Source organism: Apium graveolens, chromosome 9, assembly GCF_009905375.1.
Source record: "Apium graveolens cultivar Ventura chromosome 9, ASM990537v1, whole genome shotgun sequence".
Classification (NCBI taxonomy): Eukaryota; Viridiplantae; Streptophyta; class Magnoliopsida; order Apiales; family Apiaceae; genus Apium; species Apium graveolens.
In genome coordinates, this window is record NC_133655.1 from 139,020,379 (window position 1) to 139,135,157 (window position 114,779).

Consider the following 114,779-nt stretch of genomic DNA (forward strand, 5'->3'; position numbering starts at 1 on the left):
TTTGGGAAGAAGCTGTCAACACTGCATGCTACACTCAAAACAGATATCTCATAAACAAGAATCTTGATAAATCACCCTACTCAGTCTTATCTAAAAAAAGCATAATTTGAAGCATTTTCATGTGTTTGGAAGCAAGGGTTATATTTTGAAAGACAACTTTGAATATGTGGGAAAATTTGACTCTAAATTTTTAAAGAAATTTTTCTAGGATATTCATTGGAAGGAACTACCAACAAAGTCTATGTTCTTGGACAAAAGAAAATTATGGAAAGCACAGATGTAACTTTGATGATGACAATTGTCCATGATTGGAATGTGAAAGGCATATGTCATAGCCTATTTGTTTATTCGAGGATTTAACTCAACTCAAATAAGAATGTAATAAGTAAATAGTAGATCCACCGTCAAAGAGATCTCTCAAAGTAACATCTGTCAAAGGATTAAGAAATAATGTTCATCTACAGACTTGAGGAATTACTTCACTGGAAGAAGTTCAAGAAATTGATCAAGCCTCATTGATATAAATCAAGATTGTTGATTTAATCAAGTGATAGAGATCTTGTCAGGGTATCAATTAATTACAGGGATTTAATCTGAAGAAAATCAAGTTATTAAAGTCAAGACATGAAGAAACGTCACAGAAGTTAGTCATTCATGAACCAGAAAGTACATCGAGTGTCAACATTAAAGTGGTGGAATTGATTCATAATTTTCAGTGATTTTCAAAAGATTGTTAGAAGAGTGGTTGCTGTTCAAGAATAGTATTAATTCTCTATTAAGTAATTAAGTCATATAATTTAATTAAGAAAATAAATTATATCTGCAAAGATTAATTTATTGATTAATTGAATTAATTGGTTAATTAATTCTGAATTAATATTATGTATTTTCAGAATTAATTTTGAATTAATATTTAATATTAATTCAGCAAGACAAATAGTTGAACTAGTATGACAATCAATTGTCATACCGAAAGTCTTTCCAGTACAATCTAATTGTCATACCGAAAGTCTTTCCAGTACAATTAAATTGTCATACCGAAAGTCTCTCCAGCTCATTCAATTGTCTTACCGATAGTCTTGCCAGTTCATTCTATAGTCTCGCCGATTGTCTTGTTAGATCAACGGATTGTCTTGCCAGTACAATTCAATTCTATTGATTGATTACTAAAGTAAAAAGAAGCAGATCATTCAAGACATCACATTCAATATTCAACCAACTCAAGAACAAAGAAAGAAAAGCAGCAGAGAACTGCAATATTTATTGTTAAATCTAAACCACTAGAAGTCCTTCTCTTGTTCTTGTGTAACTATCTAGCGGATCAAAATCCCTAGAACTTAATCTCAAATTGCTTTTAGTATTTGATCTTTTTATTTCAAAAATAGAAAAAGTTCATGTCGAATTTATTCTAGATTTGGAATAATTTATTTGAAATTAATCCCTTATAAACGATACCGTTGTTGTAACACCTTTCAAGTTTAATAATAGTTTTATTTAACTTGAATTTTGTTTCACTTTTTTATTCCGCATTTTATTCGATTAAACAGTATAGTTTGTATTCAACCCCCCTTCTACAAACTTATTGGGACCTAACAATTGGTATCAGAGCCTTCTGATTAACGAACAAATCAAGATCCTAGACTTTTGTGATTCTTCCACTCCTTGATTTTTATTTATTCAAAAATTCATAATGACTTCACAAAAAGTTGGAACCGTTAAAATCTCACTGTTTGATAAAGAAAATTATATTATGTGGAAGAAGAAGATGCTCTTGTTCTTACAAGTTGCAAATCCCAAATATCTGGATGTGTTAAAGAAGGGTCCAAAAATTTCGATGGTTATTGAACCAGAGGTTATAGAAAATGATGTTGTAATTACCAAAGCTAGAACCTATGTAAAAGATCCTGAGGATTTTTCTCCTACTGAAAAAGAAGAAGCCTCCTTGGATGCCAGCCTTCAATTAATTTTAGTTGATTCCCTTGATTCCTTGATGAACAGACATGTGATGAACTACAAAAATTCCAAACACATCTGGGAAACTATTGAGGTGATTAATGAAGGCACAGAGGAAGTTTGGGAGAACAAATTAGAGATCCTAACCTCTGAGTATGAACATTTTAAATCCAATCCAGGAGAAGGAATTACTGAAGTGTTTGAGAGGTACAATGCATTGATCAATAACCTGAACATAAATGGAAAATATTATTCAATCAGGGAGGTCAACAAAAAGTTCATTTTAACACTGCCAACTCATCTTGAACATAGAATCACTGCCATAAGGAAGTCTCTATGGTGTGTTAAAAACCTATGAGTTGGAGCAGATTCAGCAGAAGGAAGTCTACGGGAAAGGGAGAGTGGTCAGCATGTCTACTGCTCTAGTAGCTGAAGAACAACAACAACAACCACAATAACAACAACAATCTCAACAGCCAGAGAGAATGGTACAGTCTTCCAAGGCTGAGGAAAATGTGATAGTAGCAGAATTTGATCCTCCTACTACAAATCAATCAGGAGATGAGTTTTACTCCTTGGAAGAACTGGAGCAATTGGAAGATGAGTCAATGGCCCTGATTGTCAAGAGATTCTCCAATGTCAGATTCAAGAGGAATCCCAAGTTCAAGTACAAGTCCAACTACAACAGATTCCAGAAAGGTGGATCTTCATCCTCTAACACCAACAGTGGTGGATACAAAACAGGGATGGTTGATCGGAGCACTATTCGATGTTTTAACTGTAATGAGTTGGGACACTTTGCCACAGAATGCAGGAAGCCAAAGCAAGTAAGGAAGAACTCTTATGATTCTAATCAGAAGAGTAAATCTGAAAGGGCTTACCTGGCAAAGGGAAGAAGTTGGGATGATACTGACAGTGAAGATGAAGAAGTTGGGAATCTTGCTCTTATGGCTATTGATGGAAACACTTCATCGTCAAGGAAAGAGGTAAAATTTACTGATGCTGAATTAGTTTATCATCTAGGAGGCTCCTTAGATTGTGCTCGTCGTGATAATGAAATGTTAACTCAACAAATCAAAGACCTTGAGAAAGAGGTCAATGAATTAAGACTTGTGCACATTAATCAAGACAAATTAAAAGAACAAGTATCTTTTCTAGAGAATAGAGTTGACTGTTATAGACAACTCGAAACTATTCTCAAAGACAAGATCACCGGTCTTGAGACTAAGGTTAAAGCTTACTTTAATTCTTGCTCTAAGGCTAAAGAGTTCTACAATAAGCAAGCTATTAATCAAATATCTGGAGTAGGTTATGATTACAATGTTGTTATTGGAGAATTAGGCATAAACTCCCCTCCTCATGTTTGTGCTAAAGGTAGGGAAGTACCACATGTGCTTAAGGGTGTTGATAAACCCCTCTATAAAGAATCAATTGTTGAACCATTTGATGAGACCTCCTTTATTATTCAAGAAGAAATACGTGCTGAAGATCTTGCTAATGAGAAGGTTATTTCCAAGTCAAGTGTGTCGAAAGTTCCAGTCAAAGTTGTGAAAGCAACTAAGACTAACTCAGACACACCTGAGTTGGATAACGAAAATGTCATGCCTACCATGCATAATTTGCCTGTTGCTAATTCCTCTCATAAAGTATGTGGTGTTCCTAATTGCATGTCTTGTGCTTTTAATTTGATGTATGCTTATTTTAATGGTAAGCATATTTCTAGTGATAAGACTACTCCTCGTCAGCATGTGAATAATAGGAAGCATAATAGGTCTAAGACTGCTAGTCCTCCTAAAGCTAGAAAGGAGACATTTGTGCCCAAGCCTAAACAGAAATTTGTCAAGGCTGTTTATAAGGTCAAATGTCCAGTCGATGAGAAAGTTGAGAACATAAAAGTTAAGAATGTTGTTTTGCCTGATAAAGGCCAATTCTACAAGTATGCCGGACCTAACCAAGTTTGGGTTCCGAAGAAGGTCTAATCCATTTGTATTGCAGGGCATTAAACAGGTGGAACCAGTAGTGTGGATTCTTGACAACGGATCATCAAGACATATGACCGGAGATAGAGCCCTGCTATCAAATGTGGTTGAGAAAGCTGGCCCAGTGGTTACCTTTGGAGATAAAAGCAAAGGTTTAACTGAGGGATATGGCTGTTTGCAAGCTGGAAATGTTATCATTGAAAATGTGTATATTGTGCAAGGACTTGAACATAATCTGCTTAGTATCAGTCAGTTCTGTGACAAGGGCTACTATGTTTTATTCGACAAGCTAAAGTGTCAGATCCTGCACAAGAAAAGTGCAAAACCCTCCTTGATGGGAATCCAGAAAGGTAATCTGTTCGTAGCTGACATGAACTCTAGAAGCAGTCCTGAAGTCAATTGTTTCAATCCAAAGGCATCGTCAAATGAGAGCTGGCTTTGGCACAAGAGATTTTTCCATCTCAATTTCAAAGCAATGAATTCTCTTATTAAGAGAGAATTGGTCAGAGGTCTGCCTCAACTGGAATTCTCCCCAGAAGGACTTTGTGAGCCATGCCAGAAAGGAAAGTCAAAGAAAGCAAGTCACAAAGGCACTGACACATCCTCCATAACTGGTATTCTTCAATTATTGCACATGGATTTGTTTGGACCAGTAAATGTTCTTTCGATGTCAAAGAAGTGTTACTGTCTTGTGATAGTTGATGACTATTCCAAGTATACGTGGGTTTTATTCCTTCACTCTAAGGATGAAACACCACAAGTTGTGATTGATCATATCAAGTTGATCGAGTTAGATTTTAATGTCCCTGTTAGAGCAATAAGGTCAGATAATGGAACAGAATTCAAGAATTCACTTTTCAATGGATTCTGTACAGACAAAGGGATTACTAGATAATTTTCAGCTCCTAGAACCCCTCAGCAAAATGGAGTGGTAGAAAGGAAGAATCGTACATTGATTGAAGCTGCAAGAACTATGTTAAGTGAATCAGGTCTTCCAATGTACTTTTGGGCTGAAGATGTCAATACTGCATGTTATACTCAGAATCGAACTCTAATCAACAAGGACCTCATGAAGACTCCTTATGAGATTATGAATGAACAGAAACCTTCTATCAAATACTCTCATGTATTTGGTGCCAGATGCTTCATGCTCAAGGATGGAGATGATCGTCGTGGTAAATTCGAGGCAAAGGCATATGAGGGTATTTTTGCTGGTTATGGAAGAAATCATACAGGGTGTATATCATTTATTAACACAAAGTAACTGAATGTGTCAATGTTACATTTGATGATACTAAACTCCCTAGTATCCAAACTGAAGATCCTTCTGAGAACTGAAGTTTGATGATATGTCAGATTCAGAATTAGAAAATGATCAAGAACCTGAGGTTGCTGCTGGTGAAGAACCTGTTAATAATGATGATACTCAAGGTAATGGTGATGGAAACATTGGAAATAATGGAGATACCACTGCTACTGACGAAGAATCATCAATTCAACCTGACAATAACTCAGGGGGAGATGCTGAAGGATCAACTAGTAGGACACAACATCCCAATGTATTTCAAGGCGAATCATCAAGATCAAATCTTCCAAGACAGATTGTCTGGAATAAAGCTCATCCTTTTGAGTTGATTATTGGTGATCCAGATATTGGAGTCAGAACTAGACGTGCTACTCAAAATGAATGTCTGTTCTCAAGATTTCTTTCTGAGATGGAACCTAAGAAGATTGAAGAAGCACTGACTGATCCTGATTAGGTGATTGCTATGCAAGATGAACTCAATCAGTTTGAACATCAACAAGTCTGGAAACTGGTACCTAGACCTACACACAAAAAATATGTTGGTACTCGGTGGGTATTCAGGAATAAACTAGATGAAGATGGTGTGGTTACAAGAAACAAAGCAAGACTGGTAGCTAAAGGGTATTCTCAAGCTGAAGGCATTGATTATGATGAAACCTATGCTCCAGTGGCTAGACTTGAGGCCATCAGGATATTTCTGGCATTCGCAGCATTCTCGAACTTTAAAGTTTATCAAATGGATGTCAAGAGTGCCTATCTAAATGGAAGGTTGGATGAAGAGGTATATGTAGAGCAACCTCCTGGTTTTGAAGTTCCAGATCATTTGGATTTTGTCTACTTTCTTTTCAAGGCTATCTATGGTCTCAAACAGTCTCCGAGAAAATGGTATGACACTCTTTCTGAATTTCTAATTGAAAATGGCTTTACTAGAGGTGTCATAGACAAAACTCTCTTTTCTAAAAAGCATAAGAATGATACTTTATTAGACCAAGTCTATGTGGATGATATAATATTTGGGTCTACTAATGATAGTCTCTGTAAGAGATTTGCTAAGTTAATGCACAGTAAATTTGAAATGAGCATGATGGGAGAGCTGAAGTTCTTTCTTGGACTATAAGTAAATCAAAGGTTAGATGGAATATTTATTTGTCAATCCAAGTATCTCAAGGAACTTCTCAAAAAGTACAATCTAGAGGATTATGTATCAGCAAGGACTCCGTCATCTACAGCTGTCAAGCTTGGACCATGTGAAAACTCCATTAAGGTAGATGTCACAAGTTACAGAGGTATGATTGGCTCATTACTCTATCTTACTGCAAGTAGACCAGATATTATGTATGCTACATGCTTATGTGCAAGGTTCCAAGCGGATCCTAGAGATATTCATCTCCTTGCTGTTAAACGAATCTTGAGATATCTTAAGGGAACACCAAATCTAGGTATTTGGTACCCTAAAGAATCTGGTTTTAACCTTGTTGGATATACAGATTCAGATTACGTAGGAAGTGTTGTTGATAGGAAAAGTACCTCAGGGAGTTGTCAATTCCTTGGTAGCAGGCTAGTCTCATGGTACAGCAAGAAACAACAAACAGTTTCCAACTCAACGGCCGAGGCTGAATATATTACTGCTGGAAGCTGCTGTGCTCAGATCTTGTGGATTAGGAACCAGCTACGGGACTATGGCTCTGTTTTGAAAAAAATCCCTATTTTATGTGACAATACAAGTGCAATAGCCATCACCAACAACCCTGTGCAGCACACAAGGACCAAGCATATTGACATCATGTATCATTTTATTAGAGAGCACGTCATGAATGGTACTGTTGAACTATTTTTTGTTCCAACAGAAGAACAAATAGCAGATATTTTCACTAAACCACTTGATGAATCCACATTTACCAGATTAGTTGGTAAATTGGGTATGTTGAATAGTTTTAGTGATTAAACTAGTTAATATCTGAGATCTGTTCTTGAATGAATTTACAAATGAATTTTTCATGGATGAAAAATTCATTTGCAAATTTATTTTATCATGTTTACCATATTTCTTGCTTTTTCTATGTAATTTTATTATCCCATCTTATTTATTTATTCAACTTGTTAATTTTAATATTTTAGAATATTTTATTTTCTCTAAAAATATTTTTCTATGAATTTTATTTGCTAAAATTCAAATGAAATCTATTTTTGGACTAAAATATAATTATTTCTGAATATTTTAATTTTGTAAATATTTTTTGTAATTGTAAATACTGTTTAAGTTTGTTTTATAACTACAATGACAATCGGCAAGACTATTGAAATTGTCTTGCTGAAAGTCATTCCAGTTTAAATGTCTTTAGTTTAATTTTCAATATAGTTTTATACTGGCAAGACAATCGGTATGACAATCAATTGTCTTGCCAGTTATAAAACTTATATTCTATATATTTCCAGTTTTATTTTCTACTAGAATGACAATCGGTATGACTATCGATTATCTTTCCAGCTTATTCGGTTAAAATTCATGTTATTTTATACTGGTATGACAATCGGTATGACTATCAGATTGTCATACCAGTTATTTTTAGCTTCTTTTAAAAATCAAACCGTTTGCTTGGTATGAAAATCGGTATGACAATCCCGGATTGTCATACCAGTTGTGGTACTTAGGCTCAGTTGTTGTGTTTATGTATTTTCATCAGTTCACAAATCAATTTCAACAATCTCCTTCACTCTCTCATCTTCCAGCAATCACAGCCTCCTCATTTTTATCAAAATCACCATTGTTACTGCCTTCCTTGCATGAGTTTTTACTCAGCATACATCACTTCACTTCTGCATATATACATACATGTGTATACATACATAAGTGTTGCCCGTTTTTTTTTAATAAAAGGAAGCTTAATCAGTTCGTTTAATTAAAATTGGGTGTGTTTTTGTTACTTTGTTTTTATATTCCTTAACCCAATTCAGTTTTTTGAACTTAAATCGGGTATTGTGTTGTCTGTTAGCTTAATCTGCACCTTCAAGTGGTTTGTGGGACTAAAAATCAACAAGACACGATTTTTTTTAAATTTTTTGGATTTAATTGAATTAATTCGGATTATTTTTTAATTCGAATTTTCTTAATTTCATTCTTAAAATTTTGAAAGTGCGTGTTTTATTGAACTTTTTTTAATGGCTCTCAATTTCCAAATTGTCTCGCATAATCATGTTGGTTATTTTAATCCAGAAAAGTGTGATATGAAAAAAATTAAGCTGTGGATTAGATTTTTAAATGACCATTCGATTGTTAGCTCTGCTATTAAATCAAATGTTCTATTAAATGTCGACTTGCTTAGACTAATTTGCACAACTTCTACTGTGGCCGCTGATTCTAAATCTTTTTCATTCACCATGGAAAACACAAAGTATGTAGTTGATGAAACAGTCATCAATAGAGCTTTAAATTTTCCAATGGACAATTTCTGTAATTTACCCTCTGACAATGAGATTTCAAACTTTTTTCATGCCATTCTGTCACACCCCCAACTTAAATAGCAAAATAAATATAGTTATTACATCATTTTAATGAGTACTACACAACCAAAATCCAAGATCTTACAGTTTAGGGTTTGGAACAGCCCAACACTTCCAACTATTACATCTGATTACAAATACCGAGTCCTCACACAACTATTATTACTTATTCTACCTGGGCTCGAACATAAGCATCCGCATCACAGGTCTTACGGGCAGTCTGCTTGAATCTAACCATGGCTGCTAGCTGTAATATCAGGGTAAAGCAAGAAGTGAGCCAAAAGCTCAACAAGTGCTAACAATACAACGCAAAGCATAAATCGAGATATACCTTTAGGAATGACAATGGAATGACATAATCAATGATAATCGAGAGATAAAACTTATGTGAGTTGGCATCATTATGCTTGCATCAAAACAAATTTTAAAACCATTCTTAATCAAAATCATTTTATGACGCTACGGATTACAGCCGGTGATCAGCCGCGAAGTAATCCCGAACCTCGCTGGGTTCTAAAACATTATTGGGAATCCCTAGGCAACTTTTAAGCCTAATATAAGTGTGGAAAGGACTCGCGTCTCAGTCCAGATCCACCATTCAAGAAAACATTTGTCCCCCTTTGGGACTGAAAAATCCACCTTTTATTCATTTTGAAAACAGATGCCGATTTATGACAAAATCTCTTTTGACTGAAATTATTTTTATCAGGGGATTATAGATCAACTTGAAACACTGGAAATATGACACTAAATCTCAGGGCCATGATCCACTAGACTTTACTATATTAGGGTAATTGAGAGGTTTCCATAAACAAGAACTTAGACAAGGAAATTAAGCCAGGCTATTGGATAAGATGAAAGAGTAATGCCAAACTAGGCTTAAAGCAACGGTTGTAGACAAGATATAGGTATTAGAACATCAAAAGATAGGCATCACTGGTTCCAATAGGATAAAGGTGTTAAAATGTAAAGAAAGCGATCATCAGCTCAGTATATAACAGGGTATCAAGCTTTAGGGTAAGGATAGGGTTATCAAACAATCATGAATGTATTTTAGAAATGATTGGCTTTTAGGTATCAAGATAAAGTTTCTATCGAGGTTATTTCAAGAGTTGAATCAAAGCATCAGGGTGCAACATCAAGATTTCTCAGGGATCAATAGTATGATAATCAAAAGGATCATTAAGGTACTATAACACGTCTCTATTTATCATGGCATTAAACTATCATGAAAGACTTTTGAACTACTTGCAATACATACTCGAGGGTTCATGGCATCTCTAAGTAACTCAAAGATAATCAAAAGATACTCTTGATTTAAATATATCAAAATGACTCAGGATAATTGCATCGATATATATATATGAACTGTTTACAGTAAATGCGAAGGTCAAGTTGAATCACTTGCCTTGAGATAGACTGGTCTGGTCTGACTGGTAGGAGCAACAACTGGAGCTTCACTCGACTTTTAAGGCAAGTTTTCCCTCGTCTCGAGATCCTACATAAATAATAATAATCCTCATTATAATATATTCTTTCCATCTTAACCTATTTACAACCCGAAATTAAACATGGATGGCACTTAGGCCTATACACACTTAATTCATATCCAGCATTTATATTTTTAAATGTACACACGTAGCCACATAATCACATATCGTATATTAATACCAAATAACATCACATACACCATAACGCCACACTAGGCTCGGATGATCTCGACTCACCACTTAAATTACTTGGTCGCTAACTAAACGAAGTCTTCGAATTTGGGCTTCCTAACTCAATGTGCCTTTCCTAAATTATCCAAAACCTATTGACCCTCACTTGTGCCTTTTGCTCTACTGACTTTATACTATCTTACAACTATGGTGGTCGACCTAATACTCACTTCTAAGTGTCCTAAAACTATGTGATAAGTGAAAGTGCTCACTGGTGCAAATTTCAGAATGGTAACTAAGGTTTCTTGAGTGCATTAGACACTCTTAAACTACAAGTTTTTCTTCAAAATTTTTACACAAGACTCTCCTGACCTAAGGGCATCTCACAAGCTTGATGTGGCTCAAAGGCCTGGCTTGGGCCTTCTTGGGCCTAAGCTAAAAGTCCAAGGTTCCCCTGTTTTTCTGGGCAGAAAATGGCCTGACTTGAATTAACTTGTGACACATGGTTCTAGCTCATATCCTATGAACTATGGTTGGAAAAACTTCTCTGACATACCCTCTAACTAAGGCCCAATTGGGCCTAATGAGGGCCTACCCATGACATGGCCAAATCTCCTTATTTCTAAGTTGCAACAAAACTGTCCCCTGCTGGACAGATTTTGTTATTCTACTTGTGCACCTAATCAAATGACATGCAAACCTCCAACCAACTCCTAAAACCTATTATATACTCCCCATACTAACTTCTGGTGGCTTGGGCCTCAAAGTGCACATCAATGACATGGTCAAAACTCACTCTAAACCTCAGGGTACTAAACTGATTTTTCTGCAGAAACTATAACTCTCATTTTCCAAGGTTTTGACTTGACAAACCCAATTATCAACAACTAAATACTTAAACCAAGACCTATACTTGGTATTCTACTGAACTAACTCCCTTTTTCTTAAAATACCCTTGGTGAGATCATCCTTACCTAAGGTGCAACTATGGCAAAACAAAAGAGACTACTCTTAACAAATCGCAAATCTTCATGCTTTTGAAACAACAAGATATATATATTTTTATAAAAGATAACCACAATTATTACCATGCAACAAGAAGCATAAATCAATATTATCACATTATTCCTACTGAAATTAAGGCTCACTAACAAAATCTTTCCAAATGATCAAAATTTCACAACAAACTAAGAGAGTTCCACATGCATGCATGCCTTCGGGTTTTTCAAACCAAAACAACATGATTTCCAAATAAATTTTTATCATAATTCAACATGCAAGCCTAACATGGATTACAACTAAATGATCAACTAGCATGCAAAAGGATTTTATCAAGACTTTACTACAAAATTCATGTTATCATCACAAAATACACAAAAATGTTAACAAGGCAACAAAACACCATCCATTCGGCTCCTATCAAGTCATGGCCGAATGGATTAGGGTAAAAACAGCATTCGCATAGGTGTAACACTCTTATGTCTAGCCATTCTTGACCCTATGATACTATAACTCATGGTGAAAGCCTTAGATTCACAAGGATCAAGGAGGTTCACTTTGAGTTTAACAAAAACATCACCATGCAAGGTCAAAACATAGGTTTTTCACTCTATACTTTTGAAATATATAAGAATAACATATAGGGAGTAAAATTACTTGAATATAAGATGATTGTTTGGGTGAAAGAATGAAGAAATGAAGGGGATGGAGGGCCTCGGCTATGGGATGGCCGAGAGTGAGGGTTGAGCCGAGAGGGAGGGAGGAGAAAAGGGGAGGGTGGAGTGAAAATGGAGTGATCATCACTTTTAGTTTTGTTTTTATGTCTTTGACTAGACTAAATGTGAGTGGATTTAGGAAATGACAAGAGTAACCCTCTAGCTAAAGTTAGGCAAGTTTGCATGCAAGGTCAAGGAGGTAATTTGGCTAGCAAAATGTGAGTTAGTGGGGTGGAGAATGTCTTCTTTGCCCTTTGGTTAAATAGAAGAGAGTTTGCATGCAAGGTTATTCATGTAATTTGATAATTATTAAGCAACTAATTTCCAAAGATTTATTTTTATATAATAAAGTACAAGTTCAAAAATTATAAAATTTATACCATAAAATAACTTGGATTTTTAGAGACTTTATAAAATCATTTTCAAAATTTTGTGAACAAAATGTCTTTTAAAAGAAAATTTTTCCAAAGCTTAGAATATTCCTTATAAATCAAAAATAAAGAAATTAAATAAATTCTTGCTTTGAAAAATCATATACTACCCAAAGCAAATTTAAAATGCAGAAATTTTCACTCACACAATCGTACAAGCATTGAATATATTTTTATTTAACTTAATATTATTCACAAATAATATTACATAAAATGCCGGTCGTAACATCCTCTCCCCCTTAAGGGATTCTGTCCCCAGAATCTAAGAGAACAGATGAGGATACCGGGAACGCATATCAGACTCTAACTCCCAAGTCGACTCTTCGACCTTAGGGTTCCTCCAAAATACTTTCACTAACTTTACTGATTTATTTCTAAGACTCTTTACTTGCCAGTCGAGTACTTTAACCGGTTGCTCCACAAATGACAGGTCTGCCTGAATTTCTACAGGTTCATATTCTATCACATGGCTAGCGTCAGGATTGTACTTCTTAAGCAACGACACATGGAACACATTATGCACATGCTGATACTGAGGTGGTAAGGCCAACTCGTAGGCCACCTTTCCTACTTGGCTCAAAATCTCAAAAGGACCTACGTATCTAGGTGCTAACTTTCCTTTCTTGCCAAATCTTATCAACCCTTTCCTAGGTGACACTTTTAGCAACACAGCTTCGCCAATTTGGAATTGAACATCCTTACGCGCTGGATTCGCATACTTTCTCTGTCTATCTTGAGCAGCAAGCAACCTTTTCTGAATTAACTTGACTGAGTCATGCAACTGTTGTACCAATTCTGAGCCGAGAATTCTTCCTTCTCCTACTTCATCCCAACTTGTTGGTGATCTACATTTTCGCCCGTACAAAGCTTCATATGGTGGCATGCCGATACTGGAATGATAGCTGTTGTTATACGAAAATTCAATTAATGGCAGGTGGTCGTCCCAACTTCCAGCAAAATCGATTGCACAACTGCGCAACATGTCTTCAATTGTTTGAATTGTTCTTTCACTCTGGCCATCAGTCTGCGGGTGATACGCCGTGCTCATATTCAACTTCGTGCCAAGACATTCCTGGAATTGCTTCCAGAATCTTGAGTTAAATCTGGGATCTCTGTCTGAAACTATTGATACAGGTACCCCATGCCTTAATACGATTTCATGCACATACAGATGAACCAACTTGTCCAGTGACGACTTCTCATTTATTGGAAGGAAATGCGCCGACTTCGTAAGACGATCAATTATAACCCATATTGTGTCATGTCCGGACTTTGTTCGTGGTAGTCCTACTATAAAGTCCATAGCGATGTTTTCCCATTTCCATTCTGGAATCTTCAGGGGCTGAATTAATCCGCTTGGTCTTTGATGTTCTGCCTTTACTTTCTGACAGGTATAGCACTTCGCAACCCATTCTGCCACGTCTCTTTTCATATTTGGCCACCAAAAGTTCTTCTTTAAGTCTTGATACATCTTGGTGCTTCCCGGGTGGATTGAAAATTTCGAATGGTGGGCTTCATGGAGGATCTCATTCTTTAATTCAGATACATGGGGAATCCATATTCTGGATGAAAACCTTAGTATTCCTTGCTCATCCTTTTTAGTATTAATCTCTTCTCCAGATAACTGATTTTTCTCTTTTTCCATTACTTCCTCTTGACACTTCTTTATCTTTTCCATTAGTGTTGGCTGAAAGGTCATTGCATGACAAAATTCTTTGACTTTCCCATAAGCACAAAGTTCCAATTCAAATTTTCCGATTTCTTCAGATAACTCTTTTGATGTTATCATTGCATTCAATCTTTCCTTCCGACTCAGCGCATCGGCCACTACGTTCGCCTTTCCAGGATGGTAATTTATCGAACAGTCATAGTCCTTAATCAATTCCAGCCATCTCCTCTGCCTCATATTGAGCTCTTTCTGAGTAAAAATGTACTTTAAGCTCTTGTGATCCGTGTAGATTTCACACTTTTCTCCATAGAGATAGTGTCTCCAAATCTTGAGTGCGAACACTATGGCGGCTAGTTCCAAGTCATGCGTCGGATACTTTAACTCGTGCGGCTTCAACTGTCTTGACGCATATGCTATTACCTTACTGTGTTGCATCAACACACAACCCAAACCCTTATGTGAAGCGTCGCTGAATATTACAAAATTCCCTTGATCATCTGGAAGTACTAACACCGGAGCTGTTACCAACTTCTGTTTTAACTCTTGAAAGCTATTTTCACATTCTGCACTCCATTCAAACTTTTGATTCTTTCTGGTTAACTTGGTCAATGGTGTGGCGATCTTCGAGAAATCCTTGACGAATCTTCTATAGTATCCGGCCAATCCTAGAAAACTTCGCACTTCCGTAGGAGTCCTTGGCCTCTCCCAACTCATAACTGCATCAATCTTCGCCGGATCCACTTTAATTCCATCATTTCCAATAACATGCCCCAAAAATTGAACTTCCTTTAACCAAAACTCACATTTGGTAAACTTGGCATACAACTTCTCTTGTCGGAGTATCTCCAATGCTATCCAGAGATGCTGCATATGTTCTTCTTCCGATTTAGAATAAATAAGGATGTCATCAATAAATACCACGACAAATTTATCCAAATACTTCTTAAATACTCGATTCATCAGATCCATGAATGCGGCCGGGGCGTTGGTCAATCCAAACGGCATTACTAGGAATTCATAATGCCCATATCTGGTCCTAAATGCGGTCTTGGGAATATCTTCTTCCTTGATCTTTAATTGGTGGTATCCCGATCTCAAGTCAATCTTCGAAAAACATTTTGCTCCCTTTAACTGATCAAAAAGGTCATCTATCCTTGGTAGCGGGTAGCGGTTCTTGATCGTTACTTTATTCAACTCCCGGTAATCTATGCATAGACGCATACTCCCATCTTTCTTCTTCACAAAGAGAACAGGTGCTCCCCATGGCGACGTACTTGGTCGTATCACTCCCTTATCCAATAATTCTTGTAGCTGGCTCGCCAACTCTTTCATTTCTGCTGGTGCCATCCTATACGGAGCCTTTGAAACTGGTTCCGTGCCTGGAGCAAGGTTGATTTCGAACTCAATTTGTCGATCTGGTGGTAAGCCTGGTAGTTCGTCGGGAAACACATCGGGGAACTCTTTAACTACAGGAATATCTTCCATGCTGGGGCTGCCTCTCTCTGAATCCACTACATATGCTAGGAACGACTCACAACCTTTTCTAAGTAACTTCTTAGCCTGAATAATTGTAAGAAATAGTTGCCCTTGCCTCTGCCCCTTAAATACTACCTTCTCTCCACTCTTCGTCTTTAAATACACTCTCTTGGTCTTACAATTTATCTGAGCGCTATTCTCTCCTAACCAATCCATTCCTAAAATTATATCAAACTCTCCCAGCTTGAAGAGTATCAAGTCGGCTGAGAACTTATATCCCGAAATATCAATCTCACATTTTGGACAAAATTGATTCACAGGAATCTTCTCTTGGTTCGCAATTACCACATTTACTACCTCACTCATAACCGTTTTATCACATTGGAGCTTATCAACAAAAGATTCTGATATGAAAGATCTTGTTGCTCCCGAATCAATCAATACTTTAGCTTTGACATTATTGAGTAAAAGTGTACCTGCTATCACCTCAGAATTCTGAACAGCATCTTTCATCTTTAGATCAAATGTCCTTGCTGTTACTTGCGGGGTTGGTGCGGGTGGTGGAGGTGATGCCAATACCTCAGCTGGCACGCTTGCACTGGTACTTGCCACGTTCATCAGAGCTCTGACTGGTCCTGTTGCCTTACACTCCCTAGCCATGTGTCCAGTCTTCCCACATTTGTAGCACGTAACTCCTGGCTTCGGCATCTTGCACTCATTTGCCAAATGTCCCTTCTGATTGCACCTATAACAGGTCATACTCAGCTTATTGCATACTCCGGGGTGCCTTCTTCCACAGTGCTTGCATTCTGGCCTCTGGAACCTGTTTTCTCCAACTTGCCCTTGGCTTGCCTGATTGTTCCCTCTTGATTCTTGCCTTTTGCCCAAATTTCCTTTCCTTTGAAAATTTCCGCCCTTCTGGAAACCAATCCTCTTTACATTCCGATCTTGCGAACTTCCAGCTTCAGACTTTTCTCCATAAAATGGAACCTTCCTCTTCTTGTTATCCCTCTCTTTCCTTGACTGCATCCCATTATTCTCAATCAGAGCAGCTTTCTGTACTACTCCCGCATAAGTTTCAAGTTCAAACATAGCCACCCTATCTCTGATCCAAGGCTCCAATCCTTGCTGAAATTTCTTTGCTTTTTCCTCCTCAGTGCTGGTATACTTTGTCACAAACCTTGACAACTCAGTGAACTTCTTCTCATACTCCAATACAGTCATGTTCCCTTGCTTTAACTCAAGAAATTTTAGCTCCATCTGATTCTGCATGTACTTAGGGTAATATTTGTCCAGAAATAACTTCTTAAATCTCTCCCAAGAAATCTGCTGAGTGACTTCCATAGCTTTTACTGATTCCCACCAATAGATGACTTCTCCCCTCAAGAAGTAAGTGGCATACGGCGTCTTTTGATCGTCTCCTAACTGTACCAACTCAAAAGCCCTTTCCATTTCCTTGATCCAGGTGTTTGCTATCACTGGATCAGTGGTATCATGAAATACAGGTGGATTCACACTCTGAAAAACCTTGAAAGTGACAATTTGTCTTGGTGGTACTGGTGGTTCAGGTGGTTGATATGGCTCACGGTTATCTTGGTTTTCAATTCGTTGTTGAAGAGTTAGTTGTTGTTGAGCTATAGCATTGGTTTGCTGTTGCAAGGTTTCCAGTAGTTGAAGAATGTTTGGGTCTGTGGTGAAGGTGGTTGTTGGGTTCTTCTTTTTGGGAGGCATGATCCTGAAATAAGAGTTGTGTTATAACAAATATAATTGATAAAATGATTCGAGGGTATCGCATGGCATTCTTGTTTACATATGGGGTCACGTTTCCAAATTAAGCAGATATGATGATAAAAACATAAAATAACAGTTGAGAGCAAATGGAACAATAGCACATAATTATTGAAATTTTAAAGGTCACAGTACATAAGATTGGGACATAGTCTGATTCTAGGAATAACAGGCTTATTTAAAGGAAAGACGGAAACAACTGGGGATTCCATAGAGTCTGATAGTACAACAACATGAAAGGTAAATGGAAAGAACTAAGGCTCCACTCCATCTGAACGGGGCTTGGTAGTCTTTTCCTCTCGAAGCGTCTTCACAATGCTCTGGAGCTCATCCGCCACCATCTGAATGACATACTGGCTGGTACGGTCTCGGTGTGCTGGTATCTCCTCAAGCTTAGTGTTGACGTACTGAACCAAGGTCTCAAGTCTTGCAATCATCTGCTCCTTGGGCTTCCCTTCGTAGTTTCGGCTGTCCGGATACACGTTCTTCAGTCGGTCTATCAGTCGGTCGTACTTGCCCTGAAGCATGTCGAACTCGCGCCTCAACTCAGCATACACGGAGAAAGCAATAGTGTCGTCCGACCCAGAGGATGACGAGGAATGCGCCCTTTGCTGACAACCAATAAGAGGAGTATTAATAATAATTTACTTTACCTACTCTCTCGCATAGTATCTATAACCTACTCACAAGTCCTATAACCTATTTGGGCTGTTCAGGGACTCTAAACCGTAGCTCTGATACCAAAACCTGTCACACCCCCAACTTAAATAGCAAAATAAATATAGTTATTACATCATTTTAATGAGTACTACACAACCAAAATCCAAGATCTTACAGTTTAGGGTTTGGAACAGCCCAACACTTCCAACTATTACATCTGATTACAAATACCGAGTCCTCACACAACTATTATTACTTATTCTACCTGGGCTCGAACATAAGCATCCGCATCACAGGTCTTACGGGCAGTCTGCTTGAATCTAACCATGGCTGCTAGCTGTAATATCAGGGTAAAGCAAGAAGTGAGCCAAAAGCTCAACAAGTGCTAACAATACAACGCAAAGCATAAATCGAGATATACCTTTAGGAATGACAATGGAATGACATAATCAATGATAATCGAGAGATAAAACTTATGTGAGTTGGCATCATTATGCTTGCATCAAAACAAATTTTAAAACCATTCTTAATCAAAATCATTTTATGACGCTACGGATTACAGCCGGTGATCAGCCGCGAAGTAATCCCGAACCTCGCTGGGTTCTAAAACATTATTGGGAATCCCTAGGCAACTTTTAAGCCTAATATAAGTGTGGAAAGGACTCGCGTCTCAGTCCAGATCCACCATTCAAGAAAACATTTGTCCCCCTTTGGGACTGAAAAATCCACCTTTTATTCATTTTGAAAACAGATGCCGATTTATGACAAAATCTCTTTTGACTGAAATTATTTTTATCAGGGGATTATAGATCAACTTGAAACACTGGAAATATGACACTAAATCTCAGGGCCATGATCCACTAGACTTTACTATATTAGGGTAATTGAGAGGTTTCCATAAACAAGAACTTAGACAAGGAAATTAAGCCAGGCTATTGGATAAGATGAAAGAGTAATGCCAAACTAGGCTTAAAGCAACGGTTGTAGACAAGATATAGGTATTAGAACATCAAAAGATAGGCATCACTGGTTCCAATAGGATAAAGGTGTTAAAATGTAAAGAAAGCGATCATCAGCTCAGTATATAACAGGGTATCAAGCTTTAGGGTAAGGATAGGGTTATCAAACAATCATGAATGTATTTTAGAAATGATTGGCTTTTAGGTATCAAGATAAAGTTTCTATCGAGGTTATTTCAAGAGTTGAATCAAAGCATCAGGGTGCAACATCAAGATTTCTCAGGGATCAATAGTATGATAATCAAAAGGATCATTAAGGTACTATAACACGTCTCTATTTATCATGGCATTAAACTATCATGAAAGACTTTTGAACTACTTGCAATACATACTCGAGGGTTCATGGCATCTCTAAGTAACTCAAAGATAATCAAAAGATACTCTTGATTTAAATATATCAAAATGACTCAGGATAATTGCATCGATATATATATATGAACTGTTTACAGTAAATGCGAAGGTCAAGTTGAATCACTTGCCTTGAGATAGACTGGTCTGGTCTGACTGGTAGGAGCAACAACTGGAGCTTCACTCGACTTTTAAGGCAAGTTTTCCCTCGTCTCGAGATCCTACATAAATAATAATAATCCTCATTATAATATATTCTTTCCATCTTAACCTATTTACAACCCGAAATTAAACATGGATGGCACTTAGGCCTATACACACTTAATTCATATCCAGCATTTATATTTTTAAATGTACACACGTAGCCACATAATCACATATCGTATATTAATACCAAATAACATCACATACACCATAACGCCACACTAGGCTCGGATGATCTCGACTCACCACTTAAATTACTTGGTCGCTAACTAAACGAAGTCTTCGAATTTGGGCTTCCTAACTCAATGTGCCTTTCCTAAATTATCCAAAACCTATTGACCCTCACTTGTGCCTTTTGCTCTACTGACTTTATACTATCTTACAACTATGGTGGTCGACCTAATACTCACTTCTAAGTGTCCTAAAACTATGTGATAAGTGAAAGTGCTCACTGGTGCAAATTTCAGAATGGTAACTAAGGTTTCTTGAGTGCATTAGACACTCTTAAACTACAAGTTTTTCTTCAAAATTTTTACACAAGACTCTCCTGACCTAAGGGCATCTCACAAGCTTGATGTGGCTCAAAGGCCTGGCTTGGGCCTTCTTGGGCCTAAGCTAAAAGTCCAAGGTTCCCCTGTTTTTCTGGGCAGAAAATGGCCTGACTTGAATTAACTTGTGACACATGGTTCTAGCTCATATCCTATGAACTATGGTTGGAAAAACTTCTCTGACATACCCTCTAACTAAGGCCCAATTGGGCCTAATGAGGGCCTACCCATGACATGGCCAAATCTCCTTATTTCTAAGTTGCAACAAAACTGTCCCCTGCTGGACAGATTTTGTTATTCTACTTGTGCACCTAATCAAATGACATGCAAACCTCCAACCAACTCCTAAAACCTATTATATACTCCCCATACTAACTTCTGGTGGCTTGGGCCTCAAAGTGCACATCAATGACATGGTCAAAACTCACTCTAAACCTCAGGGTACTAAACTGATTTTTCTGCAGAAACTATAACTCTCATTTTCCAAGGTTTTGACTTGACAAACCCAATTATCAACAACTAAATACTTAAACCAAGACCTATACTTGGTATTCTACTGAACTAACTCCCTTTTTCTTAAAATACCCTTGGTGAGATCATCCTTACCTAAGGTGCAACTATGGCAAAACAAAAGAGACTACTCTTAACAAATCGCAAATCTTCATGCTTTTGAAACAACAAGATATATATATTTTTATAAAAGATAACCACAATTATTACCATGCAACAAGAAGCATAAATCAATATTATCACATTATTCCTACTGAAATTAAGGCTCACTAACAAAATCTTTCCAAATGATCAAAATTTCACAACAAACTAAGAGAGTTCCACATGCATGCATGCCTTCGGGTTTTTCAAACCAAAACAACATGATTTCCAAATAAATTTTTATCATAATTCAACATGCAAGCCTAACATGGATTACAACTAAATGATCAACTAGCATGCAAAAGGATTTTATCAAGACTTTACTACAAAATTCATGTTATCATCACAAAATACACAAAAATGTTAACAAGGCAACAAAACACCATCCATTCGGCTCCTATCAAGTCATGGCCGAATGGATTAGGGTAAAAACAGCATTCGCATAGGTGTAACACTCTTATGTCTAGCCATTCTTGACCCTATGATACTATAACTCATGGTGAAAGCCTTAGATTCACAAGGATCAAGGAGGTTCACTTTGAGTTTAACAAAAACATCACCATGCAAGGTCAAAACATAGGTTTTTCACTCTATACTTTTGAAATATATAAGAATAACATATAGGGAGTAAAATTACTTGAATATAAGATGATTGTTTGGGTGAAAGAATGAAGAAATGAAGGGGATGGAGGGCCTCGGCTATGGGATGGCCGAGAGTGAGGGTTGAGCCGAGAGGGAGGGAGGAGAAAAGGGGAGGGTGGAGTGAAAATGGAGTGATCATCACTTTTAGTTTTGTTTTTATGTCTTTGACTAGACTAAATGTGAGTGGATTTAGGAAATGACAAGAGTAACCCTCTAGCTAAAGTTAGGCAAGTTTGCATGCAAGGTCAAGGAGGTAATTTGGCTAGCAAAATGTGAGTTAGTGGGGTGGAGAATGTCTTCTTTGCCCTTTGGTTAAATAGAAGAGAGTTTGCATGCAAGGTTATTCATGTAATTTGATAATTATTAAGCAACTAATTTCCAAAGATTTATTTTTATATAATAAAGTACAAGTTCAAAAATTATAAAATTTATACCATAAAATAACTTGGATTTTTAGAGACTTTATAAAATCATTTTCAAAATTTTGTGAACAAAATGTCTTTTAAAAGAAAATTTTTCCAAAGCTTAGAATATTCCTTATAAATCAAAAATAAAGAAATTAAATAAATTCTTGCTTTGAAAAATCATATACTACCCAAAGCAAATTTAAAATGCAGAAATTTTCACTCACACAATCGTACAAGCATTGAATATATTTTTATTTAACTTAATATTATTCACAAATAATATTACATAAAATGCCGGTCGTAACACATTCACTATCAGGGGTGATTAATTTAACCAAGCTGTCTAAATCCATTTTGGTTTCTGAATGGGATATTTTCTTCGATACACTTTCTAAAGTGTTTGCCAACTGCACTAAATCCAATTTTCACAATATCGCTTCCACTCTGCAGTATATTGGTCTTGCGGTTGTTTTCAATCAAAGGATCAATTTTGGCAAACTACTTTTACCCATTCTTCTGAGACGTCTCACTGCAGCTTTGCGTGATCATTCTACAAATCGTAGGGTTTCGTGCTACTACGCTCGTTTTCTTATGCTTATAGCAGAACATCTTCTCACACCTGAGCATAAGGCTCTTTTTGCTAACTCATCAGTAGCTGAAACCCCTCTGGTAAGCAAAAAGATCTACACCCGCCAAGACACTACCTTCAAATTTATGCAAGTTCCAGTACTTATATCTGCTTTTATGGCCACTTTCATTCCTTTACCAATTTTCAATCTTCTCGGTCATGAACAGCAAGCTCAACCTCCAGTGGTTCAAGCCACCCATGCACAAACATCTGATGCTCTTCCACTGCAGGTAATAATTCCTCACTCTCAAACTATTCCTACTTCTGTTGAAAGACCCCCAGTGGTTGTTAGGGCTGACCATGAAGTTGTAGAACCGCAGCTTCAATCCCAGGTCATAGAGCCAAACACAAAGTCACAATGTGGCACCCTCCAAACCCGGGTCAGAAGTTTGGGGTCCACACACACACACACTATTTATAACCTACTTATAACAAAAATAAAGATAATAATAATAATAATATACAGTGACCCTACTTACCAACTACCACGGACCGCAACAGGTTAAAGTATGCACACAAGCCAAACACACTTACTTATATTACAAACATTAGAATCCCAACTATTCCAACTCAGAACTGAGTAATTAACAATATTACAAACTTTTACAAACTAAAATTATTCCAAAAGAAGCCTACTAACTCAACTCGATCAACTTGAACCCCTAGCTCTCGCGCTGGACTGGGGATCCTCGGTACCAACCGGCTCCTTCTTAACTGGAAAAGAACATAAACAATATCGCATAAATGAGCTAACTAGCTCAGCAAGTCACAATGACAAAACTGAGAATAATGATCATCAGGTGAATATGGTTATGATATCAAGTGAACAATAGATTATGATTTAGAATTGGATATTATATTTTCATTTTAAAAACCAAGGTTAGGCTGCTGATCAGTCATGCATTAACCCCGAGCAAAGCACACAGCACTGCTCTAACTACTGGATCCAAGGCACACATTGGCCTAACTTGACCTTACCACGAATCTGGTCCACAATTTTATAAAAACAATCCAATTCTAACATAATAACAGAATAAACAATGTAAAGCAATAACCAGAATCATAAATAACATTGGATGTTCAATAATGAAATGGTTTCAATCTTCATAGGGATCAATATGGCATTTTCAAAGCTTGGCTGTTAGGTAATGAAAGAATTGGATAACAAAGGAATCAACATTTCAGGGTTCCAAGGATTTGGTCTTTCAAAGCATAAGATATAATGGTTTGAATGTGTAACGAATCTGGTTCAGTGTTTGATATTTAGTTTGTATGTATTTGTGGAGTAGTACGTATATTTGAAGTTCGTACTTGGGTATACAACAATCAGTGGTCTAGAAAGAATTAGGTTTACGACCCAAGATCAATAACTGGAATCAAGGTTTAGAGTTCAGTGCTTCAAAGCACTTGCAATATAAAACAGGACTATCAACCACTATAATATCTCGAGAAAGTTCAGAACACTTGCCTGGTACTAGCTTACTATACTGCACTTGCTTTCAATCACCGCTGTCTTACTCCTCGACTACCTGTTTTCCTTTTCTACGCCTTGCCTCTTCTGCTCACATATCATAAGCATCTATTAATATTCAACTCATGCGATTATATTCGAAACATACTTCTATTTACCCCTCGTTTCACCCAAATCCGATTAACGGATTGAAAGTTACGTAATAAACAAGTAAATATCGAATATATAGACCGACAGTTAACCACCAAGTCACATATAGCACATAACACGTCACATAATCAATGATATAACATTTATAAAGAAGTCTCGGGTCATAAACAGGCTTGCGGGTACTTAAAATGATTTTTAAAACATTTTTCGGAATTAAAACGGGTCGTTGGATCAATATTAGAATAATAAACAGGGTTCGGCTGGCCAATTCTGGCTTCGAAACAATTTTATAATAATTATCGAGCCTTGAAAACAATTTTAAATAATATTTTAAAGCTCGAAATTATTTTTCAGAATTTTTAAATCATTTTTAAGTAATTAAATCTAATTAATTAATTAATTAAAATCACTTAATAATTAATTAAATCAATTAATCAATTAATTTTTGAATTAATTGACCAATTAATCAATTAAAAATTAACTGAAATTAATTAACTAATTAATTCAGATTTATTTTTGAATTAAAAATAATTTTTGGAATTAAAATAATAATTTTTGGAATTTTCAGAAATTAAAAACGAATTTTTATAATAAAAATAAGAAGGAAATATGATTTTTGAATATTTTTAAAACAGGAATCCTAAATTTGCAAACTCTGAAAACTTCAGGGACCAAACTTCATCGTCCCCAAAAGTCCAGGTACCAAACTGCAATTTTACACCCCCCCCCCCCGTCGCCGGAAAATACAGGGGTGGCCGGAGAATTCGATTCCGGCACCCTCACCTCACCATCTGCTCCAGATTTACACTACACAACACCAGGAATCTATTCGTGCAATCAAAACACATCAATCATCCCGGTCCTGGCCGGAAATTGGCCATGAACATCGCCGGTTTCCGGCGAAACATCGAAAACTTAAAAAGATAACTCCCTTCGATTCACTAATCCTTTGTTAACGAGCTATATACTAATCGATTGCAAATTTCATAAGGAACACAACCCATTATAAATCAACAGCTAATAACCCCTAAATCAAAAAGCCCCAAATTTCAATTGAAAACATTCATACGGGTTATAAACCCTAATTTTAAAATTCGAGAATTAAACCCACTTTTGAGCATGTTATTGAACTCCAAAGCAGACGTATGACATATGAAAATCATCAGGAAAAGAAGCTCTACAACATGCAATCATCAAATCATACAAACAATCATCCGAACAAAAATTCATATTTTAATAACAATAATTCGAAATTAAATAAAAATATAGAAAAATAACCTTGATTTCTGCAGTTCTGAAACTTGAAGAAACTGAAAGAACACCTTAAAACCTCTGTTTTGGTTACTCGAGCGTTCCAAACGGAGATCAATAACACCTTCAATTTGTGGTTTAATTTTCAGAAAATTATATGAATATAACGTTTTTCTCTGGAAAATTATATATTTAACTGACTGTAAATGATTTTGATACGAAATAAAATACGGTAAAAGGGTATCTATAATTACGGAAAATTAGTATCCCGTTGGATCATTCCAGATATAAAATGGTACGTTTATTTATAAAAACTGATCCAAACGGTATCGGTTTTCGGGATAATTATCCAAATCAGTACAATTTGTACTGCGGTCTTGGTCTCAGCGCTTGGTTACACGTATTCCGAGGTGATAATTGTGATAGTTTAATAAAAAGCTCCCGTTTATCGAAAATACGCGTTTTATTAATTTACCAAAACGAATATTGTATCGAAAATGTTATGCCGGGACCCGCGCAGGACAAACCGTACGCCGGATCGAAAAAGTCAAAACGTGGAAAATGCTTGGAATATTGCAATTAGGTTAGGAAGGAGTTCTCGGAAGAGTTTCGGGTTCTAAAAATGTAACAACGGATGACGTCGGTTGGTTCCCGTTTGTATAAAATAGTTTTTAAATACTCGGAAAAAGATTTTATAAATTTCATATGATTCCTATAAATTCATAAATCATCATAAAAATAGATAGGAAGATATGAGAATTATCTATATTTTATTTTGGACATATAAAAATTAAAATACTCAATTAATATTATTTTTAAATATCCAAACACAGATAACACTTAACAATTAATTCACAGAATAGATACTGAACACATATAATAATTATTTAATAGCAAAAATAATTACACGATATATCCTGGATATTACATCCTTCCCCCCTTAAAAGGATTTTGTCCTCAGAATCTCCTAAGAAAACAAACGAGGGTACTTTTCTCTCATATCACTTTCTAACTCCCAGGTTGACTCTTCAACCTTTGGGTTTTTCCATAATACTCTTACTAGCTTTACCACTTTATTTCTTAATACCTTCTCTCTCTCCTCTAGAATCTCTATCGGACTCTCTACATATGACAAATCTGCCTGAAGCTCTATTGGCTCATATTCTATTACATGTCTGGAGTCTGGATTATACTTCTTAAGCATTGATACGTGAAAGACATTGTGAATATGCTCCATGTGCGGAGGTAACGCCAATTCGTAAGCTACTTTGCCAACGCGCTTTGGAATCTTAAAAGGTCCGACATATCTTGGGCTCAGCTTTCCTTTCTTTCCAAACCTCGTTAGTCCTTTCCAAGGTGATACTTTTAGTAATACTAAGCTTCCTTCGTCGAATTCCATATCTTTCCTTGATTGATCTGCATATTTATGTTGACGGTCTTGTGCTGCTATCAATCTTTTCTGGATTACTTTAGCAACTTCCTTTGTCTGCTGCACTAATTCAGGTCCAAGTATTTTACGTTCTCCTACTTCGTCCCAATACACTGGAGATCTGCATTTGCGTCCATAAAGGGCTTCATAGGGTGGCATCCCAATACTGGCATGATAACTGTTATTATAAGCAAATTCTACCAGAGGTAAATGCTCGTCCCAACTTCCTTTAAAATCAATAGCACAAACTCGTAACATGTCCTCGATTGTCTGGATCGTTCTTTCACTCTGGCCGTCCGTTTGTGGGTGGTAAGTTGTACTCATATTTAGTCTTGTTCCCAAACATTCTTGAAAACTCTTCCAAAATCTTGAATTAAATCTTGGATCTCGATCAGATACAATAGACACCGGAACTCCATGACGAACTACAATTTCCTTTAGGTACATATGGACTAACTTATCGAGCGAAAATCTTTCATTTATAGGCAGAAAATGAGCTGATTTTGGTAAGTCTATCCACTATGACCCAGATGGCATCATGATTAGCCCTTGTCCTTGGTAATCCAACTATAAAATCCATGGCATGTTCCCACTTCCACTCTGGAATCTCCAATGGTTGTAGCAATCCACTTGGTCTCTGATGTTCTGCTTTAACTCTCTCGCATGTATAACATTTACTAACCCATTCTGCAATTTCCCTCTTCATATCCGGCCACCAATAATTTTCCTTTAAATCTCTATACATTTTGGTACTCCCTGGATGGATTGAATATCTTAAATTATGTGCTTCCTGTAAAATTTCATTCTTTAGCTCCGTCACCGGTGGAATCCAAATTCTAGAAGAAAACCTAAGAATACCTTGATCGTCCTTTTGCGTGCACAATTCTTCACCTACCAAATGATTTATATCTTGATCCATTATATCTTCCTGACACTTCTTTATTTTCTCTAACAACTCCGGCTGGAAAGTCATACTGTACACCTTTGCTTCATCAGGCTTACAAACTCTAATCTCCAATTCCAATTTCTGAAATTTCTTATATATCTCTTCGAGTACTGATAACACATTTAACTTTTCCTTCCGACTCAATGCATCTGCTACAACATTCTCTTTACCGGGATGATAATTAATCGAGCGGTCGTAATCCTTGATCAATTCTAACCATCTTATTTGCCTCATATTAAGCTCTTTCTGTGTGAATATGTACTTCAAGCTTTTGTGATCCGTGTAAATCTCACACTTTTCTCCATATAGATAATATCTCCAAATCTTCAAAGCAAAAACTATGGCTGCTAGCTCCAAATCATGAGTAGGATATTTCTATTCGTGTGGTTTCAATTTCCTTGACGCATACGCAATCACCTTATCGTGCTGCATTAGAACACACCCTAGTCCTTTATGAGAAGCACCGCTATAAATTATGAAATTCCTTTGATCGTCTGGAAGTGACAAAATAGGTGTCGTGATCAATCTTCGCTTCAATTCCTGAAAACTTTCTTCGCATTTATCGTTCCATATGAACTTTTCATTCTTCCGTGTAAGCTTTGTCAATGGTGTTGCAATCCTTGAGAAATTTTGAACGAATCGATGATAATATCCCGCTAATCCCAAGAAACTTCTTACTTCGGTGGGTGTTCTCGGTCTTTCCCAGTTTGTAATGGCCTCAATCTTTGTTGGGTCCACTTTAATCCCTTCATTACTGACTATGTGTCCTAAGAACTGAACCTCCTGTAGCCAAAACTCACACTTCGAGAATTTAGCATATAACTTCTTTTTTCTTAAAATCTCCAAAGATGTCCTCAAATGTTCTTCATGATCCTCTTCCATCTTTGAATAAATCAAAATATCGTCTATAAACATAATAACGAACTTGTCCAAGTATTCCTTGAAAATTCTATTCATCAGGTCCATAAACGCTGATGGGGCATTGGTCAGTCCAAAAGACATCACTAAAAATTCATAATGTACATATCTTGTTCTGAAAGCTGTCTTTGGTATATCTTCTGGCTTGATCTTTAGTTGATGATATCCCGATCTTAAATCAATCTTGGAGAAGTACTTGGCTCCCTTTAATTGATCAAACAGATCGTCAATTCTGGGTAACGGATACTTGTTCTTGATTGTAAGCTTGTTGAGCTCCCTATAGTCGATGCACAGTCTCATGCTTCCATCTTTCTCCTTGACAAATAATACCGGTGCACCCCACGGGGATACACTGGGTCTGATTACTCCTTTCTCTAACAACTCTTGCAATTGCATTGCCAGCTCTTTCATCTCAACGGGCGCCATTCTGTACGGGGCCTTGGATACTGGTTTTGTTCCAGGTGCTAAGTCGATTGCAAATTCAATTTCTCTGTCTGGAGGAAGTCCTAGTAACTCATCAGGAAACACGTCTGGAAATTCATTGACGACTGGAATATCTTCAAGTTTCGCTGGCTCCTGACTCCTATCAATCACATATGCCACGAAATGCTCGCATCCTTGCCGTGGTAACTTCTTGGCTTGAATCATCGGTAAAAACTTCTTTACTTGTTTCTGGCCCTTGAACGTTACCATCCTTTCATTTGGCGTCTTCACCATTACCTTCTTATTTCGACAATCTATATGGGCATCATGCTTAGATAACCAACCCATTCATAAGATAACGTCAAATTCTCCTAACTTAAATGGTATCAAATCTACACAAAACTTACTACCAGAAATCTCAATCTCACAATTCCCACAAACTTGATTAACAGATACACGTTCCTGATTTGCTAATTCTACAGTCATTATTTCATTTAAATACTCAACTGGGCAATTTAACTTGCTAACAAAATCTTGTGAAACAAATGATCGAGTTGCTCCCGAATCTATTAACACTTTGGCACATAAAGAATTCATATTAAGCGTACCTGCCACGCTCAGTATCCTGGATAGCATCCTTCACAGACATGTCAAAAACTCTAGCCCTTGGAGTCTCATTCACTGCTGGGATATATCCCATAATCCTCAATGTATTACTGACTAGGGCTGGTGTCTTGCAATCCCTGGCTATATGTCCTGGCTTTCCACATTTAAAGCACATAAATCCAATGGCTGGAACCTTAACTGCTGGATTTCGGATAGGCTGATCCTTATTTGTTGGCTCTCTCGCTGGCTGATTTCGGCACTACCTCGAATAGTGCCCTTTCTGGTTACACTTGAAACAAACTACATTCAATTTATTACAAACTCCTCCATGTTTCTTTCCACATACCTGACAATCTGGAAAAGTTAACCTCAACTGATTCGGCTGATTCACATTAACTGGACGGTTGCCCTGACCTCCGTCGCCTGCATTTTGTCTTTTGAAATTAAAATTTCTCCCTGGCTGAAAATTGCCCTTCTTAAAATTTGGAAACTTCTCTGGTTGTGACTGACCTTCATTCCCTTCAAATTTCCTTTTCTTGCTTTCTTTCTCCTTCTGTGACATCTCACTCTCTGTCTGTGCGATCATAGCCTTCTGTACAACTCCTGCATAGGTATCTAATTCAAAAATGGCTACCTCCCCTCTGATCCATGGCTTCAAACCTTGCTGGAATCTCTTAGCCTTCTTCCTGTCAGTATCCACATACGACGGCACATACCTTGATAATTCCTCAAACTTACTCTCATAATCTGCCACCGACATATTTCCTTGCTTTAACTCTAAAAACTTCAGCTCCATCTGATCTTGGACAAACTGAGGAAAATACTTTTCTAAAAACAACTCCTTAAACCTCTCCCAAGTAACATCTGTACCTTCCAACGTCTTCACCATCTCCCACCAATAGGTGGCCTCATTCTTCAAATAGTAACTTACAAACTCAACCTTCTGTTCTTCCTTTACTTTCACTAAGGCAAATTTCTTCTCTATCTCCTTTAACCAAACATTTGCTTCAATCGGCTCTAAGGAACCCTTGAATTCTGGTGGGTTTACCTCCTGAAAAGTTTTGAAAGTTACCTGGGGATTGGTCTGTCTTTGTTGTTGTGCCAGGTGAACTGTTTGTTGGGCCAAGATTTGGAGAATCTGGGCTATTGCTGGGTCTATGGGTCCTGGGTTTACATTCTGGTTTGTATCATCTTGGTTGTTATTGTTGTTGTTGTTGGTTTCTTCATTATGGGTGTTGGTGCGGGTATTTCTTCTGGGAGGCATTTTTCTGTAAAGAATCAAACAACTTATTTAGCTTTTAAATCAAATTCTTTGCATAAAAGAAAAGTTTTGTAAAACAGAAATATCTCTTTTTGAAAACAGTTGTAACTAAGTAAATTGCATGCTTCTTTACAGAATATAAACAGTTATGGGAAACAGGGTACATGGTATCACAAGGGTATAACTGGTGCAATAAATAAGGTAATGTAAAGCAGGTGCAATAAAGTAAATGACTATACTGGAAAGAAAAAGGTACTGATATATATAGATCAAAAGTTTTGGGTAGTACAAGCGTAAAGACGCTTCGAAAGTAAAAGTAAAAGGGTACAACAACCTACTCACTGGTCAGCATAGCTAGTCTATAAATACAACTCAAAAGTCTACTGATACACACTACACACTACTGTACATACTACACAACCATAACAACACTGCTCAGCATTTCCATCTCTGGATCTCTGACTCAACTCCAAGGAAACTCTGGTCCCGCCAGCCTCTCAAAGTCCTCCATCACTTCAGTAGCCCAACCCATTAGTGCATCAGGGCCTCTGCCAGGTAATGTAGCTCCATGTAGCCGAACCTCAAGAACCCTCCGTGTCACATGAATCTCCTCTCGAAGCTCCCTCACACCATGATCAACATCTGTAGTCCTAATGATATGCTATAGCTCTCGGATCTGGGCCAACAAAGAATCACGCTCCAGTAGAAGAGCCTCATACCGGTAGTAAGGAACTGGGGGCAATGTAGACTGGAATGGGGCACTCGCAACTGAATGCCCAGTGGAATCTGAATCAGCTGGTGGAGTCCTCTGATAGGTGGCCTCATGCCTGGGGGTGGAATAGCCTGCAATGGTACGGGCTGCAACACAGGTGGAGGTAGAATAGCCAACACTGGTGGAACAACATAACGTGGGTCTGAAGATGGTACTCCAACTGAAGGCTCTGAGTGATCAGCTGATACGGGGATGAAAGAGTCGTCCATCGCTTCTATCTAAAATCATATCGTAATATAAGAATCTCGAACCATGACGCGAATTACACTAATACCTGTTATACCGTAGCACTCAACCTCTCGACGTTCTATCTTTCTATTCCTTACTTCTAATTCTAACCCTCTACCCATTCCCGTTAACCTAGGCTTGTGTCAGTGACTTATAACCTGTAGCTCTGATACCAAACCTGTGGCGCCCTCCAAACCCGGGTCAGAAGTTTGGGGTCCACACACACTCACACACACTATTTATAACCTACTTATAACAACAATAAAGATAATAATAATAATATACAATGACCCTACTTACCAACTACCACGGACCGCAACAGGTTAAAGTATGCACACAAGCCAAACACACTTTCTTATATTACAAACATTAGAATCCCAACTATTCCAACTCAGAACTGAGTAATTAACAATATTACAAACTTTTACAAACTAAAATTATTCCAAAAGAAGCCTACTAACTCAACTCGATCAACTTGAACCCCTAGCTCTCGCGCTGGACTGGTAATCCTCGGTACCAACCGGCTCCTTCTTAACTGGAAAAGAACATAAACAATATCGCACAAATGAGCTAACTAGCTCAGCAAGTCACAATGACAAAACTGAGAATAATGATCATCAGGTGAATATGGTTATGATATCAAGTGAACATTAGATTATGATTTAGAATTGGATATTATATTTTTATTTTAAAAACCAAGGTTAGGCTGCTGATTAGTCACGCACTAACCCCGAGCAAAGCACACAGCACTGCTCTAACTACTGGATCCAAGGCACACATTGGCCTAACTTGACCATCATATGGTCTGACCACGAATCTGGTCCACAATTTTATAAAAACAATCCAATTATAACATAATAACAGAATAAACAATGTAAAGCAATAACCAGAATCATAAATAACATTGGATGTTCGATAATGAAATGGTTTTAATCTTCATAGGGATCAATATGGCATTTTCAAAGCTTGGCTATTAGGTAATGAAAGAATTGGATAACAAAGGAATCAACATTTCAGGGTTCCAAGGATTTGGTCTTTCAAAGTATAAGATACAATGGTTTGAATGTGTAAGCAATCTGGTTCAGTGTTTGATATTTAGTTTGTATATATTTGTGGAGTAGTACGTATATTTGAAGTTCGTATTTGGGTATACAACAATCAGTGGTCTAGAAAGAATCAGGTTTACGGCTCAAGATCAATAACTGGAATCAAGGTTTAGAGTTCAGTGCTTCAAAGCACTTGTAATATAAAACAGGACTATCAACCACTACAATATCTTGAGAAAGTTCAGAACACTTGCCTGGTACTAGCTTACTATACTGCACTCGCTTTCAATCACCGCTATCTTACTCCTCGACTACTTGTTTTTCTTTTCTATGCCTTTCCTCTTCTGCTCACATATCATAAGCATTTATCAATATTCAACTCATACGATTCTATTCGAAACATACTTCTATCTACCCCTTGTTTCACCCAAATCCGATTAACGGATTGAAAGTTACGCAATAAACAAGTAAACATCGAATATATAGACTGACAGTTAATCAACAAGTCACATATAGCACATAACACGTCACATAATCAATGATATAACATTTATAAAGAAGTCTCGGGTCATAAACAGGCCTACGGGTACTTAAAATGATTTTTAAAACATTTTCAGAATTAAAACGGGTCGTTGGATCAATATTGGAATAATAAACAGGGTTCGGCTGGCCAATTCTGGCTTCGAAACAATTTTATAATAATTATCGAGCCTTGAAAACAATTTTAAATAATATTTTAAAGCTCAAAATTATTTTTTGGAATTTTTAAATCATTTTTAAGTAATTAAATCTAATTAAATAATTAATTAAAATCACTTAATAATTAATTAAATCAATTAATCAATTAATTTTTGAATTAATTGACCAATTAATCAATTAAAAATTAACTAAAATTAATTAACTAATTAATTCAGATTTATTTTTGAATTAAAAATAATTTTTGGAATTAAAATAATAATTTTTGGAATTTTCAGAAATTAAAAACGAATTTTTATAATAAAAAATAAGTAGGAAATATGATTTTTCAATATTTTTAAAACAGGAATCCTAAATTTACAAACTCTGGAAACTTCAGGGACCAAACTTCATCGTCCCCAAAAGTCCAGGTACCAAACTACAATTTTACACCCCCCCTGTCGCCGGAAAATACAGGGGTGGCCGGAGAATTCGATTCTAACACCCTCACCTCACATTCTGCTCCAGATTTACACTACACAATACCAGGAATCTATTCGTGCAATCAAAACACATCACTCATCCCTGTCCTGGCCGGAAATTGGCCAAGAACATCGCCGGTTTCCGGCGAAACATCGAAAACTTAAAAAGACAACTCCCTTCGATTCACTAATCCTCCGTTAACGAGCTATATACCAATCGATTGCAAATTTCATAAGGAACACAACCCACTATAAATCAACAGCTAATAACCCCTAAATCAAAAAGCCCCAAATTTCAATTGAAAACATTCATACGGGTTATAAACCCTAATTTTAAAATTCGAGAATTAAACCCACTTTTGAGCATGTTATTGAACTCCAAATCAGACGTATGACATATGAAAATCATCAGGAAAACAAGCTCTACAACATGTAATCATCAAATCATACAAACAATCATCCGAACAAAAATTCATATTTTTAATAACAATAATTCGAAATTAAATAAAAATATAGAAAAATAACCTTGATTTCTGCAGTTCTGAAACTTGAAGAAACTGAAAAAACACCTTAGAACCTCTGTTTTGGTTACTCGAGCGTTCCAAACGGAGATTAATAACACCTTCAATTTGTGGTTTTATTTTCAGAAGAATATATGAATATAAGGTTTTTCTCTGGAAAATTATATATTTAACTGATTGTAAATGATTTTGATAGGAAATAAAATACGGTAAAAGGCTATTTAAAATTAAGGAAAATTAGTATCCCGTTGGATCGTTCCAGATATAAAACGGTACGTTTATTTATAAAAACTGATCCAAACGATATCGGTTTTCGGGATAATTATCCAAATCAGTACAATTTGTACTGCGGTCTTGGTCTCAGCGCCTGGTTACACGTATTACGAGGTGATAATTGTGATAGTTTAATAAAAAGCTCCCGTTTATCGAAAATACGAGTTTTATTGATTTACCGAAACGAATATTGTATCAAAAATGTTGCGCCGGGACCCGCGCAGGACAAACCGTACGCCGAATCGAAAAAGTCGAAACATGGAAAATGCTCGGAATATTGCAATTAGGTTAGGAGGAAGTTCTCGGAAGAGTTTCAGGTTCTAAAAACGTAACAACGGATGACGTCGGTTGGTTCCCGTTTGTATAAAATAGTTTTTAAATACTCGGAAAAAGATTTTATAAATTTCATATGATTCCTATAAATTCATAAATCATCATAAAAATAGATAGGAAGATATGACAATTATCTATATTTTATTTTGGACATATAAAAATTAAAATACTCAATTAATATTATTTTTAAATATCCAAACACAGATAACACTTAACAATTAATTCACAGAATAGATACTGAACACATATAATAATTATTTAATAGCAAAAATAATTACACGATATATCCCGGATATTACACACAACCTGTCTCAAACTCTCCCCCACTGTCAAAAATATTACCGAGAAGGTTAGTAGGAAGTAGTGTGCTTTTGGATGTGAATGAACCCTCAGCTCTGCCTCCTCCCAAGAAAAGAAGAACATTTACTGAGGCATCTGAGAGCCCATCCTTGTCCTCCCAACAGGACATGGACTTTGAAATGGCCAATGAACAGTTACTAGAGACAATCTCTCAACAGGATGAATCTATTGAAATTCGCCATAGGGCCATATCAACTTGTACTGAGTCAAGCACACTTCCATTACTCACCATGGAAGCATACATACCAATAGATGATACTCAGGACACAGAGAGAGGAGTGCACATTAAGTCGGTTACAGTGCCTGCCATAGTTATGGCAGAAGAGCAGTCACATGCTTCAGAGGGAAAATCTGACTCTCAGCCACCTCTAATAGAGTCATTTTCTCCCCTCCCAGATCCAACACCTCTGGTTCCCTCACGGGATTCTCCACTCGCAGATTTATCTGGACAAAGCGGAGGGCAACTCGGTCAATCTATCCCTGAAGCAATTCAGACATCTATTTCACATGAAAAGATAGATTTAACTGAGGACCGGGACTCGCGAATTCCCATTGCACCACCACTGACCTCTCTTGAAGAGGCTAGGGTGATTTCAATTGCTTGTACAGAAGACCAGCAACAGGATGGCTCCTCACGAGCAATTATATTAAGAGAAACACAAGCACGTGAGATGAGTGAACCAAACACAAGAGATATTCAGGTGAGCGCACACACAGACACAAACACTGAAAACCTGTTAGCTCATATTGCTACCCTGAAAGAACAACTTGCTAAAAGTCAGGCTGAGGCTCAAACATTCAAAGCACAAGTGGTTGAACGGTCATCTTCTTCCACATCTGTCAATAATCAGCTGGCATTCATCAGGAATGATATCTCAGATTTGAAGACCACTGTGATACCAAAGCTTAACTTCATTCAGGAATCTCCAACTTTATCAGCCGAAGACATTTTAAACCTCTACTCTATCCATACAAGAATGAACTCTCTTGAAGATCTGATTGAAATGAACCATTCACTGGACTCCTCCAGATTCCTAAAGATTGAAAAGGGCATGGAACATCTCAATGAAGGGATGCAGCACTTGTATTTTATGATTAAAAATTCTCACTCCCCTAATGAAGAGCAAAGGACTTTCTTTGAAGGGCCGTCTGGTGGAGGCTCGGGCTCTGGAGGTAATGGAGGTCATGAAGGGTCTAAAGGAAAATCTGTAGAGGATTCCTCAACTAAGGGGGATAAGCAGGGGACAAGTGCAAAAGGAAAAGAAAAAGATTCTTCTGCTGGAGAGACAAGGAAGGCTGATGATGTCTACTATAGTGGAGAACAAGATGACTTCGATATTTTTGATGTTCCCACTGAACTAGTCTTGGAAGATAAAGCTGGTTTCTTTGAAGCTGAGGAGGAAAGTAATTTTGAAGAATGAGAAAAGGAAGCTCAAGTGGATTCTATTTTTGAGAAAGAGTTCCAGCATCAGCAGTCAGAGTTGAAGAGAAAAGAAGCTGAGCTTAAAAAGATATCTCAGATCATTGATATGAGGAAAGAAATCCAAAGAACAGAAACTCTTGAAAAGCAACGTCTTTATGACATTAAAGCTGAAGTAAGAAGAAGAGATGTCACTCTGAAGATTGGTGAAAAATGGGATGAAGCAAGAAGAGTTATTGATATACCTCAACTGAGTACAAACAATGATAGGGAGTTTCTACATCTTCTCGACAGGCTGGAAACTTCTAATCCAAACAATGACGTGTACATGAATGTTATCAAGACTGAAATCTCAAGGATCTCAGCTGCTTTTGACAGATCACTAAATAAAATGAGCATATTTGTATATTGTCAGAGTGAACGATCTTTCAAGGTATCACTTCATCTGTTTGAGAATCGTTCTTTATCAGAGATTTGGGTTCTTCTCAACAAAGTCAAAAGAAGCTCAGAATTGAATGAAGTCCTTCATGAAAGGCTAAAAGAGTTTGCTAATAGGGTCAGTCCTCAAGTGGTCAACTTGCCCTTTCAAGTAAGATTCTTTAAGTCGGACTGTCTTCAAATCTGCCATCTCGATTCAAAATCTCTTAAAGACTACTCTGCTAAGAATCTTGTCTGGATGGAACATCACTTAAGAACTGCTGGATACTCATCTGAGTTGAAAACTAAAGTTGCTGATCTGATTCAAGCTTATTGTGAAAAGAACATTAAAAGGTACAATCAGTTGAAGAATAAGCTAAAGTCAGTTGGAGTTCAATCAGTTAGACCAGACAGTTTCACTTCAGATAGGGATCGTGTCTATGACAAGGAGTTGCTGCAAGATTTGGAAGAAGGTGAATTCGGAAGAGAAGACAACTGAATTCAAATAGCTCAAAACTTAATGTAATATGCTTAAAGCTTTATGAATCAAGATAGAAAAATGTATTCATATGTTCAGACTAGAGGAACACCTATCTTGTATTCACTTGTAAATTTCTTTTGGAATCTGGAAAATGTTAAATATAATCCAGAACTTTTCTGCTATTTACTTTGCATTTCTGTTTATATCTTTTTCTTATTTGTTTATGAGATATCTCATAAACAAGAATCTTGAAAAATCACCCTACTCAGTCTTATCTAAAAGGAAGCATAATTTGAAGCATTTTCATGTGTTTGGAAGCAAGTGTTATATTTTGAAAGACAACTCTGAATATGTGGGAAAATTTGACTCTAAAGTTTTTGAAGAAATTTTTCTAGGATATTCATCGGAAAGAACTGCCAACAAAGTCTATATTCTTGGACAAAAGAAAATTATGGAAAGCACAGATGTAACTTTGATGATGACAATTGTCCATGATTGGAATGTGAAAGGCATATGTCATAGCCTATTTGTTTATTAGAGGATTTAACTCAACTCAAATAAGAATGTAATAAGTAAATAGTAGATCCACCATCAAAGAAATCTCTCAAAGTAACATATGTCAAAGGATTCAGAAACAATGTTCATCTACAGACTTGAGGAATCACTTCACTGGAAGAAGTTCAAGAAATTGATCAAGCCTCAGTGATATAAATCAAGATTGTTGATTTAATCAAGTGACATAGATCTTTTCAGGGTATCAATTAATTACAGGGATTTAATCTGAAGAAAATCAAGTTATTAAAGTCAAGACATGAAGAAACGTCACAGAAGTTAGCCATTCATGAACCACACAGTACATCGAGTGTCAACATTAAAGTGGTGGAATTGATTCATAATTTTCAGTAATTTTCAGAAGATTGTCAGAAGAGTGGTTGCTGTTCAAGAATAGTATTAATTCTCTATTAATTAATTAAGTCATATAATTTAATTAAGAAAATAAATTATATCTGCAAAGATTAATTTATTGATTAATTGAATTAATTGGTTAATTAATTCTGAATTAATATTATGTATTTTCAGAATTAATTTTGAATTAATATTCAATATTAATTCAGCAAGACAAATAGTTGAACTAGTATGACAATCAATTGTCATACCAAAAGTCTTTCCAGTACAATCTAATTGTCATACCGAAAGTCTTTCCAGTACAATTAAATTGTCATACCGAAAGTCTCTCCAGCTCATTCAATTGTCTTGCCGATAGTCTTGCCAGTTCATTCTATAGTCTCACCGATTGTCTTGCTAGATCAACGGATTGTCTTGCCAGTACAATTCAATTCTATTGATTGATTACTAAAGTAAAAAGAAGCAGATCATTCAAGACATCACATTCAATATTCAACCAACTCAAGAACAAAGAAAGAAAAGCAGCAGAGAACTTATTATTTTCAACTGCAATATTTCAGGACATTAATTTCTAGTATTTATTGTTAAATCTAAACCAATAGAAATCCTTCTCTTGTTCTTGTGTAACTATCTAGTGGATCAAAATCCCTAGAACTTAATCTCAAATTGCTTTTAGCATTTGATCTTTTTATTTCAAAAATAGAAAAAGTTCATATCGAATTTATTCTAGATTTGGAATAATTTATTTGAGATTAATCCTTTGTAAACGATACCGTTGTTGTAACACCTTTCAAGTTTAATAATAGTTTTATTTAACTTGAATTTTGTTTCACTTTTTTATTCCGCATTTTATTCGATTAAACGGTATAGTTTGTATTCAACCCCCCTTCTACAAACTTATTGGGACCTAACAGAATGCCTTGATGAAACTGAAGCTGAGGCCCTGAAATTTGAAAATCTCAATATTGATAGTGATTCTGAGGATGAAGCTGAAATCAACACAAATCACAGAGTGGATGAAGAGACAACAGAACTAGTGAATCATGAGAATGGAAGCTCATCTCAATTAGCTGAATTTGGTAGCACAAACTCAGGGGTAGAAAGAGGAGAAAGTTCTGCAAGTCATGCCAATGGTGAAGAAAATGCAGAAAACTCAATCCAACAAACTCACACCAGGAAATGGATAGGAGTCACACAAGAGAAGAAATTATTGGTGATCCAACTGCTGGAGTAAGGACTAGAAGTGCAACTGTAAATGAATGTCTTCATGCATGTTTTCTTTCACAAGTTGAGCCTAAGAAAACTGAGGAAGCCATACTTGGTCCTGATTGGATATATGCTATGCAAGAGGAGCTAAATCAGTTTGAAAGAAACAAAGTTTGGGAATTGGTTCCTGCACCAAAAAATAGAAGTGTAATTGGAACAAAGTGGGTGTTCAGGAACAAAATGGATCAAAATGGGATTGTTACAAGGAATAAATCAAGGTTAGTTGTAAAAGGATACTCACAGGAAGTAGGAATTGGTTATGATGAAACTTTTGCTCCAGTTGCAAGACTTGAGACAATAAGGATCTTTCTTTCATTTGCTGCACACTCAAATTTCAAGGTGTATCAAATGGATGTAAAGAGTGCATTCCTTAATGGTGAGTTGGAAGAAGAAGTTTATGTGCAACATCCACCTGGTTGTGAAGATCCAGCATTTCCAGACTTTGTATACAAATTACTCAAGGCTCTATATGAACTAAAGTAAGCACCTAGAACATGGTATAACACATTGTCAAATTTTTTTATCAAACATGGTTTCACTAGAGGTACTATTGACAGGACTCTCTTCTACAAGCAACATGGTTTTGATATGATCCTAGTTTAGATCTATGTGGATGGTATCATTTTTGATTCTACTAATGAAAATCTATGTCAAAGATTCTCAAAGCTCATGTAAAGTAAATATGAAATGAGTATGATGGGAGAGTTGAGTTACTTTCTTGGACTTCAAGTCAGTCAAAGAAGTGATGGAATTTTTGTTGGATTTTAATCGCAGCGGGGGCATGGTAAAACACTTTTACACATACAAAATCCAAATAAAAGCATATAAATCGTGGTAAAAACGAGGGATCGATTACTAACCTTTAATATACGATCCAAAAACAATGTTCGGAGATCCTTAGCAGCTGCTCCTCAAACGTGAAGCACTCCACCGGTATCCACCAAGAAAATGATGTTAAGGAGGAGGAGGAGGTGGAGAGAATTTGGTTTTCTAAAACTTTTGGGTTTTTGGGTTCGAATCAAAAATAGGGTCTATAATAGTATATTTATAGGCAAAATTTTCAACTAAAATTTTCCCATAAATATTATTATTATCCCATTTATTATTCTCATTAATAATTAAAACACCTTTTAATTATTAATCTTTTTTCTAAACACTTTAGAAATAATTCTCTCTCTTGATTTAATTTCCAAAAATTAAATCCTTAATTAATAATATTAAGAACTTTTCTTAATTAATTTACAATCAATTAAATCTCATTTAATCAATTATTAAATTTGCCAATTAATTATTTATTTCATAAATAAATAATTATTAGCCATTATTAATTAATTCCTCCACCATTAAATCATTCTCTTTTTATGGTGTGACCTTGTAGGTTCAATATTAAGCCGGTAGTAGAAATAAATAATAATAAAACTATTTTATCATTATTTATATAAATTCTCTAATTTATTAAATATGATTAATTAATTAATCACATTTATTCTACATCGTGAGGGATACTTCTCAGCATATCGCGACTATCCGGATAATATGAATTCACTGCTTAGAATACCAAGAACCTATTCAGTGAATAGTTACCGTACAATAAACTCCTTCTACCCTACAATGTCCCGATTAAATACAAGGCATGGATCTCGTGTCAAGCCTATCTAATTTAATCACTTGCTTACCATTTACTATGCGTAGTTCTATGCAAATTAGAAACTCCTTTCTAATTTCATTCACTCTGGCCAGAGATTCCTGAACTAGCATAAGTGGATCAGCCTTGAACATTCGCTTCCTTCACTGGAAGGGGTAGATCCTTTATTGATCATACACTATCTTCGTGTACAAATTCCTATACCCAGTAGAGCCCTAATAATTGTCCCTGGAGACTAAGAACTAAACCAAAGCATAGTTCAGTGTACACAAGATGACTATGATGACCTCAAGTCTAAGGATACTTGTACAACTATCACTATGTGAACAACTGCTGACACGTGAGTGAACTCCATCAGTTGTTCAGCTATGCGAGTCATGTTCAGTGAACTTATTCTATAATAAGCACCTACATACTAGCTATAGTATCACCACACAAATGTCTATGAGAACAGACATCCTTCATAATGAAGCAAGCATAGTATGTACCGATCTTTGCGGATTATTAATTACCAGTTAGTAATCCTACGACCAGGAACTATTTAAGTTTAGAGTTATCATCTTTTAGGTCTCACTATTATGATCTCATCATAATCCATAAAAAGCTTTACTCTAAACTATGGTATATCTTATTTAAACACTTAAATAGATAGAGCCCGTAATAAAAACAAAACAAGTCTTTTATTAATATCAATGAAATCAAAACAGATTACATAAAAAGTTATTCCTAAATCCTAATACCTGATTGGACTTAGGACATATTCCTTTCAATCTCCCACTTTTACTAAAGCCAATCACTCTGGTATCTAACACCCATCTAGTCTTTATGACGATCAAAGTGACTTTCAGAAATTATCTTTGTGAGTGGGTCTGCTATGTTGTTATGTGTGTCAACTCTATTTCAATACAATACAAGAAATGTTACTGCGCTCCCACTAACCCTTTTGTATACGCATGGTTCATCTACGTTTTTGATAAAATCAAACTCTTTGATTGTCTCATCAAAACGGATATTCCATCTACGAGAAGCTTGCTTTAAACCACATATGGTTCGCAGTAGCTTACACACTAGGTTTTCATTTCCCTCGGAAAGAAAACCATCTGGCTATATGCCAGATCTCATAGTCGTAGTAAGCAGCAATCGCAAGCAAAATCCGAACTGATTTTAACAGGGCTACAGGTAAAAGGTTTCATCAAAGTCAATCCATTGCCTTTGTTTGAATCCTTTTGCCTAAAATCCTGGCCTTAAAGGTCTCCACCTGGCCATCTGCTCTAATCATTCTTTTGTATCCCGTATACATAGATTTCATTCTGGATTTCATGGCATTATGCCATTTCTCTGAGTCAACACTACTCATAGCCTCATTATAGGTCACAGGGTCGTCATCATCAATGATCGACAACTCATTTTCATTCCTAATGACAAGGCCATAATACCTCTCAGGTTGGCGAGACACTCTCCCTGATCTATGAATGGGCTGTTCCACAAAAGGTTGTTCAGTCAGAACAGGTGTTTCCACTTGATCCGTAGTAGTTTGTGCTTCTTGAACTTCATCAAGTTCAATTTTGCTCCCACTGTTTCCTTCAAGGATAAACTCCTTTTCCAAGAAGGTAGCATGTCTGGAGACAAACACCCGATGATCGGTGTAAAAGTAATACCTAAAGTCCCTTTAGGATATCCCACAAAACTACATTTTACGGATCGATATTCCAGCTTATCTGGGTCAACTTTCTTGACATAAGCTGGACATCCCCAAATCTTAACGTGTTTAAGACTCGGTTTCCTTTCTTTCCATATCTCATATGAAGTTTGAGGAACAGATTTTGGAAGGCACCATATTCAGTAAATATGCTGAGGTTTCCAATGCATAACCCCATAGGAATACTGGAAGATTTGCATAGCTCATCATGGACCGAACTATGTCTAACAAAGTTCGATTTCTCCTTTCAGATACCAATCTGGAGGAGTCCACTGGGAGACTATACCATTTACTTTGAGATAATCTAGAAACACTCCATTAAAGTATTCACCACCTCGATCTGATCGAAGAGTTATAATACTATGTTTGGTTGTTTCTCCACTTCATACTTATATTCTTTGAACTTTTCAAAGGCCTCAGACTTGTGTTTCATCAAATACATATCCGAATCCAGATCTATCATCTATAAAAGTAATGAAGTATGAAAATCCACCCATGGCTTGCGTAGACATTGGTCCACATACATCTGTGTGTACCATTCCTAGCAAATTTACAGACCTCTCTCCATGTCTACTAAATGGAGACTGTAGTGCCACAATGAAGTGAGATTTTTATCATCCCTTTTCTTTTATTAGTTTGTTCAATCTGAAGTAAATTATGTCACATTTATACAGACCATTATTTAAAGTACCACGTCCATAAAGAATATTATCCCTAAGAATAGAACATTCATTATTCTCACTAATAAATGAAAATCCAGCCAAGTCTAACATGGGAATAATATTCCTCACAATCGAGGGAACAAAATAAAAATTATTTAAAACAATAGTCTTGCCCGTAGGCATATGTAAATGAAATGATTCTATATCTTCAGCAGCAACTCTTGCTCCATTTCCCATAGAATCACCTCCTCTTCCTCAAGAGTCCTACTTCTCCTTGGTCCCTGCAACAAATTGCAGATTTGAGAACCACAGGCGGTATTTAATACCCAAGTAGAAATTTGATTTAATGACATATTCACTTCTATCATGAACATACCTGAATCAGAAGCGGTAGTCTCACTACCCTTCTTCTTCTTCAATTCTGCAAGGTAAATCTTGCAGTACCTCTTCCAGTGCCCCACCTTGTTACAGTGAAAGCAAACAACTTTGCTCTTGGGGTCTTCAGCTTTTGGTGGAACCGGCTTTTCTTCACCTACTTTCTTCTTCTTGGAAGAGTTCCTCTTCCTTTTCTTAGGATTGGAACCTTCACCAATTAGAAGAACAGAACTCTTCTTAGGGGGAAAATTCGATTCTACAGTCTTCAACATGTTGTGAAGTTCAGGCAGGCTGACATCCAACTTATTCATGTGAAAGTTCACAACAAACTGCGAGAACAAACTCGGAAGCGATTGCAAGACCAAGTCTTGGCTCAGCTCCCCATCCATGGCAAAACCAAGTTGTCCAAGACATTCAATCAAATTGATCATCTTAAGTACATGGTCATTCACAGATGATCCCTCAGACATCCTACAACCGAACAGCTCTTTCGATATCTCATATCGAGCTGTCCTTCCCGCCACATCATACAACTCTTGTAGATGCATGAGGATAGTGTGAGCATCCATATGCTCATGTTGCTTCTGTAGCTCAATGTTCATGGAAGCTAGCATGATGCATTGAGCAACATTTGCATCATCTATCCACTTACGATACACAACATGTTCATCATTATGTGCATCACTAGCAGGTTCAGTAGGCTTAGGTGAGTCAATCACGTATTCCAGCTTCTCAATCCTGAGAACAATTCTCAAGTTTCGAAGCCAGTCAGCATAATTAGGACCAGTCAATTTGTGAGCATCTAGTATGCTCCTGAGTGATAGTGCAGAAGACATAACGTACAAAGTAAATCTGTAAATGATAAACACATAACAACACTTAGCAAATATTCGATTTCATTTCAAAAACACTATATGAATCGGGTCTTTATTCATAAGTGGCTCCCACTAGTTTATCTAATTTATTCAACCCCCTACGTGAAAAATTAAACATTCATAATGCTAGTGGGAATAGGGATCCTACATTCCATTACACAACCCCGGCTGTGGCACGAAACGCCATGTAATGTTCAATAGGCAGACAACTCTTGTCAATTACATCTAATGTTATTCCCTAATCAAACTTTAGCCTCTTGAATAATTGAGTCACGGCTGTGGCACGACAAACTCAATATTCTAAGTCAAGTCTAACCCAACATTCCGTACAATTGAATCAGTCCCGAAAGGCCCACGGTTGTGGCACGTAACGACCTTTAGATTCTTATTCAATGTACACATCTCTATGTAATAGACAAGTATTTCTTATTTCGAAATCAAAGCCCTCGGCTGTGGCACGAAACGACAATGATTCAAAAATAAGAACTACTTTTCTATCATGTTGGAAGGCTATGACCGACACAAGCCCGTTGTGTCATTGGCCAATTACTACTTGATATTATTTAATTTTAGAGGGATTATATTACGTTACAATCATAATCATATTATAAAGAGATTCTTCCTTTTAAATTAAATATTTCAAATCAATAATCAATAATCAGATGATTCCCAGATCGGGTGGAGCATTGTCAAGAGGCGTCACTTAATAACCCTTTCTTACAGATAGAAATCTGTTGTTGACAGAATCATCCTTTCTCTCATATTAAAAATTCATATTCAATTACGTGTTTCATAAACATAAGAATCTCATGATTGTATTCATAATATTATTATTAAGGTTATGAAACAATTTCACTATATTAGGTTGTCTAACAAACGCCTTATGTTCATTTAAGTTCACCTAAATCTATCATCGCATGATAAACTAAGCATATATCACATATATAAACATGAATAAACATCAAGGTAGGCATGTTACATCATCTAGCATATTGGTATAAGCATTATACATCTCTATGTATCACATGAAACATTTAAAAGCAGTTAAAACAGTTAAAAACAGCTTTAAAACACTTACGGAAATATAAACAGTTCAAAACTTTTATATAAACTAAAATTGATCAATCCATTAGATCCATATCAGAAAAACGAATCCAACGGTATATTACACGCCTAAAACGGAGTTACGAAACTCCCAGAAAATCAATTTTAATGTAAACAGTCGGGCTGTAACGCATTACAGGAACGCGTTACAAGCCCTGTAACGCATTCCAGTGATGCGTTACAACCCTTTTAAGCCATTAAAAGGTGTAACGCATTCCGTGAATGCGCCACAGGGTGTAACGCATTCCCGGAATGCGCGACACCCCTTTTTTTTTCTTTTCTGCAGCAGCCGCCGTTTTTTTTCCTCGAACTCCGTGCCTGACTTTGCTTTTCTCTGTCTGTGCTTCCGTGCAGCAGTAACAGTAGACAAACAGATGCAGATATACAAATATATATATACATATTTACAATATCATATATATATATCTTTATTTAATTACGAATTTTAATTGCAATAACTTCAAAAATTCATAATAAAAAATCTATACATCATAAAATTATGAAAAAAATACCCAGACGATCTACAACAATTGTAGAACCCAGATCAACATTCAAAATTATTCAGAGAAACGATTTCTCATCAGACAAAATTAATCCATGATATAACTTGTAAAAATCATAATTAATTCATACAAGCACATAAAATTCTGAAATTTTTACCACATATCTATATGCATACAACCTGGCTCTGATACCATTGTTGGATTTTAATCGCAGCGGGGGCATGGTAAAACACTTTTACACATACAAAATCCAAATAAAAGCATATAAATCGTGGTAAAAACGAGGGATCGATTACTAACCTTTAATATGCGATCCAAAAGTAACGTTCGGAGATCCTTAGTAGCTGCTCCTCAAACGTGAAGTACTCCACCGGTATCCACCAAGAAAATGACGTTAAGGAGGAGGAGGAGGTGGAGAGAATTTGGTTTTCTAAAACTTTTGGGTTTTTGGGTTCGAATCAAAAATAGGGTCTCCATTAGTATATTTATAGGCAAAATTTTCAGCTGAAATTTTCCCATAAATATTATTATTATTATCCCATTTATTATTCTCATTAATAATTAAAACACTTTTTAATTATTAATCCTTTTTCTAAACACTTTAGAAATAATTCTCTCTCTTGATTTAATTTCCCAAAATTAAATCCTTAATTAATAATATTAAGAACTTTTCTTAATTAATTTATAATCAATTAAACCTCATTTAATCAATTATTAAATTTGCCATTTAATTATTTATTTCATAAATAAATAATTATTAGCCATTATTAATTAATTCCTCCACCATTAAATCATTCTCTTTTTATGGTGTGACCCTGTAGGTTCAATATTAAGCCGGTAGTAGAAATAAATAATAATAAAAGTATTTTATCATTATTTATATAAATTTTCTAATTTATTAAATATAATTAATTAATTAATCACATTTATTCTACATCGTGAGGGATACTTCTCAGCATATCGCGACTATCCGGATAATATGAATTCACTGCTTAGAATACCAAGAACCTATTCAGTGAATAGTTACCGTACAATAAACTCCTTCTACCCTACAATGTCCCAATTAAATACAAGGCATGGATCTCGTGTCAAGCCTATCTAATTTAATCACTTGCTTACCATTTACTATGCGTAGTTCTATGCAAATTAGAAACTCCTTTCTAATTTCATTCACTCTGGCCAGAGATTCCTGAACTAGCATAAGTGGATCAGCTTGAACATTCGCTTCCTTCACTGGAAGGGGTAGATCCTTTATTGATCATACATTATCTTCGTGTACAAATTCCTATACCTAGTGGAGCCCTAATAATTGTCCCTGGAGACTAAGAACTAAACCAAAGCATAGTTCAGTGTACACAAGATGACTATGATGACCTCAAGTCTAAGGATACTTGTACAACTATCACTATGTGAACAACTGCTGACACGTGAGTGAACTCCATCAGTTGTTCAGCTGTGCGAGTCATGTTCAGTGAACTTATTCTATAATAAGCACCTACATACTAGCTATAGTGTCACCACACAAATGTCTATGAGAACAGACATCCTTCATAATGAAGCAAGCATAGTATGTACCGATCTTTGCGGATTATTAATTACCAGTTAGTAATCCTACGACCAGGAACTATTTAAGTTTAGAGTTATCATCTTTTAGGTCTCACTATTATGATCTCATCATAATCCATAAAAAGCTTTACTCTAAACTATGGTATATCTTATTTAAACACTTAAATAGATAGAGCCCGTAATAAAAACAAAACAAGTCTTTTATTAATATCAATGAAATCAAAACAGATTACATAAAAAGTTATTCCTAAATCCTAATACCTGATTGGACTTAGGACATATTCCTTTCAATTTTCATCAGCCAAATTAAGTATGTCATGGATTTATTAAAAGAATTTGATATGATTGATAGTTCACCTGCATCAACACCTATGTCTACAGCTACAAAGTTGGATGAAGATAAATAGGGCAAAAGTGTAGACATTTCAGGTTATAGAGGGATGATTAGATTTTTGTTGTATTTGACTGCTTGTAGACTAGACTTTATGTTTGCAACATGTCTGTGTGCAGGATTTCAAGCCAATCCAAAGGAATCACATTTGATGGCTGTGAAGAGAATTTTTAGATACCTAAAGGGGACTCCAAACTTGGGATTATGGTATCCTAAGGGAATAAGATTTGAAGCTGTTGGATACACTAATGCAAATTTTGTTGGATGCAGGTTGATAGAAAGAGCACTAGTGGAAGCTGTCAGTTTCTTGGACAAAGACTTGTATCCTGGTATAGCAAGAAACAACAATTTGTGTCAACTTCCACAACTGAGGTTGAATACATAGCTACTGAAAGTTGATGTGCTCAAGTGCTTTGGATTAGAAATCAACTAATGGATTACGGCCTAGTGTTACACAAAATTCCAATTATGTGTGAAAATAATAGTCCTATATCTATTATGGCTAATCCAGTTAATCATTCTAGAACAAAGCACATTGATGTAAGGTACCATTTTATTAGAGAACATGCTGCAAATGGTACCATTGAGCTTATTTTTGTTCAACAGAAAAATAATTAGCTGACATTTTTACTAAACCTTTGGATGAAGCAACTTTCACTAGACTTGTAAGTGAAATTTGAATGCTAAGTTCTTCATCCTAAAAGCAAGAACTCAGCTAATGTTTTACAGGAAAATAATTTCTGATAAATCAAAATTCATTTGATTAATTGGAAATTAACTAGAATATGAATTATAAATATTTCAGACTTCTCTGCATATTTATTTTTCATTTTATTGTTGTTAACATAGAATTTTTCAAATTCTAAGTAAACTGTCTCTTTGTTAATTTATATATTTAATATACGAAGTTAAAAAAAGACAAACCTAAAAAGCAGCAAAAGTACATAGAAACTGAGTTCTCGATAAGTATAATGACTTCTCGATAAGTCATTTTGGGACTTCTTGAAGTAGTTCTCGATAAGTCAGTTTTGGACTTCTCGAGTGCACATCTAGATAAGTTATTTTGACTTCTCGATAGAGTTCTCGATAAGTCTTTGTTAGACTTCTTGTGGACATCTCGATAAGTTATTATGACTTCTCGAATGACTTCTCGAATAAGGTCATCACCAGACTTCTCGAATGAACATCTCTATAAGTCACTCTATGACTTCTCGACAAGTATTGTAGAGATCTCGAGTGAATTATGTTGAGTTCTCTACAAATACAATTTAAACTTATGTTTAACTCAGACTGAAATAATTTTATTTAATAAATTATTTTCAGTATGATACTGTTGATAAAATCCACTCTAATTTTATTTTGATTTATTCAAATAAAAATTGGAAACAATTCAGTTCATTATGGACAAACTGGATATTTATTTGACATCTCGACAAGTCATTTTCTAGTTCTCGATAAGAGTCAGGAAAATGACATATCGATATTCTAGTCCAATATGGCTTCTCGATAAGCAAATCCCAAACATCTATTTTTAGTTCTTGATAAGTCATTCACCTTTTACTATAAATACCCAGACATCTCGACATACACCTCTTTACGCCTTCGAGATCTCTAAAGTGACCTAATTTTTCCAAATTCAAACCGTTTTCTCTCATTTCAAGCTCTTTCTCTCTAATTTTTCTTACCCACTCTAATTCAAACTATTCCAATGGCATCAAACAGAGTTACACCTTTCATCCCATTGGAGAGCACCAATTATCTGGCTTTTACTGATGCAAATCAAGCTCCTGACAGTTTCAAGAGCTTTGTGAAGTTTCTTTCTGAAACTTACTTTGCAGGTGCTCTAACAGCAAATCCAGTACTGTACTTGGATGTTCTAAGGGATTTTGGAACACAGTTGTGATAAGAACAGTGGTGCATGAGAACCAAACTATGTCCATGGTGGTTATTTGCTCCATTCAAGGCCAACAGGTGGAATTTTCTGAAGATGATGTCAATGTAGCTTTGGGCATCCCAACTGACAATTTGGTGGAGATTCTAACACAAGATGAGCTAGCTGAGTTAATGGAATTCATTAACTATAGTGAAAGAATCAACCTGGCTATCCTGAAAAAAAGTATCTAAGGAGGGAATGGTCTTTCTTGTTTGATTCTATTGTGAGGGCCTTTATTTGCAGAAAAAATAGGGCATGACAACATCTCAAGTGTTTTCCAGAAGCTGATGTTCTCAATGGCCCATAATAGACACCTCAATGTAGGTCATCTCATCATGGAGGAGCTAAGCACCAGGCTCATAATGCCTTTGACAGCAAGAGGTAAAGAAATTTTTCTTCCTAGATTTATTATGTCTGCTTTAAATCATAAAGTGCATGACATACATATGCCTAATGGTATAGATAGAACTAAAATAGGCAATTATAAATAAGTTTCCAAAGGTCTATGTGGTTCACTCATTACAAAGAACAAGGTACTTGTAAGTCTTAGAATCACTCCATTTATGTTCGAGAGATTCAGGACTTACCCTTACCCTATTCCTGATATGAGGTCTAACATTGAATCTAGTTCAGTAATGGCTCATGTCCCTGTGGAAGTACAAACACAGGAACACCAACATGGGCCTTCCCATACTGAGACCCTTCCTTCATTACCTATAGAATCTAGGAAACCAACCACTTCATCCTCTCAAAAGGGTGAAGTGAGTAAAAAAAAGAGAAAGCATGAACTATTAACTGTAATAAATGAGAGTGGTGAGGATCAAATAGAACCAGAGTCAACCATGGTCAAGAAACCAAAGAAGGTAAAACAAACTGAGTTGACCACTCATGCTACCTCTGCATCCTCCCAAAAGGATGTAGTTGAAAAATAGGGATCAAAACAGACTCTAGGGGCGTCCTCTCAACATGGTGTCTCTATTGAAAAGAGCACTCTCCCTAGTGCACCATGTAAAGAGTCTGCACCAACACTTGAATAAACTCAAGTATATGAAAGAAGAAATAAGGATGGCACACACAAAGAGAACACATCTTTTGAAGCTCCCTCATCTACTCAGGGGGGGCTGCCAACACTCAATTATGAAATTCAAAATCTAATTTCTTAAATTTCTTCTTCATTCAATCAAACACTTGAATCTGAATCTCAAGTGTTGCCAACATCATGTGACATGGTTCATGAAACTGTTCTCATCGCCCAGGACCCAAATTTAGTTGGTGAGAGGCTACATGCTGGGGTAGACCTTGATGACACTACCACTAACACATGTGTTTCATCTATTTTTACTAAAGACCCTGTGGTAGTTTCAAATGCACCTTCATGTGCAAATTAACCTTCACAGGTTGTAAGGTTTGAGGGTAGTACTCATGAGGGGGAGCTATCTAAATCATCTCCAATTTAATTGGAAGTTCCTCTTGCAGGAACAACTCCCCGTAAAACCCTAGCTGAAATTGCTCTCACAATTGAAGCTAGGACTTAAATTACCAATGATCCTGCTATGGGGGAGGCAAGTACATCACATTTAAGTGACAGTACTTTGAAAGAAGAACAAGGATTTGAGGCTAGAGTACATGACAGTAACCTAGTCAATTCCCCTCCGATTCTAATGGAGGTTTCCACCACAAGTAGAGAACAACAAACTATCATAACCACAGTTCAACCTGTGAGTCAAAATGTGATATCTGTTATAGATGGTTCTATTGATTCTCTACCTTCCACTTCAAACCCAACATACCAACCATCCACCTCTAACATTTCTCAACCACAACCTGATTAGATCTCACAATGGCTACATGAGGCAAAAGCTCAACCAACAACTATCAATGATCTTTTGGTTGATCAATTGTCTGGACTTGCTCAACTTTCACAACAGCTTCTCACTTCAGACATGTATAACCAAGATTACCAAGCTATCATGTTTTCCTATCAAACAGAGGTTCAAGACCAGGAAGCCAAAATTGTAAATGAAGCTGAACAAGATGGCAATTGTGATGCCTGGCTGGACAAAATGTTTAGTTTAGAGATGGATGAAGTGTTAACAAGGTTCAGGGAGGAGTACTTGACCATTATTTGGAGTAATTCCAAATCCCTAACTCCATAAGAAGTCTATGATACAGTCACTGAGGTCTATAAAGCTCAACTTGAAGCATTTTACCTCTTTGGTAAAGCTCTAAAATTGCAATTGACTGATCATCAAGACATGACAAGGAAACTAGTGAACGTCAAGCTAGATGAGATCATTCCTTCTCAGGTGGAAATCAAGCAAAACTTCTCTAGATTTACTGATCAAATGGTCAAGTTTGATTTATTATCTGTAGACAAAAGCATCAAGAATCTCAGGGAGTCTTTTATAGATCTTCATGAAGTTGTCCAGCACTAAATCACCAATACTAATGACATCATGGTCAAACTGGATCAACTCCATCAGGCTAGATATGAGCCATCTGCTCTTTTGATGAAAGGAATCAAGGAAGTTGTGCAAGCTACATTTGGCACTTCTCTATCTTCAAGCTCTCAACAACCACTATCAACATCAACCAACTTACAAATTCAAGCTCTCCAATCTCAAGTCTCCACTTTGCAGTCAGCCAATGAGTCATTAACAACTCAAGTATCATAACTAACAGCTATGGTCTAAATTCAACATGCTGATATTCAAACCTTGGTGGACTTTCATAAGAATCTACAAATGCAGAATTCAGTCTCGTTGGGAGCCATCATGGGAGCACTCATTCATTTGCCTGCACTTCCATAAGCTGTTAGGCCTGAAATCCCTACAACTCACATCTTGCCTACTAACAAGACTAAGAGGGAGATTGAGGCTAGGTTCTTAAGATCATCATCATCTGCCCAAGCATCTGTTCAAGATGTTCAAAAAGGCAAAGCCAAAAAAGTTGATGTTGGAATGGAGAGGCTTATAAAAGGAGCTGAGGGACCTAGTCTGAGTAAGGAATTTGATGATTTACTTAAGGCTCTCAGGGCTTCTCTCAACAACAATTTCATCACCTACAAGAGGGCTGGAACGAGACTGTAAATTTCATAAGGGTGATTTTGAAAACCAAGGGTAACTTTCAGGAAAAAAGAATTATGATCAACATCAATGACTCAGGTGTGGATAGATGTATGTCGGTGTCCCTTAATTTTCTCACATCAAGAAGGGCATCTGAATTGGATATATTCATTAAAAAAGTCAACAGAGTAATTAATAAAGACACTCTCTTGCTTAAGGAACTACAAAAAGCTCAAGAAGCTGCTTTTCCAGAAGCATATCTCCAGCCAAGCAAGGGAGTGGCTATATCTGTCCATCTACCAAACAACTCAAGAACTTTCTTGTTCCTAGACATTATGTCATGACACACAAGAAGCTCATAATGACTTTGGAAACTGAGTTGAAGACTAAAAAGAACAAGACTAGTGAAGATGAAAAGATGATTAAGATTTTGGGGAGATATCTGAGAGATCCTAAAGCCAGGTTTCCCAAAACACTGTAATATCCGGGAAAATTATATGAATATTATATGTTAAATAAATAAATATTATGTGTTTTATAAATTTAAAGTGATTATATCCATGATATTAGATGTTATAGCTGTTATGTGTGTTTCTGTGCGGGCCAGAAAATTTTTCGATTGAATAATATGTGTTAAAACTGCAATTATATGAATTTATCTGCAATCAAGATGCGTGTTTATTAGCGTCTTTATTAAGGTACTCGTTTTATTTCATTTTATGGGCGTTTGAATGTATTCTAGGTGTTTTCAGGATTTTCTGGTAATTTAGGGATCGTCTCTGGGTTTCAAAAATCAGTGGACCGGGACCCCACCGGGACATCAGACCCCATAAAATTCGTATTTTTATTTTTATAAAAATATTCGTATTTCAAATACCCTTTATTTTTAAATTTTTGAATTTTCACAATTTTTGGGGAATTTTGACATTAATTTTGTATTTTGTCGTTTTTAAAATTATTCCCCATAATTATTATTTTGGGGCTTAATTATTGTAACTTAGGGATAAAAACACCCTTATTTGATTTTTGAGTGATTATTTTTCAGTTAGTATAAATATCAGGATATATTATTTCATTTCATTTTTATTTTCAGAAAATTTTTAAAAATAGCCAAAAAAAATCAGAATTGGGGATTTAGGGTTCTAGGGTTCGTTCTTGAGCCAATTCGATCGATTGATATAGCTAGAGACATCCGTTTACTGTGATTTTAATTGCAAATCAAAGCTTGATTCACGATCGTTCTTTTAGCACAACCATCTCGAACTGAGGTTCGGTATTTTACAAAAACGATGTTCTTCGTTTTGTCCGAATTGGGTCATGAAATTCTATTGATTCTTGATTGATATCGAGTATATATAGAGTTTTTCCATGCTTAATAAAACTGATTCATGTATTTAGATGCATCGTTTTTCCTCCAGAGATACTAGGACGAGTTGTTGGATGAACTTATACTTTTCTTTTCAATTCTTGAATCAGGTGTTAATCGTTTATATGTTTGGGTGATTGAACATGTGCTTGACAGATTATTAAATATGTTACTTGTTTCTTACCAGAATAATGGCACCAAAGAGGAGGAATAATTCAGGAAAGATCATACCGAGAGTCGGACGGATCCAGGGATTGTCCAGATGTTGGGACTGATGCAGCAACAGGTATTGCATCTTACGCAGCAGCAACAGCACCAGCAACAGTAACAGCACCAACAACAACAATAGCAGCAACAAGCAGCAGCACCACCTGCAGTGACTTTTAAGAAGTTTCAAGCTGTGAAGCCACCTGAGTTCAAGGGAAGTGTTGATCCTATGGAAGCCAATGCATGGCTCAAGGAGATGGAGAAAGCTTTTGACTTAGTTGGAGCGGGAGCTGAACAGAAGACCAAGTTTGCAAGCTACTTTTTGAAGGGCGAGGTGAATTATTGGTGGGAATCCACACGAGCTTTGGAAGGAGATGAGTTTGTGACTTGGGAAAGGTTTACGGAACTGTTCCTGGAGAAGTATTTCTCGAGGTACATGAAGAATCAAATGGAGATCAAGTTCTTGAACTTAACCCATGGAGATCTTACGGTTGCTGAGTATGAAGCTAAATTTACTGAGTTAGCAAGGTTTGTGCCAGATCAGGTTGATACAGATGAAAAGAAAGCAAGGAGGTTTGATTAGGGATTGAAATTTTGGATTCAAAATAGGGTGGCCATGTTTGAGTTAACTTCATATGTGGCAATGGTGCAGAAAGCGATGATGATTGAAAGCAGGAGTGACATGTCTCAAAAGGGAAAGGATGGGAATAAAAGGAAAATAGAAACCTCAGAGGGAGGTCAGCAGCAAGGTAATTTCCAGGGCCATTTTAATAAAAGGCCAGAGTTTCAAGGTAATAGGAATGTGGGATTCAGAAGACCACAATCAAGAAATGGAGGATAAGGCAACCGTTTTCAGAATTCAAATCAGCAGAGGCCCAATCGTCCACCAATGCCAGATTGTAAGTTTTGTGGCAGAAAACACTTTGGGGTTTACAAAGCTAATTCTGTGTGTTACAAGTGCAATATGAAGGGACATCATGCATATGAGTGCCACAATCAGATGCCAGAAGTTACATGTTTCCGATGTGGGAAGACAAGGCATTACGCCAACAACTGTAAAGAGCAAGCTCATGGTGCAAATGTACCAAGGATTACAGGGCCATCCTCTCAGGGTGTGCCAAGGATTGAGGGGGTACCAGCCAAGAACTAGCCAAAAGCCAGAAAATTTAACATGACAATGAAGGATGCTGTTCAGAGTTCTGACGTGGTTGCATGTACGCTTCCAGTCAACTCCGTAGATGCTAAAGTTTTAATTGATTCTGGAGCTACAAGGTCATTTATTTCTCAAGATTTTGTTGATAAACTACATTGTGAAGTTGAATTGTTAGAACAAGCGTTAATGATAGAATTAGCTAATAAGAACCAAGTTTCAGTCAACCGAGTGTGCCCGAGGTGTGACATCGAGATAGGAGGACATCATTTCTATGCCAACTTAATACCTTTTAAGTTGGGAGAATTTGATGTTATCTTAGGAATGGATTGGTTATCAGAGAATAATGCTCAGATTGATTGTAAGAATAGGAAAGTGAGACTTCAGACATTAGACAATAAGAAAAAGATAATATTTCAAGGAAATAAGCAGGAAAAGAAGTTCTTAACGATAGCTCAAGCAAAGAAGTTATTGCGTCAGAATTGCAAGGCGTATTTGGCCCATGTGATAGACACCAGCAAGGAAGTTCCATCACTAGAAGCAATTCCAGTTGTCAATGAGTTTCCAGATGTCTTTCCATACGATCTTCCAGGGTCACCTCCCGACAGAGAAATTGAATTTGCAATTGATTTAGCACCCGGAACAGAACCAGTTTCTAAAGCTCTGTACCGGATGGCACCAGTGGAGATGAAAGAACTGGCAACTCAGCTGCAAGATCTTTTGGATAAAGGAGTTATAAGACCCAGTGTATCCCCGTGGCGCGCACCAGTGTTGTTTGTCAAGAAGAAATACGGGAGTATGCGACTGTGTATTGACTATAGAGAACTGAATAAGCTAACTATTAAGAACAAGTATCTGTTGCCAAGGATCGATGATTTGTTTGATCAACTGCGAGGCGTTGTATAGTTTTCTAAGATTGATTCAAGATCCGAATATCATCAACTGAAGATCAAGCCATAAGACATTTTAAAGACCGCATTCAGAACCAGATATGGGCATTATGAGTTTCTAGTGATGGCATTTGGATTAACCAACGCGCCAGCAGCTTTCATGGATCTGATGAATCGAGTATTCAAGAAATATTTGGATAAATTAGTGATTGTGTTCATAGATGACATTTTGATCTATTCCAAGACAGAGGAAGAGCATGCAGAGCACTTAAGGATAGTTTTGGAGATACTGTGACAGGAGAAATTGTACGCAAAGTTTTCCAAATGTGAATTTTGGTTAAAAGAAGTACGATTTCTTGGGCACGTGATTAGAAATAAAGGAGTGGAAGTAGATTCGTCCAAGATTGAATCCATAATCAACTGGGAGAGGCCAAAAACACCAACAGAAGTAAGAAGTTTTATGGGATTGGCAGGTTACTACAGAAGATTCGTGCAAGATTTTACGTAGATAGCTACGCCGTTAATAAAGCTCACCAGAAAGAACCAGAAATTTGAATGGAATGAGCAGTACGAGGAGAGTTTCCAGGAACTAAAGAATAGATTAGTATCTTCGCCAGTGCTAGTCTTACCAGATGATCAAGGAAACTTTGTGATCTATAGTGACGCGTCGTGCAAAGGATTGGGATGTGTTTTGATGCAACATGACAAAGTGATAGCCTATGTTTCAAGACAACTGAAACCACATGAAGAGAAATATCCAACTCATGATCTGGAATTGGCAGCTATAGTGTATATATTGAAGATATGGAGGCATTATCTGTATGGGGAAAAGTGTGAGATCTATACGGACCACAGGAGTTTGAAGTATATTTTTACCTAGAAGGAATTAAACATGAGGCAAAGAAGATGGTTAGAACCGATCAAGGACTATGAATGTACTATTAACTATCATCCAGGAAAAGCAAATGTGGTAGCCGACGCTCTGAGCAGGAAAGAAAGGTTAAATATGATCACTTCATTTGAGGAATTGATCAAGGAATTTTGAGAAGCTTGAGATAGAGGTCAGTATTGCAAGTATGTCTACGGATATGTTGTGTGCTATAAATTTTCAACCAGAACTGTTAGAGAAAATAAGAAGATGTCAGGATGAAGTAATGAGTCATGAACGAGACAGTTTGACAGGAGAAGAGATAGGGAGTCAAAAGGATGATAAATGGATATTAAGATTTTCTTCCAGAATATGGATACCCAACGTAGCTGAGCTGAAAGATCAAATTCTTCGAGATGCTCATAACTTCAAATATTCAATTCATCCCGGAAGTACGAAGATGTACAGAGACTTAAGAGAAAACTTATGGTGGCCAAGTATAAAGAAGGAAATTACGGGATGGGTAAGTAAGTGTTACACTTGCCAGCGAGTCAAAGTGGAACATCAAAGACCCAATGGACTGTTACAACCATTGGACATTCCAGAATGGAAGTGGGAACATATCGTTATGGATTTTGTAGTTGGATTACCGAGGACCAAGTCAAATCATGATGCTATTTGGGTTATTATTGATAGATTGACGAAGTCAGCGCATTTTCTTCCTATCAACGAGAGATTCTCAATGGATAAATTGGTTCGGTTATATCTGAAGGAGATTGTGACATGACATGGAGTTCCAGTGTCCTTAGTTTGAGACAGAGATCCTCAATTCAATTCCAGATTTTGGAGAAGTTTTCAAGATTGTCTCGGAACGAAGCTGAACATGAGTACCGCGTATCATCCGCAGACAGATGGTCAAAGTGAAAGGAAAATTCAGACTATTGAAGACATGCTAAGAGTATGTGCGCTAGATTTTGAAGGAAGTTGGGACGAACATTTGCCATTAGTTGAATTCTCCTACAACAATAGTTATCATGCCAGTATTGGAATGCCACCTTACGCAGCTTTGTACGGGAGAAGATGCAGATCTCTAATATGTTGGGAAGAAGTCGGTGAGAGAAAGATTTTGGGTCCAGAATTGATCCAGCAAATAAAAGAGAAAATAGAACTCATTCGGAAAAGATTAGTAGCGGCTCAAGATCGTCAACGCAAATATGCTGATCCTGCCAGAAAGGATATGGAATTTATAGTTAGGGAAGCAGTGCTATTGAAGATTTCACCTTAGAAAGGTTTATCCAGATTTGGGAAGAAAGGAAAGCTGAATCCGCGTTATGTAAGCCCTTTTGAGATTTTGAGGCGTGTGGGAAAGGTTGCTTACGAGTTGGCGTTACCACCTCACATGCAGCATATTCACAATGTGTTCCATGTGTCGATGTTGAAGCGTTATTTGCCTGATTCAAATCATGTGATAGAATACGAGCCAATCGAGATTCAGCCAGATTTACCTTTTGTAGAGCGACCAGTGCAGATTTTAGATTAGAAAGAAAGAGTGCTTAGGAATAAGTCTGTGTCTTTAGTACGAGTCTTGTAGAGGAATTCCAAGATTGAAGAATCAGCTTGGGAGTTGGAAAGCGAAATGCGATCCAAGTATCCTCACTTGTTTTCCTAGGCTGATTATGAGGACCTAATCCTGTTAAGGGGGAAGGATGTAATATCCGGGAAAATTATGTGAATATTATATATTAAATGAATAAATATTATATGTTTTATAAATTTAAAGTGATTATTGCCATGATATTAGATGTTATAGCTGTTATGTGTGTTTCCGCGCGGACCAGAAAATTTTTTAATTAGTTAATATGTGTTTAAACTGCAAATATATGAATCGATCTGTAATTTGGACTCGTATTTAATTATGTCGTTAACAAGGTACCTATTTTATCTCGTTTATGTGCATTTGAATGTATTTCATGCGTATTCGGGTTTTTCCTGTTAACTTAAGTATCGTTTTGTTTTTCAAAAATCAGCGGACTGGGACCCCACCGGGACGTCAAACCCCACAAAATCAGTGTTTTTATTTTTTATAGAATTATCTGTATTTCAAATACACTTTTTTTTTGTATTTTTGTATTATTCCCAATTTCTGGGAAATTTTGATACGAACTTTATATTTTATCATTTTTAAAATTTTTCCCCGTAATTATTATTTTTGGCCCTAATTATGATAATTAGGGGATAAAAACACCCTCAATTTATTTTAGGGTATTAATTTCTATAATAATATAAATAGCTGATCAGAATTATTTTATTCATTTTATTTTAACAAAATTTCAAAGAAATAGAATTATTCAAGAACAAATCCTTGGGGTTGAGATTTCTTCTTCAACTTCAATCACTGTTTTAGATCGATTTAGTAAACCGAATCGGACACTCGAGTAGTCAGATTGAAGCTTGATTCACGGTCGATCTTTCGGTATAATTATTTCGATTTAAGACTGAGTAATTTGCAAAATCGAAGTTTATGTAGTTCGATTTAATTCTTGAACTTTCTGGATTATTGATTGATTGTTAGTTGATTTTGACGATTTCATTAGATTCACGGCCTTGTTTATATTCGATTCATGTATAGATTCAAGTTGTTTGTTTACAGAATGACCGAATCGAGTTTAGGGGTTTAAGTGTCCTTATTTTTGATGGTTATGAATTATTCTTGATATGTTTGTTTGTTTTGATTTTGGGAAGTGATTATATGCTTCACAAGCTTTATTTTTATGTATAGAACTGTGAATTTGATGTGAAATTTGCTAAACCCGGTTCTTGGCTGGAGTTCTTGGTTGAGTTTATCGGTTTTGCTTCGGTTATGATCGAAATTCCTGCTTAGAATATTTGTTGTTGATGTTATGTGTTGGTATGAATTCCTGGGGTGTTGGTGACTTGGTTTGTGTTGAAAACGAGCAAGAATCGACAGGTTTTGGGGGGATCGAGGCACGCCGGACTCCGGCAGAGTCGCCGGTTTCTGGGAATACTGGGATAAACCCAGATTTCGGTCGACATTCAACCGGAGTTCTTGGCAACCGGTTGAAGTCCCCAACTCGACCCGTTTTTTTTATTTAAAACCCGGATTCGATCCACCCAAACCATAACCCCCTTTCCCTAAACTGTTTCCCAGATTTTCAATTTAAAAATAAATCAAAATTGAATTTTATTTTCTAAAAACCTTTTCTTTTAGTTTTAAAAATCATTTATTTACTTATTATTTTAATTACCAAAAATTATTTTCTTAATTATTTTAAATTCCTAATATTATTTTTTTTATTTTCAATACTCCAATTGATTTAATTATTTATAATTTATTTTAGTTGATTATTTATGAGCTTAATTAATTCATTAATTCATTTAATCAATTAATTTATTTGTAAATAGTTACATAAATGTAAATTATTTATAATTAATTCAAATAATCCCTATTAATTATTTTTAAGCTTTTAAAAATTATATTTTGGTATTTAAAAGTCAATTAATATTATTATTATTAATTGATTTAATTCTATTTAATTCTTATTTCATTTATAATAATTAAACCGTTCGTCCGTTTAATACAAAACGAACGCGTACAAACTCAGAAAAATATTACGCTTTCAATAAAAATACTTTTAAGACCTAATTTCTTTTGTATTGCAATGTCATTTGATTTGCGTATCAGTTTGAGTCGGTATTTAATCGATAAACACTGTTATTAACCCAATTTCAGTTATGAGCGTTCAAAAACCTATCTGTTGACTATCTGATTAAATGTGTTATATGGAATATGTGATTATGTGCTATAAGAATACCATGATTATGTGTTATGGGATATGCATGCTATCTTTCTACAGTTTTAAAATGCCATGATTAGTTATAAACGATTGGGTAGATGTCAAGACGTATAGTTACGTCGATTGAGTTTGGTTCTGTCAATTAAGATAGTCCTTTTGTTTATAGAATCAGGTAGCAAGGAGTGTGGTCAAGTGTTAGATGGAGATAATAACCAGCAGCTATAAGCCAGAGTAATAGTAAGAAGTTATCAAGCATACCAGGCAAGTATTTTCCCCTATTCTAAATTCAGAATAGCTTAGTGTTTTATATATTCAAAATATAAGAACTGTTTATAAATACTCTAATAGCGCATCGAATACCAATACTCCTATGCTTATTGACATTCTTTTATTCTAGCAATCATTCTACTAAAACCAATCTTTTGATTTGATAGATAGTGAATAACTATACTATCCAGATATACTCTATATAGTGAAACTTTGAGTTGAGATTAGCGAATAACTAATTGTTCTAGTTATTTCGCCATCAGTTGTTGAGATAACTCCGGACCATGTGAAATGGGGAGTTGAATGGATAAGGACGTCATTGATACGACTCCTTTAATCAAAATTGTTTTGTGAAATGGTTATTGGTTAGCGTAAGAGGCCGAGGCACCGGTCCAGCGTGAGCTATTATACGAAAGTGTAATATCTTGTTAGGCGAGTATATGCCTTTTCATGAATATCCAATATGTACGGTATGGATGCGGGATATCGATACATATATTTACGGTATGGCTGCGGGATACCGGTGTTGTTTCATGACTGATCATCAGGAACAACATAGTGCATAAATGTGTTTGGTTAAAATATTGCTTAAACTTTAAAGTTTATATCAGCTTTTGATTTTACTCAGATATTGTTATTGTTGTTCACTTATAAACTTCATACCACTTGCTGAGCATCTCTTCGCTCATACTTGTTTATTATTCTAATCTTTCAGCTAAGCCAGAGCAGGCTTGAGTTCCAGGTTTGATCAGAGGTCGAGTGCTTGTAGATAGTTTGGTGTGTTTTCCAAGTAGACTGTTTTGGGACGCTTGAATAGTCTAGAGGTTTGTAATAAAATTTGAATAGGTTGTAAAACTAATTAGACTTATGGTTTGTAATAAAACTTGGTTTGTTTTAATGCCTGTTAAATACTATAACCTATGATCGATCCAGTTGCATGAAGGGGTCCTATTTATTATAATATTCCGTTGTGATTATTTTATTATGGTCTATTGGCTAGTGACCCCTAAATCTAGACCCCGGGTTTGGAGGGCGTCACATTCCAAAGTATTTTTGGAGGTTCAATACTTTATTTTATATTAGGAAAAATTTGAATATTAGGACGTTTTCTAATATCATTTATTATTTTTCATCATACATATATTTTTTCTTAAATAATTCAAATATAAAATACCATATTTTCATTCTTATATGTCCCTGGTTATACCTCAACTCACCAATATATGTACATAGTTTAAAAAAAGGAGTCAAAATGGGGTCCAGTGACCCTACCAGACTCCTCCGTATCCACCCTGTTGCCCATTAATATTACAATTGTTTAAGAGGGTTGGATAAAATTGTGTAAATGTTTTGAACAAGTATAAAAATATAACAGTTCTTTATATTTCTGATAAAAACTGTTACAAACTCTCTCAAGAAATACTGATGTTCTTGAGAGCTGCTAGGTCGTAAAATGCTCGAGAGTCTCACTATGTGATGACCTAAATTGTGTTTATATAATACACAGTTTCTACAAATCAGTATAGGATATGCATTATCAATTACCAACAGAAACTGATACATATCTTTAACTGAATATACAAAGTCCTATCACTCATAACGAACAGATATACATCCCTCAAAATAAGGAACATAATTAATCTTCACAACAGACTGCCTTCAGATGCTGATGTTCTACAGATATTGATGATGCATCAAATCCTGACGGCACATCAAATATTGATGACATCTAAAACAGTCAGATCATGAGCTCCTCCTGATCATTGAAAATCAGAACGTAACAATCTCCCCCAATTTATGCTTAATATAATGAAGCACAAATTCCATTCTCAATGATGCCAAAACCAGTTATAAAATATAAAAGAAGTAAGGCTTACTTCAATATCCTAAGATAACTGACGGTTGTTTCCAAAAAGTTGTTCAACCTTTCTTCCTCCTTGTCTTGAAGGACTTTGACAAGTTTTTTCTTCAACTCTTTGTTCTCTTCAGTATCTTCTCCAAGCTGATAAATGGTTGATCTTAATTTAGAGATCGAACTCTTAGTTATTTCAAGATCACCAATCAACATAAAGCTTAAGCTAACATCTTCATGATCAGGACTGAAAGATAACTGAGGATTGTTGAGAAAAACTTTTAGAACTGCAGCTCCCTTTTCCATATTTATTTCTTGACCAGTATAAGTCTGTACATAGGAACATAATCACCATTGTATTTGTCTTCTTTGTTCATGACTCTTCTTCTGATACTCTCAAGTATCATAGAAGACCAGTTTCCGGTGACATTGTCCTCAACTCTAAGAAGATAGTGAATATATTTAGACTCAGTCACAGTCTTCATCAAGAGTTGCTACAATGTAAAGCTTTTCACTTTACCATCTCTCAAGAAGTACAGAATCTCTTCTCTAACATCACCAAGATTTATCTTCCTATATACAATCTTTACAGCTTCAACCTTCTCAAGATGTGAAGGAGTAACTCTTTCACCAAGATTGACAGTCAGAATATCTGTGTCCAGTAAATCAGACCTCAGAGTTTCCATTCCAGAATGACCAATACCTCCTCTAGTATGAGTTTTGATAAGCTTTAGCTTTTCATTATCTTCCACCCAAGAAGGTTTCTTGATGGACTTATCAATATTCTCCTGTTCTGAAATAGAATCCCTTAGTCCTGCTGACATAAATTCAATATGCTTGAATCCTTTAGGATAACTAAATGAATAAACATCTTTCCATCTTTTATCCTTCTTGCTGAGAGGAGCATACCCTGTAGATAAATCATGAATCTTCCCTCTTGTTTTCTGCCATAGCTCTCTCCTTCAATTTAGAATTCTTTTCTCATAGTTACTGTATGCTTGATCAGCTCTCCTTCTGTCAATTCTTTCTTGTTCATCAAGAATTAATTCATCCAATACTTTGATCACCTTTTCATCAGTGTCAAAATCAGCTATCAAATTCACAGCATCAGAATCTGTTTTTTCCTCAGGATTTATGTCTGCTTCAAGAGGCACATTTGCATTAGTTATATCAACTTGAGCAATGTCAGCGGTTGATTTCTTCTTCCTTTGGACAATCATCTCTTCAGTATCCTCAGCTTCTTCTTTTAAATCATGTTCTTGTACAGGAACAAAACCTTCTTTGAATAGAACATTCAGAAATGCATAATCAATTGCAGACACTTGACTTGAATTAAAAATTCTTCCTCTTCCTCTTCTTCCTCTAGCTTTTGTAGCTTTTGTAGCTTTTCCACCTCTTTTTCCTCTTCCTTTAGAGGTGTTTGCTTCAGCTTTAATTTGAGCCATTAACTCCTTCTGTTGCATAACTGCTTCTTCCGTTGTTAGATCAGGAAATTCTTCAGTTATCAACCCAAGAGCACTCATGGCATTCTTTTGCTCAAACCTTTTATCTTTGTAGTACAGAACAATCTCTTCACATGTTTTCTTATGTCTATAAGAAAAGAATAACCCTTTAGCATCTGCTAAGTTAGAGATTGTAACATCGCCAGTTTCAGGAGCATCAGTATTAGTCTTGTGCTTAACTTCATGAGCACCAGTAGACTTTCCTTGTCATGAAAAACCGGATCTTTTAGAATGTTAAGGTTGTTGAGTAATAGGAGCAATTTGAACATTTGCAACCGGATTTTTATCACCATCATTATCAGTATCTTTATCTTTTAACTGAATAGAGTCAGGTGTACATTTCATGACAGCTATCTTCTCCCCCTTTTTGGCATCAGTATTTGAAAGAAGAGAAAACATAGCATCCAGTTTATCAACCATTGAAGTTACTGTATCTTCCAAGGAAGAAAATCGAGTATCCATGCTTTGTTGAGATTGAACCACGTCTTTGACAGCTTTTTCACAATTATGAGGTCAGCTGGAGTAAGTGGATTGATCATAAATGAATCAATCTTATTTTGTAAACTAGTATGAGATTTCTTCATATCAGCAAGTTCAGAGAGAATTCCTTTCACAGAGATGGTAGAGGCCTTAAGATGCAATTTAAGTTCAGGGTTTTGAAGTCCATCATAGGCTCTGTGAACATGTTGCATACCAATAGCTGAGGAGATAGAAGTATATGCATCTCTCCATGCAAAATCCCATTCAGTCTTTCGAAAATTCTCCGCATCAGCATTATAATAAGAAGGATCAACATTGAAATGTGAAGAAGAACCAACATTAGACTTCTTAGATGTATCAATAGCAATCTTAAGCTAAGCTGTGTCAGAATCATTAGCATCACTATATTCATCATAATCACAGCTAGATAGACCCTCAGAAGAATTTGTAGAGCTACGCAGAATTGCTTTGCCTTTAAGAGGATCCTTAGCAATAAGTGTATGTTCCTGATAAGATCCTGAAATATAAAACAAGGTAACACCTAAATCTCTCTTTTCTTTTCAAGTGATCTCATCACTTCTCACATAATATATTACTTTTAAGAGTAATATGTGTCTCACATAAGAAAGTTTATAAGTAAAGAAAAACCTATAAAATTCTTTTCTCAAAACTACCTCTCATTTTGCCAGTACAGGAGACTTTCTCTTAAAATTTAATTTTCTCTCATAGTATTATCACACAGTCTCACAGAAAAGCACAATCACACATTTTACAAAGAAATAAGAGATGGCTGAGAGGAGTAGTATGTTTATCATATAAATAGAGGAAACCTCAAATAAGAGACTATTTATAATTGTACAAACATGAGGAACAACAGAGAAAAATAAGCAATACCTGAATGTGAGTCCTCAAGTGGAAGTGATGATAGTGGAGGAACAAACAACACATCAGGATGCTTTAACAAGCTAGTTAGCAGCAAAGAATCATCCGTGGAAGCTGCTTAAATGGATAGTTTATCAACATCAGGATTTAATTTGTCAGGAGAATGAACTAAGCCAGCATCAGTACTTTGAACTGATGGTTCTTGTGGGGGCTGAGGAATATGTGCTGCTTCAGCAAGAATTGGTGAAGGTTCTTGTGTACTCTCCTCAAACATCAAATCACTAATAACTTCGTCCACCTTTGAAAATACATCTTGATGAGCCTTCTTTTCTAGCAGCAGTTGTTTAGAATCAGCAAGAAGATCACCTTGAGCAAAATCAACAATTATTTGTGCAGCCTCTTTGTCTGCATCTTCCCTTTGAGAAGATGGTTCTTGTGTGACTGAATGTGTTTCAGTTGCTAAATCTCTTTGAGACTTAGGTTCTTGTGGACTGACATCCATAGCAGAGTACTGAGCCTTTTTCTTCTTTCGGATGTACCTAACCACATTTTTAGCTTTTCTTTTCAACTAGCTTTTGTCAGTTGTCTTGGGCACAACAGTTTCTTTGATCACTGGAAACTGTTTGATCAGAGCACTAGCATCGGTAGTAGGCTCCATGGTTCTAGTTGTGTCAACAGAGTCATCAGGAATTGCAACTGTTAATTTCTTTATCTTTATCCTTGGCCCAATGGGCATCTGATCATCAGAGTTAGAATCATCTTGCATGATCAGCCTTCTTTTTTGGACTGGAAAGCATTCTTCTTTCTTCTCACTCTCACTTAGTGAGGCCTGTTGAGCTCTCTGTTCAGTTTGAACAGATTTCTTAACCAGCCTTTTCTTTAGTACAACTGATGTCTTTTGGGAGACATCATAGGAGGCTAATTTAGGAGCTGGATTGGAGTTCTGTTTAGGAGAAGGAATGCTTGGGTTAGAAACAAGATGGGTAGTGTCTTGTTCCACAGCATCAGGAAATTTTATAGAGGTGCGAGCATCAGGATTTGCAGGCACTTGTGAAGCATTAGGTCTATTTCCCAATAGAAATTTCCTGACCTCCTGAGGCAGGAAGGGAGGTCCCGAAAACTTATTCTTTTCATCTTTTTAATATGATCAGTGATAGCCTTCTCAGAAATTTGAAATACAGGAAGCAATTCATCATTATCAAATTCAACATTAGGGCATAGAAAATTAAAAATTAGTTGAAGAAATCTAGTATACCCTATTACTCTTGATGTATCTGTTCTCCTAGAAATTATGAATTGAAGAATGGTGTTACCATAGTCAAAATTACCAGAATAGAAAAGAGAGTACCTAATTTTCAGTAAGTAGATAGAAGAGCATCAAAATTTATTGTCTTATTCAAGAAACATCTGTTGATGCAATCATTAAAGAAGAAATTCCATTCTCTCTTTAATCTTTTCCTTGTCAATTTTCCAATTATTGTGATGTCACCTTTGTAGTTCATAGTTCTGAGCATATCAAACAACTGCTCAGTTGCATAATTATCAGGAGCACCATCACAAGCAGGCAACCTCAATGCTTGAACCAGAATATCAGCATCAACCTCATACCTGCGTCCCTTATGTTCAAAAGAGAAAGCAGTATTTGTTTCATTAACTAGAGCTGTATCCCATACCTGCATTACAGCCCTATATGATACCTTAGTAGGATTTGTGAGAGCATATCCAATTGGACATTAGAGTAAGAAATCCTATATATCATGAAAAGTTTGAGGAAACTGCTGATGTGTAAGCGGAGCTAAGTAGTTATTGGTTCCAAAAGTGTTGCCATGAATAATAGTGGTTTGGCTGAAGAAGGATGAAATCTCAGAAGATGACATGATATTTGTAGGCGTTGAGGTAAAGTATTCATTAGATGTGAATAGTGAGGCTCTGTGTATGAAGATATGTGTCACAGAGGTTCTTTTGCAAATATAAGTTTGCAAAGCTTAGTTGTATGTAACACACTCGGAGAAGGAAGCTTAGTGAATTAGACTTCTGATAGAGGATAATTACTGAAGAATTGGAGTAGAAAGTGGAGTAATGTGCGGAATTAGCAACAAAGGACGCACTGCTCTTTTAGTAAATTGTTGTGTGACTTTGTTCAACAATTTATCCACTTTTAAACAATAATTAAGAAGACAATCACATTTCAGCATTAAACAATTCAGAAATCATTTTTCAATAATATTCTAAATTAAAACATGCTAACTGTCATCAGTATTTGTTACCTCTTATCTATCAGGATTTGACATCGTCAGGATTTGTTGATTCAAATTCATCATTGTTTGTCAAAACAACTAAAGCTTATCAGAAAACCATAATTTTAAACTCAAGAATCATTAAAAGATACATGTTAATAGTGCGATTTAGAGATTAACAGGCTACAATTAAGAACGAGCACATGCATACACAGCTCCTAGTCTCTTGATATTCCCTCTCTCTCTCTCTCAACCATGAGACTAATATGCCTCCCAAAAACTAACAGCTCACAGATGTACTCTTCCTGTCTATCTTGCAGCCAGCAAAGTCAGTGTCTGAATATCCATATAATTCAAAATCATCTTCCCTTGCATACCAGAGACCAAGTGATACAGTACCCTTGAGGTATCTGAAGATTCTCTTCACTGCAATAAGATGTGGCTCCCTTGGATTTTCCTGAAATCTTGCACACAAACAGGTGGCAAATATAATGTCTGGCCTACTGGCTATTAGGTACAAAAGAGAACCAATCATACCTCTATAGTTTGTGACATTAACTATTGTACCTTCATGAGGATCAAGCTTTGTAGCAGTTGTCATAGGAGTAGTTGCAGCTGCACTTTCTTGCATATTAAACCTTTTCAACAGATTCTTTGTATACTTTGACTGATTAATGTAGATACCATTATCAATCTGTTTAATTTTCAATCCCAAGAAATAACTCATCTCTCTTATCATGCTCATTTGATATCTTGATTGCATCAAATTTGAGAACTTATCACACAGTTTTTGATAATTAGTTGATCCAAAAATGATATCATCCACATAAATTTGAACTAGAAGCAGATCTTTACCTTGATTCAGATAAAACAAAGTTTTATCTATTTACCTCTTTTGAATCCACTTTCCAGCAGAAACTGAGCAAGGGTCTCAGACCATGCCCTAGGTGCTTGATTTAGTCCATAGAGTGCTTTGTCAAGTCTATAAATATAATCAGGATGTTTGGGATCCACAAAACCTGGTGGTTGTTCAACATAGACTTCCTCTCCAAGTTCTCCATTGAAAAATGCACTCTTGACATCCATCTGAAAGACTTTAAATTTCTTGTGTACAATATATGCCAAGAAAATTCTGATTGCTTCCAGCCTAGCAACAGTAGCAAATGTTTCATCATAGACAATACCTTCATGTTGGGAATATCCTTTAGCCACCAATCTTGCCTTGTTTCTGATAATAGTTCCATCAGAATCAGTCTTATTTCTGAAGACCCACTGTGTGCCTATAATTGACCTGTTTTTAGGTCTAGGCACCAGCTTCTAAACTTCATTTCTTTCAAACTCATTCAACTCTTCTTGCATAGCTATGACCCAATCTGCATCCTTGAGTGCATCTTCTACTTTCTTTGGCTCTTCTTTTGAAAGCAAATTGTGATACAAACATTCATTTTGAGTTGCACTCCTTGTCTTTACACCTTCATCAGGATTTCCAATAATCAGATCAGGAATATGATCTTTAGTCCATTTTCTGGCACTAGGAAGTGTCCATCTGGAGCTAGATGCTCCCCCTAAATTGTATGCCTCCTCAAATACATTTGAGGCTCCCCCTGAATCAGTGTTGTCATCTCCTGATGAAGTTTTGGGACTTGACTCATGTTCATCTGATATTGAATCAACATTGGATTCTGAATGAGCAGATTGAGAAGAACCTTGAGTTGATTCTTCAATGTTGGTACCATCAGTTGAACCTTGCTGTTGCGCCCCCTCAACATGTGCAGGTTCATTAGTACAATGATCATCTTCAGAATCTGAAGGAGTATCAGGATTTGGATCATCAGTAATTGACAGTTCATTAGAGTTTGATCCAGATTCCAACAGTGCATTTTCATTTGCAAAGATTAGACTTTCATGAGAGTCTTCTTCAAAACCAGGAATCTTCTTGTCATCAAAAGATACATTTATGGAGATAACTACAATATTTGTTCTCAGATTGAAAACCCTGCATGCTCTTGATGGTGAGTTACCAACAAAGATTCCTTCATCAGCTTTTGATTCAAATTTTCCTAGTTGATCAGTATGAGTTCTCCAAACAAAGCACTTACATCCAAATACATGAAGATGTTTAAGACTGGGCTTCTTTTCTTTCAGCATCTGATAAGGAGTAACACCATGTATGTTTATTAGTGTGATATTCTGAGTATAATAGGCTATGTTTACTGCTTCAGCCCAGAAGTAAGTGGGTATTTTTGCTTCTTCCAGCAGAGTCCTGCCAGCTTCAATCAGGGTTCTGTTCTTTCTCTCAATAACACCATTTTGTTGGGGTATGCCAGGAGCTAAGAATTGTTGTTTTATGCCTTTGTACTTGCAAACTTCCTCCATTTTTGAGTTCTTGAACTCAGTGCCATTATCACTTCTCAGTATTTTTACTTTGTAGGTGGATCCATTCTCAATTTGAATTAGAACAGCCCTTCTGTTCTTCTTGATGGCCATGGTTCCTTGACATTGAGTTTCAAGAGCATCCCAGATCTCATTGGCAGTCTTGTAGGCTATAACCCTGTTTGACATCACAGAATCAAGGATGTTATGCAAAATGTTTCTTACCTTTGCATCTTTCAGCACAACAATTTTCTCTTCTGGTGTCCACTCACTCTTCTCCTTCAACTGATAGTGTTCAGCAACAATAGGAGTTATAGGCGCCCCTTTTGTTGGCATGTAGGGTCCATCATTGATTACGTCGAGATAGTCTGGATCTGTAGCCTCCAGGTGCATGTGCATCTTCATCTTCCATGTAGGATATTCAGCCTTTTTCAGAATGGGGATTTTAATACTTTCTTACTTGTTCAGAGACATGTTTAGATCACTTCTGATTATAAATTTATCAGTTTGCTCTGATACCAAAATGTTGCCCAGTAATAATAAAATTGTTTAAGGGGGGTTGGATACAATTGTATAAACGTTTTGAACAAGTATAAAAATATAACAGTTCTTTATAATTCTGATAAAAACTGTTACAAACTCTCTCAAGAGATACTGATGTTCTTGAGAGCTGCTAGGTCGTACAATGCTCGAGAGTCTCACTATGTGATGACCTGAACTGTGTTTATATAATACACAGCTACTACAAATCAGTCTAGGCTATGCATTATCAATTACTAACAGAAAATGATACATATCTTTAACTGAATATACAAAGTCCTATCACTCAGAACGAACATATATCCATCCCTCAAAATAAGGAACATAATTAATCTTCACAACAGACTACCTTCAGATGCTGATGTTCTGCAGATACTAATGATGCATCAAATCCTGATGGCACATCAAATATTGATGACATCTAAAACAGTCAGATCATGAGCTCTTCCTGATCATTGAGAATCAGCACGTAACACACCCCCTGAACATAAGAGGCTCCCCGGTAGGGCTGTTCACGAACCGAGCTATTCACGAACAAGTTCGAGCTCGGCTCGCTAAGAGCTCGTTTGGCACGAATCATTCTTAAACTCGAGTTCGAACTTGAACACCTAAATATGTTTGTTAATCAAAATGAGCTCGAGCTGAGTTTTAGTATGTTCGACTCGAGCTCGGCTCGAACTCGTTCGGCTCGTTTAAGCTCGGAAAAAATAATATTTTCTGAATATTGTTTTAAAATATAGCTTAGTTATATAAATTATATAGAGACAGATGGAGAGAGATGAGCACAGAGGCTATTCCCTACATCCATACAACTCATTTCTTTTACCTGATAAATCTCCCCAACTCGCTGCCACTACCACCAACACAAATAACCACCCAATTCACCACTGTGGCCGTCCTTGAAAACCCCCCAACTCCAAACCTCTCAACTCTTTTCTCCAAAACGACAATTAATCTACTCAAATGGCAACAGTTCATAAAAGTTTAAATAAGTGGGAGAATGTGGCTAAAGTTGTTCCGTCGATGAAAGCGGTGGTTTAAATTGGTTTCTGTGTAACGGAAGATGCAGTTTAGTTCGAGTAGTAGGGGGTTTGTTATTGGTGGGAGGAGAGCCTTGACTAACTTTAGGTTAAGATTTTAGACAATTGGATAATTTGGTTGGGCTTACTTTGTATGATGGAATTTTAATTAGTCGGTTTGAGCTAACAAAATTGTATTTTTTTATTTGTTAACGAGCAGCTCGGGCTCGACTCGACCCGACTCATATTTGTTCGTGAACAAACTCTTGTTCAGCTCGTTAGTTAACGAGCTCAAACTCGAACACATTTTTTTGTTCGGCAAGAAAGCTCGGTTCGGCGTAAAAAATTTAAAGTTCGGCTCGTTTAAGTCAAAATTCAGTTAGGCTTGATTTGTGAACAGCCCTACTCCCTGGTGCCTAAGTGCAACATCAGTGGTAGTGCCGACTTTAAAATTTCCTGACCTTATTATTTACTCCACCTAAGCAAATGTAGTCCCAAGAAAGTTAGTAGATTCATGTCTCCAACGTAGGGCCACTTTAGCACACTTTTCAAAATTATCTTTACAATATTTTATAATCTCACGTACTAACTCATGCACTAGTTCATTAGCTCAATTATTAAACTTATTTATTCAAATTATAAATGTAACTAGATTGTAGTAGCTTAAAATTTTAAATTAAATAATGATGTTAAAATTGTAATGATCAAATAAAAGTGATTAAAATTTTAAATATTTTAATTAAATAAGACAAAATGTAATTAAAATCTATCTATTATTCAAACATGAAATAAAAATACATTAAATTTAAACGTTACAATTTAAAAAAATTAACAATTATTATGAAATTGCGAGATATGCTCAACGAGAAATTCTTAATTTAGTTATTTTAGAACTTGCACTTGTAGAAGGAGGTCTTCGCTTGGAATGTCTACGAAGCTCACGCCAATAAAGCTCAAAGTTAGACTTCTTCTTGAAATTAGTTAAATGATAATCGCGAGATTTCTCAAATAAATTGTCCATGTTTGTACCGCTCCCGACTGTTCATTGAGCCTCGTCATAAGCCGCTCAACATTTCTAAGCACTTTCCTTTATTCGTTGCCACCTTTTTTTAATTTCCATAACTCATCTCTTAATGACACCGGGAGATTCATCTTCGCAACATTATTGAATTCGATTCCAAAATGCCTCGTCCTTTTGATCAGTACTGATTAGTGGATCAATTGACACATTGAACCATGCACTTATTAAGAGTTTATCTTTAATCCACTCCCACTAACCGGTATTTTCTCGTACATCTTCGCTTTCTTCACAATCATCATTTAGATCAATAATATTCAGTGGCCAAAGGCCGGACCTGTGTTTCTTGAGAATTTTGGATATTAATTGGTGGTTGTTGGGTTTCAAATTGTGAATTTGGAAATGGAGGAAATGGAAAGTGATATGATGAATTTTGAGGATATGAAAATGGAAATTGAGAATTTTGAGAGTGTAAAAATTGGTACGGATTATTCAAATTTTAAGAATTAAAATTTATATTTTGTGCGTTTGGAAAAAAAGAATTTGGATATGGATTTGGAAATCATTGGTTTATATTTTGAAAATTTGAATTTTGATTTGAAGATGGGAGATTATTTGGATTCATTTTTCGATAAGTTTTTTTAGAAGAAGTGTGAATAATAAGGGTATAGAAATTGGTATTTATAGAAATAAAAAAGTTAGCATTTATAATTGTTATTATCGGTAACGTTAATATTCTGGCCTTTTTTTAAAAAATAAAAGCCTGAATATATGCTCACAAACTCATAAAGTCACCTGCATGTGCAGCCTTTGCAAAAAAGTTACATTAAAATATTAATTTATCGTGAAATGACCCATGCCCAGGAAAATGACTCCACTGTTGCAGTACGAGTTTATGATGATTGGTTTTAGCAACCGATTGTAACAGACATCTGATCCGGGATTATAGCTATGCAGTTTGAATCAAGATATCTTCCAGAAGCAGTCTTTAACAGAATATGTTTGTTAGGGTTTGTGTAAATCTTGTTTAACTGGATATATTTCATCTCAAACAAACTCTATCTTATAAACCAAGTTTGAATTATTCAAGACTTATCTTTTACTTGGTTTATCTTTTTCAAACAACTAACAGATTAGTTTTCATTCAAATATTTTCAAACAAACTTATTTTCAAATCTTATCTATCTTATCCTTGTTTGAAAATAAAGTCTGTTAGAACTTTGCCTATAAATACAACTCACATTTTCAGATTTCGACTAATGCTTTCACGTCAATTCTTTATATCTGAAAACACTTCTTGTTCTTTATACCCGAGATATACATCCAGTGAACAATATATAGTTTAAGTTATAATCAACATATTTATACTTATTTGTACTCGTGTATTCATATCGACTTTGTGACGGGTTATGGCAAGCTTGATTCCAAAGTATAGCAAGGTAGCTAGAGGGCTAAGGAATAGCAGTTGGCTAGGTAGCAAGTTTAGCTTTGGAAAGGGTTTCTTTCAGGTGCTATATTTGTAATCAAGGAAAAGACTGTAAGTTCTTTTATTAAAGTTGATATAATACATTTTCTATGCTAGTTGGCATAGGGACTTGGATGTAGGCCATAGACTAGGTGTAGGGGACGAACAAAGTGAAAACTTCTGGTGTTTTTACTTTTTCAGTTTTCAGCATATTGCATTTATATCTCTATTATTTCTATTCTGCTGTTTATTGAGACTGTCCCATACATTGTCTCATTTGTAAAGAGACTGTCCAATTTGCATAAGAGACTGTCCCATTTGCTTTGACAGTTAGTAGTTGTTACATATCTATCGAGCCTTTGAATTTTAATTGGTATCAGAGCGGGTGCATTTAATTCTCTTTTTAATGTTTATTTTGCTAGCGATCCATGGCTCAACCAGATAGGTATTCAAATAATTATCCATCACTGCTCCAAGGTGCTGAAAACTACAATGACTGGAAATTCCGGATGAAGATCTTTCTCCAACGTGATGCATTCGAGTGGGATGCAGTAGAAAATGGTTTTACAATTCCAATGAAAGATGAGAAGCCAAAACCCCTCAAGGATCTCTCTCATGAAGAAGTGAATGCAATGAACTCCAATGTTAAAGCTATGAACTCACTTCTCAATGGCATGGTAGCTACAGAATTAAGAAAAGTATCAGCATGTACTACTGCCAAATAGATCTAGGATACGATCAAAGTCAGCCACAAAGGCACTTCTAAGGCACGTGAAGTAAAATTAAGTATGCTCATGAGTGACTGTGAAGGTTTTAGGTTGGAAAGAGATGAAAGCGTGTGAGATGCTCAAGGGAGATTCCTGACATTGATGAACTCTATCTCACTTCTGGAAAAGATCATTCCTCAATCTGAGATCAATAGGAAAATCCTCAGAGCAATGCCAAAGAAGTTTGCTCCAAAGGTTACAATTCTGAGGATTTAACACTTCTTTCAATAATGGACACTTTAATACTCTTCAGTGAATTGGAAGAGTTCGAAAATGAGCTACGAAGATATGATAAAGAAGATGAAGCTCCTCGTAAAAAGACTCTTTCACTCAATGCCGAAGCTGATGAGTCTCTTGATGATTCTGATGAAGAGATTGCTCTTCTAACCAAGAAGTTTCATAAATTTCTTGCCAAACGGAATGCCTCCAAACGACCTATGAAGTCACAGTTTCCAAAGAAGGATTCAAATCTAATCCGAGTAAGGAGAATAAAACAAATCAAAGCAAGGACACATGTTTTAAATGTGGAAAAAAAGGGCACTTCAAGAAGGATTGTTACAAGCTGAAGAACAAAAAGAAGGCATTAATCACTTGGAGTGATGATGAATCTGATGTTGAGATCGATTCAGACGATGAAGTTGCTCAACTTTGCTTTGAAGGACTCAAGGATAGCTCCAGTGACAATGATAAGGTACAAAATATAAAATATAATTCAAATATATCTTCATCTATGTTGAAATTGCAGGTCCAGGTTAAGAAGCTAAAAGAAAAGAATGCTTATTTAAAACAAGCATTAAGTGAAGTTTTTAGTGAAATGGATGACCCCATAAAGGAGGAAGCCTTGGTTACTGAAAACAAATCTTTGCTTGAAAGGGTTTCAAAACTTACTGAAGAAAATCAATATCTCAAAAATGAGATTGAGATGAAAGATGTTTGTCTTGAAGCTTTGAAGAAAGAGTCAATTTCTGTTGATCCAGACACTGTCAAAAGAGACAGTATTCCTGATCCCCTGGTTCCAGAATTAAAGCAGAAAGTGGCACAGCTTGAAAAGGAATTAGCAAAATGCTTTCATGGAGAAGGAACTTTGAATGCTCTTCTTGGTGAACAAAAATCTTCTCTTGATAAAGGAGGTTTAGGATGTGAATCAATCAAGAAACGTGCATTTCAAGGAGGTTACAAGCGAGCTCCTATGAAGTATAAGATGTCTTATGAGAAATGTCAAGATTGTGGCAAAGCTGGTCACACTACATCTGAATCTAGACTATGTGGTATCAAAGGCCACTCTTCTAACTCATCTTATAAATCGTCTGCTAGATATAAATCGGCTAATATCTCTATTAATATCGTTCAGATATGGATTAAGAAATCAGAAAGACATTTATATAAGATTTGTGATACTAACCAACCAGGACCCAAGGTTAAGTGGGTACCTAAGAGATAAAGCAATTTTTGCAGGTTTGCTTGAAGGTCCATGTTCCGCGAAATAAATGGTTCATCGACAGTGGTTGTTCACGTCACATGACAGGTGATAAATCCAAATTTCTATCTCTAGTTGCCAAGGAAGGTGGCTTAGTTACTCTTGGAGATTCAAACACCGTCAGAATTATTGGAAAAGGCACCATTGGTAATGACAAGTTTGTTATTTCTAACGTTCGTTTAGTTGATGGTTTAAAATATAATCTTATTAGTGTAAGTCAACTTACCGATGCTGGTTATAAAGTTAATTTTGATAAAGATGTATTATAACGACTCGTGTATTTTTGAATTATTTACATATGTAATTGTGGAAGTATTAATTAAATAAAATATGTGTCTTGGTTTTGGCAGCAGTGTGTTGATATATACTATTTGTCTGTGATTTATTGGTATAAAGGATTGGAATGTGTAGCTAAAAATTGAGTTATATTGTTCTGTTTTATTTTTAAAGATGATTTTCTTACAGTTTTAAACTTGTAAATATTTGGATTGTCTCTAAAATTAGTTTTATGATTTTATAATTTCAATAATTATATTTGGGATTTTAAAAAATTTAGAAATCAATATTTTATTAATTATTTAACCCTGTATTATTTTCTGATTACATTTAATTGTAAAATCTGTATTTAATTCCAGAATTCTTCAAAAATTATGAAACTCAAATTTATTTAAGTTTGGAATATTCCGAGAATTTTAAAATAATTTTGGAAATTTTTGGGATTAATTTCACCCGCGCGTTGTTTCGCTTATTCGTTAAAAGCGGGTATAAATTGCATTTCAGAAATTATTTTAAAATTATAAAATTTATGTTTTTATAAACTTCGGGATATTTATAACATTTTACGACTACTTTCGTGATTTTATGAATTTATTTTAAGTGCAGCTCGGTTCGTTAATTGTGAAATGCGGGTATGAGTTGCGTTTCAAAAATATTTTAAAAATTATGAAAATTTTATTTTATTAGTTTCGGGATTTTTAGAAAATTTTAAGACTATTCTTGTAATTTTCTGAATTCGTTTCAAGGGCAATTTAATTCGTTATATTGCAAATTTTGAATTAAAAACCGGACTTTCGGGAAGGACGGGACACGCGTCTTGTTTTTGTTGAGCAGCAGATACGTGGCAGCCTCCCAATTAAAAAGACAGAAAGAAAGAAACAACAGAGACCCTGTGTTCTTTCCTCCCTCACTTCCATCTCACTTCTCATCCCTTTTATTTTTCAATCTCTCTCGCCTACTTCTTTGCTCTCTCCCTGGGCTTCTCGTTCGTTGTTCTCCTGATTCCCTGTGGTTCGAGGTCGCCTCCACCATCTAAACCCCGGTGAGGCTGGTGGTTTCACCCGATCATATATATATATATATATTGGTGTATCTATATATCTGTGCGATTTTTTGTGTGTGCGACATGTGTGTGTGTTTCTCTGTGTATTGTGTGTGTTCAGCGGGTGGGTGGACTCTGTGTTGTGGCCGTTCACCGATTTTCCGGCGATGCCCTGTGTTTCCGGTTGGCGCGTATAGCGCGTGTGTGCTGTGTGTTCTGTTGGTTAATTCCCTGTGTTGATTCGTATGGTTAATTCCAAACGAAAATTTTAATTCTTTTTACAGAAAATTATTGATCAAGTATTCCTGATATAAATAATTTTGTGCGGGAATTATTCATTTTAATCGGTGAGAGCTGTGACTGGAAACCCAATTCGGGTACCTCCGGATTTTACCGCCGTCAACGATGAATTCCGATGAGTTGACGGTGGACTGTGATGACATGATTCTGAGTCCTAATATTTTTAATAAATAAAATTCGTATTGTGTTCTTATTCTGGATCGAATTAGTTAATTAGTAAATATTGAATCAGGATGGTTGAGTTGGTTGTGATTATTGAATTGTATCGGTAATTGGGAATTTTAGAATGGATTGGTGAATTATTGTAGTTATTATTGATGTGAACTCTGTGGTTTGACGTCGATTGATGTTTCGACGGGTAGTCCGATAAACAAAGGAGACGCTGGCCGATTTCCGGGAAATCAACTATGGAAATGCGGGAGCGTATCCAGTAATTATCGGGACGTCAAGTGAATATATATACTTATACTTTATACGAACTTGATTGTATGTTGTGGTGAATGTTCTGTCCAAAACTCAGTAACCCTAATTTCTTAAAATGACGAGTATACGTATTTTCTGAAAACGAACACTGAACCGATTTCGAGAACGTGAACCCTAATTGTTGTTTGTGTTATTATGATATGAATGATTACGAGTCGAAATATGCTATCGTATGGGTAGGTGGTTAGCGAGGATATGTCAAGCATAACTGGGTATCTAACATAGAGTATTTCGACCCTGTAGGTTCTAGTCGGAAAACCGAAAGTGGACAATAAACTAGAGATAACCTAGTGGTCAGTCGACGAGCTCAGTAGAGTTTCAACAGGAAAACCTGAATGTCGAAGTCGAACCGATTGGGATCTAGTGGTTGGACGTTAAAGCCTGAGCGACAGAGTTAGCTCAAAATTGATCAGTAATAGTTGTAAAGCCCTGTAAGGCAAGTACTTCTGAACTTTTCTTCAAGATATATCGCAAATATTTTCGAACTGTTACATAACATGTCGCTATTATTCAAAATAACTCTTGTTTTATATTGTAAGTGCTTTAAACTATTTACCCTTGAACCCCGATTTTTCTTGATTTTGAACCGTAAGCCTTATTCTTTGTAAACCATCCTTTGTTGATCCTCAGATACCAAATCACACAAATATGATACTACTCCCCAAATGTATAACTACCAAACACCAAACACTGGAACAAAATTGTTTGAAAACACAGAAACTTTTATACTCCAACCATTCTTTATAACATCAAAGAACTATACCTTGAAAAATCATTACTTGTCTAATACCTGATCCTTTTACAGACTGAAAACCGTTTCTCATACATACCCTGATATACCCTTGTGGTATCCATGACTTTCCTTACATTTTTATTTAAGTGTTTAATCATCATTGATTATGATCTTGTTTTATCGAATTATATTGTTTATCATATTGAACTGCTTTAGAATTGGATAGTTTTTTTTTTATATGGACCAGATTCGTGGTCAGACCATATCAATGGTCAAGTTAGGCCAATGTGTGCCTTGGATCCAGTAATTAGAGCAGTGCTGTGTGCTTTGCTCGGGGTTAGTGCGTGACTGATCAGCAGCCTAACCTTGGTTTTAAAACTTAAACTGAATATCCAATCTAATGATTGTTTAGCAATAAACTTGATTCCTCTGAATCATTTCGTTTGATCATTGATTAACCTCAATTATTGTCATTGTGACTTGCTGAGCTAGTTAGCTCACTCTTGCGAATCTTTTTATGTATTCTACAGTTAAGAAGGATATGGTTGATAGCGAGGTTTCCCAGTTCAATGTACGAGCTAGGATTCCAGATTGAGTTGGATCGAGCTAGCTGGAGCTTATTGCGGTAGTGAGATAGTAAGATTGTATGAACAAGTTTATTATCAGTTGTAAGTTAAATTAGTTGGGATTTGGTATGTTGTAATAAAAGTTAAGATTGTGGCTTGTTTTCATACTTTAACCTGTTGCGATCCGTGGTTATGTAAAGCAGGGTCAATGCAAATAATATTTCTTATACAGGTTTATATATTGTGTATATGTTGTGGACCCCAAACTTCTGACCCGGGTTTGGAGGGCGCCACATGTATGCTATATTGGTACTAAGACTAACGAGTTTGCTTTAGTTGCCAAAAGAAAAGGAAATATTTTCGTGTTAGATTTTAATGAACAGCAAGAGGAAATTTGTCTTGCTACCGTTCAAGATCAATAGAATCTTTAGCATCGACGTCTAGGTGATGTTCACATGATTTTCTTCGGAAGATATCTTCTCATGATTTGGTACGAGGTCTACCCAAGTTGAAATATAAGAAGATTGAACCATGCTCAGCCTGTCAGCTAGGAAAGAAGGTAAAAACATCTTTTGTTGCTAAAAATCATGTTTCGACAACTGATCTTTTGCAGCTTCTTCACCTAGATATTTTTGGTCCTGAAAGGTATGTAAGTCTGTGAGGTAAGAATTATGCATTTGTTATAGTTGATGATTATTCTCGTTTTACTTTGGTACTATTTTTACGTACTAAGGATGAAGCTTTTGTTGAGTTTAAGGATCTTATTACTAATATTGAGACTAAGTATTCATATAAGCTCAAGACTATCCGTAGTGACCATGGAGGTGAATTCAAGAAGGATTTTATAACCTTCTACAAATCGAGAGGAATTACCCATGAATTCTCAGCTCCTCGTACTCCTCAACAGAACGGTGTAATAGAACGCATGAACAGGACTTTTTAGGAAACTGCTAGAACTCTACTGCATGAGAGTAAGCTTCCAAAAAAAATTTGGGCTGAAGCGGTACACACTTCCTGTTATGTTTTAAATAGAGTACTTATTCGTCCTATTTTTTCTTAAAACTCCTTATGAATTGCTTAAGAAAAGGACTCCTAACATTAGTTATTTTCGAGTATTTGGTTCTAAGTGTTTTATTTTAGATACTCAAAATAACCGAGGCAAGTTCAATGCAAAATCTACGGAATGAATTTTCTTGGGATATTCTACTACAAGCGAGGCTTATCATGTCTATAATTCTGTCAAGAACAAAGTAGAAGAATCCATCAATATTGCTTTCAATGAATCCTCAAGGAATATATCTCCAATTGATGAAGACACTGCGGTCTACCGTCTCATTCCCAAATGAGACAGTCTCATTCTGACAATTCTAACAGTCAAGACTCTCCAGGTCCTTCGCAGTCTTCTGATAATTCTTCAGGATCTACTCAAGCTTTAGATGAATTTTCTGGTTCTCCAAAAACTCCTGATAGTGTTTCAAATGTGATATATGTTGCTCCTTTGGATAACTCTTCTCAAGCTGAAATGAGACCGTCTCATTCAATTAAGACAACTCCTATTCAGTTTCAGGCAGCCAATTCTAACAAAGAAGAAATGAGCAATATTCATCTTCCAAAGTCTTCCAGAACAGTAAAGAATCATCCACTAGATAATCTACTAACAGATTTGGATCAAGGAATTTCTAAGCGAAGCAGACTTCATAATATATGTGCATTATGTGCTTTTGTTGCTGAATTCGAACCAAAAAATGGTCAAGAAGCAATTGCAGATGAACACTGGTCTGTGGCAATGCAGGAAGAATTGAACCAGTTCAAGCGTTATGACGTTTGGGAGCTCGTCCCACCTCCTCAGGATGCCAAGATCATTGGTACTCGTTGGATTTTCAAGAATAAGAAAGATGAAGATGGTAATATCATTCGAAATAAATCTCGTTTAGTTGCTCAGGGATACAACCAGCAGGAAGGAATCAATTACGACGAGACATACGCTCCAGTAGCTCGATTAGAGGTTATTCAAATTTTAATGGCTTTTGCAGCTCACAAGAAATTCAAGCTTTATCAGATGGACGTCAAGAGCACATTTCTAAATGGCTATCTCAAGGAAGAAGTTTACGTGAAGCAGCCTCTAGGTTTTATTCATGAAAAGTACCCTAACTATGTTTACATGCTCAAGAAATCTGTCTATGGATTGAGACAGTCTCCTCATTGTTGGTATGAACGTCTCAGTCAGTTTCTTGTGCACAATGGTTTCATTCGCGGTACACTCGATCCAACTTTATTTATTTTTCATAAACGTGATAACTTTCTGTTAGTACAAGTTTATGTAGATGATATAGTATTTGGATCTTCTAACGAATCATTGTGTAAGTGGTTTTCTGATTGCATGCATAGGGAATTCGATATAAGTTTGATGGGTGAATTACAGTACTTCCTAGGTTTGCAAATTAATCAGTCTAATGCAGGAATATTTATTCACCAAGGCAAGTACATAAAGGATCTACTCAAAAGATTTGCACTTGATCATGTCACATCTAAATCAACTCCGATGAGTACTTCAGTAAAGCTTACAAAGGATGAACAAGGTACACCTGTAGATGTCACTAAATTTCAAGGTATGATTGGTTCATTGTTATATTTAACTGCCTCACGACCTGACATTATGTATAGTGTATGCTTATGTGCTCGTTTTCAATCTCAACCTAAAGAATCTCATTTGAATGCCGATAAACGTATTTTTTAATATTTGAAAGGTACGAGTAACTTGGGATTGATTTATCCAAGCTCCTCTTCCTTTGACTTAATCAGTTTTTCAGATGCTGACTATGCAGGGTCACAGGTTGATAGAAAAAGCACAAGTGGTGCTTGTGAATTTTTAGGAGATTGTTTGGTTGCATGGCATAGTAAAAAGCAAACATCCGTAGCTCTTTCTACTGCTGAAGGAGAGTACATTGCAGCTGGTAGTTGCTATGCTCAAATTTTATGGATGCAACAAACATTGCAGGATTTTGGTATTTCTTATTCAAATATTCCTATTTATTGTGATAATACCTCTGCAATTAATATCTCTAAAAATCCTGTCATGCATTCTCGTAATAAGCATATTGATGTTCGTCACCATTTTCTACGAGATAATGTTTCTAAAGGTAATATTGAGCTTATATATACTGAGAAACAGCGTGCAGATATTTTTACTAAGCCCTTAGCTGAAGATCTATTTTGTGTAATGCGACGTGAACTAGGTATGTGTTCCATGTAATTTTATGTGATTAAGTGTGTATTTTGTCATAATATTTATATATGTTTTGTCTCTTTTATTCTTGTGATAATTAGAGAATTTAGTTCTGTGTCAATCAATAATTACTACATGTGTTTATCTGTTTGTATATTTATTAGTATTATTTTTTTTAGTCCGTGTGTTGTTGCATGTTTATTGCCAATAGATTTAGGATATCTTTTGATTAGATTTATTACTTCCTCGTATTTCGTGCATGTACTTTCTTTTCAGTACATCACTTATTTCTTTCTTCTGTTCGTTTCCACTTCCATCTCTAACTCTTCAGTTCTCTTCTCTATTTTAACCCATCTTCTTAACCTTTTCATTTTCTTATTGACCTACTTTCTCCTAAAACACTTAAAACCTTTTTCATCTGTCTTCTATATTCTCAATCTTTATCCATGGCACGTAAATCGACATCGTTCACCCGTTCTCGATCCGCCTCTCAACGAACCCCAATCGATGCAGCCTCAGGCTCAAAGCGTCAAAGAGTTGGTAAATTGGAATCTGAAGCGTCTAGTGGAGCATCTGAAAGTTCTTTTGAGCGACATGCAAAAGAAAACGTTTCGAAAGTGATGTTAAAGTTAATTTTGAAGTAACGTCTGTGTGATTTGGATCTTTTGAAGAAAGTCGGTATTGTGGAGTTGTTTGAGTCAGTTGGTTGTTTGTCATTGTTGTCGCCCCCAGAGGTTATTTATCCCGAGTTAGTGAAAGAATTTTATGCCAAGCTTCGTATTCTGGATGGTAATATTATGTTCTCAGAGGTGCAAGGAAATCCGGTCTGTTTTAAAGCTGATCTACTCGCAAGGCTTACGGGCGTTTCTGACAAGGGAATTTGTTCGTCGACTACTCATCAAGTTTTTCAAGATATCCCCGGCCTTCAGTATGAGGAACAGGTCGAACTCATTCTTGGCGACAATTTCGTTTCAGTGTCTGTCAAACCGCTGGTAAACGATTTAACTCATGTTTCTCTTTTGTTGTTTCGTTTATTTCATACAAACGTACTCCCTCGCAAATCTGGTCGTGATAGAGTCAATTTCCAAGATTCTATTCTTATGTCTGTTTTTGTGAAAAAGATTCAGTGTGATATTGCTTCGTTAATTATAACCAATATGAGTCATTGTGTCAATCACGGTTCTATGTATTTACCATACCCTGGTCTTCTGTCTCGTGTGTTTGAATACTTTCGTGTGTTGACCCCTGCTTTTGTGTCTGACAAAATTTCGGTTGTCTTTGATTTGTCAGTGTTAACCTTAAATGGTTTAATTGTTTCTGAGTCGAATGAGTTAGTTTTTGATGATTTTCATAGGAATGTTGATGGAATTCCTAAGTCCCCGAACTATGCATCTGACCCCTTTGATCAGCCTACAAAAACTTTGCTTAATTCTTTGTTGATTAAATTAAATGAAAATTATTCCGCTTTGGTTAATCTTAATCAACACTTTGCGTCTGTTGAGACTTTGGGTTCGCTAACCTCACAGGTTAGTATGATACATGCTTCGTTTGAGTTGTTTCGTAAGTTTGCTTGTTCTTCCCTTGATTCAATCAATGCAAAGCTATCTGTTTTGCATGCTTCTGATGTTAAGTTGTCTAAGACTCTGGACTTTGAGTTTAGAACCCTTCAAGAGGGTCTGGTTTCCTCGGCTAAGACCTGGGAAAAAGAATTTGTGAAGCTGTTCTTTAAGTTGGGCTCCGAAACAAAGTTTGTGTCGCAGCAGCTGTCCGCTATGCAGGACAAGAGCAAAATATACTGGCATAAGAAGCGTGACTGGATAGGCGATTATACGTTGGAAGAGATTACAGCTCCTTTTCCTCTTCCTGCCATCCCTCCACCCTCTGTATTTGGTATGTCAAGGGAAGAATACAAAGAGAAGATTTTCGACTGGCTTCGGGAACAAGACGGCAAAGTACTAGCTCAGGATGCGTTTGACAAGCTTTTCTCGGAATATGGTTCTGCTCCTGTGTATCCTTCATCCCAGAACAAGGCTTCTAGTTCAGGCAAAGGGAAAGGCAAGGCTCCAGTTAATATTGATGATGACTCCGACTGTGACCCCTTTTATGATGAAGGGGGAGAAATATATGTTTTAAGACGGTGTCTCATTTGGTTTTTGATTTTAAGACATGGTTTATGATGTTGTTTGGGTTATTTTGAACTTCGGTTTCTTATGTGTTTAACTGTTTTAACTGCTTTATTCTGGATTAATTTTGTGGTAGATTACCACTGGACATCCTGGTTTATGGATGGGTTGTTAATGCTTATGATTATGGATTATGAATGAGTTATTTTGGTTGATTATATGAGATTGTCTCATTTATCTATCCGTTGTCCCATTCTTTACTTAGTTGTCTCATTCACATATCTGTTGCATACATATAATATAAACTGCAATATATTATGTTGTCTCTAACCTTTTGTTTCAGGCCTTTTAGTGTTTTTGATAGGGGGAGCATTTATGTTCTCTTTGTCGTCATCATAAAAGGGGGAGAATGTTGCAGTATGAGTTTATGATGATTGGTTTTAGCAACCGATTGTAACAGACATCTGATCCGGGATTATAGCTATGCAGTTTGAATCAAGATATCTTCCAGAAGCAGTCTTCAACAGAATATGTTTGTTAGGGTTTGTGTAAATCTTGTTTAACTGGATATATTTCATCTCAAACAAACTCTATCTTATAAACCAAGTTTGAATTATTCAAGACTTATCTTTTACTTGGTTTATCTTTTTCAAACAACTAACAGATTAGTTTTCATTCAAATATTTTCAAACAAACTTGTTTTCAAATCTTATCTATCTTATCCTTGTTTGAAAATAAAGTCTGTTAGAACTTTGCCTATAAATACAACTCACATTTTCAGATTTCGACTAATGCTTTCACATCAATTTTTTATATCTGAAAACACTTCTTGTTCTTTATACCCGAGATATACATCCAGTGAAAAAGATATAGTTTGAGTTGGAATCAACGTATTTATACTTATTTGTACTCGTGTATTCATATCGACTTTGTGCCGGGTTGTGGCAAACTTGATTCCAAAGTATAGCAAGGTAGCTAGAGTGCTAAGGAATAGCAGTTGGCTAGGTAGCAAGTTTAGCTTGGGAAAGGTTTTCTTTCAAGTGCTATATTTGTAATCAAGGAAAAGACTGTAAGTTATTTTATTAAAATTGATATAATACATTCTCTATGTTAGTTAGCATAGGGACTTGGATATAGGCCATAGACTAGGTGTAGGGGCCGAAACAACTGAAAAATTAATGGTGTTTTTACTTTTTCAGTTTTCATCATATTGCATTTATATCTCTGTTATTTCTATTCTGCTATTTATTGAGACTGTCCCATATATTATCTCATTTGTAAAAGAACTGTCCCATCCATTTGCACAAGAGATGTCCCATTTTCATCCACTCATTTCAAAGTTACTCTAAGAAGCTTCCCATGGTTGGAAATATCTGTTGTGATATATAGGTGATAAAATAGAGATACGTAAAACACTTATCATAACTAATTTCCATTCTGTTTTAGGCGGTGCTTGAGTATATATGCTTAAGAGTTGTATCTGCACAATTTAATTTATCTTTCTGCTGTACAAAACTTCAGTATCAATATCATGTAGTTCTTTCTTATTTCTTATGCGTACATAGATCTACATTACTCAATCAACATTGATGAATTCTAGATGGTACACAAGCTTAGCAACCTGTGCACTTTGTCTTATAAACTGAACCGTAGTCTCAAATCTCCTCATATGGAACTGGGGTGTTCCAGTTATAGAGAAATAAACAGGCCATTTGTTAGCATAAGACATACTTTCATATCTTAGATTCCTTCTTAACCGCATGGTAAGATTATTACCGGAGAAAACCACCATATTCTTTGCACTACCTATCGTGTGCCAGATTCCTTTTGCACCGGACAGTCTCTGAAAATGAAACATTTCCTCTTCACCTGCATTAAAAAATTCTGGTACGCTGTTGCACTGGAGTATGCCACATCAAGTCCCATTTTCCGAACTACTAATCTGGTAATGACTCATAATCAAGAGACGACTCTGATCATTACTTTTTTTTATACTATGCTTGCTGACATTACTTTATAATGTTACAGCACTTAATCCAACTATTATAGGAAAGATACCTGAGTAAACTTATGTCGCCTTGTATTCGACATTGTGTCAATTATAGAAGTAGTTGTAATCAGAATAACCATTAAAATGTTAATTGTTATTTTATAAATACACCCAACAACTAATCTGGTAATGACTCGTAATCAAGAGATGACATTGATCATACTACTTTTTGTAACATGTTTCCATTACTTTAATATGTTACACCATTTAATCCAATTATTGCAAAGATGCTTTGGTAAACTAATTGTTTGCTTGTATCACAATGAGCTTTTCAATATTATTGGCATTCTTTCTCAGTTTTTCCATTCCTTTGTCGATCATGTTGCTAAAGAAGAAAGATGAGCACAAGAGGCTCCCTCCGGGGCCTAAGAAGCTTCCCATCATTGGAAATATCCACCAGATTAGCCAACCTCTGCACCAAACGCTTCGACACCTTTCAAAAAAACACGGCCCTCTCATGTTTCTACAACTTGGTTCTGTTCCAACGCTTGTCGTCTCATCAGCTGCTATGGCTAAAGAAGTTCTCAAGACACATGACTTGATTTTTGCTAGTCGTCCTAGTTTGTATGCCGCCAAAAAGTTGAGTTACAATGGCACAGATATTAGTTTAGCTCCCTATGGGAAGTACTGGAGGGAAGTAAGAAAGATAGCAGTACTAGAATTGTTGAGTACAAAGACAGTAGAGTCATTTGAATCTATCCGAGGAGATGAGGTGGAGAAAGACCGTTTAATAAAAAGTATTGCGAATTCAACACCAAAGTCAACTCTGATTAATCTGACAAAGTTGCTGTTTATGGTATCGAATAATGTTGTACTCCGAGTTGCATTTTAGTAAAAAAGGGAATTATGGTGAAGAGAAGGCAAAGAAAGGCATTAATGATGATTTTAGTGAAATAATTAAAGAAACAATGGAATTGGTAAGTATGGGAAGCATTGCCGAACTATTTCCATGGATGGCATGGTATAACAAGCTCAACGGAGTTGAAGCAAGATTAGAAAAGAATTTTAGAGCTCTGGATAGCTTTTATGACATGGTAATCCAAGAGCACCGAGAGCCATCCGAGGCTTCTGAGCATGAAGATCTTGTTGATGTTTTGCTTCGAGTTTAGAATGATCCAAATCAAGAAATTAGACTCACGGATGATAACATAAAAGGTGTATTAACGGTATGTATACATGCATTTAAGCTCAGTATTTAACTATTAGAGTACTTGTTATTATTTTCACAAGTCAGTTATTTACAAATTTATGATTGCTTTTGAGGTTTGTAGTTTATAAGATTCCAGCCAAAATGAGAGTGTTCGTTAACGCTACATCAATAGCTATGGACCCTGAGTACTGGGAAAATCCAGAGGAGTTCAAACCAGAGAGATTTTTAAATGCTGATATTGATTTTAGAGGCCAGCACTTTGAATTGTTACCATTCGGGGCTGGTAGGAGGGGAGCTTGCACTTGCTAATTTGTTGCATAGCTTCGATTGGAATTTTCCTGATAGCACAATAGCTGGAGATATCGATATGGAAGAGTCTTTTGGGATTGTTGTTCATAAGAAAACTCCTCTTTACCTGGTTGCTTCTACACTTTGCGTAGCTATCTAGACTGTATTTGTTTCTGTTCTTTTAGGACAAAGTTTCATAAAACAGATCAGGTATTTAAATGTTCAACAGAATTAATATCTATGTATTTAAATGTTCTAAAAGAAATAAAATTCATGTATGTGAATGTTCTGTAATTTGTTATACCAGGTTGAGAGAATACCTTTAATTTGATGCCTTCCTATACTTTGATGGAGCTCCGGTAATACCAATTTCAGAACAAACATGTTACAAAACATTTGCAGAGATTAATACAAAACATTTGCAGAGAGTGCTGATGAACTTTATATGATCTTGTGCAATCCAATGTTTAATTCGGGAAGGTATAGGCATCAGGAGCGGATATGTACTGTGCCATAGATCTTACAGACTCGTTTCTGATGAGATTTTATGGACTGAATTGTTTTTCTAGCATTATACCTTATATCAAAAATCCAGAGGTTATGTACGGCCCTTATAACGCTTACTGTGATTCGCTAGTTTCTTGTTACCTTCCATATACATGGACTTCCGTCTGTCTCACCCTATAGCCCTGCACATAAACAGGTCAAACAACCGAAGCTGCTGTCACATAGTCCTGCACATGAACAGTTTTTTATTATAGGCAGGAAAGAGAAGCAAGACAAAGATAGATGTTGCAAAAATTACCAACAGTTTAGGAAAAATCACCATAAACAAACCATCACAAAATATTGATAAACAGCACGGGGCCAAGCAAGCTTGTCCATAGTCTGGCATTGAATTCTAGTGCTTAAGGCACTATTGATAAAATTCAACCTCAAGCTATGTATTATTGTGACGGGACCTGGAAGACTTAGCAATGCACTTGTCATAAAATTAATTTTTTTTGAAGGGATGTTGATATATTTCCATCATATTTATCTTCAGAAATATGAATATTAATCATTAATCAATCTAATAAATTCTGCAATATTCTTTTGAAATTTGGATAGAAACTCTCTTTAAAATTGTGGTTTTGGTACACTTGTCTTTCATTATCACTAGTGCATGTGCATTGACAATATGGTATACTCTTAATAAATCTACAATGACAAGAACCTGGCCAATGCTTGTATAAATCACATTTCCAGTATATAATCAGAATTTGCTTGCCACTCGAATCAGCTATTCACAAACACAACAATGAGCTTTACATTAGCATTGGCAATCTTGTTTAGTTTTCTCATTCCTTTGTTGATCATGTTAATAAAGAAAGATGCTCACAAGAGGCTTCCTCCGGGGCCAACGAAGCTTCCAATTATTGGAAATCTCCACCAGCTTAGTCAACCAATTCACCACACCCTCCGACGCCTTTCAAACAAACACGGCCCCCTCATGTTTCTGCAACTCGGTTCTGTTCCAACTCTAGTTGTCTCGTCAGCTGCTATGGCCAAAGAAGTTCTCAAGACACATGACTTGACTTTTGCTAGCCGTCCTGCTTTGTATGCTACGAAAAAGTTGGGTTACAATGGCTCAAGTATTAGTTTATCTCCCTATGGAGAGTATTGGAGGGAAGTGAGAAAGATAGCATTTGTGGAGTTTTTAAGTGCAAAGAGAGTCGAGTGTTTTGAATGTATTCGAAAAGAAGAGGTGGTGAATATAATTAGAATTGTTGCTGATTCAACAGTAAAGTCTACTCCTAATAATTTGACCGAGTTAATGTTCATGTTAGTGAATAATATTGTGGTTAGAGTTCTATTTGGTAAGAAAGGAAATCATAGCGAAGAGAAGGGGAGTGTTGGTGAATTTAGCGAAATACTAAATGAAATGGAGGAGTTGGCAGGAGTGGGAAATATTGCTGATTCATTTCCATGGATGGGGTGGTATAACAAGTTTAACGGCTTTGATAACAGATTAGAAACGAATTTCAGAGCCTTGGATAGCTTTTATGACATGGTAATCCAAGAGCATCGACTGCAATACGGGGGATCTGAGCATGAAGATCTTGTTGATGTATTGCTTCGAATCCAGAATGATCCTAATCAAGAAATCAGACTCACTAATGATAACATCAAAGGTGTATTAACGGTATGCTTTGTTTTTGCTAATTTACTTTGTGCTTTGTTGTTGTCTATTACAGTATTTTCCTATAAATAAACCAGAGAACTCTAGTAGACTAAAATTTAATATAGTTTTCTATGTTCAATTTTTAAGGACATGTTTATAGCTGGGACGGATACTTCATCCACAACACTAGTATGGATAATGGCAGAACTGGTGAAAAATCCAACAGCAATGAGAAAAGCACAGGAAGAAGTGAGACGAGTTGTCAAGGAAAAAGGTTTGCTACAGGTAAAAGAAGGACATCTTTCGGAACTCGTGTATCTGAAAGTGGTCATAAAAGAAGTATTAAGACTCCACCCCCCAGCGCCATTACTAATTCCGCGTGAAACAACAGAAAGTTGCAGCATTGCAGGCTATGAAATTCGAGCTAAGACGACAGTGTTCATCAACGCCACGTCAATAGCTTTGGATCCCGAGTACTGGGAGAATCCAGAGGAATTCAGACCAGAGCGATTTTTAAATACTGATATTGATTTTAGAGGCCAGCACTTTGAGTTGTTACCATTCGGGGCAGGCAGGAGGGGTTGTCCTGGAATCAACTTTGCAACGGTGATAATAGAGCTAGCACTTGCTAATCTGTTGCATGGCTTTGATTGGAATTTGCCTGATGGAGCAAGAGCTGAGGATATTGATATGGAAGAGTCATGTGGGATTGCTGTTCATAAGAAAACTCCTCTTTATCTGGTTGCTTCTGCGCCTTCAATAGCAATTTTAAGTGACTGCATTTAAAAGTATCTCCTACAATTCACCCTGTGATTGCGTGTTCTTGAGTTGTATATAAGAAACATATTTGTTCAATATAATATTGTGTTACTTACATTTCTCTCCGGAGATATTATCAGACAAAGCAGGGATGCGTTTCGAGTGAGAATTTATTTGTGAAAACTAGGGGTCTATCCTGTCCGGACCTAATAGATCGAAATAAAATTCCGTTCGGTTCGGTTCCATTCAAAAATATTTCGTTCCGGACCGAATAGACCGATAGATCAAATCATAAATACTATAATTTTATTTTATATATATTTTACATAAATCTTGAAAATTATAATAATATTTTTAATTTGTAATTGTATTTATACACTCTTATAACTCTACATATCACGTTAATTTAATTAAGTTTTAGATTTTATAATTTTTTATTTAATTTTTAAAACAATTTTTTTTGAAAAAAAATTTCGGTCTGTCCGAACTGAACCGAAATGGTTCGACCCGTCCATAATAAAATTTTGATCTGGTTCGGTCTAAGAAAAAGTGTCAATTTAATTTTTCGTTGTATTCGGTTCGGTCCGGTTTTAGCGCCGGGGAAAACAGTTGGTCTGCACTCTTTCAAAAGAGCGATGGAACAATCGTTTTTCATAGTTTCAGGATGTTTAAGGATTTTTTTGAATACTTTATTTGTGTTCGGAAGGTTTAGTGCTTGTTTTCAATTTCTGGGGGTAGGTTTCTTTTCTGAATCGTTTATATATCTAACAACCCTAAAGAGGGAAGGCGCATTAAAATACATATTCATATCGATTAATATGGTTATTTTACGCATGTAGTAAGCAGTAGACAAAAATGAATTCATTTTTATGAAATCATCCCTATAACCTCATACTAATTAAACATCACAATCTTAGAGAACATTATTTTATAATGCTATCATACACAATAAGATTTAAATCAGAATTTTTACCTCTTACAATAGCTTTCTGGTCACCGGAAGTCTTAACTCACCCTTTCCCTATTATCCTTAACGCTCTCCAAGCTCCTTTGGATATTCTTGGCTGGATGCAGGAGTCCTCACACGGTCTCTTCCATATTGCTATTCTCCAAGGTATTTTCTGAATCACTCGTGATTGTATATAATACATATAAAATAATCTTTTCTATTATTATGATATATCCTTAGTAGAGATTATAGAGAGTGAAGAAGTTTAGCCAGACATATTCAAAGAGAGAATTTAACTTCAGAAATTTCAGATATCCTTTACATTTCATGCATGGACTTATTTATAGTAGTCCTTCTATATGGTTACAGATTACCGGGATAACCGGTTTCTTTTACATAATTACTAATAATTCTCTTTTGCAGGTTTTTTCCAGGAATCTTTTATTTTCTTTGTCTGCCATTTCTTCTTTTGTCGTTTCTTCATATTTTCTTCATCTTTATCTTCTGTGTCTGCCATGATATCTTGCAGGATCTGTCATCTTTTCCAGGGAATCTGCTTTTTCTTTTCTTCTTTCTCCATTTTTGTCATTTTGCCTTGATATTTTGTTGTTGAAGGGAATCTTCTATCTTCTGGTAATATAACTCTTTTATATTTTTTGGTTTTCACCATTCAGTTTACAGTGTTTTGGTGTATCACACCATTTTTGTATCATGCAAAGGGATCAGAATTCCCTTTATCATCATCTTTTAGACTGATAATAGGTCTTTTTCTAGGACCTGTTATTCTTTGATAATATTCAGTAGTATGTTTTGCATGATTATATTTCAGGTTTTCTATTTTATCAAGCATTATCTCTTGTTAGGAATATGTGTATTAGTTTGATGATAAGTTAAACAAAACACTTAAGTTGAAGTCTAGTGTTTGTAGCCTCAACGGATAATACCATCTTGGCTATCCGTTGAAGGAGTAGCTTTACTTAGCAATAAGTTTAGTATTGTAGCACATTTCATTCTCTGGATTCAAGTTGTAATTCTTAGATGTTGTAGGAAATTATCAGTCATGTTGACTACTAGTGGATATGCAAATAGGAGGGCTAATTATAAATATTTCATGCCTTGTAATTTTGTATAAGTGAAGAAGTATCAACTGATATTGAAGACCTTCAACGGATAAAAAATAAAGCTTCAATGGATGTCTCTAAAGCTTCAACGGATAATATCCATCAACGGATAAGTGCTTCAACGGATAAAGACTTCAACTGCTAATGCATCAATGGATAAAGCTTCAACGGATAAAGGCTCAACGGATAAGGCATCAACGGATGAAAGCTTCAACGAATGCTTAGTTCATTAGCAGTTGATAGTGACAATTCATAAGCTGACAGAGGCACATGGGTTGACAGAGACAAACTGGAATGTGGAAGCCTCTAGGAGGAATCAAGAAAATACAGCATTTCCATTCTGGTGCAAACAAGGAAGTATTCAAAGATTAACAGCTAAGCCTAAATTGCATTAGATAGAGAAATGAAGAAGAAACATGTGAAGAGCCTTTTTAATTATATTTTACAGTTTTGTCTTCACTTGTAAACTTGGTGATATATAAACCAAGTAGCAGCTAGTAATTAGATGTGAATTTTCCAGAGCTGTTTAGAAAAATCCAGAGAGAAAATCATCTAGTTTGTACTAGGAAGCAGCTGTGATTTAATTCTTTGAATCACAGATTTTCTAAAATAACACATCTCTGGTGGAACAACAAATCCACCAGAAAAGTTTTTAAGTTCTTTGTGTTCTTTACATTTGTGTTTGAATATATATTTGCCTGTTATAGCTTCAAGCCATTCACACACATTTGCTCACTAAAACATTTAGCCTTAGAAACTGCTCAAAACTTGAAAAAGTTTTGAGATTTACATTCAACCTCCCTTCTGTAAATCTCATTGTTAGTCCACTGGGAATAACAATTGGTATCAGAGCAAGCTCTTAACATACAAAGAGTTTAAAGATCTATTATGCTAACATCATGAGTAAGAAGGATATTGGTGTAAAGATTCCAATCTTGGAAAGAGATAACTATCATCACTGGAAAGTGAAGATATATTTACATCTTCTCTCTCAAGATGAAAGCTACATCAACTGCATTGAAAATGGTCCTCACATCCCTCACAAGGTGGCCACAGCTGCTACTGCAACAGTTGCTGTTGGACAGTCTATTCCCAAGCCAAAAGCAGAATGGATTGTTGAAGATATTGAAGAGGTTCACAAGGACAAGAAAGCCATGAACATTCTGTTTAATGGCCTAGATCAAGATATGTTTGACAATGTCATTAACAGCCAAACTGCTAAGGAAATTTGGGATACTGTGCAACTTATCTGTGAAGGCACTGAGCAAGTTAGAGAAAACAAAATACAGCTTCTCATTCAACAGTATGAATATTTTCATTTTGAAGAAGGAGAATCATTGAATGATACCTTCAACAGATTTCAGAAACTGTTGAATGGATTGAAGCTGTATGGCAGAATGTACCAAGTCAAGGACTCCAATTTAAAATTTCTAAGGTCTCTACCAAAGGAATGGAAGCCTATGACTGTTTCTCTAAGAAATTCTCAAGATTATAAGGACTTCACACTTGAAAGATTATATGGAATTTTGAAGACATATGAACTTGAGATGGAGCAAGATGAGTTGTTGGAAAAGGGAAAGAGAAAAGGAGGATCAGTTGCACTTGTAGCTGACAGTGAGAAGGTTGGAGCCAGGAATGAGGAGAAGACAATGCCAAGTCTCAAAATTGGCACAAGCAAATCAGAATCAAGCAAGGGTAAAGAGCAAGTAGCTGAGGATGAAAACAATTCCAGTCAGGATGACTCTGATGATGTTGATGAATATTTGGCTTTTCTGTCCAGGAGGTTTGCAAAGATGAAGTTCAGGAAAAATACAAAATTCACTAAGCCAAACAAAAACATGGTGGACAAATCCAAGTTCAAATGTTATAACTGTGGCATTAGTGGACACTTTGCAAGTGAGTGTAGAAAGCCAACTTCTGATAAGAAGAAATTTGAGCAAGTTGATTACAAAAAGAAGTATTTTGATTTGCTCAAACAAAAGGAAAGAGCTTTTCTCACTCAAGATGATTGGGCAGCAGATGGAGTCAATGAAGATGATGATATGGAATATGTCAACCTAGCCCTGATGGCTAATTCTGATGAAAATGAAACTAGTTCATCAAGCAACCAGGTAATTACTACTGATCTCTCTCAGCTTTCTAAAAATGAATGCAATGAAGCCATAAATGATATGTCCAATGAATTATATCATTTGCGAGTTTCCCTTAAATCACTAGCTAAAGAAAACACTAGGATCAAAGAGAATAATGTGTTTTTAAGTGATAGGAATGCTGTGTTAGAGGATCAGGTAATTGAGCTTGAAAAGATTAAACTTAAATGCTTGACTGTTGAGAGTGAACTAGAAGAAGTTGTTAAGAAAGTAGAAATTCTTTCTAAACAGTTAGAAAGTGAGCAAAAGGTAATCAAGGCCTGGAAAATATCTAGGGATGTTAGTGTTCAGATTGCCAAGGTTCAGGGAATTGAATCATTCTGTGAGGATGCCTGGAAGAAAAACAAAAAGGAGTTAGAATTAATTGATGGATTGTCAACGGATGTGGAATCAACGGATGATGAAAGTTATCCGTTGAAGGAAGAAAAAGAGCATCCGTTGAAGGCTCATCAATTAAAACAGGCAAGTAATTTTAAAAATAAAAATCTCAATAAGAAGGATGGTTCAACTCTCAAGAACTTTGTCAAAGAAGGAGCTAGCGCATCCAAAGATGCCAGTAAGGTGAATATAGGACACGTGACTTTAGATCAGCTGAAAAATAGGCTTAAGTTGGTTGAGGATAAGAAGGAAACTAAAAGAAAATCTAAAAGAAATGGGAAGGTAGGGATTAATAAACATAACAATTACACACCTGATAGGTATGCTCCTAGAAAAAGCTGTGTGCATTGTAAAAGTGTTAATCACCTATCTGATAATTGCAAATCTGTTAAAAATGCTCCCATGCCTTCAAATCCCTCCATGCCTAACATGTCCATGTCACCTCTGCATGTTATGCCTGTTATGTCTCATCAGAATCCCCATGCACATTTTGCAAACATGCCATATATTAATAATCCTTATTTTACTGCATTTACTATGCCTCAAATGCCATACAATATGCCTATGTGGAATAACATGTTTGCACAATCTATGCCTTATCAAATTCAATCAAATGTGCTAAATGATTCTGTGACTAACCCTACACTTCAACCAACCACATCTGAGATCAAGGTTGACCCAAAGTTACCTAAGTCAAAAGATGCAGGAGGAATGAAGTCTAGGAAAAAGACTAACAAGGCTGGACCCAAGGAAACTTGGGTACCAAAATCAACTTGATTGATTTTGTTGTGTGCAGGGAAAAAGAAGGAATCTATGGTACTTGGACAGTGGCTGTTCAAGACACATGATAGGAGATTTCACCCTGCTCACAGAGTTTAAGGAGAGAGCTGACCCTAGCATAACCTTTGGAGATGACAGCAAAGGATTCACTATGGGATATGGCTTGATTTCAAAAGAAAATGTCATCATTGATGAAGTTGCATTGGTTGATGGTCTCAAACACAACTTATTGAGCATCAGTCAACTATGTGACAGAGGGAATACTGTTTCCTTCAATTCTGAAGCCTGTATTGTCACAAGTAAGAAGGACAATAAAGTGGTTCTAACTGGAGTTAGAAAAGGGAATGTGTACTTAGTTGACTTCAACTCTACAAATGCAGAATCTATTACTTGTCTTCTCAGCAAAGCAAGCTCAGTTGAAAGTTGGCTATGGCACAAGAAGCTGTCCCATTTGAATTTTAAGACAATGAATGATCTAGTCAAAAAGGACTTAGTTAGAGGAATGCCTCTAGTAGAATTCACAAGGGATGGACTGTGTGATGCTTGTCAGAAAGGAAAGCAAAAGAAAGTATCATACAGTAAGAAGCTTGAATCTGCAATTGATGAACCATTATAACTGCTACACATGGATCTCTTTGGACCAGTCAATGTATTGTCAATTTCAAGGAAAAGATATTGCCTAGTGATTGTAGATGATTTCTCAAAGTTTTCATGGGTTTATTTTCTTGGATCAAAGGATGAAGCTAGTGAAATCATTATCAATCATATCAAGCAAGTCAACAATCATCCTGATTTCAAAGTAAGGAATATTAGGAGTGACAATGGAACTGAGTTCAAGAATTCAACCATGAAGTTGTTCTGTGAAGAAAATGGGATCATGCATGAGTTCTCAGCTCCAAGGACTCCACAACAAAATGGTGTGGTGGAAAGGAAGAACAGATCACTAATTGAAGCTGCAAGGACAATGCTTGAAGAGTCAAAACTTCCAACTTACTTTTGGGCTGAGGCTGTTAACTGTGCATGTTACACTCAGAATATTTCTCTAATCAATCAGGCAAAAGGCATGACTTCCTATCAATTATTCAAGAGAAGAAAACCAACTTTAAACTTTCTGCATGTCTTTGGTTGCAAATGTTACATCTTAAGGAATCAATCTGATCACAAAGGGAAGTTTGATGCAAAGGCTGATGAAGGAATATTTGTTGGTTATTCTGCTGGAAAATCATATAGGGTCTACAATCTAAGAACCAACATTGTCATGGAATCTGTGCATGTTGCGTTTGATGATAAAAAGATTGATGGACTAACAGATGAGGGACATCATGAAGGACTCAAATTTGAGAATATTGAGATATATTGTGATGATAGTGAAGATGAGAATGATGAAGAAGGCATCTCAAGAAGAATTCAAAATCTGCCTTTGGATAATGCATAAAATGCTGCATCCGTTGAAAGTCATAATTCAGCTTCCGTTAAAAGAAGCAATGCAGCATCCGTTGAAAGACAAAGTGCATCATCCGTTGAAGTTCATAATGAAGCATCCGTTGATCACAGTCTGTCAACGGATAATCAATTCACTTCATCAGTTGATAGAGCTCCCAATTCCTTTCAAAGGATCAGCAACTCAGGGGGAGTTTCAACCAATCAATATTATATCTCACATCATGACAATACTGAGGCAACCTCATCTAGAGCTAATCTACCACCTCAAAGGAAATGGACCAAGAATCACCCTTTTGAACTGATCATTGGTGATGCTACATCTAAAGTGCAAACTAGAAGGGCTACTCAAGATGAATGTATGTATAGTAGCTTTCTATCACAGGAGGAACCTAAGAGAGTGGAAGAAGCTCTATTGGATCCAGATTGGATTTTAGCAATGCAAGAGGAGCTAAACCAATTTGAGAGGAACAAAGTATGGAAGCTGGTACCCAAGCCAAAGAACAAGAGTTCTATTGACACAAAATGGGTATTCAGAAACAAGATGGATGAAAATGGCATTGTCATAAGGAATAAAGCCAGATTGGTTGCTAAAAGCTATTCTCAACAAGAGGGAATAGATTTTGATGAAACATTTGCTCCAGTTGCCAGACTTGAGGCCATCAGAATCTTTCTAGCCTATGCAGCCCATGCTAATTTCAAAGTCTATCAAATGGATATCAAGAGTGCATTTCTAAATGGGGAATTGGAGGAAGAAGTTTATGTAAGCCAACCTCCAGGATTTGAAGATCCAAACTTTCCAGACTATGTGTATTATCTGTTGAAAGCACTCTATGGACTAAAGCAAGCACCTAGAGCCTGGTATGAGACTTTGTCAAAATTTCTTCTAGATAATCACTTCACAAGAGGTACTGTTGACAAAACTCTTTTCTTTAGAAATATTAATGGCTCTACAATACTTGTTCAAATTTATGTAGATGATATTATATTTGGATCTACAGATGATAAGCTTTGTAAAAAGTTTGCTAAGTTAATGCAAAGTAAATATGAAATGAGCATGATGGGAGAGCTAACTTATTTTCTTGGTTTACAAGTTAAACAAGTTAGTGGTGGAATTTTCATTAGTCAAACTAAATATATTTATGATCTTTTAAAGAAGTTTGACTTAATGGACTGTTCATCTGCAAAAACTCCCATGGCCACTGCCACCAAGCTTGAATTAAACAAGGCTGAAAAGTCTGTGGACATTTCAAGTTATAGAGGCATGGTTGGCTCACTTTTATATTTAACTGCTAGTAGACCTGATATAATGTTTTCTACATGTCTATGTGCTAGATTTCAAGCTGATCCTAAAGAATCTCACTTAGTGGCTATTAAAAGAATCTTCAGATATCTCAAAGGGACTCCAAATCTAGGAATTTGGTACCCTAGAGAGTCTGGTTTTGATCTAATTGGCTACTCAGATGCAGATTATGCAGGCTGCAAAATAGACAGGAAAAGCACAACTGGCACCTGTCAATTTCTAGGGAACAAGCTTGTGTCATGGTTCAGCAAGAAGCAAAATTCTGTTTCTACATCAACAGCTGAAGCTGAGTACATTGCTGCCGGTAGTTGCTGTGCACAGATACTATGGATGAGAAATCAACTATTTGACTATGGACTAACTGTTGACAAAATTCTTATATTCTGTGATAACACAAGTGTCATTGCCATTACTGAAAATCCAGTACAGCACTCAAGAACCAAGCACATTGACATCAAGTACCACTTTATTAGGGAACATGTGATGAAAGGTACAGTGAAATTTCATTTTATTCCAAGTGAAAAGCAAATTCCAGACATATTTACCAAGCCACTTGATTAATCAACATTCACAAGATTAGTAAGTGAGCTAGGTATGCTTAATTATTCATAAATTTATGTCCTCTATATAATCTGCCTTGAAGCCTGAAATGAATTTGCTGTAAGAACAAAGTTGGCTTTAAGTAAGACTTATTCTATCAACAGATATTCCCTATCCGTTGAAAGCCAAAATTGTTCTATCAACGGATGTACATTATCCGTTAAAAGACAAATACATTTCTGGTAATTTTATCCCTCAACGGATAAAATAGTGTTGATCATCAACGGATAACTATTTACCTTATCCGTTGAAGTGTCACATCAGTTACTTTAAGTGAGTCACAGCCGTTGATTCTTTTACTTAACCGTTGATACAGATACACACTGTTGTATGTATTTGTATTAAAGGCAGTTTTCAGAATTTCTACAGTTTTCTTTATACTTAAACGGCTGTAATTTGTTTAAAAGTATCATTTAATCATTTTATTTACGTTTTAATTCAAGAAAGTATAAAAGCCCATTGAATTCTTATTTTCACTTTACGCTTTCTTGCAATTTTTATTCTCCTTCTCTCCCAAAATTTTCAAGTTTTTCTCTGCAACCTCTACTCACAACAATGGCACCAGTAGTCAAAATTATGTCTCAATCTGGATTTGTTTATGAAAAGAATAATTTCGTAGCCTTGGTTGAAAAGAATGAAGCCCATTCTGATTATCACAAGATGATGGACTTCATCAAAAACTACAAACTAAGCTATGCAATGCTGGAAGCCCCAACCATCTACTGTGAGGTGATTGAGGAGATTTGGACAACTGCAGAGTTCAACTCCACAGATATGACTATTGTCTTCTCTCTCAAAGGTAAGGATTATTGCATTAATTGTGATGATATACAGTCTTACTTTAAGTTGCCTGAGAATAATGCCATGACACCACACACTGATAAAGATGTATCTGCTATGTTAGATTCCATAGGCTATGCTTTTGATTCTGCTAGTTTAGGTAGTATTCGAAGGAAGGGCCTTAGGAAAGAATGGAGTTTTCTTGGAGATGCCTTTATCAAGGTTTTCTCTGGGAAGATTAGCAATTTTGATGCCAAAACTTCATCTCTTGTTAATATGCTCTATATGCTAGTTTCTGATAGGTACTTTAATTTTAGCAACTGTGTCATGCTAGAATTAGGTTCCAGATTAGGTAACAAAGCTAATAGACCACATAACATCTACTATGCTAGATTCTTTATGTTATTGGCTAACCATGTTGCTGAAGGATTGGTTATATCAAATGAGAACAATAAACTCAAATGCTGGGCACAAGAGAAAAGGGTCCTTGCAGACCTTTTGAGAATGAACCTCAACAGCCAAGTGCCATTGGTATATTTGCCAATCATGAATGCACCACAGGTAAGTGAGGTAAACACTTCTATAACTCCTACTGTTTCCAACCCCATTGTTTCTTTGCCTTCCAGTGTGGCAATGAATTCTGTGTCTTTGTCCAAACAGGTTCCTACCAAAGCCACCAAAACTAAAATTTCAAAACATAAGCCAAAGAAAACCACCTATGTTGTCTCTCAAAAGACAACAGTTGTAACAACTACCATTAACCCTGAAGGGAGTGAACAGGGTGTGAGTGGTGAGGGGAGGGGTGAACATCAAGAAACCCCCCAGGATAAGGTGGGAGAGGTGAGTGGTACCCCAGCCAGCCAAGCCACAGTCTCTCAAAAGACTGTGGTGGTTCAAAAGGAGTCAAACACATCCCTAGTTGCATCCGCCCAAAAGGGTGCAACTATTGAAAATAGTCCCCAACCAGGGACACAGAACAAAAGAGGGAGGGACACTGAAGCCACACATTCACCAATCAAAGCCTTTTCAAGGAAGAAGAAGGCCAAGACCCTAGTTTCCACACAAGGGGCACACACAGCACAGATACATCCACCTGTATCTTTGCCTTCTCAAATTCAGCTTGATGTGACTCCAGCAAATGTGGAGTCACAGCCCCATTCTCTCATAATAGAAACACATCCATCATCAAACTCTCCATCACCCTCTCTGGATGTGGATATGATATTCACATCAATTCCTGATTCTCCCTCATTAAAACTCAGGGAGGTGCCCCACTCAAAACCTGATGATCATCATCTTTTAGATGATTTGTTGGATCATCAGCCAATTCTTTCAGATATAGTTGAAGAATCTGTGTCACCTCACTTAAAATTAATTCACACAGATTCAACAATTATGTCACTTTCAATATCTACTTCTTTTCCTTCTTCAACGGATATCTCTCATCCGTTGACAAGTGGTTGTTCTTCGACGGATAAGCTTAACAGCAGTTATCCGTTGATACCATCAGTTTCCACTTCAACGGATACTCCCTATCCGTTGATGTTCTCTACACATATAACAGAAACAATTCCAACTGTAGAGGACATGGTTACTGTACAATCACTTTTAGGTTTGAGGGAAGGGAGTGATAATTTGAGTGAGAGGCTGGGTTGCTCCCAGGCAAAAGGAGAGGTTGAGAGTCACCATATGCATGCTATTTCTTCCAGCATGGCAAAAGTGAGTGAGGGGAGTGCCACCTTAGAAGGTGAGGGTGAGGGTGAGGGTGTGAGGGTGTGTGTCAGCCAGGGGGAGTCCCTGATGCAAGAAAATAGAGAAAATGAGAGAAAGGCAGGTACAGAAGCTATAAGGGTGGATCCAGCCATTGCTAGTGAGTCAATGATTGTGGATGATGCAGACAATGGAAGACAATTTCAGCAACATTACAAAGCTGTAATTGATAACATTTCCTTGGATGCTGACACTTTTACTCACCCTGTTCCAGCCTATCAATTGTTGGATGCTCAGGGCAATGTGGAGGCAGAACAGATTTTAAACATTGTACACACTTCAGAATCTCTTCTCAGAGACAAAGCTGCTGTTAACAGGCTGCCTTCTCAAGCTAGTGAGCCATCTGAAGAATTTGGAGTAAATTCTAATGATGATGACTCTAATTCTTTGGATGAGAGCATGAACTTAGGGGGAGAAGCAGGCCCAGGTTCTGTTCCAGATCTCCCTGATTGGGCATGGGCAAAGGCATCTACACCAGGAGAGTTTGGTGTAACTTTGGTCAGGCAAGTAATGACTATTCAGAAGGCCCTTCAGGAGACTACAGATGCTGGTACCAAGGCAATTCTTCAAGCTCATCTGGACTCTCTGCATCTCTTGCAGTTGCAGCATTTCAAACAGAATCTAAGTGTGGATGAACTCAAGCAGGACATTATTGATCTAAAATTCTACAATGCTGAGAAGTTGGATTCAGTCATGCCTTATGATACTATGCAAGATTTGTTGGAGAGACTGAGGAAAGCATCTGATGCTGACAAGAGGCTGGCTAGGTTGGAAGACAGAGTTCAGATCATTAAAGACTCTATGGTCACCCATTCTTCAGAATCAACAAACTCAGACAAATCTACTAATGCAGCTGGCAAAAGCACAAGGCTTGACCCCTACCATTGATGATAACAAAAAGGGGGAGAATAAAGGGGAAGGGGAAGGAGAGCCATCAACAACAGTTCAAATATCTCAAGTGCTAGTTCCTGCCATCACCACTTCTCCAACTATTCAAATCAAAGGAAAGCTTGATGGAATTGATCTAATCCAGATAGCAGCAGCTGAATTGCAAGTCAAAGAGCAAAGGAGGAAAATTGATGAAAAGATGCAACAAATTTTTGGTTCTACAACTTCTAAATCACAATTTGTGAAGCATAGCACAAAGGTGGAACCAATTATTATGGAGCTCAAGCCAGTAAGGAGGAATAAGGTTGGAGAGACTTCTTCCAAGAATATGAAACCTATGGTTCTCAAGCCCAACAACAGATCCAATAAGGACTCTACAAAGAATCCTCTAAGCCTTGCTCAGATGAAAGAAGTGGATTTTCCTCTTCCAAAGCCTGATGAAGACAAGGTTTTGGGTGGAAGTATCATAAAGCACAAAGAGACCATAAATGTGGTTGTAAGGAAGAACATGGCTATTATCTTTAGAGAGGGAAAGAGCATCTGTGTGATGCAAGGACATCCCAAATTCTCGATAGCCAAGAGGGAAGAAACCAGAAGGTTGAAGGAAGAAGCCAAAAAGCTAAAGGCTGAAAAAAGAGCACAAGCAAAGTCAAAAAATAGCTAAAGTCAAGTCAAGCTGAAGAAAAGAAAGAAATTGAAGATAAAAGTGAAGATGAAGGTATGGGGGACATGGTTGATAATGATATGGAAGAAAGAAGTAAGGAAAGAGAGGAATGGCAGAAAGGGAACAGAAAGAAGGCCAATGCAAAGAGAAAGATGGTAGATGAGACTGAAGAAACCCAATCAAAATCCAAACCACTACCTTCTATTCCTGAACCCATTGTGCCTGACCCCTTCATAAACATTCATGGTGAAACAATCATTCCTAAGGAGGAACCAATTGATTGGGACACCATCAAATTTCCCACCTTCTTAACCTCTTCTCCATCATCAAAGAAGAAGAAAAGAAGAATCAAATAAACACTTTCTAAAACCTCAATCAAATTCACTCAGAAGCCTAAGCCTAAGCCACAAGCCTCTAAGGATGATTATGTTCACATTTGTGACATAAAAGAATTTTCAGACATTGAACTCTATCTGGATGAGCTGGAGGAAGTAAGGGGAATAGCTGCCTACTGACAGCTACCAGAAAGACTAGTGTTCAAATACAAAGGAAGTGGGGAAAGAACTTGGCCTCTCTACAGGATTCTGAATGAAGGCTACTCTACCTTGGTTAGAGTCTACTCAGCCATACAAAGGGATTCTGGCTTTACCAGGACTGTCAAGACTGAGATTCTCAACAAGATTGCCAATATAAGGAAAACTTGGTGGGAGCCCAATGCCTTGCCTAGAACATTACTCATTCAAGAAAGAGGAATTACAGTTCACAAATCACCTCATTGGTTGATGGAGTTCAGAGACAACAAAGGAGTCAGAAGATTTTTCAGACTTGAAGATCAGCTCAAGATTGCCAGTAATGAAACTCTCAAGGATATGCAATCTAAGTTGGACATCAATGAAGAAGATGAAGCTGAGTTCTACAGACAACTTCAACTTCAAATAAAGGAGAATGACAGGAGGCTAGGAAAGAAAACAAGGGATCAAAGGAAAAGAAATTAAACTGCTCAGGCTAAAGGAGCACCCTTGGAAACAATGTAATTCTTCAATTTCATCTCAGCATACACATTTTTCCAGCACTTTTGAATTTCTGCTTTATTACAGTTAATATATTTGTCAAGTGTTTTGTTATCATCAAGCTAAACCCAAATTTATGCCTACAGTTCTAGTAGACATAAATAGGGGGAGATTGTTAGGAATATGTGTATTAGTTTGATGATAAGTTAAACAAAACACTTAAGTAGAAGTCTAGTGTTTGTAGCCTCAACGGATAAGACCATCTTGGCTATCCGTTGAAGGAGTAGCTTTACTTAGCAATAAGTTTAGTATTGTAGCACATTTCATTCTCTGGATTCAAGTTGTAATTCTTAGATGTTGTAGGAAATTATCAGTCATGTTGACTACTAGTGGATATGCAAATAGGAGGGCTAATTGTAAATATTTCATGCCTTGTAATTTTGTATAAGTGAAGAAGTATCAACTGATATTGAAGACCTTCAACGGATAAGAAACAAAGCTTCAACGGATGTCTCTAAAGCTTCAACAGATAATATCCATCAACGGATAAGTGCTTCAACGGATAAAGACTTCAACTGTTAATGCATCAGCGGATAAAGCTTCAACAGATAAAGCCTCAACGGATAAGGCATCAACGGATGAAAGCTTCAACGGTTGCTTAGTTCATTAGCAGTTGATAGTGACAATTCATAAGCTGACAGAGGCACATGGGTTGACAGAGACAAACTGGAATGTGGAAGCCTCTAGGAGGAATCAAGAAAATGCAGCATTTCCATTCTGGTGCAAACAAGGAAGTATTCAAAGATTAACAGCTAAGCCTAAATTGCATTGGATAGAGAAATGAAGAAGAAACATGTGAAGAGCCCTTTTAATTGTATTTTACAGTTTTGTCTTCACTTGTAAACTTGGTGATATATAAACCAAGTAGCAGCTAGTAATTAGATGTGAATTTTCCAGAGCTGTTTAGAAAAATCCAGAGAGAAAATCATCTAGTTTGTACTAGGAAGCAGCTGTGATTTAATTCTTTGAATCACAGATTTTCTGAAATAACACATCTCTGGTGGAACAACAAATCCACCAGAAAAGTTTTTAAGTTCTTTGTGTTCTTTACATTTGTGTTTGAATATATATCTGCCTATATTAGCTTCAAGCCATTCACACATATTTGCTCACTAAAACACTTAGCCTTAGAAACTGCTCAAAACTTGAAAAAGTTTTGAGATTTACATTCAACCCCCCTTCTGTAAATCTCATTGTTAGTCCACTGGGAATAACATCTCTAATGCCATAGTACCTGAATTTTGTATATTATTATCATAATATAAGGTTATTATACTTTCGGTAAAACCTCCACCATGGCTTTCAGAAATGATTATAACTTTCCGAGCTCGTAATATATCTTGTATTTTGGACCTGAGGGTAGCTAGTCCAATGGCTCGTTTTCCACATAACCATTCCTGGAATTTGTTAATATCACAGGGATTTGGCAATTTCAAGCTTTTGGTTTCTCCCACAATATCTGCCATATTCCTTCCCAATTTAAATAGTTGACATATTATTATGGGTTTCCCAACTAGATCAGTTGATGCATCAAAAACTTGTATTCCGTATGAGCCTGCTCCCATTTCCCGTACCATAGCTTCCATGGATTTGACAATTATACTTGGTAGCTTTGATATACAATACATGGTTTCATTTGTTAAGATCTTATCAACAAAACCATGTATAAACAGGTTATAGACTATGTCAGGTTTTGCATTTTCACAACAAATATATCTGGGATATTTTGTAGATTTTGTCAGTCTGCAAATATCAGGGTTAGATTTATAATCATAATATTTCATCATTTGCTCATATGTTTTCACTATCTCAGGTGAGTGTTTCAGCTTATCACTCATTGATAAATTTGACAGAGTAGTTGATATGTTGGTCGAAGGTGATAACATGGTTGCAAGCTTTGATGAAAATGTCATAGGTTTTATTGTAGGGATTGCAACTGAAGCTTGTAGAGTTGTTTTATCTTTTATAGCTTCCATAATTTGTTTCAGAAAATGTTGGTTCTCCTGAACCAGGGTTTTTATCTCCTTTTGGAGTTTGGTGATTTTCTCATTATTGGTTGATATATAAGAAGTGACATCAGTGATATATTTCTCAAAATTTTCCATCTTTTGTTATCCTGCTAAGAACAACAAACAATTAAATTTTTCCTTTACAAAAACAAAATGCATGACATTCAATGGCATTTAATTTTCTAATAATTGATATTAATAATTCATCAATATACCTTCTATTAGGAGTGAAATAATAACCAATGTGTTTTTCTATTTCTAGAAATCCTTTATATGCTTCTTCTAGTTTTTCTGTATTATTTTCATCTAATCCTTCGAGAGCAAAACTTTTTATGAATTCTACAGCTTCTGAAGTAATAGTCCATATTATTAAAGATCCCGATATTATTTTCCATGGTTGAGCTTGTCTTCCTGTATATTCTATTTTCATTGTTTATTTTCTCTGCTAAGATAGTCAGCTAACACATTTTTTGTTCCTGATACATTTTTTATTACAAAATCATAACAACAGAAAAAAGATTGCCATTTTCTTCTTTTATTTAATTCTGGTAATAATTCTATTTTATTAGTAATAAAGGCTTTTACTTGAGTATTATCTGTTCTTACTACAAATTTAACAGACAATAAATGATAATGAAACTTCTTAATCCCATATTTTACAGCTAATAGTTCTTTTTCATTTATGTGGTAGTTTGATTCATTAGGTTTCCAAGTTCCTCCTGCATATCCACATATATGTGGCCTTTCTTTATCTATGTCATCTTTCTCATATGCTATTAGGACTGCTCCCCATCCTATATCGCTAGCATCAGTATATAATTCTAAATGATCTGTTTCTATGGGTATTCTATGTTTTGGTATCAGAGCCAGTAATAGGCGGGAGATGAACAGTAAAAATACTGTAGCAAAAGTAGCTGTGAATAGTAAGCCGTGAATAGTAGACAGTGAATAGTAACCAATGAATAGTAAAAGGTACATGAATAGTGAAAATAAAATAAAATTTAAGGTTAAATGAGACCTCCGGCAAGAATAAATAGAGAAACGAATAAAGAATATAAATCTAAAATAATAGCAACTCTATTAATTTTATTTATAGTAGAAAACAAAGCAACACAACAGATGTGTAAGAAAATTTTATACAAGGAATTTGACTTATGGAAGATTTGAGGATAGAATCAATTCAGTATATAGCTGATAAAAAACCAACATATAACAGGCTAATAAATCAACATATTGAAAGTTGTAAGATAAGCATGCAAATAATAAATGAAAAATTAGATATTATAGCTATGTTACGAATAATGTTGGAAGAAAGAGATGAAAAAATTAGGAGACTAGAGGAAGAAAAACTTTTATTAAAACGAGAAAAATTTATTAAAGAAACTAATTTAGAAATCGAAATAAAAGACTTAAAAGAAGTATTAACTGAACAATATAGATTAATAGACGATTTAAGACAAAAAAAATAAAAAATGAATTGGACAGATCCAAATGCAATAACTAGAAATAATAGAAAACTAAATCAATTAATAAAAAATCAAGAAAAATTAGAAATAGATCTGGAAAAATTACTAGAAAGAAAAAATAAAATAACATGGACAAGAGAGAATAGCGAAGAAATTATGAGAATTTACCAACAACTTGGAAATATGATAATAACATTTAGAAATGATAAACTAAGAATACAAGTACTTAAAAGAATAATTTTAACAAATAATATAACTGGATAAAATATAGATGGATAAAATGTCATTAGAAGAAATAAGTGAAAAACAAGATATATATTATCAAATGGATGAATACGAAGGAGGAACATCACAAACCCTAAGTTTTAAACCAGATATATATAATCAAATTCAAAGTGAAACAGAAGAATTAACAATAAAAAAAGATATTCAAGACATCATATTTTGAAAGAAATAAGGAAGTTAGGTATATAGCCCAAAAACATGAGAATGTAATAGATATAGATACAATAAATGGAAAAACAAGAATAAATTTAATAACGGATGGATTAATAAAAAGAGAATTATCCAAATTAAAATAAAAGGAAGCAAATAAACTAAAAAATATATATTTTGGAGCAATAGAATTTACAATAAAAGCATATTTTCATAAAAATATCGATACTCCTATACAGATATATGTATTGGATGATAGAATAATAGGAAATATACAAGATTCATTAATAGCGGTAATAAAAGGAAACTTGATATATCAGAAATTAAAATTTATAATACAACCCGATTTCAGTATATCACTAAGGGATGAAAATAAAGAAAGATCTTTAACATTAAACTATAAGTTAGATGGAATAAAAATGTAAAAAGGAAGTAAAGTTATTAGTATAGAAACCAAAATGGTTTATGCTATGACTGGAAACCATCACGTAAAGAAACAAACGGAATTAGGAATAATAGTACCAAAGTTTTATAATGATATATTAGAAAAAATTGAACATAAAGAAGAATCTCAAATAACAATCCCAGAAGAAATTACAATAGATTTTAGTAATAGACAAATGATTCCAAGGCAAAGAATTAAACCAATATTAGAAGGATCTAGATTAAGTTTTAGAAAAGAACAAAATCCTATAAGATTAATTAGATCAATGAGTATGACGAGTAGAAAGATAGATTTAATAAAGATAGATACTGATAGTTTGAAAATAAAAATAATAATATTTGACGAAACAATAACAAGAGATTGTATAGCAGAAATTAATACAGGAGCTACCAAAAGTTTTATTCATATAAGCAAGGTAAATGAAGAAAATTGTAAATGGATAGAACCTCAGACTTACAGATATGCAGAAAATGATAGAGAAATATTTATTACTAAATGTACAAATTTAAAATTTAAAATATTAGACTTGGAATATAATATAAACATAGGAGTAATAGAATATGATAGTTCGAGTGAATTATTATTAGGGAGCGACTTCTTAAAAATGATAAATTATAAAATTAATAATAATGGAATAAAAATAGTAGATCAAGGAAAAGAAAGATTTATAGAAAAACTATGAATATACAAGAAAAATTAAGAAATAAGAAAGAAAAATTAAAGAAGATACAGAGTATGTTAGAGAGCGAAATAGATTCACAAATAAAATACTTAGAATGTAAGGAAAGACAAACAAAGTTAGAAAATGATATTAAGAAATTAGAAGAACAGAGTAAAAATACTAGTAAATATTGGATAGATGTTGGAAATGGATGGAAGAAGCGAATCAACAAATAATAAAACGTCAGACTCAGAATTTATAAAAAATTTATGGGAAGAAATAATAGTTAAGGAAAAACTAAATGCAATAATGAGACTGATAGAAAAACAAGATAATCAAGAAAAATTGAGACAAATAATAAGAGAAGAGTTAACAAACTTATGGAATAATTTTGAAATACCTACTTTAAAAATGATACTAGACAAGTTAATAAAATTAGAAGAAGGCAAACAAGAAATTATACCAGAAAAAGAAATTACAAATAAGCCAGAACTAAAAGCCATAAATGCATGGAGAAGAGTTAATGAGCCAATGATGATAGACATAAGTAAAATGAAACATAATATATCTGAACCAATAGGAAAAGTATTAGATAATTTGGGACAACTTAGTAAAAAAGGAAAGTTCTAATGGAAACTAAAGAACAAAAAGAATATAATGTGATAACATTTTTAAAGAATCATGGAAAAGAAATTTTAGAAAGAGAAAAATATAAGTATGAACCATTAAAAAAAGAAACAACTAGTGAAACTAAAGCTGAGTTTAAGATTGATACAACTGTGATAGAATATTTAAAGTCAAAATTAGAACAACAAAAGGAAGAAGTAGAAGAAATAAGAACGGAGAATAAAAAACTACGATTAAATACTAATGAAGAATGGTTAGAAAAATATAAAAAATATAAAAATAAATATAAAGAAACTAAAAAGGAACTAAAAGAGGTAAAAAGAGATTTAAGACAAACAAAAAAGGAATTAAATGAAAAAACAGAAGAAAATAAAAAAGAAATAGAAATATTGAAAAGGCAATTAAATAAGCTAAAAGGAAAAAAATGATACAAGTGAAGTTTCTAGTACTGTGTCTACAAATAATAATACAAGTACTAGTGAATCGGAACAAGATAATTTAGGAAAAACGGTGAATATAATAGAAGAATATAACAGTAGTTATGAGGAAAATTCTGAAATAGACATAGAAAATAAAAATATAATAGAAGCTTTAGAAAGAATGAAAAATGTAAATGCAGTAATAAAACAAGAATCTAATAGTGACCGAGAAGATAAAGATAATTATACTGATATAGAAACTGAAGGAATAAAAAATAAGGAGATGAATAACTACCCGGAAGAAGAAGTAACCGACCATAATATGGAAGTTATAACAAGATATAGGAACACGATACCAAAACACATACCAATAGGACAACATAATGAATTTAAAGAATTCGTAGGATCAATGTCACAAGGCGTAAACTTAAATGGATACTTTTTAGACTTAGATAATGTATATGAAGAACAAGAAATTAGCAGAAGAATAACTGATTGGAATTTAGGAATGTATATAGCATTAATGAACTCAACTCATACAGATGAGTTAGAATATACTTATAACTTGATCTCAAAAATGTTAATTGGAAAGGTAGCATATTGGATAGAATCCATAGAATATCAGTTAAAAACTGAAGTACTAAGGTAAGCAACGGATTGGAAATCAATGTTACAAATATTTGATATGATATTAAAAAGAGAATTCTTAGGAGAACCTTGGATAGTAGCTAGAGACCAAGTTCTAATAGAAAGAAAAATAGAAATAATAATGAATCTAAATAACATGAAATGCTGTAAAATTAACAAGTTACCAGAATATACTATAAGTTTTACTAAATTCTTTTATGAAGCTAGATTCTTACCTGAAGAAGGACATATATATCAACAATTATATTATGATCATTTACCAGAACCTTATAATACTGAGATAACTAAGGAATATAATAAGTTAGAACCTCGTGAGAACACTCTGGGTGAAAGAATAAGAGTACTAAGAGGATATCTAATGAGAAAATGTGAAGAATATAGGGTACAACAGAAGGTTAAAAAGGATAAAAAACTAGGATTAAGAGAAATATGTGGATTCACTGTAAGAAGACTAGTATTTGGATGTGAAGATAAAAAACCCTATAGGAACTATAAGAAGAGGTATAATAAGAAAAAATCATATGATAGGTACAGAAGCAAACAAAATAGAAATAATTATCCTTATAAATACAACAGATATAAGAGAAAAAGATTTAGGAAATTTAGAAATACACCAGAAAATAGGAGAAGATATAAAAATAAGAGAAAGTTTAGAAGAAAACCTTTTGAAAAGAAAGATATAAGTGAATGTAAATGTTGGAATTGTAATGAAAAAGGACATTATGCTAATAAATGTCCTAAACTGAAAGAAAAGAAAGTAAAATATATAAATACATCACAATTCATAATGGAAATAGAACAA

At 35.8% G+C, this 114,779-nt stretch overlaps 1 protein-coding gene, 1 long non-coding RNA gene and 1 pseudogene across 5 annotated transcripts; 2 read left to right on the forward strand and 1 right to left on the reverse strand.

Moving 5' to 3' along the window:
* Positions 1-32,433: 32,433 nt before the first annotated feature.
* LOC141684179 (uncharacterized) lies at positions 32,434-91,513 on the reverse strand. Of its 4 annotated transcripts, none has more exons than XR_012560575.1 (3): positions 91,278-91,476; positions 90,772-91,185; positions 32,434-32,576 (listed from the first exon to the last, which is right to left on the reverse strand). It is a non-coding gene; the product is annotated as an uncharacterized LOC141684179 (long non-coding RNA). The 4 variants fall into 4 exon arrangements; XR_012560573.1 differs by lacking the exon at positions 32,434-32,576 and adding an exon at positions 88,439-88,905 and having other exon boundaries at positions 91,278-91,475; XR_012560574.1 differs by lacking the exon at positions 32,434-32,576 and adding an exon at positions 88,440-88,832 and having other exon boundaries at positions 91,278-91,475.
* LOC141684178 (cytochrome P450 71A9-like) lies at positions 89,249-90,672 on the forward strand (annotated as a pseudogene).
* Positions 91,514-91,626: 113 nt separating the features above from the next.
* Positions 91,627-93,489, forward strand: LOC141684177 (cytochrome P450 71A9-like). Its single transcript, XM_074489014.1, has 2 exons — positions 91,627-92,636; positions 92,763-93,489. Exons 1-2 carry the CDS (start codon positions 91,752-91,754, stop codon positions 93,399-93,401), a joined length of 1,524 nt encoding a protein of 507 aa, XP_074345115.1. The 5' UTR covers positions 91,627-91,751; the 3' UTR covers positions 93,402-93,489.
* Positions 93,490-114,779: the final 21,290 nt, after the last annotated feature.

Coding starts and splice junctions, on each gene's coding strand:
- LOC141684177 (XM_074489014.1), top strand. CDS start 91,752: ATGAGCTTTACATTAGCATTGGCAATCTTGTTTAGTTTTCTCATTCCT. Junction 92,637..92,762: donor ACATCAAAGGTGTATTAACG/GTATGCTTTGTT, acceptor TCAATTTTTAAG/GACATGTTTATAGCTGGGAC.